The 144179-nt window shown below is 45.8% G+C and overlaps 2 protein-coding genes and 1 non-coding gene across 5 annotated transcripts in view; all 3 read left to right on the top strand.

Annotated features, from left to right (window-relative positions):
• TMEM108 (transmembrane protein 108) overlaps positions 1 to 47386 on the top strand; it is a 397442-nt gene extending 350056 nt beyond the window's left edge. For 2 of the 3 annotated variants that reach the window (XM_029215557.1, XM_029215556.1), the window contains exons 4-6: positions 31458 to 32891; positions 41715 to 41869; positions 46780 to 47126. In XM_029215557.1, the coding sequence (XP_029071390.1) occupies positions 31458 to 32891; positions 41715 to 41869; positions 46780 to 46902 (1712 nt within the window). In that variant the 3' untranslated portion in view covers positions 46903 to 47126. Of the gene's footprint in view, positions 1 to 31457; positions 32892 to 41714; positions 41870 to 46779 lie in introns of all 3 variants that reach the window. The other variant, XM_029215558.1, reaches the window with a different exon arrangement.
• Positions 47387 to 50687: 3301 nt separating this feature from the next.
• On the top strand, positions 50688 to 123905 carry BFSP2 (beaded filament structural protein 2). Its single transcript, XM_029214974.1, has 7 exons — positions 50688 to 51255; positions 97731 to 97813; positions 101158 to 101314; positions 102291 to 102452; positions 114818 to 114949; positions 121410 to 121630; positions 123592 to 123905. The coding sequence occupies exons 1-7, from the start codon at positions 50767 to 50769 to the stop codon at positions 123593 to 123595; spliced, it is 1248 nt and encodes a 415-aa protein (XP_029070807.1). The 5' UTR covers positions 50688 to 50766; the 3' UTR covers positions 123596 to 123905.
• Positions 78216 to 78288, top strand: TRNAE-CUC. Its single transcript has one exon. It is a non-coding gene; the product is annotated as a tRNA-Glu (tRNA).
• Positions 123906 to 144179: the final 20274 nt, after the last annotated feature.

Raw genomic sequence — 144179 nt, 5'->3', positions numbered from 1 at the left:
GCTGAAAGGTGATTAAAACATATCATTTTATGGAAATAGTCAAGCATATGTAACGGTTGAAGGAAGATGGGTTTGTAATAAATTTTGAATGCAAAAGCAAAAAAAAAAAAAAAAGTCCTTAATTCTCAATTCAGACAAATCCATAGCCTTGAAAGCTTTCATCACTTAATGAGGAAGAATGAAGATAAGTTACCTATGAGTTCAGCTAAATTTTTTTTAAAAAACAACAAAATATACTTAAAGAAAGTATGAAGAGGAAAATAAAAAGGAAGTAAAATTGTAAATTAGAAAAATAGTCACACTTGTGAATATATTCAAAAGTTGATTTGAAAAAATAAAAGGTGTGCCTTTGACAAGCCTATTAAAAGAGGGAAAACAAACAAACTATAAGAAATATATAACAGATGAGGAACTTTTTAAACAAGGCTACACCTTGTGCTATGTGTTTAGTGTGAAAATTTCAACAAAATTTACAATTTACTAGAAAAATACAAGTAACCAAAATTATATAGCAAACCAGGTAGAACTATAAGCATAGAAAGTATTTTTAAACTGTCAAAGTTTTAGGTTGTTAAGTTGTTAAAGAATTATGTCCAAAAGGGGGTTTTTACTGTTTTACAAATAGGCAAAAAAAAAAAAAGAAAAAAGAAAGGTCAATGAACAAATATTTGACATGCTATATAAAGTTGCCCATGTCACAGAAAACACTTAAAGCCTCTCAATTTGTATTACACAGCTCATATAACCCAGTTACCAAAACCTAATCTGGTGCCTTAAACATCTCAAACTTACAGACCAATATTAATCATAAATACAGATATAACAATCTGAAACAAAGTTCTGTCAAGATAAAATGAGGGTTATTCAAAGAATGTACAGATGGATTGCTATTAGTACCTATTAATGTAGACCGTGAAGTCTAAGGAGAGTAGTTGAATGACCAGCTCAATAGATTATAGAAGAAAACCAATGAGCCAATGAAGAAATTAAAGGGGAAATCAGAAAATAACTCAAGACAAGTGAAAATGGAAACACAACACTCCAAAATCTATGGGATGCAGCAAAAGTGGTTCTAAGAGGGAAGTTTATAGCAATACAGGCCTTCCTCAAGGAATAAGAAAAATCTCAAATAACCTAATCTACCACCTAAAAGAATTAGAAAAAGAATGAACAAAGCCCAACATCAGCAGAAGAAAGGAAATAAAGATCAGAGAGAAAATAACTAAACTACAAATTTAAAAAAATAATAGAAAAGATTAAGGAAACCAAGAGCTATTTTTAAATTTTATTTATTTACTTATTTATCTGGTTGCACCAGGTCTTAGTTGTGGCACGTGGGCTCCTTAGTTGCAGCTCACAGGCTCCTTAGTTGAGGCTTACCAGTTCCTCAGTTATGGCATGTGAACTCTTAGTTGCAGCATGCATGTGGGATTTAGTTCCCTGACCAGGGATCGAACCTGGGCCCCCTACATTGGGAGCATGGAGTCTTAACCACTGTGCCACCACGGAAGTCCCCCGTAAGAGCTATTTTTTCGAAAAGATAAACAAAACTGATAAACCTTTAGCCAGGCTCACCAAGAAGAAAAGAGAGAGGACCAAAATAAACAAAATAAGAAGTGAAAGAGGATAAATAATAACTGACGCCGCAGAGATACAAAAAAAGAATCATAGGAAAATACTATGAACAGTTACATGCCATCGAATTGGACAACCTAGAAGAAGTGGACAAATTTCTAGAAACATACAGCCTGACAAGACCTAACCAAGAAGAAAGAGACAATTTGAACAGACTGATCACTAGTAGAAAAATTGAATTTGTTATTTAAAAAAAAAAACTTCCAGAAAACAAAAGTCGAGGACCAGATGGCTTCACAGTGGTATTCTACCAAACATATAAAGAAGAACTAATACCTGTCCTTCTCAAACTATTCCAAAAAATTGAAGAAGACAGGACACTTCCAAATTCATTCTATGAAGCCACCATTACCCTGATACCAAAACCAGACAAAGACACTACCAAAAAAAAAAAAAAAAGAAAAATTATAGGCCAATATCTTTGATGAATATAAATGCAAAAATTCTCAACAAAGTATTAGCAAACTGAATCCAGCAATATATAAAAAGGATCATACATCATGATCAAGTGGGATTTATTCAAGGGTCACAAGGATGGCTCAACATTTGCAAATCAATCAATGTGATATACCACTTTAACAAAAGGAAGGATAAAAATCACATGATCTTCTCAGACACAGAAAAAGCATTTCACAAAATTCAATATCTATTCATGGTAAAAACTGTCATCAAAGTGAGTATAGAGGGAACACGTCTTTACATAATAAAGGCAATTTATGACAGACCTACAGCCAGCATCATACTCAGTGGTGAAAAGCTAAAAGCCTTTCCTCTAAGTTCAGGAAGAAGACAAGGATCTCCACTCCCACCTCTGATATTTAACATAGTATTGGAAGTCCTAGCCACAGCAATCATAAAAGAAAAAGAAATAAAAGTCATCCAAGTAGGGAAGAAGTAAAACTGTCCCTGTTTGCAGATGACATGATACTCTCTATAGAGAACCCTAAAGTCTCCACACAAGAATTATTAGAAGTAATAAGTGAATTCGGCAAGGTAGAAGGATACAAGATTAATATAGAGAATTCTGTTGTGTTTCTATACACTAATAATGAACTATCAGAAAGAGAAAATTTTTTAAAAATCTGTTTAAAATCACATCAACAGAAATAAAATACCTAGGAATAAACTTAACCAAGGAGGTGAAACACCTATACTCTGAAAACAATAAAACATTGATGAAGGAAACTGAAGATGATACAAAGAAATGGAAAGATATTCTGTGCTCTTGGATTGGAAGAATTAATATTGTTAAAATGACCATACTACTCAAGACAATCTACAGATTCAATGCAGTCCCTATCAAAATACCCATGCCATTTTTCACAGAACTAGAAAATAATCCTAAAATTCATGTGGAACCACAAAAGACCCCAAACTGGCAAAGCAATCTTGAATAAAAAGAAAAAAGCTGGAGGTATCACCCACCCAGACTTCAACTATACTATAAAGCTACAGTAATCAAAATAGCATAGTGCTGGCACAAAAACAGACACATAGATCAATGGAATGGAATAGAAAGCCCAGAAATAATCCCACGCATATATGGTCAGTTAATCCACAACAAAGGAGGCAAGAATATACAACAGGGCTTCCCTGGTGGCGCAGTGGTTGGGAGTCCGCCTGCTGATGCAGGGGACACGGGTTCATGCCCCGGTCCGGGAGGATCCCACGTGCCGTGGAGCAGCTGGGCCCGTGAGCCATGGCCGCTGAGTCTGCGCGTCCGGAGCCTGTGCTCCGCAACAGGAGGGGCCACGGCAGTGAGAGGCCCGCGTGCCGCCAAAAAAAAAACCAAAAACAAAAACAAAAAACAAACAAAAAAAAGAATGTACAACGGAGAAAAGACAGCCTCTTCAACAAGTGGTGCCCGGAAAACTGGACAGCTACATGTAAAACAATGAGATTAGAACATTACTTCATACCATATATAAAAATAAACTCAAAATGGATTAAAGACCTCAATGTAAGACCTGAAACCCTAAAACTCCTACAGGAGAACATAGACAGAACACTCTTTGACATAAATCATAGCAATATTTTTTGATTCTGTCTCCTAAGGCAAAAGAAATACAAGCAAAAATAAACAAATGGGGCCTAATTAAACTTAAGAGTTTTGCACAGCAAAGGAAACCATTGGCAAAACAAAAAGACAACCTACGGAATGGGAGCAAATGATATGACCAACAAGGGATTAATATCCAAAATATGTAAACAGCTCATACTATTCAATATCAAAAGAACAAACAACCCAGTCAAAAAATGGACAGAATAGACATTTTTCGAAGAAGACATACAAATGGCTACAGGCACATGAAAAGATGCTCAACGTTGCTAATTGTTAGGGAAAAGTAAATCAAAACAACAAGACATCACCTCACACCTATCAGAATGGCTGTCATCAAAAAGTTCACAAATTACAAATGTGGAGAGGATGTGGAGAAAAGGGAACCCTCTACACTGTTGGTGGATATGTAAATTGGTACAGCCACTATGGAATACAGTATGGAGGTCTCTCAAAGCACTATAAATAGAACTACCATATGATCCAACAATTCCACTCCTGGGTATATATCCGAGGAAAACAAAAACATTAATTTGAAAAGATATATGCACCCCAATGTTCATAGCAGCATTATTTACAATAGCCAAGATATGGAAGCAATCTAAATGTCCATCAACAGATCAATGGATAAGAAATATGTGAGAGAGGGAGAGAGAGAGACAGAGAGCTATATACACATACATACATACATACATATGTACATACATACATATGTACATACATACATACATAAACACACACATACACAATGGAACATTACTCAGCCATAAAAAAAGAATGAAATTCTGCCATTTGCAGCAAAGTAGGTAGACCTAGAGAATATTATGCTTAGTGAAATAAGTCAGAGAAAGACAAATACTGTGTAATATCACTTATATGTGGAATCTAAAAAATAATACAAATGAATGTGAATGCAAAACAGAAGCAGATTCACATAGAAAACAAACCAGTGCTTATATTGTAAATCAGCTACACTTCAATTAAAAAATAAAATAAAATGTGTGTTATTGTATATAAATTGGAATCATATAGCCTTGGCACCTTCCTTTGTCCAGGGAAATTCAGGAGAGGGATTCTGCTGTGAGCAGCCAACAGTCCTATTTGGGGGAGGACAGCCTCAGTCTTGAAGAGGAGATCTGAGTGGCATACAATATTCTCTACATGGGTAAATGTAAAAGATGAAATTATAAAACAAATGGAGTAAAATATTGATAAATAGTCCAAAAATAGGATTGAAAATGACTTTTTTGTGTTATATTTTCCAAATCAGATAAAAAGAGATGTAAAATAGCTATTATAACAATAGGTTTTATCAAGGTGGGGAGTATAAGTGGGAAGAGAAAGCAGTAGGAAAAGCCACCAGCATCACTGTGGTCCAGGTGGGACCTCCCTTGCCTGAAAGACTGAACATCTGGAGGAATAGATTTTCCTTCCAGTGCTGACAAAGCCCTGACAAATAGAGCATATCAGCTTTGGTTTGCAGCCTGAGCTATTTGCTCCTATGGGACCCTCAGGATTACTTCACATTTGTGTATGGTGGGGAGGGGCTGATTTTCAGTCACCCAGAGGGTCCTGCTTACTTCAAACTCAACATGCTTGTAAGAAAGCATGGTCTCCAGGGAATATTCTCCCACTGGCTCCTACCTCCCCCAGCAACTTGCACTTCCCTGGCTAACCTCACCCCACATTTGTGTGCCTGTTATAGAAAGTCAAGGCCATAGGAGGTGCTGAACATCCAGCATGGTGGGCTTTTTCTGGACATACCATGTTCTCACTTACTGCTTTGTTCTGAACCCTTGGGAAGGCCGATGGGTGGTTAGAGACTATGATGCTCTAGGAAGGAAGAAGAAACCTTCCGGGTTAATATTATAATAATAGCAGCCACAGTGACTGTACCAGACACTGTGAGAAGCACTTTCATATATTATCTCACCAAACTTCATAAGTCTCCATTTTACATATGGAGGAAATGAGGCTTAGAGTGATCAATTGCCCAAGATCACACAGCTGAAAGCACTTTCTTGAGCCACCTGAATGTGAGTGAAGATCTGTCTGATTCCAAAGACCTCAGTGTTTTTGCCAGCTCAGTTCCTCTCAGGCTCCATTCAGTGAGGTGGGCTATGGAGACTACAGGCAGGAGACTTAGTGTGCAGCTATTATTACATCAGTGATTCTCAGTCTTGGCTTCACATTAGATTCACCTAGGGAGTTTCTTAAAATCCCATTGGCTCCAGTGAGAAGCCAAGGTTAAGAACTACTTGTTAGATGCATGCCAAAAATATCCTAGAACACAAAGTTGGTGTCATCTTAAAAGCTAATGTTACCTCCTCCTTATGCTTTAAGGAGATTGCATCATTGGATGAAACTGTGACTATTTTGAGCATTTTATTTACAACTTTATTTTCATATTAACCTAACAGAAACGGTAACTAAACAAAAACACAGAACACAGCAGCTTCAGTAAGCTTAGAAACTTTAGGTACTGCAGTGCACCCTCATGTGTGGTGGGGAGTCATAGCTCTGAACAGAGTTAGAAAACCTAGGTTCAAGTTTCAGCCCTGCCACTTACCGCCTATGTGATTTGATCTTGAAATTTCTCCTTAATCTGAAGGAAGCCAACTAGATTTTTGAGCAGCAGAATGACATGCTGGGTTGTCCTTTGCTGTGCAAAAGCTTTTAAGTTTAATTAAGTCCCATTCGCTTATTTTTGTTTTTATTTTCATTACTCTAGGAGATGGGTCATAAAAGATCTTGCTGTGATTTATGTCGAAGAGTTTTTTCCTTTGTTTTCCTCTAAGAGTTTTATAGTGTCCAGTCTTGCATTTAGGTCTTTAATCCATTTTGTGTTTATTTTTGTGTATGGTATTAGTGTTCTAACTTCATTCTTTTACATGTAGTTTTCCAGTTTTCCCAGAACCATTTATTGAAGAGGCTGTCTTGTCTCCATTGTATATTCTTGCCTTCTTTGTCATAGATTAGATGACCATAGGTGCATGGGTTTATCTCTGGGCTTTCTATCCTGTACCATTGATCTATATTTCTGTTTTTGTGCCAGTACCATACTGTCTTGATTACTGTAGCTTTGTAGTATAGTCTGAAGTCAGGGAGCCTGATTCCTCCAGCTCTGTTTTTCTTTCTCAAGATTGCTTTGGCTATTTGGGGTCTTTTGTGTTTCCATACAAATTGTATAATTTCTTGTTCTAATTCTGTGAAAAATGCCATTGGTAATTTGATAGGGATTGCATTGAACCTGAAGATTGCTTTGGGTAGTGTAGTCATTTTTACAATATTGATTCTTCCAATCCAGGAGCATGGTATATCTCTCTATCTGTTTGTGTCATCTTTGATTCCTTTCATCAGTGTTTTATAGTTTTCTGAGTACAGGTTTTTTGCCTCCTTAGGTAGGTTTATTCCTAGGTATTTTATTCTTTTTGTTGTGATGGTAAATGGGATTGTTTCCTTCATTTCTCTTTCTGATCTTTTGTTGTTAGTGTATAGGAATGCAAGAGATTATCCTGCAACCTTATCAAATTCATTGATTAGCTCTAGTAGTTCTCTGGCGGCATCTTTAGGATTTTCTATGTATAGTGTCATGTCATCTGCAAACAGTGACAGTTTTACTTCTTCTTTTCCAATTTGTATTCCTTTTATTTCTTTTTCTTCTCTGATTGCCATGGCTAGGACTTCCAATACTATGTTGAATAACAGTGGCGAGAGTGGACATCCTTGTCTTGTTCCTGATCTTTGGGGAAATTCTTTCAGTTTTTCACCATTGAGAATGATGTTTGCTGTGGGTTTGTCATATATGGCCTTTATTATGTTGAGGTAAGTTCCCTCTATGCCCACATTCTGGAGAGTTTTTATCATAAATGGGTGTTGAATTTTGCCAAAAGCTTTTTCTGCATCTGTGGAAATGATCATATGGTTTTTATTCTTTAATTTGTTAATATGGTGTATCACATTGATTGTTTTGCGTATACTGAAGAATCCTTGCATACCTGGGATAAATCCCATTTGATCATGGTGTATGATCTTTTTAATGTGTTGCTGGATTCTTTTTGCTAGTATTTTGTTGAGGGTTTTTGCGTCTATGTTCATCAGTGATATTGGTCTATAGTTTTCTTTTTTTGTGACATCTTTGTCTCGTTTTGGTATCAGAGCAATGGTGGCCTCATAGAACGAGTTTGGGAGTGTTCCTTCCTCTGCAATTTTTTAGAAGAGTTTGAGGATAGGTGTTAACTCTTCTCTAAATGTTTGATAGAATTTCCCTGTGAAGCCATCTGGTCCTGGACTTTTGTTTGTTGGAAGATTTTTAATTACAGTTTCAAATTCATTACTTGTGATTGGTCTGTTTATATTTTCTATTTCTTCCTGGTTCAGTCTTGGAAATTTGTACCCAGATGAATGGATGAAGAAGATGTGGTACATATATATAATGGAATATTATTCAGCCATAAAAAGAAATGAAATTGGGTCATTTGTAGAGATGTGAATGGACCTAGAGTCTGTCATACAGAGTGAAGTTAAGTGAGAAAGAAAAAAACAAATAGCGTATATATGTGGAATCTAGAAAAATGGTACAGATGAACCTATTTGCAGGGCAGGAATAGAAAGGCCGATGTAGAGAATGGACGTGTGGACACAGCGGTGTAAGGGGAGGGTGAGATGAATTGGGAGATTAAATACACTACCGTATGTAAAATGGGTAGCTAGTGGGAACCTGCTGTATAGCACAGGGAGCTCAGCTCGGTGCTCTGTGATGACCTAGATGGGTGGGATGCAGGGGGAGGGAGGAGATATATGTATACATATAGCTGATTCACTTCATTGTACAGCGGAAACTGACACAACATTGTAAAGCAATTATACTCCAATAAGAAAAAAAAATGACATGCTGGGATGGAGATGGGGAACACCTCTTTCCAGAATACCAGAAGGCCGAGGACAAAGATGTTGCTCAAGGGATACCAGGGTATTGATAATTCTGCCTTCACCACCCACTTCCATGAAGTTAAAGTTATGGGAAGCAGTCTGATGTTGATTGTGGCTCAAGAGTTAGGAGAGCCTGTTTTTGTAAGGATTCCTTAAATGGAACCACATATATTGTTAGTCTTAGTTCTTACAAAATGAAGATGTAAAACCCAAGCCTACCAGAGCAGTGACATAGCAAGAATCTGGTGTGACTTCAGACATCCTAAGGATCCTATCCATCAGGGAAACGGCAGCCAGGTGTCCTATGCGCAGGATTGCCGGATCTGCTTCTGTCCTGTGCAGTCTCCTCATCTCTGGCAAATTAGGACCTTAGATTATCTGACTCAGAGTGGGCATGTGGGGTCTGCCCCAACTCTTACAGCCCTCCTGCTTCTAGATTGACAGAAAAGTACTAGGTGTGAGATGTGAACTGGGAGAAAGGTGGTGCAGTGGGAAGAAATAATCATCCCTTACACACATGGAGGCAGCTTAAGAGCCAGCCAAGAACCCTGTTGCTTCCCCAGTTGCTATGTTCAGGTCCTCCCTTTCAGAGAAAGAATAGTGTTGTGTCTTGCCTACTATCCGGTTTAATCATACAGCCCATTTCCCAATCTTTCCTTCCCAAGCACCAAGCAGGCACATGATTTCTCCCAGATATGGTTCCTTGACATTTGGGAGAAGCAGCGATTTGCTTGTATTCTTTAAGGTTGCTTAACAATTAGACCACAGGAAGCAGGGCGAGCAGCATGGTATTTCACAGGTGGCTCTTTCTTCCCCTGTTGCCTTTGTTTCCACCCTCTGTTTCGCCTCATTTTAGTCTTCTTACTCCTCTGTAAAGTTTTGATCTCAGTTTTTATGTTACAGAGGCTTATGTTTGTGCCCATCCTGTTGTAAACAACCTTGAAGCCTTTTTGAAAGTGTAAAAGGCATGCGTCAGAAGCAAATTTTATCATTTCAGACTTCCACGCCTGTGATAGGAGCGTGGTATACACCACATCTGGTGTGTGCCAGTGAAGCTCTGAGCTGGGGACACATCTGGAGGTTGACTCGCATGGAGGCACCCAAGACACCTGTCAGGCATCTGACAGACCCCTGCCGTGCTAGAGGAGCACAGAAGGATGAGCTGGTACCCATAACATCATGTCACTCAGCCTCATCTCCAGGGGACAGTGGCCAGGAAGCTTGTTTACTACATTGGGTTGTACAGAATAGAAATATTAGGGTTTTGATATTGGATTCTAGCAGCACATTTGTGAAACAACATAAGGTGGAAAGAATAGGAGATTGGGTTAGAGAGACCTGAGTCTGAATCTCAGGCAGGAGAGAGACACAAGATCCATAACCAAGAGAAGAGACCCACAGTACAGCATGTGCTTTCCTCACCACACCAACAAGCACCCACACCTCCCTAGATCCCTGCACCCCCTCCCCACCAAACAGAACCTGGCAGGCCCAGCTAGGAGAAGGGCTTAAAGGAGCCAAGCAGCCTCCTTAACTGTAGCAGTAGTTGTCAGATCTTACTTTAAATGTCATATAACCATTTTTTACACAGATATAAATTTCTAATTTGGCTTTTTCCTTTACACATTTCTTTGGCATATGCGCTAAGCACATGTTGGGGAAAAAAACTAGTTTAATTCTGATTTTCTTCCTTTAAAATGATCAGCGCTTCACACTCCTTTGCACAATTCATTATGTAAACCAGAAGATTTTTTTTGAGCTCACAGGGCGGGAGGAGGGCAAGTGTGAAGATACAGTTTTTGTGGGTCATTTCAAGTTAGCACCAGCATGAATTTCATAGTTAGACCTGTTTCCATCCAGGTGACTTCCAGGGCACAGATATTCAGCTAAAGTATCTGAATATCACTCTGCAGCGTTTGGAAATGGTTGCAAAGAAGGAAGATGCTACAACATGCTGCTTCAAGGCAGTTGTTTTTTTTCTTTACCTCCTAAAGTTTGAAAGTAGGACTTTGTTTAAGCACACATCTTCCTCTAGGTTTATATTGTTCATTTTAACACCTCTGTGACTGGGATGCATCTTAAGGTCACTGTCAGCCAGACAGCGATCACAGACCACGCAGGCGAGTGTCGGCTGTAGTTGTTCACCTCGTCATCTCTCCGTTTGAGGCACATGCATCATTGGTACTATGCATCTTTAACTGCTATTTTAAATTCTTCAAAAAGATTCACTGTGACTCAGCATTGACTCAGAAGATTGCTGTGTGTGCAGAGGGCATCAAAGCAGAACAGCAGGGCAGAAATTTGATATTTCTGGAACAAGTGTTCATCATTGTAAGAATAGTCTCCATTCCATATTCCAGAGCAACAACCAAGTTCTAAATGGGACTAAAGGAAAAAAAACCCTCACAGGGCAGTTGAAACTGGGTTGTGTTTTGTTGCTGAAATGCTTGCAGAAGGATTGACAATTATGTACTGCATGATGTAAGTGAAGGGATGCATGATGAAAGTGTCTGGATAAGTCTAAAGGAGCTCTCTCAATGGTATAGAATAAAAATTGTAAATTTAAGAAAGCATTGTGTTATAGTGTATTTGGCAGTATTTTTTCTTTCATACTGGTACATAAAACAATAGTATGTTGCTACTTATGTTTGATGAAATATGGTACTTAAAACAGAAGAGCTAGAATTTCCTTAGATAAGTATTGTATCTATTGCCTGGTTGTTAGCATGAGAAAACTTATAAAATTCACTCCCAGAATCACACGTCTGGCCATAAGCTGACACATCCTCAGATGGTTTCAATGTGAGCAACAAAGATTTCGTGGAATGCTAGAATAAGTAAGCTGTAAAGGAGTCTTGGGGATTCTATGGTCTTACACATGGAGCTGCTGAAGCCCAGAATCCAGAAGCCTCCATTCAGTCACTGGACATTTATCTAATCAAGTGGACCATGAGAATGTGAAGCATGCATGCCCTTTTCCCAGTGCTCCAGGTGGACATTTTGGGCTTAGAAGGGAGGGGAGGAGAGGGCAGAAGTGGGAAGGGATGAGGTTTCAGGTTGGGTGGCTGTTCATTCAGCCCTTACAGGGTTTGTTTTCTATGGACGCCTTCTCAACAATTCCCCTCTCACCTTTCCCTCTCCCTACACCCCCATCTTCTTTCTTTGCTTTTGTCCACTCCTCTCCTTCCTTCCTGCCCTCCTTCTAAACCTTGAGGAGGCAGATTAGTTGGTGTGGGGAAGGGAATGGGGCGCGTATGGAGAAAGCAGCACAAACAGGAGGCCTTGAAGAAACACTTTAAAAACTTAACTGGGGGAATTCCCTGGCGGTCCAGGGGTTAGGACTCCACGCTTTCACTGCCAAGCGCCTGGGTTCAGTTGCTGGTCGGGGAACTAAGATCCTACAAGCTGTTCAGCCAAAAAAAAAAAAGTTAACTGGAAACTTTTCCATCTCAAGTCCTACCGTACTCTAGAGCAGGAGTTGGCAAACTACAGTCTTCTGCCTCTTTTTGTAAATAAAGTTTTATTGAATCACAGCTACACCTGTTCATTTACATCTTGTCTGTGTCTGCTTTCACATGGCAATAGCTGGATTGGGTGTCCTCAAAGCCCAAAATGTTTACTCGTTTGGTCTAGACAAATGCTTCCCCAAGAGTTTTCTGCAGAATTCTACTTCTGCAAAATGTTAAATAGGTATTGCTGGAAAGAAAAAGATTCTCAGGTCAAATCATTATGGAAACTCTGCTTTTTAATCAGAGGACTTCTTAGAACCTTTAATAAGCTAACATGCACTGTGAATTTCTGAGAGGTAGCTGAAGTATACAGCATTTTCCCAAGTTTATTTAGGAACCCTTTTCTTACAGAGCACCTAATGGGTATAGAGTTCCTCAGGAAACTGGAAAATGACTCTCTAACAGTATCCAAGGTATATTATTAAGTGAAAAATCAAGGTGTATGCATTACCCACCCATCAGTATAAAGAGTGAAAAGGGAAAATGTAGTTAAGTGTTTGCTTGTGGATGTTTCAATCATCTCTTGAAAGATCCGTCATGAACTGGTAACACCATTCAGCTTGAGGTGCCTTGGAACTGGGAGGCAGACTCTTCACTGTATTGATTATCTGCATTTTGACTTTGGGATCATGCCAGTGTACTTCATTACCTAAACAATCAGTCTGTCGATGAACATCATTACATTTTAAAACAAAAATGTAAAATGGTAAACCCTTTGGAAAACAGTTTGGCAGTTTTTAACAAAGTTAAATATACACTTAGCATATGTCCCAGCAGTTCTACTCCTAGGTATTTACCCAAGAGAAATGAAAACATATGTCCATGCAAAGACTTGTAAACAAGTGTTCATAGCATCTTTATTTATGATCGTCCTAAACTGGAAACAAGCCAGATGTTTATCAGCAGATGAATGAAGATACGAATTGGGGCATAGCCATGTGATGGAATACTACTCAGCAATGAGGAAGGAGAAAACCACTGAGACAGGCAGCAAGTGGATACATTTCACAGAAGTTACACCAAGTGAAAGCCAGACACAAAAGATTCTATCTAAATTCACATATGTGAAAATCTAGAACAGATGAAACAAACCTATAGTGATGGAAATCAGATCGTTGGTTGCCTGGAGTGGGTGTAGGGGAGATCTGACTGCAAAGGGACAGGAGGGAACTTTCTAGAGAGATGGGAATGTTCTATATCTTGATTATGGTAGTGGCTAAACAAGGGTGTACACTTGTCAAAACTCATCCATCTGTACACTTACAATGTGTGGGTTTTATTGCATATAAATCATACTTTAATAAAGTTAATTTTAAACGAAAGAAACAAATGTCTCCCTGAATCACTCCAAAGGGGGCAGTGAAAGAGGAAAGAATATTTGATAATGAGAAGATAGGGTCAAGTTAGCCCTCCAGGGTGGTTGTAAACAGGATAAGTCTCCGTCCTATAGTGCAGGAACCCTGGAGAAATGAAGACAATTGAACACACTCTGCCTGCCCCAGTTCTTTGTTTGCCAGCTGTGGGTTCTGGTCTGGAAACCAGACCAAACTTATTACAGGTCACCTTTGGAACTCATAGTGGAACTTAGAACTCATAGTGTCCCGGGTCTGCCCAGATGCAGGGAGAGGGAACATAGATGCTATCTCTAAATGAATGTCAATATGACATTGTAGGAAGAACCTGTGGGGTGAGATATTTTGGTGTAGTCATGTTTGGAAGATATAATCTAGCACAGTAGTAAAATACATAACCTAGTAGCTGGAACATCGTAAGACCAAATAAACAATACCTATCTGAGCATTGCTACCACCACCAGCACTGTTACTGCTATCACTTTTACTGTTAATATTATAGGTTACTGCCAGTAAACCTGATGTACCTGTCACTGTTGGTGTTCTGGTGCTTGCCCTTCCCATGGTGGTTGAGAGCCCCAGAACCAAAGCTATTTCCAGGAAATTGTTTAATGGAAACCCAGCTGCTGGCCCAAAACTTCTGCATCGCAATTCACAGTGAGTGAAGGTGGTATCGTCATTGTGAGATGGCTGTGAGTACACAAGCTGTAAATAAAATGAAACCTGGGGGGCAGAGAGCAAAGACAGGCTTCCATATAAAGATGTGTTTGTTATACACCTGCAGCCTCCTGCACAGTGACGCTGCCCCATGGAGCCCCTTCTTCCCAGCTCTCCCATCCCACTCTCCTAGGGAAAGAAATGTGGCATGAGCTTGGCAAGTCCTTTAATTCACAGTGGGTCCTACCCACACCACAATCATGGACATCTCTGGACTGGCAACCCTCTGTACAACCCCACTGAAGACTAATAGCAGAATTTGGACTTCATCAATTAAAAGGCATTCATTTGGTAGGAGCCCGGGAGAAAATAAAGACCACAAATCCAAAGTGTAAAATCATGAAGTCAGCGTAGAATATTTTCCTAATGGAAAAGGATCTCTGCACCCACCCCTAATCCTCCACTGGCTTATGGTGCTCTCGGGAAGTGGCTGTATTTAGAAGCTGACCCACTTGTTAGGGGCTGACTCTGGAGCTGCTGCTTCTCTCTTGCAGTCTGTTTCTGAACCTGGGCTACGCAGTTGGCTCCACATCCACAACCCAGGGAAGAACAACCACCGTTTGAGGTTGTGCTTTACAAATGCAAATTAATTTCACTGCTGGCAGACAGCTCAGATTCCATTTGCTCTTGGCTCACTTTATGTTAAAAAGCTGCATAGCACAGGGAGATCAGCTCGGTGCTTTGTGACCACCTAGAGGGGCGGGATAGGGAGGGTGGGAGGGAGGGAGACGCAAGAGGGAAGGGATATGGGGATATATGTATATGTATAGCTGATTCACTTTGTTATAAAGCAGAAACTAACACACCATTGTAAAGCAATTATACTCCAATAAAGATGTTAAAAAAAAAGAGGGGATATATGTATATGTATAATTGATTCATTTTGCTGTACAGCAGTAACTAACACAACATTGTAAAACAACTATACTCCAATGAAATTAATTAAAAAAAAAAAAAAAAGGCACAGAGGACGAGGAACCGAGCCAGGCCAGAGGGAATTGTTTCCAGAAAAAGCAGCATCTGAAGGAGCCAAGCAGAGCGGAATGAAGCATTGCTGTAGCTCACCTGACATTTTTATTTCAAATTTACTAACTTCCTGGACCATTTTCTGGGTGGCCTCTGCACCTACCTTTTCTCCCTTACCATCCTGTGGACGACATGGTCTCCTCCACTGATTCCTCTGCACTCCTTCGGGCAGTACCTTTCAAAACCGTTGGTGATATTGGAATCACCTGGAGGTTTTAGTTAAAAGAAAAAAAAAAAACAACAGGTTGCCTAACCTGTTCCCTGAGTTTCTGATTCAGTAGGTCTGGAATGGAGACCCAAGAGTCTCTATTTCTAGCAAGTTCCCAGGTTATGCTGATGCTGCTGGTGGTCCATACTTAGAGTAGCTCTTCTGGCGGCACCTATACCTCTATCATGGTACCTGTTATATTCTGCTTTCATTGTTGTTTTTACAGGAAAGAGATCACTATTGTCCAGTAGAAATGTGACCTACATATACAATTTTCAATTTTATACTAGCTACATTAATAAAAATGATGAAATTAATTTTAACAGTGTATTTTATTTAATCAAATATATACAAAATATTATCATTTCAGCATGTAATCAATACCAAAATAAATATTAATGGGATATTCTACATTTTTTGTACTCAGTTTTCAAAATTACCTATGTATTTTACACTTATAGCATGTTTCAACTTGAACTAACCACACGTGGGGTGCTCAGTAGCCACATGTAGCCAGTGGCTACCATATTGGGCAGCGTAGACTTAGAGCATGCTTACTGTGTACTAGACAAGGTTATAAACCCTTATATATTAACTCATTTAATCCTGACAATAATCCTAAGAGGTAGACAGTGTTATTAACCTCATTTTACAGGTAAGGAAGCTAAGGCACAGAGAGCTTAAGTAACTTGCCCACGGCCACTGAGCTAGAAAATGGGGACAGCGGGGCTGAAGCTTGGTAGTCTGGCTTCAGGGTCAGTTACATTTCCACAGGGCCCTCCTGCTCACCCACAATGTAGGGAGGAAACATTATCTTTGTGCGTCCCCATAACACAGATCATGCTTAGCTCTGATAGGACACCCAGTAAATGTGTGCTGAATGAATTAAATGAGACATAGAGGAAGGTTTTGTCAAACATCCAGCCAGTAGGATCAGGTAGCCTCTAACCACCACTGTATGCAAGTGGGTGAGAGGGAATATTTTAAAATTAAATTTGAAATTGTCTATTCTCAGGTTGCTCCCAGGCTAATAGAAAGATATGAGAAAATACACAATGACAAGAATAAAGGTCTTACATACTGTCATTTATAGTGGCATTCACGATTAGGGTGACTGAAACCAGGAAGGGGTACACTGAGAGAGGCTACCCAGAATCGGTGAATCTAAAGGGGTGTCACGTGAAATGGAAAGAGTATGGTGGAGTAAGGCAGAGGAAAGGGACGATAAAAAGGAAGAATCGTCATCAGCATTGATTGGATACTGTTTGCTGCAGACCTAGATCCCAGGAAACAGACTATGGGCTGCAGATTTGCATACAACATCTTTTGGAGGGCTTCCCTGGTGGCACAGTGGTTAGGAGTCCGCTTGCCAATGCAGGGGACACGGGTTCGATCCCTGGTCCGGGAGGATCCCACATGCCGCGGAGCAACTGGGCCCATGTGCCACAACTACTGAGCCTGTGCTCTGGAGCCCATGAGCCACAACTACTGAAGCCAGCGAGCCACAACTACTGAGGCCCGCGCGACTGGAACCCGTGCTCCGTGGCGGGGGAAGCCACCACAGTGGGAAACTCACGTGCAGCAACAAAGACCCAGCGGAGCCAAAAATTAATTAATTAATTAATTAATGGGAAAAAAAAAAAACACCTTTAGGAGAGTAACGGCATGGAAAGAAGTGGGGCTGTGGTGTAGTCACACCAAAGGCCTCAACCAACCCCAAGGAGAACTCCCAAGCTGGGGTAGTCCTCCCAAATTGAGGCAAGGGGACCAGTCCTTTTAACCCCACATGAACAAGTCACTGGATGCAGGTTTCCCAGGAAGGAGGTGTCACCTTGACCTGAGAGCAATTCCTAAAGAGAAACTCGGCTGTGTACCCTCAGCTGCTAACACTCCTAGCAGCGATGGAATGAAGACCTCCTTGTTGGGGGACAGAAGGAGGAATCTGGGTGGTGGACCACAGTGTTCACTATACCAATTCCATGCAAAATCTAAAGAACCAACAAGAGGGCACCATGGTGAATGGAAATCATGGGGCAGAATCCCAACATAGCCAGCTTGTGTGGGAAACTGATGCAAGGCCATACAATTAGTGAGTTTACACATAGTTCTGTTTGGTTCCAGTGTCTGTGTTCTCTCCATACCTCTCCAGGAAAGAGGAGAGAGGTAAAGAATAGAACTTAAACACCCTTTATTACCAAGTGTCCTGTTTCTAGATCTGTAGTATTCAAACACTGTCTGTTCTAGATTCTAAAATCTGGACTACGTTTGGGGGCCGCATTTCCCTGTGTGCCTTGGGTACCTGGCTTGTTGGCTGCAGTGGCTGGAGTGAGGGAGAGAACAGCTAAGGAAATTTCAGTGGCAAGAAACCATCTCCCCTTCTCCCCCTGCCTAGGAGGTAGGGGCAGTTTCCTTTCTCCTACTAAGCAGGGTGTCTACAAAAGACAACATCCCAAGTGGGGCTTTGATGGCGGTCCCCACGCCACCCACAGTATTGACCTGGGGATCGGAGCCTTTGAGAGATGTACCTCAGTTTCGTTCCTGACCTTATTTTCTCGGGTTCAGATCAGAGGCAGGGTTTGAACTGTGTGCCTGGAGTGGAGCCGGACCAGAGTGGAACAGCTTTTGAGAGTCCAATGCAACATAATCACCCACTTGTCCTCTCCAAGGCCTGCTGAAGCTAGGAGTCCTTTGATCAGGTGGTGAGCTCGCTGGGAGCAAAAGTAAGCAAGTGTTACCACTAAAGGGCTTTTGCAGCTGGCAGTGTCCACTGAAAATAGAAAAAGAGAAGGAAGGTATAGAAAAACAAATATTACGTGTGTATCATGGGTCCCCCTTGAATAAATCCTTTAACCTCTCTGAACCTCAGTTTTAGAGAATGAGACCCACCTCGCAAAATTTAATGAGTATTAAATTAGCTTGCAGGCGTGAAATACTCACAAATATAATATGCTTAATAAATATATGTTCTTATTCTGAACATTAGCACCCTATAAAGTGGTTCCCACCTGTAGATAAACTTACCTTTTCAGAATTTGCCAGAATTTTCTCTGCCAGGATGCATTTTATTACCCATGGTGGGGAAAGGGTAATGACAGCCAACTCCATGGCTGAGACCAGGATGCCAGTTTACCCAAGAAACACAAAGCCACACTCAGCCCTCAGTAGATGTTTGCTGAACGTGTGAATGAAGAAATGGATGAATGGTGGAATGATAGTAAGAGGCTTTGGGTTTTCCTCCAGGAAGCCTTCCTGGGTTCCTCCAGCTTTTGTGGGTTCCCTGCTTTCCCTGCAAGCTGCTGCCCATAAAATCTGCTCCATCCAACATAGCCCTGGATTACAGCCCACCTTCCGTTCTCTACTTGTTCTGTGTTCTCATCTCCTTGGCTTGATGTGGACAAGATGATTTTATTATTTTTTCCTCCAAAAAACTACCTCCAAGTCCACACTGAACTATTCAGTTACCTAAATTCACAAATTTATAGTCCAAAAGAGAATAATAAAGATGTGGAGGGTGAGTAGCAAGTACCCTTATAATTATATAGGACATGGGTTGAGGTTTGTTCTTTTTTCTCATAGGGTTTTGTGAAGTTTGAGTAAGATGACATATAAAAATTTCTTAGTAGAGTGCCTGGCACATAGTATATGCTCAATAAATGGAGATTTAGGATTAGTGACAGTATCAGTATTGGTATTGGGGAGAAGGAGGGACGAGGTAGGAGGAAAGCTTTCATCCCCAAGCATGCACAGCCTGGAGGGCTGACTTTCAGAATTCATTTGTGAAATCTAATTCATGCCCCAAACCTAAATTATACATTGTAGTATGGGCATCCTGCCTTGAAATGGGAAATTAGACAGTTTCACAAGGATGCACAACTGTGTTGCCTGAGCCGTTTTGTTCCAGGCAAACTGGAAAAGGTGGTGAACCTTTGGCAACCGAGGAGAGCAGTGCCAGCCAGCCTGCAGCCTGCCCAACAGGACCGGGGCCAGAATACCGAGCAGCCATGGGCTCAGGAGCAGCAGAGCCAGTGCCGGAGACAGCAGGCACTCTTCTTGACATCAGCCCCTCCCCAGTCGCCCCAGCCTGCCTGCCCCTCCCCCCAGGCACCTTGCCACCGTCCCTGCTACCTCCCTGCCAGCCTCCTCCCTCCTCCTGTCCTCTTCTTTCCTCGCAAACTCTTTTGTGTGGAGGGGCACGTGCTGAGAGATGATACTTCAGACTGTTAGCAAGCCCAAGAGAATGTCAGGTCGAAAGCCCCAGTGCCCTTTTTAGGTAAGTGACTCTTAGGCGTGATCAGGCCTGGACTCTTTCTTCTCCTCCTGGCTTTGGAGAATTCTGAGCTGAGGATAGGCAGATGCCCATGTGCTCAGGCAGGTACCTCAGCCTCTTTAGGCAGGTCCTGGGACTCCCCAGGGCTTCCTCAGGGTCCGAGAGATCCTATTATAGTTGCTGAGGCGCCCACTGGACCAGACCCCAGGCTGTGGGGCTAAAGGCTCTGGGGGAGTCATTTTATTGGGTTTGTAGGAGCCACAGGTTCGGAGACACCATGGCTGTCTAGGGCACGCCGGGCCCTCCATGGGCTGCCCTGCCAGCAGCCGCCCAATACAAGTCCTCCTGTTTGTCCTGCTTCCTTCCTGGTTTCATCCAAACCTCCCGAGAGCACACGCCTTGAGTTAGCAAGCCAAATCTGGGACTTGTCTGTAAAACCCAAATCCTGACCAATGCTCTCACACAACCCGTTAGAACTTTGGAAGGACAGTGAAGGCCGATTTGCTTAGGTAATGAGGAATGGAAATGGCAGTGGCGGGTGTGGCAGGGATCTGCAGGAAGCTGGTTTCATCCACCTCAACCTTCTCCTGCCTCCCTGTCTTATGGGATTTGTGTTCATTTGGACCTATTAATGTTAATCATTAAAACAAGCAAAGTGAAAACAAGATGCACACACACACACACACACACACACACACACACAGGACTCACGTTGCTTACTGTATTCTTTTGTTGATATTGTCTTCGAAATAAACATCTATAATTTTGTGGCAAGGATTCAGCTGCAAATACCTCAAATGCATGGAATTCTCTAAGTCTTCTTTCATCCTCACATCTTTTTCAGAAAACATTATTATGCTTCTAGTATGAGTCAGACAGTGCACTATGTCCTGGGGCTCCAGATGCTGAAGAAGCTCACGGCCCCAGGGGACTGACCTAAATGTAGCAGAAGCTAAAGCAACAGTTTCCACCTGTTGCATCCAGCCCATGTGTGGGGCCTCTGTGCCTCTTCATGTCCTGTTCCCACCGCTGAAAGGACCCTGAAGTTAGGCATTATCTTCCTTACGTACAGCGAGGAGAACAAAGCTGAACTAATCTGCCTGAGGTCCCACCACTAGGAAGTTCCAGAGCCAGAATGGACCTAAATCCCACTGACCCCAGGTCCATCCCTGCCCTCCCACCATGCCCTTGGCTGAAGGGCTGTGTGGGGAGAAGGACCACGTATGAACGGGAGCAGAGTGCCCTGGGAGCACTGGTTAGGGAGCCACCACTTCTAACTGGACGAATTGAGGAACTATGATCTCGTCAAGACAAGGAGACAGTCAGGTTGGGTTTTTGGAGATGGTTACATGGTCACCCAGCAGGAAAGGGAGTGGTATATGGGCAGAAACTTTGATAGGTTGGGTATCCGTCTGTATCCAACACCTCATACCTTTCATGTTTAGACAGTGGGGCAATGTAGCCCCGTGGTAATGATACATAAGCTTTGATTTTCATGCAGCCTGCTTCCTTGGTCAAGAGTGTTTATATTACACGTGTGGCATGTAACATAAACTGAATCCTCAGTTGGAATTTAAACGGGTTTAAAAACTATATGTTCAAGCTGTCAGTCTCCCTGACGATTTCACCTCCAAACTCCACACTCTGAATGAGAACACTTTAAATGGTGAGAGCCAGAGGGAACAGAAACAGATGCAGCAATAGTCATTCCCCTCTCTCTAAGTGGACTCCAAAATGTGTCTGTGGGCACGTGATCTCACACCAGGGTGCTGGGAAAGTTGCCCACAAACCTCCTTCCAGGACCCACCCTCACACTGTCCCTGCTATCTGACCTCCATGAAACTTTTGTTTAATCTCACAGTAGTTTTGAACTTACAGGAAAACTGCACAGGTAAAGCAGAGAGCTCCTATATAGCCTGCACCCAGTCCCCTCTGTAATCAGCATCTTACATTACTAGTGGCCACTGTCACAATTAATGAGCTGGTGTTGATACATTGTTATTAACTGAAGTCCACACTTTATTCACATTTCCTTCATTTTTCCCCAATGTCCTTTTTCTGTTCCAGGACCTCAGCCAGGATTCCACATTATGTTTAGTTGTCATGTCTCCTTAGGTACTTTTGACTGTGAGTTTCTCAGACTTTCCTTATTTTTGATGACCTTGATGAGGAGTACTGGTCAGCTATTTTGTGGAATGTCCCTCAATTGGGATTTTTCAGATGTTTTTCTTATGGTTAGACTGGAGATATAGGTTTGGGGAAGGAAAGCTACAGAGGTAATGTGCTATCTTTATATCCAGGGTGCATACTATCACCATGACTTGATCACCTGGCTGAGGTAATGTCTGTCAGGTTCTCTCCTGTAAAGCAGGGAACATTTTTATGAGTCTTTTCCATTTAGTTTGGGAGAGTACAAAGCAGTCTGGACTAGTGCATTTGTGTTCTTTCGCATGATGTCAGCGAGATGTTACCTGAATATAAATGATCCTGTTATTTTATTAGAAGCTGAGCTGACCTTTTCATCCATCTAATTCTGATTTTCATTGTTGTTTGGAGAAAGTCTTTGAGAGAACATCTTTGGTGTGTAGGTTTGTTCCCCTGTCACAGCTGATTTTCTTCCCTTCTAGAATGGCAGCCCCTTGAAGGAAATGGTCATGTCTTCAAAATGTAGGCACCATGTACCACATACATATGCATATTGAACTCATGTCTTGGTCACCTTATACTAGTCTCCACCTTTATTCCATCTGTGCCCCCAGCCCACAAAGTACATGCGTGCCAGGAGCTTCATGCCACTGCTAGTATGCATTTATTCATTCCTTTCTTTAGGGGAACTTGTAGCTGTAGATTAGAGAAATCATGATGCTGTAGAAAGAGCCTAGAAGTGAGGTGTTTCCCTTTCCTTGAGTCTGGGCAGGAGAGGACAGTAAGGGAACCCAGGTCAAGATCAGCCTGTTGAGCTCCAGCACTTAAAAACCCTGATGTTTAAGTCCAGAATGGTCACTGAAAGAACTTTAATTTCACTTCGACAAAGATGATATTCAAGTTACTATTACTGCCTAACAAACCACCCCAAAACTTAAAACAACAGTGGTCACTCATTTTGCTTGTACATCTTTAGTTCGGGCAGGGATCCCTTGTCTCTGCTCCACCCAGGCTCGGCTGGGGTAGCTCGAGTTGGGCTGAAGAAGGCTCATTCCCCTGGCTAGCAGGTCGCTGCTGGCTTCGTCTGGAAGTTCAGCTGGGACTGAAGGCCTGGGGCCTCAGCTCCTTTCCACAGGGGCCCCTCGGTGGACAGCTCAGACTTCCTCACAGCATGGTGGCTGACTTCTGAGAGTAACACCCAAGAGCAAGGACTAGGAAGAAGTTGTACCATCTTTTATGACCTGGCCTCAGAAGTCACGTAGCATCACTTCAGCCATAGTCACAAACCTGCCCAGATTCCAGCGGGTGGAACACAGACCTCACCTTTCAGTAGGAGTGTTGAAGTCACATTTAGAAAAAGAGTAAGCTGGTTGGGGTGTGTTACAGTGGTTATTTTTGGAAATACAAGCTGGCTAGTGATTGATTTAGAAGAGGTTTTTTTTCCAGTTTTTTTTAGATATAATTGACATATAACATTGTATTACATCATAATGATTTGATATGTATGTATATTGTGAAATGATCACCACAACAAGTTTAGTTAACATCAGTCACCTCACATAGGTATAAATTTTTTGTGTGATTAAAACTTTTAAGATCTGCTGTCTTAGCAACTTTCAAATATACAATAAGTATTGTGAACTGTAGGCACCATGCTGTGCATTATGCCCAGAGCTTACTTATTGTAACTGGAAGTTTGTACATTTTGACCACCTTTTGACCCCCATTTCCCCCACCATCTATTCCCCACCTCTGGTAACCACCAATGTGTTCTCTGTTTCTGTGAGTTTGATTTTTATTTTAGAGTCCACATATAAGTGAGATCATATGGTATTTGCCTTTCTCTGTCTGACTTATTTCAGTTAGCATTAATGCCCTCAAGGTCCATCCATGTTGTTGAAAATGGGAGCATTTCCTTCTTTTTTGTGGCTGAGTAATATTTTTCTGTGTGTGTGTGTGTGTGTGTGTGTGTGTGTGTAATACCACATTTTCTTTATCCATTCATCCATCAGTAGAAACTTAGCTTGTTTCTATGGCTTGGCTATTGTAAATAATGCTGCAGTGAACATGGGGATGCAAATATCTTTTCAAGATAGTGATTTTTGTTTCCTTCAGAAATGTGCTCAGAAGTGGAATTGCTAAATAATATATTAGTTCTATTTTTAATTTTTTGAGAAACCTCCATCCTGTTTTCCATATTGGCTGCACCAACTTACATTTCCCCCAACAGTGCACAAGGGCTTCCTTTTCTCCACATCCTCACTAACACTTGTTATCTCTTATCTTTTTGATAATAGTCATTCTAATGGGTGTGAGGTGGTATCTCATTGTGGTTTTGATTTGCATGTCTCTGATGATCAGTGATATTGAGCACCTTTTCATGTACCTGTTGGCCGTCTGGATGTCTTCTTTGGAAAAATATCTATTCAGCACCTCTACCAAGTTTTTAATCAGATTATTTGGGGGGTGTTGCTAATTGGGTTGTATGAGTTCTTCTATTTTGGATATTTAGGAAGGTTTCCTATTCTTCAGCAAAGATTTGTTGTGGCTAAGGTGCTGGACTAGATATGGGGAAATATCATTGATCCAGACACAGTCTGTCCTCTGGCAGCTTTGAGTTCAGACAGGGAAACAGATATTTAGACATTTAGAGAGATGGGGGCTAGAACAGGGGTAGGCTTAGTGGTTACAGGCACAGAAGGAGGGGCTCCTAACAATGGCTTCAAGGCCCAGGAGGAGTTCTAGTTGGAAAATGCTTGTCCCAAATGGAACTGAATGACTAAGGCAGAGAAGCAAAAGCTGAGGATAAAAGGTGGTGTGGTTACCAAGTGTTTCCGCTTTGGAGGAAATTTTTGTTTTTTAATTGTGGTCATCACAGCCGTTACTATTGTTATATCATTGCCTGTCTTCATAAAACGTTCTCCTGCTCACGTAGGACATTTTCCGGGATCAAAACTTTCTCAGTACCTAGGTTCTGGAGCAGCCAGGGTCAGAGAAACCTGGGTTTAAATCCTGATACTGCTACATGGTGGCCGTTCTGACCTTAGATGAATGACTTAACTGTATGTTAGCATGGAGATGATGGGAGGACTCACATTTGTCATTCTTCCCAAGTTCCTGCTCCCAGGAGAGGACCTGTACAGTGCTTGTCTCTGTGTGCGTGTGTGTGTGAGTACGCACGTGCACGAACTCACACATGCGTGCACATGTTTTTGTTAGGAAGCTGTGATCTGTCAGCCTCCCAGAGTTGCAACACGAGGTGAGTTCATAGGTGTGTCTGGGGCATTCAGGCCCATCTCGCGTGGTTTTCTTGCACACATGTGTTCTAGAGATTGTACTCTGAGTAATAATTCCCAGTGGAGTCATGGACCTCATCAGCCCAACTCTGAAACTAGTGATCTCCAGACATTTCTGGAACACACCAGGTGATGGCCTCAGCTGTCTCTAAGAACTAAGCAGAACCGTCTGTGCTTTAGCCCTGTGACCTGAGGCATGTCCCCAGCAGGACTTGATGGGAGGGAACATTTGGAATGTGGCTGCTTGGAAAGAGGGTAGCAGCAAAGCTATGTACCCAAAACTCCTTTTTTTCTTTGTGAAAAAAATCTCCCTTTCATAAAGAAGGCCAAGGTCACAGGCATGAGTACCTCTTCCGATCAGTCACCCAGCTCACCCTAAAGTCAATGATGCATAGTTATTTCTGAGTGAGGGAAACCATGCTCTTAGGAATGAGGAGGCTTTTGATCTTTAAAACAAAAGGGATCACTGAAGTACGGAGGATGGAGCATCAGAATACCGGGACCACAGTGATATAAAAAGAACCCTGTGGGTTGGTGCATCATAGTGGGGCTGGCCGGGCAGTGTGCGGCCCAGGGCAAGGATTCCACTTTGTTGGGGCTCAGCCTTCTCACTGTAAAGTGAATTAGATACCAGAGAACCCTAGCGCCCCTTCCAATTAAAAGACAATAATCTTGAAATGAAAAGAGCCTGTTTCCTGGCAAGATGGTATGTTATTGCCCACATAGAAAACAGACTCCCTGATGGTCAGACTTGGTGCGCATGGGTTCTCTTTCTTTTTGTCATTGAAACACTGGATGCAGAAGCTAAATTCCCAAGTATTCGATTACTTATTGATGCAAAACAAACCCCACCCAAACGTGGAGTAAGGCAGTGACAATTGTTTATTTTGTTCATGAATGTCCGGGTTGACTGGGCTCAGATAGGTGGCTCTGTCTTGGGGTCTGTGTGGTCGAGGTCCAGTAGTGGCTGGACCAGGCTCATCTCCTGGGCTCCGCCTCTCTCATGTCCAATGCCTGGCTGGGGCTGGAACAGCTGGGGCTCCTCAGGCCTTTCAGTTGCTCTTCACACGGTCTCTCCACATGCTGGCCTCGAGGTGGCTAGACTTTTTACATGGGCCTGAAGGCCCCCAAGAGAAACCTGCAGAGGCTGAATGACTTTTCTTCCCTGGCCTCAGAAACCACGTGGTGTCACTTCTTCCCCATTCTGTTCATCAAGGAGGTCACAAAGGCCCAGCTAGGTTCAGATTCCACCTCTTGGTGGGAGCAGTTTTGGAGAACTTGCAGACCCAGTTTTAAATCACCACACAAGCATCTGGGATGGCCATGCTGACATCTTGCTTAGTGATGGGGGATGGCTTAGAAGACTTCTCAGATTCCTGTGGTTCTGTCACAGGATTTACAGGCAATGGAAGAATATCTGGCAGTGGAAACCTAATTTAACTGGGAGGGAAGCTCTACTTAGCAGATATTTTAAATCACAAGGAAAATGAGATAGGATTCTATTTATATGTGCAAGGGAAAATGTATACATGTAATAAATGTGCATGTGTGTAAGCAATTTTAAGATAAAAATTATACAATTAATTTAATTAGTTAAACAATGGTGTACATGAAATGCCAGGATTGGAAAAAAGGAGAGAATTAAAGCAGGGATGTCCAGCTTTTGTATTGTCCTACTACAAGTTCCCCCTAGTTACTTGCAAAATAAAGTTAATTGATTAACTTGTTAAAAGAACAAAAATGTTAATATAGAGCCCTGAAATGGAGCTAGAAGAAAACAGGTAAGAGGAAAGAAAAGTCAAAAGAGCAGTAATAGAAAATCAATTCCCAAAAGATAGTGGACCATTGCTTTTGAATGTGCAGAGCAGAGCGATGAGTGAACGCAATTGAGAGTGTGGACTCCGGGGCCAGGCTGCCAGGTTCAAATCGCAGCTCGCCGTTCCTGGCTGTGTGGAAGGAGGCAGCTTCCTGTGCCTCTCTGTGCTGCTTTTCTTCGGTTGCAGTGGGGAGCTAACGATAGTACCTGCCTCATCAGGTTGTTATGAGGATTAAATGTGTCAGGACAGGCTCAGCCTTGGAGCGGCATGTGGCATGCAGGAAGCACTCAGTACAGATTAGCCATTTCTCTCTTCACCAAATCCCTCCTTGCCTTTGCCAGATGCAAATATCATGCCCAATATGGACTGTGGGCAGCCAACCAAATAAACAGAAGGAGGAAGGCCTTTCCTTCCCTTGGATCCTGGGATCATGTATGCATTGGAATTCTAGGTAGGGGGAGGCCTTCCTGTGATATCAGGGCACCCATCAATCTGCAAATTTCCACCCCCTACACTTGTCCTTATTCTGACATGCATTAAAAACAGGTTCCACATTTAAAACACGTCAAGTTAGATTTTAGTTATAGTCTCTCCTATATATTTGGAATTAGAGCCTCCAGAGCCCATTATGCAAATCTGTGCAAATGATATGCAAAGAGGCGGTAGCCCCAGATTGTGGGGAGGGGAGTGAGCAGGCCAGCACAAAGGGCCTGGAGTGGAAATTTGCATCTGTTAGGGGAGCCCTGTGTTGAAGGCCTTGCACAGTTATTGTGACAGTATGCGCCCTTGCATTCAGTCCTTAACCTTTTGTGCCAGAGAGGAGAGACGATTTCCATAGTGAAGGTGACAGTGGATGTTGAAGGAGGCATTTGGACAGTGCAGTGTTGTAGCAATTTTTATGATACAAATGAAAAGTTGCTTTGAAATAATGACCATGATCCAGGCTGTGTCCCTAACCAGCTGGGTTCCTGGACAAGTCAGTTCACTCCTTCCGTTGCCCCCTCTGTGAAATGAGGGGATTGAACTAAGTAAGTTGCCTCTAGTGCCCTTCTCACTGTGACAGCTAAATGTCATCCTCCAGGTGAAAGCCCTCGGCACCCAGGATGGCAGTATCCATTCATTGTACCAAAGTTTTAAAGCCTAAAGAAGAAAGGGCTGGGAGGTAATTTGCCCTACCAGTCCTCCTAGAGAGAAGAATAACTTCAGGGGATGCTGGCAGCTAAAAAGAGCCGCAGCAAGGGCAAACATGTTTACTTCCACTGTTAGTCTTGCAGGAAGCACTCCTGTCGTATACTTCCCAGCTGGGAGGATTTTAGCCCCTGAAATGCTCGTGGTGGGAAAGTCAGGGGAATTTCTTTCCCTGAGTATTTTAAAAACCAGGATGCATTAAGCCCTCTGCCTCTAGAGGCTGCAGAAGATCTCCTGGAGGCCAAGCTGCTCCTCTCCCACCCCCGGCCTGTCCCTGGGGTCCGTCAGATCCTCTCTGAAAGCTTTGCGCTGCCCCTGACGCTACTGCCGGAAGGCGGCAGTGTCCTTGGTCTTGGGCCTTGGATTGTATGGGACACATCTGTGCTCCACCCCAGAAATCCTCTGGGCTCTTAATTTTAACTCCAGCAGCCTCCAGCCAGGCACAGGTGTGAGCTGACAGCCCCCGCCCCGGGGCGTCTCTGACTCGGCCACTTGGGCCTGGAGGAGGAGGGGAGGAGGCAGGAGGTGGGATGGAGCAGTGCTGGGCTGTGGGAAGGAGAGCTGCTGGTGAGAGGCGCTCCTCTCACAGTTTGACATGCGTCTGCTCAGCTCCTCAGAGACCCCCAGTGGATCTGAGTTGCACCCTGATCAGCTGATAAACTGCCCTGGTATTGACTTTCCCTGTTTCACTCATCTCATTCCCCCACCGCTGTCCACGACGGTCACTTCCCAAAATAAACCACCTGCACACGAGCCCCAGTGTCCGCCTCTCCTTTTTCAGGAATCGCTAAGGTATGACAGGTATATCAGTCTGGTCAGTCTGCCATACAAGGTCCCACAGGCTGCGGGGCTTAAACAACAAACAGAAAGTTTTCTCCTTCCAGTTCTGGAGACTGGAAGCCCAAGATCCAGGTGCCAGCAGGGTTGGAGTCCCCTGATGCCTCTCTTCTTGGGTTGCAGGTGGCCAACCTTTCATGTGTCCTGCCTGTGTACAGGCATTCCTGGCACCTCTGTGCCCTGAGCTCCTTTTCTTATAAAGATACCAGTCAGATTGGGTTAGGACCTACTCCAACGGCTTCATTTTGCCTTCATCAGCTCTTCAAAGGCCCTGTCTAACGTACAGTCCCATTCTGAGGTGCTAGGGTCAGGGCTTCAACATACGGATTTGAGGGGGATGTGTTCAACACTTACAGTTAACCAGGGTGCTTGTGAGCCAAACAGAAGCTTATAAGAGAACGTCCCTTAAAACCTCAGTAGTCACGACCACCAGCTCTAGGAGTAGATTGTCCCTGTGGTGCTAAAATGCCAGGAAGGAGCTGGAATAACCCTGAACCGGTCAGAGCACAAGCACGTTGTTCCTTCTGTGGCTGCGACGTTCCGTCCTCTTCTCCTGCCTCACTGCTGGTGGGCGACCAGGAACGCCTGGATGTTATATACCCCTTCTGCTACTGAGGGGCTTTGAACACGTTACTTAATCTCCCTCAGCCTCAACTTCCTGCCCCATCAAGTGGTTGTGAGGGTTAAATCGAGAGGGAAAGACGGGGCCAGAGCTGGTGCTCAGCGTTAAACAGATTTTAGGATTGACCCGGAGAAGGAGAAAACACTGTTGGTGTATGGGCTAGACTAAGAATGAAAGTTTAGAGAAACTAGGTCACTTAGGGCAAAGTGCTGGTCCTGGAGATGTGGGTGCTGCCGTCTCTGCTCAGTCTGCTGTCCCTCAGCCTCCCCCACCCATTAAGTTAGACATGCAGGGTGAGGGGACACTGGTCCACCCCACCCTCCCCTAGTTGGAGGAGGCCTCAGTGGTGATCCTTGTTTCAAAGGAGTGTCAGGAGGTTTCCTCCTCCTCTCTGCTTCCAGAAACTCACCAGGGCCCCAGATGTCCCCTGTCAGCTTTGCTGACCACCCCAGGCTCCCAGGAATCACTGCCAGGGCCCCTGCTTTGACCATTCATCCTGCTGGAATCCGGTGGGGGAGGGAGGCGCCAAGAGAGTTACCAGGCAGAGGCCCATCTCTACCATTGTCTGGGTGGCTAGCAGGGCTGAAGGAAGGGCATGCGAGTGACCAAGCAGGGGGCTCATATGAACAGGGCGAGTGCTCAGGACAGAATCAGGTTTGTCAGGCGCTCCTCGGCAATACAGAGCAGCTCTTCCCAGCCTGTGTGTTGTACGGGGTGGTCAGTCTTGCCGTCTATAATCTGGATAGATCCTATGTCTCACATTGATATGAGGTGTTATTTTTAAAGATAGGCATATGCTGTTGTGATTAATAAAATCCATGCATATTTAGAAGAGTTTTTAAATATATAGGTTTTTGTCCTTGTGCATTTTTTCTCAGTGAACTAAAAGCATACACACTCACCATCACGCAAAGTCCATGATTTCCTTCTAATGCTCAGAAGGGCTCCTCCTCCTCTAAAAGGCTAGGCACCACCAGTGGTTTTCCACAGAGTTCAGCCGCGTGAGCACATAGGACACGCAGTTAACGTGACAACAACCATACAACCAGCGGGCATTCATGGAATCCACTTCTCCTGCAGGCTCTGTGCTAAGTGCTTAATAGGCACCAGATCTGGTCACCCTCTGAACCCCTGTCCCCTCCTGCCTATCAGTCTCCGATGGCACTGAGACGTCTCTGCCTTGTTTTAGGATTGTTTGTGGATTTGTACGAGCTCACCCAGGGCCAGAGACTGCCATGTTCATTCTTGTGTCTCCAGGATCAAGGAGGGGCTAGACCCTCCTTAATCGTTTGGTGGGTGGGCCTGAATGAACAGAGGTCTGTCGTTTGTGCCTTTGTCTAGTTCATAAGTGGAAGAGTCAGAAGAGGTGTGGCAGCTGGTCTGCTCTGCCCACCCAAGCCCCACTCAGTGGCTCAAGGCAGCCCACACAGAGCTGCTGGCGTCCTTGTGGCTGCATGGCCTTGACTGCTCCCTGGTGCAGAGGGCCAGCAGGCACTCAGAGGCCACAAGGCTTCTTCCATGCCCCTACCCCCAGCCTGTTGTGAGCAGCTGCCCTTGGGTGGAGGGCCATGGCATTTCAGAGCTGTTTGGGAAAGGATGGGCCTGGCTGGTTTAGCCAGCTCTGCTTCCCCTGTGGCTGGGTTCTCTCTGGGACAGGTGCTGGGTGGCACCGACCTGCTGAAGCTTCCCCACGTCCCCATGGTCCTGTGTCTGATGGGTGTGGACCTCAGGGATACTCCCGATGTCTCCCTTGAGCTCTCAGGCATTTCAGTTTCGTGGGTAAGGAAGGCCCAGGGCCAAGCTGCTCCTGGGCATTTCACCTCTCTGCTCTCTGTCTCCCTCGCAAGGCTTCCTCCTGACCTTGGCACTGACTGAAGCACTGGTATTTGCTGCCCAGGAGCCATCTCCCAGGGAATCTCTTCAAGTCTTCCCCTCAGGCACCACCCCAGACACCATGGTGACAGCACCCCTCAGTTCTACCAGACACTCCTCCGTGGTGGCTGCCCCTTCTTCCACGGTGGCACTGACCCCTCATCCCGACGGACCCTCCTCACAGGCTGCAGCTTCCATGGCAACGACAACGCCCCATCCAAGCGGTCACCCTCCTAAAAACGCCATCTCCACCATCATGGCGACGGCAACCACCCCCCATTCTGAAGGCCCCCTGTCCACAGGGCCACTTCCTGCTGCCGTGGCAACCACGTCCTCCCATTCAGAGGGCCACCCCCCGGGCCAGGCTGTGCCCACCATCCTACTGACAAAGCCAAGGGATGCTACCAGCCGTCCCCTCACAGCCCCCTCCCAGGCTACCCCACGCAGGCCCCCCAGGCCCCCTGGCTCCTCCCGAAAGGGAGCCAGCAGTTCACCACACCCTGTCCTGCCTGCACCCAGCGGTCACTCCAGAAGGAAGGAAGGCCAGCGGGGACGAAATCAGAGCTCCACGCATCTGGGGCAGAAGCGGCCCCTGGGGAAGATCTTTCAGATTTACAAAGGCAACTTCACAGGGTCTGTGGAGCCTGACCCCTCCACCGTCACCCCCAGGAACCCGCTCTGGGGTTACTCCTTGTCTCCACAGCCCCAGATAGTGGCCACAACCTCAGCGCCCAGCAGGACCTCGTGGGTACGACCCAACACGACCCTGGTGTCTGCGGAGGACAAGCCCGGCCTTAACAGAGCAGACCAGGAGGGTGGTCCCACCTTCACCAGCCAAGGAGGGGAGCCAGCCACCACAGCAGCCTCAGGCACCCCCGCCAGTCCACATCCTGCCCCAGTGCCTTCTCAGCACCCCCACGGTGACCCACAGGATGGCCCCAGCCACAGTGACTCCTGGCTTACTGTCACCCCTGGCACCAGCAGACCTCCATCTGCCAGCTCTGGGGTCTTCACGGCCACCATGGGGCCCATTCAGGCTGCCTTCGATGCCAGTGTCTCAGCCCCTTCCAAGGGGCTTCCTCAGGGAACATCCTCAGCCCCGCAGGCCCCGGCCCGCCCCCCCGGGGTTTCAGAAAGCACTGTTTCCCTAGCCAAGGAGGAAGCTGCGGCCACCCCTACGCCCACCATGACTGGCAGGGTGTCCAGTCCTCTCTCCACAGTGGTGTCCACAGCCACAGGAAACTTCCTCAACCGTCTGGTCCCTGCTGGGACCTGGAAGCCTGGAACAGCAGGGAACATCTCCCATGTGGCCGAAGGGGACAAACCCCAGCACAGAGCCACCATCTGCCTGAGCAAGATGGACATCGCCTGGGTGATCCTGGCCATCAGCGTGCCCATCTCCTCCTGCTGTAAGTGCCTCACCCTCTCCCTTCTCCCCCCACCCACCCACCACACCGGCTTGCCAATCCCTAGAATCCCTTTGCCCCACACGTGGGCAGCCCCCACCAAGTGGGCTGCAAACTTCCCAGAATCCTGGGAAAGGAGGTAGTAGAACAAGAATCATGGATTATCCCCACCCCTGGTCCTTGGCCGGTCAGGCCATGGCTCACATGCCCACTGATGGTAAATGCACAACTCCCAGGAGCTGTGGAGTCCAATCCGACTCTGCGTGTGCAGAAAGAAACACCAAGCTGGGGAGGGGACATGGTTCCCCCAGGACCCCAGAGTTACTGAGCAGCAGGGCTGGGATGTGAGCTCCGAGCACCTGTCTTCCAGCCCAGGGCTCTTGTCGTGACACCACCCTGCCTGCTCTCTCCTGTAGCAACATGGCACCAATACACCGCAGGTTGAAAACTGGTGCTTCCAAACTTACAGGCTGAGTAGCAGAGCCCTCGCCTTCCTCCCCACCTCCCTTCCATCGCCCTTCCTGCTGTTCTTCTCCTCTCTCACCTCTTTTCCTCCCCCTCCTCTGTCTTCCCCTGAGAAAGAAGAAAAAATGAAGCTTTGATCTTGCGGGAAGTTCTATTAGCCTTGATAAAAACAGAGTTCTTGTAGCTAAATTGAGGCTTGAGAGTTACATGTGAATTTAGCAGTCCCTCCCCCATGTTTGGTTTGTTCACGGGTGGTGTGAGCTGATGCTTTGTGGACCTTGTCGTTGTCTTTTGCTCTCACTGGTATGTGGGGAAGGGCTCCCCCAGGCCACCAGCGCCTCCTTGCTGCTGCCCATCACTCCTTTAATGAAGAGTCGAGGGGATTCCCCACTGACGGCTCCATAAAGAACCTGATGCAATCACTCAGGACCCAGGGCTTCCTTTACGTCTTCCCCGAGTATTCGATCCTCAGTTCTTATCATTCCTCTGATGGCCCCACAGGAATCCTCACTGTACCCGCCACTCCCCAACCCACACGGCCATCATCCAGGCACCCCCTCAGCCCTTCCAGGGGTGAGAAACCCCCTGTGCTCCCCACTCATCAGCCCCTTCTCCTGTGACCCCTTGGGTTGTTTCCAGCTCTCCTGGGGGCCTGAAATTCACCTCTTTGTAATTCCCACTCTTTGGTCCTAACCTGTGCCCTCTGAAACCATACATAAAACAAGTCCATCCACCAACCCCTGAGATACGTGAAATGGCTCTCAAGGGCAGGTTTTCCTTTTCCAAGCTGCTTATCCCTGTTCCTTCCAGTCTCTTCATAGGGCCACCTGGCCCTGGCCCTGGCCCTGCCCCAATCTGCCCCTCTGACAGCCTCCAGTTTACGCCTGCTTCCCCAGAGGGAGCAGAGCGTTGCACATGCCCTGCTGTGACAAAGGAGAGCACGTGGCAGGTGCTCTCTTCTGGACACTTTGGTCACATCCGGGCATCCTGTACTGCGTCAGCTCCGTTGATTGTAATGCTTCACGTCACACCGTGCGCTCAGCCCAATCTCAGGGGGAACGAAGCCCCAGAAGCTTTCCACAGAGGAGGCTGTTAAGCCAGGTCTCCCAGCCTTTCCTGTTGTGGGTCGATCAAATGTCAGCACAGGAGGTGTGTGCCTTTAACATTAAGCTGATGTCTGCTTGGCACTGTACTCTGGCAAGATCCTCTTTAATCTGGAGTCTGGACTCTTTCCAGGAGCCACATCTCTCCCAGCTCCCTGTCTCCTTCTAGTTGATAAGCAAAACAAACTTTCCACGTCAGGGGTAGGCGGCCTACATCTGCTCAAGGCCCCAGTGCAGGAAAAGTGAAAATGTTTGCAGGTTGCATATTTCATTCTTTCATTAAGCAGCTGTATTGTCACTCATGGAAGCACAGAGGTATTCATAAAACTGTAATTGCCCACGTCTAAAACAGAAGAATGATAATGAGAAAATGTAGCGCTGTTAGCCAATAAATTATTAATAATGGTCATATTTGAGAAGTGATCACATTAGAGACAGCTTTCTAATTTTCCATTCTTTCCATGTGTCTAGAGGCTCTAGTTTACAAAGGGAGTTCCCATTATTTTGAATCATTCATCCTTAAAACAGACTAGCCAGAGGAATAAAACAAAACAGAAAAAGCAAACATACCGTACAGGTGGGGAGTAAATCATCAAGTGAAGTGACTTGCCCAGGGTCCCAGTCACACATGAGTCAGCCCAGATCTGGTGGTGGAATCCGTTTGACTCAGCACAGCATTTCCTGAGCGCCTGCTGTGTGCCAAGCACCGTTCCAGCACTAGGGACCTGGAGGTGGCTGCTGTGGCTCCCCACACCCCCAGCTGCCAGAGCCCTCTCCCCACCTGCACCCCCACGGGCCACACCCACCTGCATTTGCAGTTCTAAAAAGACTTCTCCAGCCCTTTTGCTATGTCTGAGGTTGAGATTAGATCAGGTTTTACTGCAAAGTGGAAAACCCATGGGCTGCCTAAACCATGCATAGTAACATCAGCCAAGACTGGAGCAAGGACGCAGCCTGGAACTGCACCGTGAGAATGCTTCTGGCCCTGACAGGAGCCTTCAGCTGCGGGGATAGAGCATATTACTTCATAAAGGAAGATTGCCCCTAGGAACTGCAGCCCCTGCTTCCTTTGGTGTCTGTCTTGCATTTCCACCATCCTCAGGCCACAAGGTTCCAGCCTAGCTGCCTCCACAGACAGCTCCCTGTCCTGTGGGACCATCATTGACCCTGTGAAGGTGCTGATGAGAGGGGCATTGAGAAAGGAGACACTTGTCCAGCTTGAGAACGCTGTGCTCTTTGGAAGCACAGATGAGTAACTAGCCAGGCTGTTTTCATAGCCTGGCGCCGCTCGAGTCATCAGGCCAGCAGACGTCTTCCAGGGCTAAGGGCCCTTGTATTTCAGACCTTCCCAGAAGCTACATTTATCCTAAAGCAAACTCTCCAGCCCTCAAAGAAGGGTCTCCTCCTTTGCTAGTTTGCCAGATATTTCAGGCGATCTGTGCTGGTAGCACAGTGTGTGCATAGATTTCCTCATCTGGCTTTTCAGAGTAGCCCTAGCCCTGGTCCTGCTTTTCTGCATTCAGCAGAAGCCAGGCTTCAGAGGCCGGGGCTGCCAGGCAGGCTGGCAAGTCCCCAGTTTCTGATGGAAGAAGAGGGTGATCACAGCAAGCCTCAGGCCTGCGCAAGAAGGGGTGTCACCACTTCCACCTGTCCTTCCAGATCATGAGCCCCGCCCAGCGGTTGGATGTATATTGTGCCAGGTCTGAGAAATGCTTTGTCTCCTGAGCCACGCTGGAGACAGCCACACACAGCTTCAGATGTGCTGAGAACCGAAATTGATTGGATCCAGGCCACATTTGGCTGGGTCCCGGGAGCCGTGGGGCTCCTGAGCCGGTCTCTGCTGCCACCATCAGGACACACAGCCCACCACCTCCTACTGGAAGCCTCGGCCTGGCACTGAAGGGGTCCCCACTCTCAGCTGTCAGTGCTCTGGGCTTTCATCAGGTCAGTTGTGTGGCTCTACCAGGTTCCCTGGCCTGTCCTGCACATGCCCCATCCATTCTTGAGAATGTCGTCATCCAGCCTCCTTGAAAGAGATGGGGGTTACATGGGGTGAAGGCAGGAAGCGAGGCCAGCTACGCATGTTGTTCATCATCAGTCCAAGGTGAGCTGTCCAAAGCAGAGTAGCGCGTCTCGCTGGCCCTGGACCTGTGAGCGTCCGTGTGCACCTTGCCCAGAGCAGGTTGGCTTCCTTCCAGATGCACAGTAAATGCCGTTGGAGCATCAGCACAGTACTCAGAGATAACACATCCTTGTGCCCATATGGCTCTTGGATATATTACCAGTTGTTCTGTGAATGTTACTGAAAGCTGAATGTATCTGTGTACCTTTTACTCACAGACCCCAATGACTTTGTAGTTATTATATTAAAAAACCTGGGTCCGAAGTGCTTTTCCAGTAAAAAGAATAGAAGAGACTAGAACAGGAAGGAAGTTTGACAAGGAGGTTGTCTCCTTGGGGCTTATGAGCCAATTGAAGGAAGAGGGGAAGCCTTTGGACAAGGCAGGCTTGTCCGGGGGTGTCCCCGAGGTTGGACCAGAGTGCCATGGCCGTGCTCTCACAGCTGTTCCCTGTGCTTCCTGACCAGCGCCCCCTGCAGGAACCTCCTGGAGCTTCCTCAGGCACATCCCTACCCACCAGGCCGGGAAGTCAATGAGCCCCCAAAACTGCTTTCCCCAGGCCCATGGCCTCTGTCCAGCCTGGTCTCCTTCTACATCCTGAGGCCTCCCCTGGCCTCCTCCCCAACCTCCAAAGCGGGGAAATGACTGTCCACAGCTGGGCTGGCACCGCTGGACTAATCCCCCTTGAGGGTCTCTGGTTTCTCATCTCCCTAATGAGGGGCCAAACTGAGACGTCAGAGCTCCCTGCCCTCTCTCACTTTCCTAACTTTAAACCCATGTGAATCACTTGAGAGGGAGCCTGGTGTGATAGGAAGCCTCGGCTTGGGAATCAGACACACCTGGACGTAACCCCAGCTCTCCCACTCGTCACCTGTGGGACTTGGACAGGTTAAGCCTTGGGCCAGTGTTTTCTCACCTGTGCAAATAGGACTAGCGTCCGCTGTGTTAATTCAGGGCCTTCAGGAGGCAGATACCAAAACAGAATTAGGCCTGCAAGAGATTTACTGGGGAAACACCTGTGCGGTCTTAAGGAAGGGGCTGGAGGAGGCAGGGAGAGCCTCAGACCGCAGTGCATGTATGGCACCTGAGGAAGGAGAAGGGGCCAGAGGGATGGGAAGGAAGAGGCTTCCCAGCAGTGCAGTGCAGTCCTAAGGAAGTTTCTGCCAGGTGAGGGTAGTCCTCAGACTGTTAGGGGAGTCTCCTGTCCTGCAGGAACAGGCCTGCATAGTCAGCCACGGCTGGGAGCAGCTCGGGAAGCGTGGCCTCGGCACACACGTGGTGGTGAGTCCAGGGGCCGGTGGCCAGAGCGGTCCCTCGGCTGTGCCCCTGCAGCAAGAAAGCTGAGCAGGCACTCCCAGGGCTGCAGCAGCCTCCCCAAAGGCTTGCTACGTACAGCAGAGGGGATGCATCTGAGGTCCTATCACAGCATCTGCCACGGAGAGGTGCCGGATGAGGGCAGTGGTCAGAGAGTGATTATATTCATCTTGTTGTCAGGATTTGCCACGCATTCTCCAGCAGGCCATGGAGAGCACTTTCATCAGGTATTTGAAAAGCAACCTCAGGGTCCTGTACGCTCTCATTTCCATTTCCCATCACACAACAGGTCCCATCCCTAAAATGAGGCCCCTCCCAGAAACGTCAACACAGTACCTGGGCTCCATCTTCACATCAGCAACCCTCCTCCTTCCCGTCATACATCTGACAAGATACAGCTGATTCCCCACTGACATGCCTGGGAAGCCGAGAGAGCTTGCTTCACCCTCACTCCAGTTTCAAAACTGTAGGAAATAGGGATCTCACTGACCTCCTTGAGAGTCTTGACAGCTGCTCCCTTTGGAGAAGCAGAGCAGTTGAAGCTTTCAGTGGCATGGGAGAGGGGTGGCTCACGCCCTGTGTGTGCATGGAGCTGTGCGGTTTACGCAGTGCTTCCACCTGCCTCAGGCACGCCCCATCCAGTGCTCAGGATGAGCTAGGACAATGACCATCAACGTCAGGGTGGCAGAGACCTGGGTTCAAGCTCCAGTAATTAGCTGGGTAACCAGGATCAATTCTGTGAACCTCCATGAACTGCAGTTGCCTCTTCTGTGAATGGGAAGAGTGCCAGCACCTTCCTCAGGCAGCTATCTTGTGGGTTAAATCAGACTGTAGAGCACCTGGGAATAGAGTAGAGCTTCCATAAGTCTGATTGTACTTTTCTTTCTGGGCTGAAAGTGCAGACCCCAAAATAATGAAAGCGCTAAGCCACAGTTGGAGGCCTGGCCTTGAACCACCCAACAGTTGTGCAGTGTAGTTTTTCTTTCAGGATGTCTCTTCAGGGATGATGCTGAGAGAACAAGAAGGAAACTCTTATTAATTAAGCACCAGGCAGGGCGCTCAGCATTCTGCATTCATGATCTCTAACTCTCCTTACATCCTGGTGGAGTCCGTAGTGATCAGCGTGATGGAGTGACACCTAGTGTAACTCGAGTCAGACTTGAACGCAGGTCTTTTGGACTCCAAGCCCGTGCTCTCCCTGCAGCTGGGCTGGCTTCTGGCATGTAAGCGAAATGGTGTTTGAGAGGCACCAGGAACTCCCTGATAGACGTGTAATCAGACCGGGGGCACTAACAACATGGGAGGGGGAGAAAGCTAGGAACAGAACTCCCCATTCCGACCCCCAGCCCTTCCCGCTGGTCCTGCATCCTAAACAGGCCCAGGCCTCGGAGCAGGGGCAGTGTGGGCTCAAAGGGCACTGGACTGGGGCTCAGAGGACCTGGATTCTACAACCTGCGCCCACCCGGGTTAGCAAGGGGGTTCATGAAGCCTAGCCCTCTCCCTGTGGCTTAGGTTTGCCCAGCTTGAATCCCCCCGGGCTGCTTCACCATCCCAGTCCTGGAGCAGGGTGAAAAGTAGTGACCCTGAAGAATAAAGACTCCAGAAAAGGGGAGAGGGGACCTGGGGCCTCGCCCCAGTCCCACCACTCGCTGTGACCTGTGGCAAGTCAGCTGGCTGCTTTGGACCAGTCTTCTCATCTGTAGAACAAGGAGGTGAGCCCTAATATAGCAGATTTTCAGGCTGACTCTGCAGCCTCCCTCCTCACCCCTTCCTCCTTCAACCAGTTGAAGAAAGGGCTCTTTGGAAGGAAGGGAGGAAACCCACAAAGCTTGAAGGAATCTCTGCCAGCCGGTCTAAAATTTCTTTTTGCTCAAATATTCAGAAATCGCCTTTCTATTTTTAAAACTTTTTGTGGGGACCTGGAAAAATGGTAACCAAAGTAGAAGTCTTTTTGATCAAAGCAGATTGGCTAGAATGGAAATTTGCCCAATCTCTTGACTCTGCCTGGAAGCCTTTTCAGGTTGAGATACCAGCAAGGCCAACAGCAGGGAAGAGCTACAGAATTCCCCAGTCAGCCCGCAGGGCTCTCGGTTCTGGGCCCTGAGGTCTCAGCCTGTGTGGATGCCAGCTTTTGCATCTTCCCCACACCCTGGCGTGCACAGGCCCCCAAAGACAGCCAAGCCTTCGGGCTGCGGTAGACAGAGATAGCCTCCACTGCCCCCCGATGGCCATTGCCAACACAGCACCAGCCTTTGTGGGCCGCTCGGCATGGGCCTCCCCCCGACTCCCCAATGCCGATGATGGGCACCGCCAGGTTGTTGGATACAGCCCTGCCCAGCCCTGGCCGAGAGTTTCACCCACCCTGTGGGCTCTGGTGATGGGAGCCTGGGCAAGAGGTGCCCAGTCTTCATTTACCGGCTTCTCCCCAAGAAGGCTCCTGTCATCCTGGTCCTTGCATCAGCTGTTCCCCTGTGTGACCCTGGACAGGCCCCCCCCCCCCCCGACCTCGGAAGCCTTCCCTGTCAGCATGTCCAAGCCACTCTGTTCATACCTGGTTCATCAGCAACATCCAAACGTGCTGCTTCCTCCCGGGGCCCCCGAGTCTCCGAGACTGAGCAGACAGTGTGGCACATTGAGCTGTGTGGAGGCCGCGTCAGGCCCGCCTGTGCAGTGCGGACTCCACATCAGTGTTTGGCTGATGAATCGTAGATGGTTGAGAGCATGGACTTGGGAGTCCAGATGTCTGGGTTTGCTCTTGGGCAAGTCACTTCACCCCTCTGAGTCTCCGTTTTCCTTTCTGTACAATGGGGACCTCATGGAGTTACGTAGAGGATTAAATGAATTAATGTTTCTAAGGTGCTTGGAGCCACGTGGCGCATAAATGCTATAAGGCTGTTAGCAGCTATTTGTTTTTCACGATGGTGCTGAGGCCAGAGCAGCTGTTTTATCAGGGTCCAAGACCTCTGCCCAGAGATTTGCTCTGTGAACCTCTGCCCTCTGTGGAAGTCAAGGCTCATTTTGTAAAATTCCCTGGGCTCTTCGCGTCTCTCTGCCATTCTCTCGCTCTGACTGAGAACGCTCCTTATCAGTCCCACGGTGCAACGTGGTGCACACATGCCACTCCCTGCAGCCAAGCTCTGGGGAGCCCTCCCAGCGAGAGAGCAAGGCCTTTCCTTGGAGCAAACTCACTGGGTGGCACTGCAGCATGCACAAGCATCCAAAATTGCATCCACGCCTCTTGCCCCTGAGCCTATGGAGGCAGCCTCTGAGCATCGCTCTGGCCTCACCTCCCACCTCACTCTCCCACACCCACCCCACTCCAGCCATGCGACTCTTCCCTCACACACAGGCAGCTTGTCCCCACCTCAGGCCCTTTGCACGTGCTGTTCCCTCCACCTGGGACACCCTGCCCCTGTTCCACCCATGGCCAGCTTCTTCCCCAATTCCAGTCTCAGCTGTAAGGTCACTGCTCAGGCAAGCCTTTCACGATGGAGCCTCTCCCCCAGCTACCCCCTGCTGTCTCTCTCACTTTGCCACGTTTTCTTTTCTTTGAACAGTTCTCTTGTATATTGTCTGACCCCCGTGCACCTCTCCATCCACATGCTAGGCGGGAAGCTTATGAAAGCAGGGCAGTCTTGTCTTTCTCTTCGCTCCTCCTCTCTCCAGCACCCTGCACAAAGCAGATGCTCAGCGTTTATAGATATTTGTTGAGCGGATGAACAAACGAATCAACGAGCAGGGCAAGTGGCTGGATGTGTAACCGTCATGGCCTGCCTGGCCCTGCTCGCCACCCTCCCGCTCTCTAACACGTACTCTCTGAACAGCCGTTTTGCTGACCGTGTGCTGCCTGCGGAAGAAGAAGAAGACGGCCAACCCCGAGAACAGCCTGAGCTACTGGAACAACGCCATCACCATGGACTACTTCAGCAAGCACGCTGTGGAGCTTCCCAGGGAGATCCAGTCCCTTGAAACCTCTGAGGTAACGAGCCCCAAACCAGGGGCTGCCCCGGGGAGGGCTGCCGCTGTGGGAAGAGCACAGGCTCCAAAGAGAGCAGAGCAGCTGCCTGCCTGTTAGTGCCTCGCTCCTCCGAGCAGCGTGGCCCCAGAGGCTGTGAGCCCGCCCAGCCCTGCCAAGTGGGCATCTGCATTAGCGAGAATCCCCGGGGGCCTTCTGCTCACGTTGAAGTTTGAGAAGAACGGTTCTTGGGACTTGGGGTTTCTGGGAACAAGTCAACGACTGTTCACTGAGGATCGTTTGGGGGCAGGCACTCTCTGGGGACTGTGAAGGTGAAAGCTTGCTCTCAAGGGGCCCAGGATCCAAGATTTTGGGTGAGGTACAAACTCCGACATCATTCAAAGCAAACTAGGGGGGCTACAGGGAGAGGTACAGAGCTGTGGAACCCAGTGGAGGAAAGCTTCACAGTGCAGGTGCTGGAAGGGAGAGTATTTGCCTGAAACCCCCAGCTGGCCAGTGAGAGAGCTGCACTTTGACCCAGGTCTCTCTGACTGAAGACCTCTTTCCACTCCCACCGGAAGATAGGGCAGAGGCCAGGGTGCGGCTGGAAAGGTAGATGGATTAGGCACGGCCTTGGATGGGGTTGAATGGAGTTTGTGCTTTAGTCTTGGGCAGCGGAGGGTCATTGAAAGTTTTGCGCTTTTTGTGAACTAGTTGTAGAAAGATTGTGCTGATGGTCTGGTAAGGGCACGTCGTCAGTGAAGGTATAGGGAGGAAAGGAAGGGTAGTTTAGTGGATGGATGAATGGATGAGAGGACAGACAGACACACAAAAAATAAGTAGGTCACCTGGGATACAGTTGAGATGGCCCTGGAGAAGGATGGCAGACGTCTGAGTAAAGGCAGGGGTAGCTGAGAACTTCTGGAGGAACCATCCCCTCTCATCCCTCCAGCAGCCAGATGAGCATTTATAAACAGGCATTGATCATATCACTCCTGTGCTCAAAACCCTTCAGTAGCTTCCCATTGCTGGTAAGTTAAAGTTCAAAGTCTGTTCAGGGCCTGCCAGGTGGACCAGTCCCCGCCCAACTATCCAGCCTCATGTTATGCCCTCTCCCTCTTGTTTGCTAAGCTCCGGCCACATTGCATTTCTTTTCATTGCCTTATGGCACCAAGTTACATCCCACTCCAGGGCTGTGCATGAGCTGTTCCCTCTCCTGGCATGTCTTCTGTCCCTCCCTGGCACCCCCTTCGCTGTTCACCTCAGTGACTCCTACCCACCACTCAGGGCCCAGTCCAACCGTCACTTCCTCAGAGAGGCCTTCCCTGTCTCCAGGCTGGGTTCACTCTCCTGTCATATGGTCTCAGCTCCTGGCTTTTCCATCGTGGCACTTATCAGGGTTGTCATTGTGCAGCTACTGGTCTGACATTATAGGTAGAATGTCCTTCCCCCACTGGAATAACCAGTTATCCCCACATTGCTGACGCCAAGGGCCATTCTGGGCACTCATTCTACTCCATCTACCAGCAGCATCGGCACAGTCGGTCGTTTCCTCCTCAAAATGTTTCTCCACTGGCATCTGGGCCCCATCCTGTCCTGCTCTCCCCACCCACCCGCAGCTCCTCCTCAGTCTCCGTCATTGGCCCCTGTCTTGCCCCGACCTCCAGTCACGGGAGGGCGCACGCTCAGTGCTCCCACACTGCTTCTCTTCTCTTTCCTCTCAGCTCCATGCCTTTAAATCCCATTCCTCACTGTGACTACCAAGTTCTGCCCTAGGCTGGCCGTCTCCGCTGAGCTCCAGACCCGTGTGCCCAGCTACAGATGCACACGTTTCTAACAGGCGTCTCCCAGCCAACAGCCCGAGACTGAACTCTCGGCTTCTCCCTCCTGCCCCGACACCCAGAAGGCCCCCTGGTGTTTCTCATTATTAGATGGCACCGCGGCCGCCTTCTCCTCTCGCACATCCCACCTCCCGTCTGTCTGCAGCCCTGCTGGTTCTTCCTCCACGTGAGCAGGGCTCACCACTTGCACTGCGACCCCTCATCCAGGCTGCCATCATCCCTCGAATCGTGGATTGCTGCCATCGCTCTGCAAACAGCTCTCCCCGCTACTGGCTACCCACCACGGTCTGTCCTAAACAGAGCAGCCAGATGATCTTTCCAAGGCAGGACCTCCCATCAGCCACGGCTCCCACGCTTCACAGGGGCCCTGTTCACACTTTGGACAGAATCCAGATTCCTCTTAGCAGGCGTTTCTCGGGCTGGCCCTGCGCCACCTCCTCCCCCTCTGCCAGAGAGCACATGCCCCAGCCCAAGAGTGAGCTCGTCCTGGCACCTGTCTGAAATGCTCTTCTCCCAACTGCCTCCACCCCTCACTTCCTCCAGGCCTCTGCTGCAATGCCACCTCCTCAGGGAGGCCTTCCCTGACTGCTCTACACAGGTTAGAACCCCACCCTCCAACCCCTGGTGCTCTGTCCCCATCCCTGTTTTGAGCACTTCTCACTGCCTGGCATTGCACCCTTCTCTCTCTGTTGACTGATGTGCATCCATCTCACCTACTACGACATAAGCTGCCTGAGGGCAGGAGGGTTGTTTGCTCTGTTCACTGCCCTATACCCAGCTCCACGAACAGTGCCCAGCACATGGTAGGTACTCTGTAAATGGCTGTCACATGAGTGAACTTTACTCACGATTTACCCATTACCCAGCCCAAAGCCTGACACACAGTGGACGCTCGGTAAGAAGCTTTAGCTGAAGGGCAAACAGGGACAGGCCTCACAACGGCATTGACCTTTAGTGTGGCCAGGGTGCAATTTGGTGGCAGAAGTGTTCCTGAGAACTGTTACAGTGAGTGAAAAAATAGGTAACTTGGACAGGGGGCTGGCCCACTTTGAGTGTGGGCCATGCACCCGGGATCCTAAACTCATATGCTCTTTACAAATTGGTAAATGAAAACCAAAGCTAGAGTACGGTGCCGGTGAGCGTACTGTCACAAGTACCCTGCTTGCAGAGGCCGCAGTCCCCAGGGTCAGGAGGCTGCAGCAGCACCAGCGGCAGGAAGCTCTGCCGGCTTTAGAGTGGGTTTCTCACCCTCCCCTCCCAGCCAGCCCCCTCCCCTCGTTCTGCTGTATTCTCAGTAACAGCAGCTGTCCCCTCCCTGGGTACAGAGGCCCTGCCACCCACCCACAGAGCGACCACAGTCACAGGACCATGAGCTCACTGCCGGGCTGCCAGTGTTGGAGGCTGCCAAGTGCTTTGCCTAAGCAAGTTTCCCCGGTGCCCTGCTCCCCTTCTGGGCTGATGAAAGCCACAAAACAGAATCTGGGCTGTATGGGCAGAGTTGTGATGCCCAGAGGCGCCTGGAAACTTTTCCATGCTTTCTCTTCTTTCTCCCTCCCCTCCTTCTGTTTTCTTCTTTCCTGCCTTAGTTATTTTCTACATAACCTTCTCTTTTCTACGCAGAGTAACTTCTCCCACGTGGTTCACCCTTGAATGCTTGCGTTGTGAGAACTGTAAAGCCACAAGCCAGATCTCAGGCTCCAAAATTCCCATCCGCAGCTCAACCCCAAAGCCCAGTGGAGAAAGAGGATTTCTGTCCCCTCGCTGACATGCTGCCCTATTCTCCTTACTTAGACGGCTGGTCCCACATCCACCCTTTGGATGGGCGCACAGCTGATTCCAGACAGTGAAGGAAATTCTTGTCTTCTGAAAAGACATTTACAACAAATGACCTTTCTTCCTGTCTCTCCTTATTACCCATAAAGTAATACGTACTGGTCAAAAATAACATGTTTTGTTTAAAAATAAACTTCAGAGTATTAATCGTGGCTTCTTAAGACGAAGCCATTTCTAAGCTGGTCTGGCCTAAGCCGGTTACATCTAGGCCTGCTGCTGAGTCTTTGCCCTGAAATAGCCTGCAGGCTCTGAGCCTTCAGTTGTGTAGAACTGGAACAAACTATGGCTTTTTTCTCTACGTTAACACCTGGGCCTGAGTCTGAGAACAGCCATTTTGTGGCCCCCAAGTGCTTGCAGTCCTTGGTAGCTGCAACCAAAGCCATTCAGATGACCCGAGCAGATTGTCTGTTTCTAGGCTTTTCCACTCCTCAGGCTGTGTAGGCGACTGAATTTTTCACTCACCACCTATTGTGCAGTCACACAGAGATTGAGATCCCTTCAGCTCAGCACATCTAGTGCTACAAGAAATGGGCCGAGAATTCTGACCAGGCTATGGGAGGATTCGGGAGGGTAGAATTAGCCTTGGAGGCTCTGACAGGTGGGTGGCAGGAGAAGAAGGAGGTGGGCAAGCACAGGGTATGTTCAGGAAAGAAAAGTGGTGAGGCCTCCCAGAGGTCTGTGAGAAAGAGGCAGGAAGGAGAGTCTGGGGCCCAAGTGGACCAGGTTTTGCCCACCAGGGCAGCGTGGAAAGCAATGCCACCTCTGGCAACCTGAGGTGGAGGTGATTCAGGAAGCAGGAAGTCTTCTTTGGAAGCTGCTATAAAAGTCTGAAAAAAGAGCAGAAAGGGCTCTGTACCCCAGCATCAGCAGTGAGGATGGTGAAAAATGGTTGTGGTGGGGAGTGAAATAGGTGAAGGGGATTAAGAGGAACAAACCTCCAGTTAGATAATAAATAAGCCTCGGGGATGTAACGTACACCATAAGGAATATGGTCGATAATATTGTAATAACTTTGTATGAGGACACACGGTTATTAGACTTATCGTGGTGACCATTTCATAATTGTGTAAATGTCAAATCACTATGTAGTACACCTGAAAGTCACATAATATTGTTATGTTGACTATATTTCAATAACTTTTTTAATGTTTACCAAGCACTCCCAAGGGGAAGTAAACGTCCCCGTGGGTACGTTTCTTTAAGAATGGCCACCTGATAACCCCTACCCAGCTCATGCCATCTGCTCCCTCTGTCCCCCAGGACCAGCTCTCGGAGCCCCGCTCCCCAGCCAACGGTGACTACAGAGACACCGGGATGGTCCTCGTTAACCCCTTCTGCCAAGAAACTCTGTTTGTGGGAAACGATCAAGTGTCGGAAATCTAACTGCAGCAGCCCTCGCTTTGCCAGTCCCTACCTTTCGGCTCTAAATTATCAATATACAAATATATATTATAAATATAATCTTTGTGTAACCCTGACTTGATGAGAAACATTTTCAGCTTTTTTTTTCCTAAGAATTGTCATCTTTTTTATAAGTGTGGTTTAAAAAAAAAAAAACTTGACAGAACAATCCGTGGCTTTATAAAATAAAGGTATTTATAAGCAAAGCAGTTGCATTGATTGCTTCTCTTCATAACTGTCCTTGAGCATGTAGGGGGTCCCAGCAGCCCCAGGCAGGTGAGGGGAGAGACCGACTTGTACAAGTTAATGTTAAAACGGCCAAGTGCACGGCCTCTGAGGCTTCTTAAAGCTCTGGTTCCTCTCGATTCAATGTGAGGGACCCATTTCCGCCCCCTCCTCCACACACCAGCGACGGAGCTGGGCCGCCACCTAGAGGGACACCGGCGGACAAGGAAGAGGGAGCATCTCATCCTCCCAGGAGCCCGGAGCCTCGCGACGGCACAGTTGGGATTCAGACGCAGGCAGTAGCTGGAGATCGCAGAGGCATCCTCAGGCCACGCCCCCTGACAGCCCACACAGGGAGCGTCCAGGCAGGACTGCTTTCCTGGGCAACAGAAGGCTCGCCTCCAAGCACATCCCTGCATCCTCCCACCAACCACAAATGCATTAGACAGCGTGCCTTTCTCTGGAGAGGGTTTGGATGCGGATCCCAGCCCCGGAGCTTCGGAACGCTTGCTCTTCTCCAAGGATCCAACGTTTTGGGGTTCACCTTCGTTTTCTCAAAACACCATCACATCACACCGCTGAGGAACGTGTTTGTGGACGAAACCTTGGTGTGTGGAGCTGTAATTTTCTAAACCTTCCTCCCAGGATCTTAAAATAACAAGATTGCCAAAGCAGATGGCTCGGGAGGAAGATGTCATTGTATTCTTGTTCAGCCCTGCAGGCCTGCCTGGGGGTCACGGGGACGTCTCCCCTCACTGCTCTCTCCATCGGTGGTCACCTGCTGCCCCGTGGGCCCACAGCCAACAGGAGTCGGACCCCCAGAGATGTGAGAGGGGCTTCCAGAGATGGCTGCTTCTCCATTTTATCCCTACTGTATAGTGGCTGGGAGAGAAGATAACTGCTTTGACCTTCCTTCTCTAAAAGAAAAATAGTTTGATAGTATATTTTGAATATAGATGTTCTTATAGTCAGATTGGGACCTGAACTTGAATGTTGAGTCATATGTTCGTGTTATTGCTGTGGTCTCTTTATCATAACTTTTTCCTTTCTTCCTACATTTTCCTTTAAAAAAAAAAAAAGATGGCCTTCAAAAGTGTGTGTTCTCAATGTCCTGTGAACCTACTTAACATGAGTTTGGTGATTGTCTGTCTTCAAAGACTCTTCAGCCCACAAAGAAGCAGGTTATGTGTTACTCTGAGATTCATTTCCCAGCGTGTTGCTGTCTGATCTTTCAACCTTATCATAATATTTCTGTCAGTGATTGCATTTAAAATATCAATGTGTGTGTGTATACAGAGAAAGAAATCTGTTTGAAAAGTAAAATTTATATATAATATATGTAATCAGAGATACATATGTTATATATACATATGTGGGATGTATGACTTATTTTTCCTTATCCACAGAATTCAGCTACCATGTATATATAAATAAACTTATTTTATTAGCCAGAGGATTAAGTTGCTAATACATTTTGCATTCTTTTCATTTTTAAATAACTTTTAAGTCTTCCTTCAGTACCAACACTACCTGTCCATCTGTATTTTTTAATCTGTTTTAACAGTAAGTTGGATTTTTATCAGAGTGATGAGCTAATAGCCATTTATCATTTGATAAAAAATTCTTTAGAAACATGTTTGGGATTTCTCCTCCCAAAAGTCATTTGTCTTCAGGTCTTTGGAGATACTGGTGTCAAGACACACCCTCCTCCCCTTCCCTGGGCTCAGGACTGTATTGTAAATATCTTTGGTCAGAGAAATCTGAAGTTAACCTCGCCACTGAGTGTCACCATTCCGTAGAGTAACAGTGCCTAAACTCGGCACCTTTGTAAACAATGTAATTAGTGGCTTGAGCTCTTCATTTAGCCTTGGATGATGCATCCTAGAATTCCTGCAGCTCCTGGGACCCATCAGCATCACCTGTTTTAAGAGGATGTTATTATAACACAGACTAATGGGAGCCACGGGCCTTCGGGGTGCACCAGAGGTGGTGTTCCTCAGTGAGAAAGCCACATCTAAATAAACAAGGGGCACTGCCAGCCTTTACTTGATCAAGTTGGTTCCTTAATCTGATAATCATATAACCAACATTGATATTTATAAAGTACCTTCCATGTCATTTCAAATAGAAAAAGTAGAAGGAAGAAAGAAAAAGGGAGGAGCACATAGAATATTCCAGAATATTTAACTCTGCCTGTGTGACATTGGGAGGTACCCTGTTTTCTGGGTTTAGGGAGACAGAGCGGGTCCTAGATAAGTCACTGGACTAGGAGTCAGAAGAGGCCTTCTCATCCCAGCTCTGCCACCTCCTGGACAGGGGACCTTGGGTGAGTCACAGCAGCTCTCAGGTTGTCATCACACAAGGGAGAATAGGTGATCATAGGACATGTGAAGATGCTTCTGGAGTTGTGCACTGTGCAGCCCAAATGTCAGTGCATGTCAACCCTGAACCTACCTCCTAAGGTCGAACTGAGAACTCAGTGAAGTAAAGCATGGAAATCTGCCCAGCACTGGATGGATTCAGCTGACCCCTCCCCCTTCTCTCCTCAAGGTACATTCCCACATTGCAGGATCTGGGGTAAATATCCAGCTCTGGGTTTTGGATACTTCATTTCTCTAGGGTTAAACTTAAATGCAGTGGGTTTTAGTCCATTTTGTTATCCTGGGGCCTGCAAGATCCTTTCTGGATACTGAGAGCATGAGTTAAAGTCTAGAGGGTGTCATCCAATCCTAACCTGGAGCACCCTTAAAGATCTTACCAGAAAACCTCTTCATTTTTATTTACTAGTTTTCCGGCAGTTGGGGAAACAGAGGTGTGGGGAACATCTGGAGCACAGTAGGTGGCTGACGTGTGTGGGACCTGAATTTGCCCACGGTCCCTCGTCTAGTGCATGAGAGAGTTAAGAGCCCAGGCCAGTGCATGGAAAGTAAGGTCCAGAGAGGTGAAGCAGCGTGGCCAAGGTCAAGCAGCTGTGATGAATACAGCGTGGGGGGGAGGGGCCTGAAGCTGCGCCGGGACTGGGGGAGGGGGCGTGAAGGAAGCAACAGGCTTACTTTGTTCCTCTGGAGTCCCTGGGGCTGCCTCCCACCAAGGCTGGTTCACAGCCATCTGCAGGCACACCTCCACAGTCACACATGCAACACAGATAAGGCTGGAGAGCCCTGACATCAGCCCTGGAACACCTGGAGTCGGTCCTGGCTCAGCCACTCGCTGCACTTGTGATCTAAGGTCTCTGAGCCTCAGTTTACTTATCTGTGAAGTGGGGCTGCTGGGTGCCTGCCTTGCCCTCTCAGGTAGCAAAATACACAAGCCCAGATGAGCCACCTTCACAGCCTGCGCTGATCCAGCCTCCCCACTACCCGCAGAAAAATCTAGGAGGTCACGTGCACAGGCTGCACATGACCCTGCGGAGAACGCCTGAGGGCCTCTCTGCACACAGCCCTGGGGGGGCCGTTTCCCTTTCAGCTTGGTGAATGGTGGAAACTCATGGAAAACAGCAGACAAAGCAGCCCTGGCACAGGGAAGCTGCCAGAGAGGCCAAGTCACGGGGACGCTGGGGCTGGAAACCAAAAGCCACTGGGCTCTGCAAACCCACCAGGCACAGCAGAGGCAGAAGGGGCGATGAGCACAAGGCGAGTGGTAGTGGAGGCGCCCGCGGGGGCCAGCTCCAGCATGCCGCTCCAGAGGCACAAGGCACCCTTCAGGGGAGCACAGTCATCGTCCTCCCTGGATAGCCTCCCAGCCTCCAGGACTATTGCCGTGGGTGGTCTTGCCCGAACACCCAGGGTCTATGTAGGGATGACACCCAGTGGGTGCACAGGTGGCCTGGGTGCCCGCGTGACCCGCCGGGCCCTGGGCATCAGCAGCGTCTTCCTGCAGGGCCTGCGGAGCTCAGGCCTGGCCACAGCACCCACTCCAGGCCTGGAGAGGGACCTCAGCGCCGTCGAGGACCTGGGGGGTTGCCTGGTGGAATACATGGCCAAGGTGCACGCCCTTGAGAAAATCAGCCAGGAGTTGGAGGCACAGCTGCGGATGCACCTGGACAGCAAGGCCACGCGCTCAGAGAGCTGCAGTGCCCTCCGGGCCTCATGGACCAGCAGCTGCCAGCAGGTGAGTGCCTGGGAGAGGATGCTAACAGCTGCCTGCTGCACCTCTGGAGGGTCATTATCAGAGAGCAAGGGTGCCGAGGCAGGGGGCAGGGAAGTGAGTGGTCTGAGGCCAGAGAGACTGACCCTAACCCCTTACGCTTCCATGCTAAAACCGTTAATGACGATAACAAGAATAACAGGGCCCACAATTTACTGAGGTGTACTCGGGGCCAAGCCCACGCCAGGCCCTGTGCAGGCACTATCTCCTCTAGGGTTCAAAGCAATGCTGTGCAGAGGCTCATTCATTGATTGCATTCTTAGATGAAAAAACTGAGGTGCAAAGAAGTTATGTGCCCAAAATCACACAGCCAGTCGGGAGATGGAGCTGAGATTTGAACCTGAATTTTTCCAGGTCCAAAGCTTGCATTTGTCCCATCAGCCTGGGCTGACTCTGTAACCTTTGTGTTAAGAGCGGGTTTTTACAGCCATCGGCAAATGGAATACCACTGAATGGATGTGGCATTAAAAACAATAGCTATTTGTAGTTTTTTAGGGAACTTCCATACTGATCTCCATAGTGGCTGTACCAATTCACATTCCCACCAGCAGTGCAAGAGTGTTCCCTTTTCTCCACACCCTCTCCAGCATTTACTGTTTCTAGATCTTTTGATGATGGCCATTCTGACCGGTGTGAGATCAGCTCGGTGCTTTGTGACCCTCTGGAGGGGTGGGATAGGGAGGGTGGGAGGGAGGGAGACACCAAGAGGGAAGAGATATGGGAACATATGTATATGTATAACTGATTCACTTTGTTGTAAAGCAGAAACTAACACACCATTGTAAAGCAATTATACTCCAATAAAGATGTAAAACAAACAAACAAACAAACAAAAAAACAATAGCTAAATGGAGGTGTGTTCCTGTATCGGTTTATACAGGGCTGTCCCGTAGAAATCTGAGCCATGCAGGTAATTGACAAGTTTACTACCCACAGTAATAAAAGTAAAAAAAAAACAGGTGAGGTTAATATTACTATATCTTATTTAACTCAAAATATTTTAAATGTTATTTCAACATGTAATCAATATAAAAAGTATTAATGAGATCATTTACATTCAAAGAGAACTTCTGCAATGATGGAAATGTCCTATATACTCACTGTCTAGTCTGGTAGCCACCAGCCACCTCTGGCTATTGAGCAATTGACCTGTGGCTAATGAGACTGAGGAGTTAACATTTTTCTTTCATTTTCATTCATTTAAATTTAAATAGCCACATGTGGCCAGTGGCTACCTTATTGGCCAGGGCAGGGCACAGAGGTTTCCTCTCTGTCCCTTACTTGGTCAGGACCTGCTCTCCAGGGTGCTAAGCTCATCTGTCACATCTGCCTGCAGCCTGTGGTTCTGACGCTGGGGCCGCAGCCAGCTTTGCACAGCTCACCTGTCTCTTTGTGGGTGGCTGGCTTCTCTCCTCCCCCGCTCCCACAAATGCTGGCCTTGGCATCCCTCTGAGCTAAATCAGCCTCTAGCCCAGCCAGGAACTGCCAGCTCAGACCCTTCGCACCCTGGGGCACCCAGCACGCAGCCCACGAGGGGAGCTCACGGACTTTCATTCGTGTGTGGCTGGGTGATGCTGGGCACACACACTCAGGAGCTCCCCATTTGCCCCTCCTGCCTCCCACTTCACCCCAGGATGCTTCTCCCCCACCACCAGCTGGTGCCTAGCTGACAGCACAGTACGCATGACACCCAACACTGTCCTCTTGGCTTTTCCCCAGAGCTGCTGTTCTGCTTGCATCCATCTATGCTGTGAGGAGAACCATCTTAGAGCAGTCCGGGGCCTTAAAGCTGGCAAATCTCAGACAGCCATTCCTCCAGGATTCTCTCCAACAGTGCTGATTCCAAATATTTGTATCCTGTAAACCACCAGAACGCCCCTATTCCAATATTTCGATATTGGAATATTCCAATATTTCAGCATTTGCCAGACAATTTCTTGCACTCAGATGTCACACTGACTTTTCACAAGAGGTCAGGCATCCCACTTTCTAGGTCAAAAAGTATGACCACAAAACCTAGTCCATACTCAACAGAGACTGACTTGGTCTGGCTCCAGAGGTTTGGGCAACTTACCCAACTTCTTTGAGCCTCAGTTTCCTTATCTGTAAAATGGGTATAATAACGCTGTGGGTATTCCAGCAAGTCCATATAGATAAATAGGTCACATAGGTCCTGCCTGCAGGTAGAAGTGCACAGTGAGAGCAGTACAGGCACAGTGCTGTGGGCTGGATGCCAAGACAGTCAGCCCCCGAATGGGGGTCATTTTCCTTTCAGGTGACTCTAAGTGAGATTCTAGGTATGAATACAGAGTTCTCTTTTTCCTCTTTTATAAAACATGGACTTGAAGATACAGTTAGAACAACCTATAAAGTGGAGTTATTTCTGTATCACACAGCCCAGTCTTCCAGCCATGTTTAGCTCTGTTTCATCAAAGAGAAAAGAAAATTCTACATATCTGAGATAGACACATGATTTTTTTTCTGTTGCTGTTGCAAAATGGACCCACATTTGGCTCTAAGATGGCTTTGCTGATACCTGCTCTCCAACCCGTATTCTCCACCCCATCACCAGAATGCTCGTTTGGACATGCGCGATTTGACTGCATTATGTCCCTGACCCAAACCCTCTGGGCTCCTCCTAACCAACAGGACACAATCCACAGCCCTGGGCTCAGTCCACAAGGCCCTTCCGAAGCCACCTCCATCCTAGCCACACCACCCACCTGGGAGGCCGTGAACACACCACATGCCCTCGACCTGGCTACTCCTCTGAGCTGCTTTCCTGCTCCTTCTGTGATCGCTTGGCAGCCTGCACATACATCCACTGCGGCAGCTACCATGTTGTCCTGTGTCATTTGCATGTCTAGACCCTCACAGTCCAGGATCACTTAGACAAATAGAAAGGGCACAAGCTGGGGGTCAGGGGAACCTGCATTTGGCTGTTTGTTGGCTCTGCTACCTACTAGCTGGGTGGCTTTGCATCAGTTACTTAACTTCTCTGAACTTGTTTCCTCATTTGCAATTTGGGGATCACTTTATCTGCTACACAGGGCTGTTAGGGGGTTAACTGAATGTAATGTATTTAGTAAAATCAGTGACTAACAGCCTAGAAATACATTCCTGGCACTACAGATACCTAGAGTAAAATCAGTGACTAACAGCCTAGAAATACATTCCTGGCACTACAGATACCTAGAGCCACGTACACGATCGATGCTCAATGATGAGCGGGACCTCCCTTCAAATCCTGGTTCTGCCACTCACATGGACCACCCACTCATCTGCTCCATGTCTCCCTTTCCCCGTCTTTGAAATGGACGAACACCTCACCAGTAGAATGGGCTGCTACGAGCATGAAATGAAATAAGATGTGAAAAGGGGCTGTGCACGTGCAGTGTGGCATCCTCAGTCAGAGCACTTGCCCCCGGGGGCTGGGCCTCTGGCCAAGGGCTTGCTGTTGGAGCCATGGCTCCCTTCAGGGCCTTATTAGCAGGACTCCTTCCCCCCCACCACCAACAGTGTCCTCTCGTCACCCAAGAACCTGGGGAGACAGCTCCCTCCTAAGCCCTCTCTGTCCCCAAACGGTAGGCCCAACTTCTGGGCACTGAGAAACAACACCCTTCCCACTGAGGGGCAGGCCCCACTGCCTCCCTGCTCAGGAAGGAGCCAACACCCCCCCAGGCCCTCTCCCCGTTCCCGGCCTAGAGCTCAGCCCCCCGCACCTCCACAGCCCATTTATTTCAGGAAGGGTCACCTCCTCCTCACGGAGTCTCAGAGGCAGCCACACGTGCTGGGGGTTGCTGGGATCCAGAAGCCGAAAACTCTTGTTTCTCTGCCCTCACTTGGACTTCTTGGCCTGGAGCTTCCTGCCTATCTTTCCAAACACCTGCCCCTGCATTCCTTACCCTTCACAACGCTCCCTTACCCTCGCCCCTTGGAAGCCCATTTTCCTCCATCTGCAACCACCTCCCCGCCCTTGTGCACCCAGCAGAACTCCTCACCCTTCAATCCAGTTCAACGGCACCTCTACTGTGAAGCCCTCCCTGACTTTTGACTCCTCAGGACCAGCACTGTGCTTGAGGCTTGGGATCAAGCTCTCAGTTACCGAGCCCTGAAGGGGCTGAATGGTGGTTGGGCACCTAGAGAGAAATGTCACCTCCTCCTTAGCCTGGGCCCCTAACAAAATCCAACAGGGACCTCTGTCTCCCAAGAGCAGGTTGGGCTGCAAGTCCATTTCAGCGGCACGTTCTCAGACCAGGCTGCAGGAGCCATGGGGAAGTTCAGAACAAGTGACAAGCATGATTTCCTTTTATGTCCAACACTTCTGTAGCTGTTTGTGAAAAGAGAACAAAAGATTGGAAGGGGACAGGGCAGTGTTAACTGAGAGCTCCCAGAGCCTTTCTGGGAAGGGGTCTCTCCCACCCCCACCAAGAGCTTTCACCCACCAACCATGAGGAGACAAAGCCACATATTCAGAAAAACAAAGGTGAGAGGGGGAAAGAGATTGTTGCCACTGTGGGAAAAGCTACAGCATGGAAAGCAGCCCAGAACGGGGACTCAGGGGTTCACACCATAGCAGGGTCGGGAAAGCAACCTGAGGAAATTGTCTCCATCCTCTTTCACTGTATAAGTTTGTGAGCCTTGGAAGAACTAGGGTCAGAGTCAGGGCCAGCTTCACGGGCATGGGCCGAGTACAGCCCTATGGAACCTGAGCTCTGAAGGCCCCCAAAGTTGGGATTTAAGACTCAGTAGCCACCATCTTGAAACTCTCACTAGCTGTATCTTTGAATCTGTATTTTGTAAGTGAAGTCCAATGGCATGATGAAGCGTGTGTCAGGAACTTGGAGCCTTGGCTCAAACAGGGTCCCTGTCTCCCTGGGACAGTCAGGTCCCATGACCCCTGGAAACCCAAGGCCTCATCTGACCCTCCCTGCCTTGCCCCACCCCCAGCAGAGGCCTGGTCACAGGGGCGGGGAGGGTCAGGGTGGCATGTTGGGTGGGGCGCAGATCCAGGGCTGGCAGCACCATGGTGCACTCCGCAGGCAACTGACAGGGAAAGGGTGAGCCCCTTGGCCTACACTGGATCCAGACGCCTACAGAGTAGCACTGAGGTTCAGTACTCTTGGGGGTCTCCCGTCCCCCATGGACTAGGGTGGCCAGTCTATAGGAAAGGGGGATGCCTGGCTGGACTTCCCCATCCCTGGCCAGGGCCTGGCACCTCAGTCCAGTGGCTGGCAGGAAGGGTAATCCCTTAGTAGTGGGCCACACTGTGCCCCAAATCATGTGGCACAGCCCCCTGGGTGCCTTTGAGGGTTGCACCTGACCCTTAACTATCCCTATGCTCAAGGGATTGCAAGATTAAACAGCAAAAATGACCATGATAGGTCAAGAGAAAAACCAGGAAGAAAGGAAAATTTTAGTACCTTTAAAGCCCCCTTTCTCCTGCTTTTTGAACACGGAGCTCTATATTTTCATTTTGTACTGAGACCCACAAATTATGGAGCTGGTCCTAGTTAGAGTTAAATGTATATGAAGTTCCTTTTCAAGTCCAAATCTCTCTCTCTCTGTGACTCAGCTCTGTTAGACCCTCTCAGATATTGATACTTCTGCTAAGCAGTAAAAACGGAAGAATTCCCAGGTGGTGGCCACAGAGGTCAAGGAGGACCTGGGTACCAGCCCACTGCTCGGGCAAAAGGTGGTTCTTTCCCTCTCTGGCTTTGCTGAGTGCTCTGACTTTTCTTGCCAAGTGAATAATACTGATAATAAGCTCTGGCAGCAACATCAGGCCCTTTCATCCTCAAACAGGTCAAACACAAGGTTGGAATTAGCAGCCTCCCTTCCTTGGATCTGCAGATAAAAGGAGAATGGGGACAGAGGAGGTGCAGCCACAGAGTCTCAAAGCACACAGAGCGGGCGGAGGCCAGGTCCGCGGAGATGCTGCCTGGGAAAGAAAAGGGAACGTGGCGGCTTAAATCTCCATCGAATTTAGGGGTCTCCATGGGAGAAACCAGTGGCTTACACCTCCAACAGCAGAGGCTGCCAGCTGGAGTACAGGAGAAATCAAAATTATTGAAAGGCAAGAGGATTAGAATTTTAAATGGGCCTGATCTGAATATTTTCCCTGCTCTCACAGTCCCTCTTTCTGTCCCTTGCAGAGAAAGAGACCCCATACTCTGGGGATCTACCTATTTGGGGAAATAGCTGGAAACTTAGGCAATCTAGGTCTGGGCCACGTTTCTCTCCCCACAGCACTTGTGGTCCTAGCAGGTTTTTAAATAAAAGATACGAGAAGAATCCTCCCCTCTGAATAAAATGAAAGGCAACAGGGTCATTGTTGTGATTCACAACCTGGTGTCCCTGAAAGGGGGAGGGAGAAAGAACTGAGCAGTTTTAGAGCCTGCAAAAGCTTGAATGCATTTACCCAAGACAAACCACGCAGTCTACTGCTCAAGAAATACAATTTCTTTAGTGAGAGGAGGCCAGTAAGATAGTTACTCTGTTAGCCGGTCTATAAGGGACACTGAAGTATCATTAGAAATGTAATCATACAGAGGAAAATATATTGAGAATTCCTCTGAGGGAGAGTGCTGTGTAAGACTGAAAAAAGTCCTCCGACGGAGCTGGGGAGGGGAAGGAGGCTTGAGGCTCTTGGCTGAGTAATACAGGTGGTCAGTAAGCTGCTTTCTAAGAAAGGTGGTTTCCTGGGAGCTCTTGTTTTGCTGCATAGAGTGTCTGGGAGGGGGCAGAATTGCTAAATAAATTAGGGGAGAGACTGAGTCCTGTTACTCGGGGCCTCTGTGCCCTTCCCAGACGCCGAGCTCAGCCACTCTTAAATCTCTTAAGATCTGTTAAAATATGAGGTCCGTTTTGAGGAAAGGGACAGAGAAATCTAGATAATTAAAAACAGAGGGTGTGCTGCAAAGACTGGGGATTATGAAACCAGAGAGCCCTGAGGTCAAACTCAGGCCTCACATGACCTCGAGGCAAGTTCTTCCTTGATCTCTGCATCTTGATACCTCATCTGGATAATGAGGATGTTTGGAGACTTTCTTGAATGATAAATTGTCTCTGAGAAGAAAACACTAGTGCCCTTCCTGCAGAAATTAAAAAGAAAGGGATGTGTACTATCTCTACTACTACGTAACATTGGTCAGAGGTAGTAGTCAATGCAATCAGAGAAGAGAAAGTGATCGGAAAGCACCAAGAACTGGAACAAAAAAGGGAAAATGCTGGTCTTTCTGGAGAGTCCAAAAGGTTCCATGTGACAATTTTACAACAAACAATAACATGATTTTAGTAAAGTAGCAGGTTATAAAAAGAAATAAAGATCAATGCCCCTCATATCTATAAACAACAAAAAAGGATATAATGGAAGAGAAAATCTCATTTATGATAGCAAAAAATAAAATGAAATACCTTTAAATAAACTTAACACGACATGTCCGGGACTCCCCTGGTGGTCCAGTGGTAAAAACTCCGCCTTCCAATGCAGGGGATGTGGGTTCGATCCCTGGTCAGGGAACTAAGAACCCACATGCCGCGGGGCAACTAAGTCCACGCTCTACAACTACTGAGCTCGCATGCCTCAACTGAAGGGCCCGCATGCCACAACTACAGAGCCCACGCACCCTGAACCCCTTGCACAACAACTAGAGAGAGAAAACCCACATGCCACAACTAGAGAAAAGCCCACACGCTGCTACAACTAGAGAGAAGTCTGCATGCCACAACGAGGAGCCCACGCCACAGCTGAGACCCAATGCAGCCAAAAAAAAAAAGAAGAAAATAAATGGGACTTCCCTGGTGGGGCAGTGGTCAAGAATCTGCCTGCCAATGCAGGGGACATGGGTTCGAGCCCTGGTCTGAGAAGATCCCACATGCCATGAAGCAACTAAGCCCATGCGCCACAACTACTGAGCCTGCGTGCCACAACTACTGAAGCCCACGTGCCTAGAGCCCGTGCTCTGCAACAAGAGAAGCCACCGCAATTAGAAGCCCACACATCACAACAAAGAGTAACCCCCACTCACTGCAACTAGAGAAAGCCCTTGCCCAGCAACGAAGACCCAATGCAGCCAAATAAATAAATAAATATTTTAGAAAAGAAAAGAAATGAAAAAGAAAAGAAATGAATAAGTATTTTTTAAAATGTCCACAATCTATATGAGACTACAATAAAACCCTCCTGAAAGATACAAATGGAACGAAATACCATGTGCTCAAATATAAAGACTCAATAGTATAAAGATGTCAGTTCTCTGTATTAATTTATAAATTTAATGCATTCCTAATTTTTAAAATACCACAGTTGTTTTTTCTTAGCAGTAGATGGGCTTATCATAAACTTCATTTGTAAGAACAAAAAGGCAAGAAGAGCCAAGAAGAAAAACTAAAAAAAGAAGAGCAAGGGGAAGGGAAAGCACTCCCAAGATAATAAAACATACTAGAAAGTCTCGATCATTAAAGCATTAAAGTACATGAGGGATAGGAAGGCCAATGGAACTTAAAACAAAATTTAAAAGTAGGACCCACTGTATATGGAAATTTAGTATTGTTAAAGGCAGCATCTGAAACCAATGGAGGACTTTTCAGCAAGTGGTATTCAGGAAACTGGATAGTCATAAGGAAAATAATAAAATAGGATCCATCCCTCACTGTATTCTAGGATCAATTCTAAATGCATCCTAGATTTAAATGTAAAAGAGGAAGCCATGGGGCTTCCCTGGTGGCACAGTGGTTAAGAATCTGCCTGCCAATGCAGGAGACATGGTCCGAGCCCTGGTCCGGGAAGATCCCATGTGCCGCGGAGCAACTAAGCCCATGCACCACAACCACTGAAGCCCGCGCGCCTAGAGCCCATGCTCTGCAACAACAGAAGCCACTGTAATGAGAAGACTGTGCACCGCAATGAAGAGTAGCCCCCGCTCACTGCAGCTAGAGGAAGTCCGCGTGCAGCAGCGAAGACCCAGTGCAGCCAAAAATAAATAAATTAATTAAAAAAAAAAGAGGAAGCCATACAAAGCGAAATTCCTTTATAACTTGGCTGTGAGAACATTCGTTCTTGATACAATTCAAAATCTAAAAGCAATTTATTGATTTTTTAAAATACTGATGAATTTGATTACCAAAATTTTTTTAAATTTTACATTGCCATATAACACCATAAGCAAAACTGAAAGATATATGGCAAACTAAAAAAGAAGTATTTGCAACTTAGAATATAAAGTGTTAATAGCCTTATTCTATAAACAGCATTTAAAATTTGAGGTTTAAAAAAAAAGCTAGCAACACTCTCATTTTTAAATAAGCTAGAGATATAAAGAGACATTTGAAATTAAAATTAAATGAAAATGGTTCTTAACCATACAAAAGTTTGCTCAACTTCACTCATGATAGAGAAATACAAAAATAAAACAAAACCTACCTGAGATACCATTTTCACCTATCAGATTGGCAAAACTCCACAAATATGTCAATCTATTTTGTTGGTGAAGCTCCAGGGAAGTTCAGACAGTACTGATGGGAATAGAAAATGTTGCAACCACTTGTAGAGAAGAATTCGGCAATTTCTAGACAAATTTATATGCATTTATGTATATTGAATTTGATCCAGCAATCCCACTTCTAAGAATCTCTCCCAATGACACATTGGCAAAAACGTGAACAAGAAGTATGCATAAGGGCTTCCCTGGTGGCGCAGTGGTTGAGAGTCCGCCTGCTGATGCAGGGGACACGGGTTCGTGCCCTGGTCCGGGAGGATCCCACATGCCGCGGAGCAGCTGGGCCCGTGAGCCATGGCTGCTAAGCCTGCGTGTCCGGAGCCTGTGCTCCGCAACGGGAGAGGCCACAACAGTGAGAGGCCCGCGTACCACAAAAAAAAATAAAAAAGAAGTATGCATAAGACTATTTATTTCAATCCTACGAATAATGGCAAAAGACAGGAAACAACCCAAATACCTATCAACAGGGGACTAGTTGAATATGTAATGATAAATCCACAAAAGGTATGAGGAATAGCTCTGTAACTATTATGGAATGATCACTTCCAGGATATATTGTTGAGTTAAAAAGCAAGGTGGAGAGAATATGTATGTCATTCTACCACTTACCTAAGAAAGAGGAAGGGATATAAGTCCCTTCATGTCATACGTATTTGCTTATAATGGAAAAAAATACCATAATGTTTTTAAATGATCACTTACAGGAGGAGGGTAGAGGGAAAAGGAATAGACACTAGAGTTGTTTTAACTTATCTTTTTATGTGGAGATACTTTGGAACCATGCAAATATTTTACAGAATTATAAAACAAAATTAAGTCTTAAAAAGAAAACCCTAAAAATCAAAAAGAAAAGGAAACAAATGAATCCAACAATGTATCAAATTTATGGTATAATTACCCAGAGAAGAAATATTCCAAGTGACTTTTAAAATCACAGTAATTTGACTGTACATCCCTAAGGGGGATACAAAAGAGTACTGCAAAAAGAATCTTAAATCATTTCAGACATCATGTTGTCGGTGATAGGTTGGTATTATTGTGACCCTGTGAGGGGTGGGGGGGTGTGGGTGCGTGTACTGTGAGATAAAGCAAAAGAGTAACTATATATTTGTGTCATTGAGAACTAAGACTTTTAGTGTAGGTGAAAGGAGACACAGTTATAAGGCTGATAAAGTTTAGTGACAATTCTTTAGTCCTGAATTTGAATTGGAATTATCAGTATAAAACCATGGTGTATGTCAACATAAAATAAATATATACCCATTTCCTAGCTCTGGTCAGTGAAAAGACCTAGAAACAATGTCCAACGCAGCAGTACTGAGCATTTTCAGCCTCAGATTTTGGTCTCTAACCACCATCTTTCACTACAAGAACAGAAGCTCCTTAGAGAAATGGCTAGATCCAGGTTTGGGGGCAGGAAATGTACAAGATGAGTCTGAGAACCCAAGAAAACTATAAAGAACTACTAGAGTCACATTAAAAGACTTAAGAGCCAATTTGAATAAGCTCCCACTAATCAAAGATGTCTAAGGGTCAATAGGAATATTAACTACAATAGATTGAGACATATCAAATATGTTTAAATCTATGAGTTCAGTATTAAATCCCTCCCTGCCAAATCCCACTAATTTGTTTCCTTGGAATCTGCTGGGGAACCAACCCATTTTTTGGAAACTGGTAGATAATGAGAAAGAACCAGGCATTCTTCCTGTCTTTCCTATAAGACCTGTAGGTACATCATGGTTTAAAAAAAAAAAAAGAAGAGAGGAAGTGTCTTTTTGTAGAAGTATTACAGCTAAAAAAAAAAAAAAAAGTAATTAATTTTATTTATGTGTATCACTAAAAATAATTCTTAAAACAGAATTTGAATGTCACCACTTTGCAACCATAATAAAATAATGGATCTAGGCAATAACAATCATCAAATAGCTACTAATCTCACAAAAAGAGAGACCAGCAGACGTGCACCTCGTGGTGGAGTTCACACCACCACCTGTGAAGTAGTCTTGCCAAAAAAAAAAAGAAAAGAAAATTGCAAGGGATTAAGCCTCAAGATAGAACTACTAGTTTACAGGAAATACAAAAAAAAGTCAGATGAACATGTTAATTGACACCATGGGGATGAAATCAGCAAATCCTGACTGTGGGAAACTACAGGGCTAAACATTCAATTTTTTCAACAAGCAAAAATTGTGAGGGGAAAAAAGAGAGATGGGTGGGAGGAGGGGGTATCTATAAATTAAAAGAGATTAAACTGACATATCAACCCATTAACCCATTGAAATGGACATTATTTGGACCACTATTCAAGGAAACTGTTAAAAAATACATCAGATAATTGAGGAAAGAGGCACTGGATATTTGATGATATTGAGGAATTGTTATTAACTTTGAGGCGCTATGTTATTTTTAGCTTTGTAGAAGTTATGTAGTTTTCTTAAAGCATCTTCATAATTTAGCAATACCATACTGAAATATCTGAAGAAGAAATAATATGATATCTAGGATTTGTTTAAAATAATCTGGGGTGGGGGCTTCCCTGGTGGCGCAGTAGTTGAGAGTCCGCCTGCCGACGCAGGGGACACGGGTTCGTGCCCTGGTCCGGGAAGATCCCACATGCCACGGAGCAGCTGGGCCCGTGAGCCATGGCCGCTGAGCCTGCGCGTCTGGAGCCTGTGCTCCGCAACGGGAGAGGCCACAACAGTGAGAGGCCCGCCTACCACAAAAAAAAATAAAAATAAAAAATAAATAAAGTTAAATTAAATAAATAAATAAATAAAATAATCTGGGGTGGGAAGGAAATGTGAGGGGATATTGGTGAAAATAGGCCATGCATTTATAATCATTGAAGCTGGTGATGGTTATATGGGGGTCCATTATACCATTCTTTCTTTTTATATATGTTTGAAATTTTCATAATAAAAATGAAGATAGAATATCTACCTCCTAGAATTGGTCCATAGGTATTAAATGAAATAATGTATATAAATTGCTGGGTGCATAAGCAATACCCAGTTAAAGTTTGTGGAATTGAATAAACAAGAAGATAGAAACATTGAGTGGGTAACAACATAAACAACTGTGTTTATATACATGAATTCATCAGTGGTTCAAACCACAGACACTGCAGGAGGTTAGAGAATGAGTGGGGTACTAACCAGCCCTCAGAGGTGCCCCAGGAAATGGAGATGAAAAGTGAGACCCAACGAACCTGCCAGAAGCTCGGCATGGACCAAGTTGGGAGTCAGGACCAGGCATGACCGTCTGCAGGGCAATCTGCATGTGGGGTTGACTCCTCAGCTGTCAAAGGGAAAGTCTGCACTGGACACTTTGTTAAAATCAGCAAGACAGGTTTTATTCAGACTACAGCAGTAGGGAGAGAGACTTCAGAATAGAACTGAGAACACTGAAGGAGGTTGAGGGAGGGTGGTCTAGGTAATTCGGCCATCCGTGTTTGCTACCTGGCGCTTATCCAGAGGAGAAACACACTTCTCATATCTTTATGACACGAGCAAATTGGAGGAAGTGCCCCCCAAAGTTAGCATCATACCCTCCTACAGGAACCCAGATATTTGCATTTCACAGGTCCTGGAGGAAACATTCTGGGTTGTTGGAGATTCATATCTCGAAGGAGTAGAGAAAGCATTTACAGTTCCAAGTTTCCTAAAGCAATCGTCTAAGAAAAGGTAGGTCAGGAGCCTCTTGTCAGGTTTTGGCTGGAACAGTAAATTCTTTTGGCAGCCTAAGCTTTCTCAGGCAGGCATTTCAAGATGGCTGGGGTCATCCTAGGGACATGGCCTGGAGCAAATGGAAGCCATGCTAGCGTCTGGTCAGGTCTCCTAGTGGAGTGAGGGGGTGGCTGGAGGGTGCTGTGCAGTTTTCAGGTCTCACCTCCAAGCGCCAAGCTCTCCCGGTCTGTACCCCACCTCCCTCAGCTCTCTATTCCAAGAGTGTTACACCACAGCGCACAAAAGGCAGCCCACAGTGGCTGGGCAGTGAGGGCTGAATACAGAACCAGGCAGGCTCAAGGTTTCAAATCAGAACCCTGAAGAGAAATACTAGAAACAGGCCGAATGCTCCATAGGCTAAATAAGGCAGCAGAATCCTCTGCAGTTGTAAGAAAGAAACAAGGAAGCTCGCTATGTACTGATGGGTAGCTAGCACCAATCTATATTTTTTTGAATAAAAAGGCAGACTGCAAAACCTGTGTGTGCTATGCCACTGTTTGTGTTTAATAAAAAAAGGAAGGAAGGAAGGAAGGGAGGGAGGGAGGGAGGGAGGGAGGGAGGGAAGGAGGGAGGGAGGGAAGGAGGGAGGAAGGAAGGTGGGAGGGCAGACCCTCTCTGGAGCACACACAAAGTGGTGGCAATGGATGCTTCTAGTGTGGGGCTGGGTGACTGGAGACAGAGGCAGAAGCAGGCTTACTTTGGACTCCTGCACTGTTAGAATGTTTTATCTTAAAAGAAAATGAAGTTATAAATAAAACTCCTGCCAATGACTTGTCACTGAGGGCCAGGGAGGGGAGGGGGTATTCCAGCCAGGTCCAGGGCTGCTGAAGTCCCCACAGGCTCACAGAAGTACCAAACCAGGTGGGAGGAGGAAGTCTTCTCCACAGCCTCCTCTCAAGACAAAACCCCTACAAAGTTCAAGAGCCGTGTACAAGAGCAATAGGAAGGACCTCCTCCTGGCCTGTACTCTCCAGAAAAACTAAGTTAAAACTTAACCCAGGCAAGTGCCGAGGACACACGTGGTGCCTCTGTATGGGGAGTTATTCAAAGAATGGCTGAACCCAGGAGAATGTAATCCAGGGCCCCCGGCGTTGCCCCAGAGGGTTTATGCTGATCCACTGAAGTTGAGGACTCAATTTAGGAAAATAAAACCTAGTTTATCGTTGTCTGGCTGGGGAAAAGCACATAAAGATTCATTTATCTGGCTGTAAACGAGCTGGTAGAGCTGAGTGTCACAAATGCATTATTCAGGAGAAATGACAAGTTATTTCAGCCACTATCAGTAAGTAATGAAAAGCAGTGCGCAGGGAGTGGAAAACGCCATCACAAAACCGACCTGCTATCGGAAAACTGGTCATTTTTATTTATTTATTTCAGGAACCAGTGAATAACCATCTAAATAAGTCTTAGGGGAAACAAAACACTACAGCCTGGAGAGAGAAATGAAGTTAGAAAGGCCCCCTCTCAGCAGACTCTGGGCAAAGTTACACTGGAGGCAAAGAACACTCACCCTCCTCCCCCGCCCAACCCCCACCCCCACCCCCATCCCAGAGCACCCGAGGCCCCGCCCTCACTCGCCCTCCCTGGCTGCCCAGAGCACAAGGCCTCACCACCAGCCTTTAATTGTGTCATCTCTTCATCTCCCACCCCTCCTGGTAAGGGCCTGATCTCGGGTGGCCTCGGCCTGCAGTGGCTTGAAGCAGGATTTCTGTTCCCAGCCAGAGATTGAAGTCAGACCTCGGCAGTGAGAGCGCTGAATCCTGGCCACTAGACCACCAGAGAGAGTGGCCAGTGACAAGGCCCTGGCCCGTCAGCCTTGTAGAAATGAATTTTCATCAAGAGACGGAAAGTAGTGAAACAAGTAATGTGTTTATCAGGAGTAAAAAGAGTACGTGTGAATAGACTCACCTGGGCGGGCTCAGAGGGAGAGTCGTGCCCTCGTGGTAGTTTGAATCACTTTTTTTTTTTTTTTTTGCGGTACGCGGGCCTCTCACTGTTGTGGCCTCTCCCGTTGCGGAGCACAGGCTCCGGACACGCAGGCTCAGCGGCCATGGCTCACGGGCCCAGCCGCTCTGCAGCATGTGGGATCTTCCCGGACTGGGGCATGAACCTTTGTCCCCTGCATCGGCAGGCGGACTCTCAACCACTGAGACACCAGGGAAGCCCTTAAATCACTTGTATGGGACATTTCTTCCGGGTTTCCTCTGGCCAATCATCTTGCTTTGCCTGGCTCCGAGTCTGTATCTGGTATATCTGGTGTAACTCAGCGTCCTCCCCTGTGTGCGTGCGCATCTCAGCCAAGATGGATTCTAGTGAAGAGGCCTATGGGTAGGTTGACATCAACTACTACGGGATGATGCCCCTCCCCTTTTGGTCCCCGAGGAGCCTTTCTGCGCATGTGTAGTTAGGAAGTTCTCCTTGACCTCAGAATGAGGGACACGTGGTCTCTTTGTCTCTTATCTGGGCAGAGCTCAGCTCCTCTTCCCTCCTGCTATTGTCTTCAGCATGGAGTGTCTGTCCACAGGGGACCAACTCCAGTGGCTCAGCCTGGGGCCCATCCATCTCCTGCCTCAGGCCCACTGCTCCAGCCTGCTCCCAGCCACTCTGAGGAGGAAGTTTATCTGATAAATGAATTGACTGTTACCTGGGGAGGGATGTGTCTCTTAACTCACTAGCACTGGTTCATGTACAGAATGAAGGTGGAAACAGCTTTTAGCCCATCGGTGGCTGTGACGTATGAATGAGACAAGGGAGTAAAGTTCCTGGCCCTGGCCCCGAGGAGCACTGCCTGCAGAGCGAATTGCTCCTGGCGGGATTTCAGTGCCCACAGGTGACTGGGAGGGAGCCAGGAGGCCCCCAGCACACCCAGGGATAGGCAGGCCAGTCACTCACTGCAGAGGGCAAACCCCTAATTCCCGGGGTCTCTACCCAGGTCCCAGCCACCCTCTGGAGCAGGCACAGGTGTCCTTGGTTCCCTCCAGTGTCTCCTAGCAGAATCCTGCTCTGATAAGACCCATGGAGATGAGCTGTGTGCACTGTCACTATGAGCCGCTGGCCTCCGGTAGGACTCTCATTTCTGCGTGACACCTGCAAGTATTAACAGGAACTTTTACTCACTGCCTCAATGGATTCTCTCGACAATGTCTATGTCACCCAGGAAGATGGGAGAATGCCCACTGGATCAGTCTGCAAGGACCGCCTAACAAAGTAACATAGACTGGGTGATACTGCAAGGCTTAAACTATAGAAACTTATTTTCTCACAGTCCTGGAGGCTGGAAGTCTGAGATCAAGGTGTCTGCAGGATTGTTCCCTCTGAGGCTTCATTCCTTGCCTTATAGGTGGCCATCTTCTTCCTGTGTCTTCTTGTCGTCTTCCCTCTACACCCGTGTCCAAATTTGCTTGTCTTATAAAGACACCAGTCATATCAGACTACGGTGACCTCATTTTAACTTACCTCTTTAAAGGCCCTCTCCCCAAATGCAGTCACATTCTGAGGTACTAGGGGTTAGGACTTCAACATGTTGATTGGGATAGGGGACACAATGCAGGCCATAACATCCATTTTATAGACAAAGAAACTGAGGCCCACAGAGATTAAGTTCCTCATTGAGTTAGTGTCCCAGCCAGGACTAACTCAGTATGTTGTCTGTCCCCCAAAACTTATGAAAAGCCTCCTGTTAATCTCATTTGAAAGACCCCAGACTCTAAAGGGTAAACAGGCCAGGGATGGCTTGAGTGCCCACTGCTTGAGAAGATAGAGTCGTGGTCAGCCAGGACCATTCTCTGAGAGGAGTTTAAACTCTGAGATGAGCCTCCTTTTTCTCCATTTCTCTGCCTCTTTCAATTTGGGAGAAACTGCCAGAAACAGTGATTGATCCTTACCCAAACTCACTCTAACTGGAACTAATGGCTCTAGCGAGGATGTGTGAGGCTGGGCACCTTCCAGCTGTCACACCGCTCCGTACTGGGACTTGAAAGTTTAATGGCTTGGCTGTCAGGAATGGTGCAACCCCCTAGGGATTTCTGTTTTCCTTTTTCAGTGATTTTTAATTCTCAGAAAAATGTGCTGAGCAGTCGGCCCTGGAGGCGGAACCTCTCTCTCTGAGCAGAGCTGAGGAACTCCCCGTGGTGCAGCTCCGCGTGGGCTGTGGGCGCCTGCGTGGGGTGGTAGGAGTGCCCCTCAGAAAACGCGCACCTACACCGCAGGTTCCCACAGACTGCTGGGCTGGAGCTCCGGTCCCCTGCGGGGGTGATCGTCTCCCACCACACCTAGATCCACGAGCCCCTTGAAGAGCTGAGGGGTCTTTCTGGGAGGTGAGAGGCCACACCCAGTGGAAGGCCCCCAGTGCTGACCCCCAAGGGCCTGGATCTGGGAGTGAGGCAGGCACCTGCTACAGCCATGCAGACCACCAAGAGCACACGGCTATGGGGACAAAGTCAGGTTTATCACTTGCTGCAGCAGGAGAGAAACTCTGGGGGAACCGGGGACATCTCAGGAAGAGGGAATGGAAGGGGCTTGTTGTGAGGTTTGGGCCTGTACTGGGTGATCTGGGGGAAGTTAAGAGTAAGGACTTGTTCTGCATTTGATGCTGTCAGGACCCGGGGGCTCTTGGACGACTGGGTAGCTTACAGTTTGTACCCAGTGGACAGGAGTGAAGCAGGCCTAGAGCCGTCGTGGGTAAACAATAGTCCCTCACGGAGCTGGCTGGAAGGCGCGCGTTGAGTCTGTGTGGCTGCAGAGCGTCCTTGCCTCTCCATTCAGATGCAGTCACGGCGTGGTCTTGTCTCTGTGCCCTCCCACCAGGATCACAGAGTACCTGTCTGCTGGTCGCTGATACTCTGTGAGCGTTCGTGTGCAGGCGACAGTGCCGTGGCCCAGCTGTTAGCCACCGCTGCCCGCTGTCAGGGCCAGGGATTTGCTTCCTCCAGCTAGACTGAGCTTCCTGAGCCCCGTCCTCAGCGGCAGGAGGGAGGGCTCGGGACAGAGCTAGTGAGTCAGGGTCTCTGCCTCACAGTGGCTATGCAGGGCTCTCCAGGCTGGGACCGAAGTGCAGTTTCTTTGGGAAGCAGGACCCACTCTGACCTCAGAAATGCTGGATCCCACACTCCTGCCTGTGTCACCTTCTCCCCTGGGAGTCAGTCGCACGCCTCTGCGGTAAATGAGGAGAACAGAGTGACGGAGAAGGGCGGCGTGGTGCCCTCAGACAGAGCCACCAGCTTTGTCCTTCCCCCATGGGAGGCCCTTACCTCAAGTTGAGGGGGGTAATCCCTATTTCATAGAACTGCTGTGAGGATTCTGGCAGGTAATGCAGGGGAACTAGAAAGTAAGCTTCCAGAGGGCAGGAACTTGGCCTCTCTATTCCCTGATCTTTCTCTGGAGCCCGGGGCAGTGCCTGGCACATAGTAGATGCACAACAAATAGTGATTAAATCAAAAAGACGTGCCCAGAAAAGTAATTAGTTAATAAGAGGTTTTCTATTTCTATTATATTTGTTTTCTAGGGCTGCCATAACAAAGTATCACAGGGGCTTCCCTGGTGGTCCAGTGGTTAAGACTCCACACTTCCACTGCAGGGCGTGTGGGAACTAAGATCCTGGTTGGGAACTAAGATCCCACGTGCCGCGTGGTGCGGCCAAAATAATAATTTTTAAACAGAAACAAAGTATCACAAACTGTGTGGCTTAAACAACAGAACTTGATTCTCTCCCAGTCCTGGAGGCTGGAAGTTGGAAGTCTAGGTGTCAGTAGGGTTGGTTCCTCCTGAGGGTTCTGAGGGAGAATCTGCTCGAGGCTTCTTTTCTACCTTCTGATGGAAGCCACATCCTTGGCATTCCTTGGCTTGTAGATGTATTAGTTCAGTCTCCACCTTCCTTCTCCCTGTGTGTCAGTGTCCAAATTTCCCTCTTATAAGGGCACCAACTCACATTGGCCTAGGGTCCATCCTAATGACCTCATCTCCACTTGATTACATCTGCAAAAATCTTATTTCCAAATCAGGTTGCATTTACAGGTATTCAGTAGGGGTTAGGACTTTAACATATCTTTTGGGTGGTACACAGTTCCACCCATAACAATAGCTATTGTTTTTATCACCTTATAGTCCTGATTTCCAACATTTTATCCTATTTCCTCAAATGCCATTCTGAAGGTTCCAGAAATGCGAATATTTCTGCACCTAATCCACCTCACCCTCACTTCCTTTTGCACTTGAAATCAGATCCCAAATCCTATGAAACCACACAGAGCTTGGGGTTCAGAAAGGAAAGCCATGGTACAGACAGCCATGGTACAGAGAGCCCGAGAGACTACTATTCATATAGTTGAAACAGTAAATGCTACTAAGTTGCTGTGTGATCTTGGACAAGTTACTCCACCTCTCTGAACCTCAGTTTCCTTAACTGTTAAATGAAGAGATTGGGTCAAACTGACATCTCCTTGCAGACACACAGGGAATAGGCCAGATTCCCTTTCATAACTCCTTCGAGCAGGTGGTCACTTTACCACACTCTCCACGGGCATGAAGATTCCAAATACAGCTGACTCCCATGTCTGTCTTCACTTTGTGCTGCTAACTGGCTGCGTGCCCTGAGGCAAACCCCTTTCTCTCCAAGGTTCCTCACCTATAAAATGAGAGGGTGGAATTCTCTGCTCTCCCAAGCCTTGACCCTAGACCTTCCTGTCACAGTTCCTCGTTATTCCCAAGCAGTGGAGGACGTCTAAGGGAAGAAACTGCACTCCCATGAGCCCAGTTCCCTAATCTATCGTGACTCTGCTAGTTGGCCAGTTGGGATAGGAACGTTCAGTACGTGTTGGCCGCCTCCTTCATTTTCAAGGGTCAGGTGGTGGCCTGTGCCCCAGCATTAATGAAGCAGTTTTATTGAACCCCCCCCCCCACCCACACCTGCCAGAATATATCTCAGGCCTTGCTAACTGTCAGTGAAGGGAGACATTGTTAGTCAGAGGGTTACTGAGAGAGCCCAGAGCCCACACCTGATCTGAGATCACAAAAACCCAGATTAAATGTAACCAACAGACACCTGGAATTTCCGACTTAAACAGTGCCCAGCATCATGCCTGACCTAAAGGTGGTACCAGATACAAGTGAACCTTCTTTCCTGTTCTCCAACATGCTCCCATGGCCCACTGCTGTCATTCATCACCAAGAGCAGAGGTATAGTCCGACGGGTCCTGAATCTAACCCCCGGCACAATGCCAGGTGCACGGAAAGCATGGGAGGGAGGGAGGGAGGAAGACAGACAGAGACAGTGCATCACAGTGATTCCTGACACAAGCTACAGAGTCCAAAAGAACTGCATTCAAATTCTGACTTTGCCATTGACTGGATTTGTGACCTAAAACAAATTTCTTAGCCTCTATGAATTTCAACGTTCTCATCTGTAAAATATGAATAATAATATTTACTCTACAGGATTGTCATGGGAATTAAATAATTCACTTAGAGCACTTGGCTTAGCGTCCGGCCGGGCAAGCACTCGATAAACTGTGGTAGTAACTGACGTCACTGTTTGCAGTGGTTAAAATGATAATAACTGCTTGGATTGCAAGGCCCTCCTATTATTACCATCTGCTCAGCCAACTCCGCAGTACCCCAGGGAGAAGGAATTAGCAGTTGCACAGGGGCAATCAGAGATGAACCCTTGGTGTTTGGGACGCATCTCACCTTGCGGCAGAAATCCAAGAGTGGCCTCCAGGCCAAATCAGAGTGGTGGAGGAGCCCCAGGCGGCTGCCTCTGACTGGGTTCCCTTGGCAAGTGGCGCCACCTTCTGGCTGCTCCGGGAACTGTCTTGCACCCCTAGTCACCCAGCAGCAAAATGTGGTTTGTGCCAAGTTCTGGATGCCTAGAATCATCCCTTCCCTGCCGGAGCCACCCTGATCCGGTGAGGCCAGCCACGCACTTCATGCCGCCCCACATTCATTTAAGAATTTCCACGACAGCTCCCAATTTCCTGAGGATTCTACATCAACCATAAAATTGCACTTTACCCTGAGACTTTGCATACATTATCCAGCAAGTCTTAATTCTCTCCTGCTGCCATTTGTGGTGGGAGAAACCACCCCCTCCTTTTCTCTTTCAGTTGCATTTTCTGTGGCTTTGGGTTTTAGGTGAGAGCTTGAGTTTGGAGTAGGGGTCCTGAGTCTCACCTAGTCTCAGCTCACCAAAGGCTTTGCCTGGGTCCCTAATCTCTCCACCTTCAGCTTCTGCATCTACAAAAGGACAGAGATAATTACACCTGCCATCATGGCCCCCACTCTTTTGAAATTTAAGGAGAATAACACGAGTGGGAAAAGCCTCTGTCAGTGTCAGAGATTAGGCTGCAGCTCCTCAGCCTGTGGGTGTAATTAGTGTCACATGTAACTACAGGATCTTAGTGATGTTGGTGCGAGCTGGCCCCGCCTCCTTCCTCACCAGCAGGCTCGACAGTGTAACCTTTGTCATGGTGGCTGCTGTGGAGCTGGCACAGAATTCCTTTTTATTCTGTTCATTCCTCAGGCATTGATGGGTTGACTCTGCACCAGGCACTATGGAATTCAGATATTAAAGAGTCAAAATTCTTGGCCTCCAGGACCTGGAGATCAAGAGGGACGAGGAGTAAATAAATGAATCCACACATTGTTGAGAGCCTGCCATATGCCAAGCACAGCATTGGGCGTGCGATGGATGTCAACCGTGTGTTGAACAGGAGGGACTCACGAGGTCCACTTACAAAATCAGCTTTGGTTTGAAAGGAATTTCTTCCAAGGTCCCTTTCAACGTGTTCAGTGTGAGATAAATACTGTCTCCTGCCCGTGGTTGAGAACATGGATGGTCTCAGGATTTTTCTGATCACTTATAAGTAATTAAAAATTCTGTGCTCGTTCTAAGTCACAAAACACTGTCTCAATCCAGTGAACAGCACAGCTAGTCAACTATTATTCAACCTGTGGACCCTCGTTCTCCCCTCCAAGGTGGGGACCAGCGTCCTCCCACCCCCACTCCCCCTGCTGTTTCTAAGGCAGCCAGAGTGTAAGCAGGAAGGCGTGGAAAGGAGGGCAGCAAAGTCCTTTCCAGACACGCTGCTGTAAGGTGGCTTCCCACCGTCTGGGTCTGGCTGTAGTTCAAACCAGATTCCTTCTCCTGGGAACACTTTCATGAGCTCTGCTGAGACTCCCGCTCCCCCGCCGGACCAGCCACTCCTCGGCTGGGGCCCCACGGCCTCCCCCACCCTACAGGTGCCCTCTCGCCAGGACCCCGCTCTGCGGATCCGAGGCCGCCATGCCTGTCGCGGGTTCCGCCTTTGCTACCGGGGCGGGTGCACCCTTGGGCACTGAAAGAGGGGTGAGTGGCTTCCCCGTCTGGGCTCAAGCAATTTAACATTCTGCTACACATGCACATCTTTTAATCGTCTTGCTACTCTGGGGAGAAAGTTTCCTCATCCCCGTTCTACAAACAGGGACTTCTTTTAGAGCACACACATCCCCAACTAACCAAGACAGGGTTTGAAGCCCTGCATCTCTGGTCAAGGCCCACGGTTCTCCCATGAGTCCTCGCTGCGGTCGCTAAAGAGAGAAGGGCCTGGGCTTCCCTGGTGGTGCAGTGGTTGAGAGTCCGCCTGCCGATGCAGGGGACGCGGGTTCCTGCCCCGGTCCGGGAAGATCCCACATGCCGCGGAGCGGCTGGGCCCGTGAGCCACGGCCGCTGAGCCTGCGCGTCCGGAGCCTGTGCTCCTCAACGGGACAGGCCACAACAGTGAGAGGCCCGCATACCGCAAAAAAAAAAAAAAAAGAGAGAGAGAGAGAAGGGCCTGCTGTGAGGCCTGGGGTCGGCCATCACGCCTCCCTGTGCCTTGGTTCTTCACCTTGCATGATCTCCGAAAGCCCTTTGCAATTCTAAAACTGCGTCATGGTATTTCTGAGTTGAGGCTTCCTGAAAGCTGACGGCAGAGAAGTCTACAGGGCCTCACCCTCAGCGTGGAAGGCAGCCCGGCAACTCAGCGCTCTACTTCCTGCTCTAATGCCCTGCGTCTCCTACAGGCCTATACCTTAAGCAAGCGTGGGGGAGAGAGACACCATTTAACTGGTGCTGGCGTTCTGCTCCCTCAGTGAGGATGTGCCCTGTGCCCAAGAGGTGGAAGGCGTGAATTTGCTTCCTCTTCAGACAGGCTCATTTCCCACGGGTCCCTCCTGGTGTGAGGGCTATGCCTTGCTGAGTATGATAGGTGTTTCAAGAGAGGAGCTTTCCAGATAGCATGACTCCTCTTTTAAGTCAGCTGTTTCATATGAAGAAAAACCCCATCTGTGCTGGATGTATTGACTGTGGGTCCCCCAGATGGCACCCTCCTAAGGGATTTCCAAGGATAATTTCCAAGAACATGCACTGGCCTTGTTCTCCTAACACCTTGCTTTGGCGCCGTCTGTAGGACTGCAGAGCACAGCCGCGCAGAGTACCCTGCATATTCTCTGCTGTGTCCCCCTAGATCCTCACAGCCTCTCTGTGGAGTAGCAGAACTGGTGTTATTACCCCCTTTTACAGAGACGGAAACTGAGGCTCAGAGATGAGAAATCCGTGTCTAGTGATAACCAGAGCCAGGACTGGAACTCGGTTTCCTGTTCCAAGTCTAATACTTTGAGTTCTGTCCCCTCTTTCTTGCTGATGCTCATGCAAGAATGAGTGAGCATTTCTCTCCCTTCCCTAATTGTCTCCCTATCCAATCCCATTCCTGGACACGGCGTCCAAACCCACCTTCCTGTACTTCAACCAGCCTCGGGTGTGGGAAGTGGGGTGGAGTCTCAGGCAAAGGAAAAGTGAGGATTCTTCTAGAGTTCCTTCAGTAGACTGTTAGCCCCACACCCACCCTGCCAATCTACTGACCGGTCCATTCTACACCGTCGTAATAAGTTGAGGTTATGTGTCCACATAACAAATAAATTGAGGTTATTTGTCCCCTTCATTAAATTAGCCTGGGTTAATTAAATTAAATTAGCAGACACAGGCTCAGGGGTAAAGCATATTAATTCCTGATTGCCCTTAAGTGTCCCTTAAGTTCCAGTGAAGGGTAACAAAGGTAATGTTTATTGAGCACTTACTATATGCCAGGATTTGTTCTGAGGTTCTTGCATATCCTAACTCATTTGACCTCACATCAGCTTTATGAGGCCCATACTTTTATGACCCCCTTTTTAAAGAAGAGAAAACTCACAGACATAGAAAACAAATTTATGATTACCAAAAGGGAAGGGGAGAGGGAGGGATAAATTAAGAGTTTGGGATTAACATATACACACTAATATATATAAAATAGATAACCAACAAGGACCTACTGTATAGCACAGGGAACTCTACTCAATATTTTGTAATAACCTATAAGGGAAAAAAATCTGAAAAAGAATATATATATATATACACACATAACTGAACAACTGTGCTGTACACCTGAAACTAACACATTGTAAATCAACTATACTTCGATAAAAAAATAAAATTAAAAAAATAAAATAAAGATGAGGAAACTGAGGCACAGAACAGTTAAATAACTTTTGCAAGGTCCCACAGCTAGGAGGTGACAGAGACAAGACTTTCAGCTTGGGTAGTTTGATTCCAGAGCCTGTGTGCCCAGCAACCCTCTAGATGGACGACAGCTCGCAGCATCCTGACCCTGGAGAGTTTCTGGGATGAGAAGTACACTTGTCTTAGATGGATTCCCAAGAGGCAGACCCCAAGTCTAGGACTCTACCAGGTGGCATATTATGGAGGTGTCCCCGGGAAGCCTGTGAGGGAGGAGGGAGCAAGCAAACCATCTCAGGCCAAGGGCCAGCTTCAGGGCAACTCAGGAGGGGAAGTTCCACCTCAGAGTTGTCCCAACCCCAAGCAAGGGGCTTTCACACCCCCATGCCTGTCAGTCATTCCCAGAGGACTCGCCCAGGGAACTGAAAAGTGGGCTCTGCTGGCCGGAGGGCACTGCTCCAAAAAAAGCCCCGACTGCGGACCCCGGGAAGTGAAAGCACAGGGAACCCACAGGCGCAAAATGGGTGGAAAAAACAATCCGAGGGGATGTGGCCGAGCGCTGACAGTGTCTGCTCTAGCAGCCGCACCTGAAATAGGGAAGAGGAGTTCGCAATCCTTTTTAAGCCTCAACAAGTACCCCACATATTTCTGAGCAACACAAATTCCTCCGATGTTGGCAAGCGCCCAGGAAACAAATCTTGTCAGAGGGTAGTCGAGGATAACTATTTCTGCAGGGCCTCCTCCCAGTAAACACAAAGTGCCTCTCTGAGCCCACGTGACCGTGGCCATGTCCACGGGGCCGGCCCACACCTCTGCAGCCACCTCCCAGCCCCAGCACACGCCGCGCTGCTCCGCCCTTCTCCCACGCCGGGAGAAACCCGCTCCATCTTCATGCGCGCTGCCCAGAAGCCTCTTCTGGAGCTCTAGAGGTCCCCCTTTGCTCCACCTAGTGGTCTCCCACCACCGCTGACCTGCCTTCTCCATCCAACTGTTCCAGCCACTCTTGCTCTACATGATAGGGGCCTAGGGCATGCCAGTCACTGCACTGATTTTCGTTCCCTCGTTGTTTTGTGACGTTATCTCATTCTTCTTAATCATGAAATATGTCAAACACATATAAAGGGGTGCCCAACATCCTAAAGTGTCCACCTTAATGTTATTTGCTACAGACCTCTTTTAAAAACACAAAATCAAAGATTCCAGATACAACTGAAACACCCTTTGTGCTGCTCCGTCCTGATTCCATTCCCCTCCGCAGAGGCCACCACTGCTTTACATTTGGCACTTATCATTCCCAAAAGTGTTGTTTCAATTTTACTATATATGTATATAAATCCTTTATTGGATTGTTTTGCATGATTTTAAACTTTATATTCAATTGCATTACACTGTGTATTAGTCAGGGTTCTCCAGAAAAACAGAACCAATAGGATGTTTCGAGAGAGAGAGAGATTTATTTTAAGGAATTGGCTCACACTATAATGAGGCTAGAAGTCCAAAATCAAGGTGCCCGCAGGTTGGAGATCCAGGGAAGAGCTGTTGTTCCAGGTCAAGTCCAAAGGCCATCTGCCGGCTCTGGGGACATCAGTTCAGAATAGTTTAGAATAGTTTGTTCTATTCAGGCCTTCAGTTGACTGGATGAGTCCCCGCCAACGTTGTGGAAGACAAGCCACTTTACTCAGAGCCACCAATTCAAATGTTAATCTCATCCAGAGTAATGTTTGACCAAATCTCTGGGCACCATGGCCCAGCCAAATTGACACATAAAATTAACCATCACACACTACTTCCTTCAGCAATTTGCTTTCTTCACTCCTCATTTTGATTTTGAGATTTATCCATGTTTATACATAGAGCATTTCATTGTATTTATACCATAGGTTATGAATTTTTCTGCTGATGGATAGAGGTTGCTTTCGGTTTCACTATCACAAACAGGAGGGGCATGAACCTTCTCGTGCACACATGGGAGAGCCCCCCTAGGTCCGAGGTGGGCAAACTATAGGCAGAAATCTAACCAGGCGCCTGCTTTTGTAAATAAGGTTTGACTGGAACACAGTCACACCCGTTCATGTACTAATTGTCTAAGGCTGCTTTCATACTCCCAAGCAGAGATGTGTAGTTGCAACAAAGACCACAAAACCTAAAGTATTTCCTCCCTGGCCCACTATAGAAAGAGTTTCTGGGAATTCCTTGGTGGTCCAGTGGTTAGGACTCTGCACTCTCACTGCGGAGGACCCGGGTTCAATCCCTGGTTGGGGAACTAAGATCTCACAAGCTTCGTGATGAGACCAAAATAAAAAAAAAAAAAAGAAAGAGTTTCTTCCCCGGCTCCAGGTCAGTACCTAGGAGCAGAATGGGCTGTGCCCATCATCAGCTTTTACACGGCATTGTCAAGTGGCTCTCCAAAGTGGCTGCATCAATTTACCCTCCTGGAGACAGTGTGTGAGATCCCCACTTTCTTCACATCCTCACCTCCCAAAGGTTTGCCAGTCTGATACTTGTGAACTGGTTTCTCATCCTTATTTCACGTTTGGCTCTTTAAACACATATCACTTATTCATTCAACAAACGTCTATTAAGGGATCATTGTGTGCCTGGTACTATCAAGATAAAGCTGCCTCTTTTACAAGAGAAAACACTGAGCTACTTAGTATGAGAATCACAGCTCAAACATGGTGGTAAGGCAAGATGGTTGTGTGTGGGTATTGCAGGCATGCCCTGGAGAGGGTAGCACCATGAACATAAAATCAAACAGCGGACATTGTTCTGCAGGCCTGAGGATGCTCAGTTGGAAAATAAAACAACAATTTGGCTCTCTGCCCACAGCTTCTGACAGGGGCACCTCCATCGCAATTCTTAGCAGAAAGGACTTATATTTCACACTGGCATCAGTAGAGTTGCTGAGTAATTAAACTGGTTTTCAGTCTTCTCTTTTGACCTTAGAAAATAAAACATCTGCAATTATAAGAGAAAGACTAAGTGTGAGAAGAAACTCTCCATAATTTATACAGCAAGACATACAGCTTTATTGTTTAAAGTTACCAAGATAGCCAATAAATAAAGGAAAAGGGAGGTGGAGTGTGAGTGAGCGAAATCTTCATTTGTCCGCCAGGAAGTCAATAAATAATGCCTGTGGCTGACAACTCAAACAATCAAGAAGTTTGTAGAAATATGGGGCAAGCTCTGGACAAGTGAACAGCTGGGGACTAGGACATGGGGAGAGGAAAATGTGGGAAAGGGAACGCTTTTCTTTACAAGCCTTTATAAGCATCTCTTTTTAGTATTGTTTAATTTTTTAAACCAATGTATGTATTGCTTTGATAATTTTTAAATTGAAATACAAGAAGTACAAAAGAGAGCATCTGAAATAATTATAGATGAAGTGATATGTATGTAATAACCTCAGAGATAGGAGTAGAGGTCAGTGGGAATAGAGATTTTTTTTTTAATTAGCCGTGAGATTGTCATTGTTGAAGTAAGGAGGTGAGTCTCTCTCTACCTTTATATGTAGTTTGATGGAGTTGAAATTTCCCACAATAAAAAGTTTTTTTGAAAAAAGAAAAAAGAGCAATGAGCTGTGTCAGACTGATACAGATTAAAATCAGCTGGGCCACTTAGTTCTGGGGGCAAGTTCCTGAACTCTCTGGGCCTCAGTTTCCCCATCTGTATAATGGAAATTATACAGATGCACCCATTCTGAGGGCAGAGGTGAGAGACTGTACCTGTCTCAGGGACACATATTAGTGGTGGGGAAAGACAGAAAAATATCAGAATAAAGTCTAACATGGCAACTACAGTGATCGAGGTATACCCACACGGAATATGGGAAGTACAGAGGATGACCAGGGCAGCCTGAGTTGGTTTTTTTTAATTTATTTTATGGAAGTATAATTGATTTACAATGTTGTATTAATTCCTGAGCTGGGTTTTGAAGGATGGGTAGGAGTTCACCTGGCAGATAAGGAAAGCATAGAGGCTGGATGGCCTAGTTAGGTCATGACACACAGAGGTAGCAACATGAGTCAAGGTCTGGAAGCTGGAGAGGCCCATGTCTGTTCAGAAAAACAGTTCAGCCTATAGCAGGGGAGAGAAAAAGAGATAAAGCCAGTGAAGAGCAGGGCCAAGTTGTGAGGGTTTATTCAAGAGCACACCCCTGAATAAATTCAAATTGCATCTTAGTAAGTTCATTCCAGTAGAAAGGGGAATGAGAAGTTGGAAAGCAGTTGCTCCAAATCTAGGAAGCAAAGAGAGGCAGAGAGACAGAGATATCACAGAGGGAGACCAGCTGGCTGCCCAAACAGAGCCTCCCAGGGTCACTGTATCTTGATGTGCCTGGTGCTCAACACTCAGATTTTATTAGGGCATGTGTAGAAAATTAGGCCCTGAAGGGCCGGGTCATGACACATACACCCAGGCTTACATACTGGTGTACCGTGGCAGTTAAACTCTTTAGTGCCCAGAGCAAGCCCTCCTATATCCAGCCAAGGTAGCTGCAGGCAGGATGCTGGGTGAGCCCAGAGCCAGAACTTGTGGGAACAGGATGAGGGAGGCCTCCGCAGAAGGTGAAGCCTAGGGGACTTTGTCCTCCTCAAGACAGAGGGCAGCCTCTAGGGGCCAGGTCCTCCTGATCACCCAGCACTGTGAACACCAGCACCCACCAGCTCTGGCCTCTCACTCCACACTCCTCCGACCTCTCCTACTAAGACCTTCTTCCCTCAGCCAGAGCGCAGCGTGATGATGAGGTCAAGGGTTACATGCAGTACAACTCAGAAGTGCCCACCATCCTGAACTTGCCCGGAAGACCCGACCTTAGCCCTCAGTGTGCCTGATTCTCCCGGGACCCACAGTGGCTGTGACTGTGCTTGGGGGGAGCTGTCTGGGACATGGCACACTCTTCACTACCTGATGACACGTCCCCTAACTCCACTTGCAGGGGCAACCTTAACTCACTGCGTGGGCTTCATATTTTCCATCTTCAGGTAACAACTATCAGGTTGAACCAGAAAAGAGACGATTGGGGCTCGAAGCAAGGCTGCATAAGCGACAGGAATGGAGTGAAGCTCATCAGTGTGGGGAATTGATATGTTCTGATTTGGGAGTGAAGGGGAGGGAGGTACCAAAGGTGATTCTCAGGTTGGAACTAGGTAGGAACCTGGGTGTCCCTGGAGGGTCTCCCCTTCCTGGTTGTCCATGAAGAAGCAGCACTATTTCTGGGCTCATGAATCCAACTGTATGTCCTGTACCAGACACTGTGCTGGGGATGAACAACAGCAGGACAGAAAGGCAGTGCCTGGCCTCAAGGAGTTTATATTCTGGCAGCAAATACAGAGATAACAACTAATAAACCAATAAACAAAAATTGGTAATAATTACAAGCTGTGCTAAGTGTTTTAAAGAAAGTGAACAAGGCAGAGAGGGACAGAGAGGAAGGAGGTCCTACCTTAGGCAGGGTGATCAGGTTGCGGGAGCCACCCAAACACAGGAGAGGCGAGAGCAGTCCAGGCAGAGGAGTCCACACGTGCTTAAGCCTCAAGGCAGGAGAGAGGCCCGCGTGGTCCACAAAGACCCGGCACCAGCAGGGTGGAGCCTGTGAGCAGTGGGAAGATTGACACACATGCAGGGCCTTGAGGGAGGCTGTCAGAAGCTTGGATTTTATCTTAGACACAAGAAACACCTCAGAAGAGTTTTAAGTTAATTTAATCAGAGTGACAACATCTGATGTGAAGAGTTGAAGAAAATCACTCTGGAAGCAGGATGAAGAATGGACTCAAGCAGGAGAGGAGAGAGGATTAAGAGGATGTTGCCATGGGGTCGGAGGGCGTGACGGGGGTGTGCAGCAGGGTGACATCAGTGGAGATGTGAGAAGTAGATGGATTTGAGATACATTGGGGCGGGGGGGATTGACTAACCTTGGTGTTGGATTAGATGTGGGAGATGAGAGAAAGCACGATGTCAAGACTCCCTGGTTTCTGTTAGTACTGTTTACTGGCATGGAGCTGGAGGGGGGGCGCAATTTGCTTTTAGAGGGCAAAAATTCCATTTTGGCCACGTTAAGCTTGAGACATCTGAGCCAAGTAGAGATGTCAAGGAGAGAATGGTACTCAAGGCTAGAGTAGAAAGGAAGGTTCTGAGCTAGAGATATAAATGCAGAAGTCATCCGCACATACATTTCAAGCCGTGTGAATGGATCAGATAACTCAAGTGATTAAAGAGAAAAAGCCCCAGGACCCAGTCCTGAGAACTCTAGCATTTAGAGGTCAGACAAGGGAGACAGACTTCATGCAGGAGGAAGCCGAAAGATGGCCAACAAAGTAGGAAGAGCAGGGGAGAGTGGTTCATGGAAGCCAAGAGAGGAAAGTGTGTCTCATGACGAACGTAGCGGCACATCAGGATGAGCACAGAGAGGCACCCGGCTGGCTGGTGACAAGCTGGCCTTCACCATCCTGGTGAAGACGCAGTAAGAGTAGGGTATAGGGACAAATGATGATTTCTTGTTCATTTATTGCTGGAAGCAAGTCATGCTGAGCATTCATCCTAAACTTGAAAGTCAAACAAATGTGAAAAGTGTTCTCTTGCATCTGCCAGTGCACCAGCTGAGTCTCATTTCCCAGGGCCCAGTCTTACCCACCTCCACCCACCTCCTCCCTCACCTGCAGCTCTGGTTGCTGGGATGCCAATATCATTAACTCCAAATAAAGCTCTAATTATACCCTTGGGCCCAAATGATAACGCTTTTGAAAATGCTGCTCATCCTTGCCTTTTTGAAACACAATGAAAGTAAAATCCCTCACCTGCCACCACCAGCTCCATTTATTTATTTATTTTTTTAACATCTTTATTGGGGTACAATTGCTTTACAATGGTGTGTTAGTTTCTGCTCTATAATAGAGTGAATCAGTTATATATATACATATGTTCCCATATGTCCTCCCTCTTGCGTCTCCCTCCCTCCCACTCTCCCTATCCCACCCCTCCAGGCTGTCACAAAGCACCGAGCTAATATCCCTGTGCCATGCGGCTGCTTCCCACTAGCTATCTACCTTACTACGTTTGTTAGTGTGTGTATGTCCATGACTCTCTCTCGCCCTGTCAAAGCTCACCCTTCCCCCTCCCCATATCCTCAAGTCCGTTCTCCAGTAGGTCTGCGTCTCTATTCCCGTCCCACCCCTAGGTTCTTCATGACATGCTTTTTTTTCTTAAATTCCATATATATGTGTTAGCATACGGTATTTGTCTTTTTCTTTCTGACTTACTTCACTCTGTATGACAGACTCTAGGTCTATCCATCTCATTACAAATAACTCAATTTCGTTTCTTTTTAAGGCTGAGTAATATTCCATTGTATATATGTGCCACATCTTCTTTATCCATTCATCCGATGATGGGCACTTAGGTTGTTTCCATCTCCGGGCTATTGTAAATAGAGCTGCAATGAACATTTTGGTACATGACTCTTTTTGAATTTTGGTTTTCTCAGGGTACATGCCCAGTAGTGGGATTGCTGGGTCATATGGTAATTCTATTTGTAGTTTTTTAAGGAACCTCCATACTGTTCTCCATAGTGGCTGAACCAATTCACATTTCCACCAGCAGTGCAAGAGTGTTCCCTTTTCTCCACACCCTCTCCAGCATTTATTTTTTCTAGATTTTTTGATGATGGCCATTCTGACTGGTGTGAGATGATATCTCATTGTAGTTTTGATTTGCATTTCTCTAATGATTAATGATGTTGAGCATTCTTTCATGTGTTTGTTGGCATTCTGTATATCCTCTTTGGAGAAATGTCTATTTAGGTCTTCTGCCCATTTTTGGACTGGGTTGTTTTTTTGTTATTGAGCTGCATGAGCTGCTTGTAAATTTTGGAGATTAATCCTTTGTCAGTTGCTTCATTTGCAAATATTTTCTCCCATTCTGAGGGTTGTCTTTTGGTCTTGTTTATGGTTTCCTTTGCTGTGCAAAAGCTTTGAAGTTTCATTAGGTCCCATTTGTTTATTTTTGTTTTTATTTCCATTACTCTAGGAGGTGGGTCAGAAAGGATCTTGCTGTGATTTATGTCATAGAGTGTTCTGCCTATGTTTTCCTCTAAGAGTTTGATAGTTTCTGGCCTTATTTAGGTCTTTAATCCATTTTGAGCTTATTTTTGTGTATGGTGTTAGGGGGTGATCTAATCTCATACTTTTACATGTACCTGTCCAGTTTTCCCAGCACCACTTATTGAAGAGGCTGTCCTTTCTCCACTGTACATTCCTGCCACCTTTATCAAAGATAAGGTGTCCATATGTGCGTGGGTTTATCTCGGGGCTTTCTATCCTGTCCCATTGATCTATCTTTCTGTTTTTGTGCCAGTACCATACTGTCTTGATTACTGTAGCTTTGTAGTATAGTCTGAAGTCAGGGAGCCTGATTCCTCCAGCTCCTTTTTTCGTTCTCAAGATTGCTTTGGCTATTCGGGGTCTTTTGTGTTTCCATACAAATTGTGAAATTTTTTGTACTAGTTCTGTGAAAAATACCAGTGGTAGTTTGATAGGGATTGCATTGAATCTGTAGATTGCTTTGGGTAGTAGAGTCATTTTCACAATGTTGATTCTTCCAATCCAAGAACATGGTATATCTCTCCATCTATTTGTATAATCTTTATTTTTCTTTCATCAGTGTCTTATAATTTTCTGCATACAGGTCTTTTGTCTCCTTAGGTAGGTTTATTCCTAGATATTTTATTCTTTTTGTTGCAGTGGTAAATGGGAGTGTTTTCTTGATTTCACTTTCAGATTTTTCATCATTAGTATACAGGAATGCCAGAGATTTCTGTGCATTAATTTTGTATCCTGCTACTTTACCAAATTCATTGATTAGCTCTAGTAGTTTTCTGGTAGCATCTTTAGGATTCTCTATGTATAGTATCATGTCATCTGCAAACAGTGACAGCTTTACTTCTTCTTTTCCGATTTGGATTCCTTTTATTTCCTTTTCTTCTCTGATTGCTGTGGCTAAAACTTCCAAAACTATGTTGAATAAGAGTGGTGAGAGTGGGCAACCTTGTCTTGTTCCTGATCTTAGTGGAAATGCTTTCAGTTTTTCACCATTGAGGACGATGTTGGCTGTGGGCTTGTCATATATGGCGTTTATTATGTTGAGGAAAGTTCCCTCTATGCCTACTTTCTGCAGGGTTTTTATCATAAATGGGTGTTGAATTTTGTTGAAAGCTTTCTCTGCATCTATTGAGATGATCATATGGTTTTTCTCCTTCAATTTGTTAATATGGTTTATCACATTGATAGATTTGCGTATATTGAAGATTCCTTGCATTCCTGGAATAAACACCACTTGATCATGGTGTATGATCCTTTTAATGTGCTGTTGGATTCTGTTTGCTAGTATTTTGTTGAGGATTTTTGCATCTATGTTCATCAGTGATATTGGCCTGTAGTTTTCTTTCTTTGTGACATCCTTGTCTGGTTTTGGTATCAAGGTGATGGTGGCCTCGCAGAAGGAATTTGGGAGTGTTCCTCCCTCTGCTATATTTTGGAAGAGTTTGAGAAGGACAGGTGTTAGCTCTTCTCTAAACGTTTGATAGAATTCACCTGTGAAGCCATCTGGTCCTGGGCTTTTGTTTGTTGGAAGATTTTTAATCACAGTTTCAATTTCAGTGCTTGTGATTGGTCTGTTCATATTTTCTATTTCTTCCTGATCCAGTCTTGGCAGGTTGTGCATTTCTAAGAATTTGTCCATTTCTTCCAGATTGTCCATTTTATTGGCATAGAGTTGCTTGTAGTAAACTCTCATGATTTTTTTTATTTCTGCAGTGTCAGTTGTTACCTCTCCTTTTTCATTTCTAATTCTATTGATTTGAGTCTTCTCCCTTTTTTTCTTGATGAGTCTGGCTAGTGGTTTATCTATTTTGTTTATCTTCTCAAAGAACCAGCTTTTAGTTTTATTGATCTTTGCTATTGTTTCCTTCATTTCTTTTTCATTTATTTCTGATCTGATTTTTATGATTTCTTTCCTTCTGCTAGCTTTGGGGTTTTTTTGTTCTTCTTTCTCTAATTGCTTGAGGTGCAAGGTTAGGTTGTTTATTCGAGATGTTTCCTGCTTCTTAAGGTGGGCTTGTATTGCTATAAACTTCCCCCTTAGAACTGCTTTTGCTGCATCCCATAGGTTTTGGGTCGTTGTGTCTCCACTATCATTTGTTTCTAGGTAGTTTTTTATTTCCTCTTTGATTTCTTCAGTGATCACTTCATTATTAAGTAGTGTAGTGTTTAGCCTCCATGTGTTTGTATTTCTTACAGATCTTTTCCTGTAAGTGATATCTAGTCTCATGGCGTTGTGGTCAGAAAAGGTACTTGATACAATTTCAATTTTCTTAAATTTACCAAGGCTTGATTTGTGACCCAAGATATGATCTATCCTGGAGAATGTTCCATGAGCACTTGAGAAAAATGTGTATTCTCTTGTTTTTGGATGGAGTGTCCTATAAATATCAATTAAGTCCATCTTGTTTAATGTATCATTTAAAGCTTGTGTTTCCTTATTTATTTTCATTTTGGATGATCTGTCCATGGGTGAAAGTGGGGTGTTAAAGTCCCCTACTATGAATGTGTTACTGTCGATCTCCCCTTTTATGGCTGTTAGTATTTGCCTTATGTATTGAGGTTCTCCTATGTTGGGTGCATAAATATTTACAATTGTTATATCTTCTTCTTGGATCAATCCCTTGATCATTACGTAGTGTCCTTCTTTGTCTCTTTTAATAGTCCTTATTTTAAAGTCTATTTTGTCTGATATGAGAATTGCTACTCCAGCTTTCTTTTGGTTTCCATTTGCATGGAATATCTTTTTCCATCCCCTTACTTTCAGTCTGTATGTGTCTCTAGGACTGAAGTGGGTCTCTTGTAGACAGCATATATAAGGGTATTGTTTATGTATCCATTCAGCCAATCTGTGTCTTTTGGTGGGAGCATTTAGTCCATTTACATTTAAGGTAATTATCGATATGTATGTTCCTATTCCCATTTTCTAAATTGTTTTGGGTTCATTATTATAGGTCTTTTCCTTCTCTTGTGTTTCTTGTCTAGAGAAGTTCCTTTAGCATTTGTTGTAAAGCTGGTTTGGTGGTGCTGAACTCTCTCAGCTTTTGCTTGCCTGTAAAGGTTTTAATTTCTCCATCAAATCTGAATGAGATCCTTGCTGGGTAGAGTAGTCTTGGTTGCAGGTTTTTCTCCTTCATCACTTTCAGTATGTCCTGCCACTCCCTTCTGGCTTTAGGGTTTCTGCTGAGAGATCAGCTGTTAGCCTTATGGGGATTCCCTTGTGTGTTATTTGTTGTTTTTCCCTTGCTGCTTTTAATATGCTTTCTTTGTATTTAATTTTTGACAGTTTGATTAATATGTGTCTTGGCGTATTTCTCCTTGGATTTATCCTGTATGGGACTCTCTGTGCTTCCTGGACTTGATTAACTATTTCCTTTCCCATATTACGGAAGTTTTCAACTATAATCTCTTCAAATATTTTCTCAGTCCCTTTCTTTTTCTCTTCTTCTTCTGGAACCCCTATAATTCGAATGTTGGTGCGTTTAATGTTGTCCCAGAGGTCTCTGAGACTGTCCTCAGTTCTTTTCATTCTTTTTTCTTTATTCTGCTCTGCAGTAGTTATTTCCACTACTTTATCTTCCAGGTCACTTATCCGTTCTTCTGCCTCAGTTATTCTGCTATTGATCCCTTCTAGAGTATTTTTAATTTCATTTATTGCGTTGTTCATCGTTGCTTGTTTCATCTTTATTTCTTCTAGGTCCTTGTTAACTGTTTCTTGCATTTTGTCCATTCTATTTCCAAGATTTCGGATCATCCTTACTATCATTATTCTGAATTCTTTTTCAGGTAGACTGCCTATTTCCTCTTCATTTGTTAGGTCTGGTGGGTTTTTATCTTGCTCCTTCATCTGCTGTGTGTTTTTCTGTCTTCTCATTTTGCTTATCTTACTGTGTTTGGAGTCTCCTTTTTGCAGGCTACAGGTTCGTAGTTCCCTTTGTTTTTGATGTCTGTCTCCAGTGGCTAAGGTTGTTTCAGTGGGTTGTGTAGGCTTCCTGGTGGAGGGGACTAGTGCCTGTGTTGTGGTGGATGAGGCTGGATCTTGTCTCTCTAGTGGGCAGGTTCACGTTTGGTGGTGTGTTTTGGGGTGTCTGTGGCCTTATTATGATTTTAGGCCGCCTCTCTGCTAATGGGTGGGGTTGTGTTCCTGTTTTGCTAGTTGTTTGGCATAGGTTGTCCAGCACTGTGGCTTGCTGGTCGTTGAGTGAAGCTGGGTGCTGGTGTTAAGATGGAGGTCTCTGGGAGATTTCCACCATTTAATATTATGTGGAGCTGGGAGGTCTCTTGTTGACCAGTGACCTGAAGTTGGCTCTCCTACCTCAGAGGCAGAGCCCTGACTCCTGGCTGGAGCACCAAGAGCCTTTCATCCACACGGCTCAGAATAAAAGGGAGAAAAAGTAGAGAGAATTAGTAGAAGTATGAGGAAAGAAAGAAGGAAAGGAGGAAAGGAAGGAAGGAAGAAAGAAGCAAAGAAGGAAATAAAGGAGGGAGGGAGGGAGGGAGGAAGGAAGAAAGGAGGGAAAGAAAGAAAAAAGACAGAAAGAAGGAAGATACAGTAAAAATAAAATAAAGTATAATATAGTTATTGAATTAAAAATATTTAGAAAAAAAAAAAGGGATGGATAGAACCTTAGGACAAATGTTGAAAGCAAAGCTATACAGAGAAAATCTTACACAGAAGCATACACATACACCCTCACAAAAAGAGGTAAAGGGGGAAAAATCATAAATCTTGCTCTCAGAGACCACCTCCTCAATTTGGGGTGATTCGTTGTCTAAAGGAGGGAAGGAAGGAAGGAAAGAAAGAAAGATAGAACGAAGGTAAAGTATCATAAAGTTATTACAATTAAAATTAATTATTAAGAAAAAAATTTTTTAAAAAAACCATGGACGGATAGAGTCCTAGGACAAATGGTGGAAGCAAGATTATACAGACAAGATCTCACACAGAAGCATACACGTACCCATTCACAAAAAGAGGAAAAGAGAAAAAAATCATAGATCTCGCTCCTAAAGTCCACCTCTTCAATTTGGGATCATTCCTTATCTATTCAGGTATTCCACAGATGCAGGGTATATCAAGTTGATTGTGGAGCTTTAATCCGCTGCTTCTGAGGCTGCTGGGAGAGATTTCCCTTTCTCTTCTTTGTTCTCACAGCTCACAGGAGCTCAGCTTTGGATTTGGCCCTGCCTCTGCGTGTAGGTCGCTGGAGGGCGTCTATTTTTTGCTCAGACAGGACTGGGTTAAAGGAGCCGCTGATTCGGGGGTGGGGCCGGGGGTGGGGGGGGAAGGAGGGGCACTGCGTGCGGGGCGGGCCTGCGGCGGCAGAGGCCGGCGTGACGTTGCACCAGCCTGAGGCCCGCCGTGCGTTCTCCCGGGGAAGTTGTCCCTGGATCCCGGGAACCTGGCAGTGGCGGGCTGCACAGGCTCCGCGGAAGAGGGGTGTGGAGAGTGACCTGTGCTCGCACACAGGCCCCTTGGTGGCGGCAGCAGCAGCCTTAGCGTCTCCCGCCCGGCTCTGGGGTCCGCGCTTTTAGCCGCGGCTCGCGCCCGTCTCTGGAGTTCCTTTAAGCAGCGCTCTTAAACCCCTCTCCTCGCGCACCAGGAAACAAAGAGGGAAGAAAAAGTCTCTTGCCTCTTCAGCAGGTGCAGACTTTTCCCCGGACTTCCTCCCGGCTAGCCGTGGTGCACTAATCCCTTTAGGCTATGTTCAAGCCGCCAACCCCAGTCCTCTCCCTGCGCTCCGTCCGAAACCGAAACCCAAGCCTCAGCTCGCAGCCCCGCCCTCCCCGGCGGGTGAGCCTCTCGGGCTGGTGAGTGCCGGTCGGCACCAATCCTCTGTGCGGGAATCTCCCCGCCTTGCCTTTCGCACCCGTCGCTGTGCACTCCTCCGCGGTCCCGAGCTCCCTCCTCCGCCTCCCGCAGTCTCCGCCCGCAAAGGGGCTTCCTAGTGTGTGGAAACTTTTCCTCCTTCACAGCTCCCTCCCACTGGTGCAGGTGCCGTCCTTATTCTTTTGTCTCTGTTTTTTCTTTTGCCCTACCCAGGTACGTGGGGAGTTTCTTGCCTTTTGGGAGGTCTGAGGTCTTCTGCCAGCCTTCAGTAGGTGTTCTGTAGGAGTTGTTCCACGTGTAGATGTATTTCTGGTGTATCCGTGGGGAGGAAGGCGATCTCCGCGTCTTACTCTTCCGCCATCTTCAAGCCGTCCTCTCCATTTATTTTTATAACTGCATCCGCAGTGAGAATGGCAGTAGGAAAGGGTAAAATCCTCATCATCGTATTACCAGGGACCAGGGCTTTGCAAATGACTATGGACGGAAAAACTGAAAGAAAACATGAAGCCACTAGATAGAAGTCTTCATTCAGCCAACTGTGCATCCAGAAAAAGCAGAGTGGGGACAGTGCCAGACCACACATACCCAGCAGACTCCCTCAACAATCACTGAACAACTGCTCTGTCCTAAAACGAATAACAACAATAAAGATGGCTACCATTCCTGCTTACTCTGCTCCAGGCATTCAGCCAGTGCTTTGCATCTGCTCATTTGTTTCTCACAACTATCCCAGGGGGCAGGGAGTGGCATTATCCACATTCTACAGATGAGGAAACTGAATCTTAGAGTCACTTATCTGGTAACTGGCCCAAATTGGTGAGGGAGGAGCTGGGGTCAAGAATAGGCTAATGTGGTCATTGCCTGCATACTGTTTACACTGCGTGGAGAGACGGGGACATGCTCCGCTGTGGGGGGAATGTGACCCAGATGCAGGATGATTCAAGGAGGGAGGTAGGGAGACAGCTAGGGCCCATGTGCAGCCAGTAGCTCTGGCTAAAAGCCTAGGGGCCATCCTCAATTCCTCTCCCTCACTCTCCCCATGACTGCTCCATCCCCACCATCCCTCAACCGCCCTAGTAAAAGCCACCATCACCTCCCCTGGATGAGTGCAGAAGCCCCCTAGCTGGGCCCTTGGCATGGCCCCCTGTGTCCCACAGGAGTCAGGGGGATCCACTTACCACACAGGTTACCCCTGTGCCTGCTCAAAACCTTCCATTGGCATCCCAGCAAATGCCACTTCCTTCCCACTCTTCCCAAGGCCTTCCCCCCAGGATCTGGTCTTTGCCTGCCTTTCTAACCGCATCTCCTACCATAGCTGCTGATTCCTCAAAACCAGCACAGAGCCTGGCACAGAGGAAATAGTAATCACGTGCTGAAGACATGAAGGCAGTAATGGATGAGCGAATAAAGAAGCTTCGTAGAGGAAGCCACGTTCGAGAGGAGCGTTAAAGTGGGGAAGGGTTTCTCAGGTGGCCAGGGCCAGGGAGTGTCAGGTGGTAAGACCAGGTGTTCTAGGCAGAGGCAACGGCGTGGGTCAGGACAGCAAGGAGGTCCAGGAGCAGTCTGGAGGCGGCCTGAGCAGGACCGGAGGCAGGTCTGTGCAAAGCAAAGGCTGTCAAAGTCAAGTGTGTATCATAAGCCCCTGGAAAGCATGTTAAAACACACATCATTAGGACCCACTCCAGAGATTCTGACTCAGACATCTGAGGTAGGGTCTGAGAATGTGCATTTCTCACAAGTTTCAGGTGGCTGATGCTGCCGGTCCAGGGACCACACTTTGAGAACCACTGGTGTAAATTCTGCTAAGGAAGCGTCCACGTGGAGGCGCAAAGGAAGACAGCTCCAGGGAAGTCAGATGAGGTGGCTGCCGGCCAAGCCCAGAGCAGCTTACGCCTCCACAGCCAGCGGGCAGCGCCCCACCCTGCACCGTCCCTCACAGAACACACCTCTGCCCCCCCCCCCCGTGACCTCTGACTGCCATTCCCCTGCCACTCAACCCCAGCTATTCTCATCCACAGCATTTTAGGCTTTGAAGGTGAATTTTGTTTCTGGCTCCAGCGAAATTAATGGGTCCTAATCCCTTAAAACCAGCTAATCTCACATAGCGATTCGCACTGCTGCTGCTATGACAGTGCCTCTTTTCAACAGAAGACCTGGTGTTAAGTTACGTAGCCTTGATGGTAGGAGTCCCAGCTCTGTTTGGGCAGAAGGACAGAAAGGAGAAGATGTCATCTGCTGGTGTCCCCAGCACACCATGTGCAAGCTGCTAGCCTGCCCTCCCTTAAATATGCCCTTGAGGCACTGTACATTTGGTATTTTTATCACCTTCTCCCCTGGAAAGAAAAGGTGATCAGAGAAGTGAGGTTAATTTGCATCCACCTCAGCCATAAATCCAAGAGGACCAGATAGCTAATGTACATCTCTCGAAGTTTTAAACACAAGTACCCTCTCCTCTCTTGGGCCCGACAGCAAAGTTCACAGCCGCAGAAGCTCCCTGGGCCTTCAGAGGCGGACCGCAGACCTGCCTCAGCTCTCCTCAGCTTACAAGGCTCGGAAATGAAAGCTCAGGGACTTGGAGTGGGAGACGGTTTGGTTTGATTGGTTAGCGTCCTCACACCCAGTAGGGAAGATGCCTCTTTGTCTTTGTGATGCAGCCCAAATAGAAACCAGGAGTCCTGACTGTTCTATGTTACAGCAAAGACAGAAAACAGTCCTCCACAACAGAGTCTCTCTTGATTCTGATGTGCCTTTCAGTTTCCAAAACAGATGACAAAGATTTGCACACTTTCAAGTCACATTAACCTGGTTTGGCCTTCTGGCTCTGCCACATTCCAGCTATGCGATTTGGGCAATTATCATATGCTCTCTGAGCCTAGGCATCCTCATCCATAAAATGATATCAGCGTTAAAGGAGGGCCGAGAGCATTTAGTGAAGTCATGAATATTGAGTATTGGGTGGAAGGTGAGGGACAGTCAGTGAGCTGGGATCTGTATAACAATTGGCTCTCCATGGATGCAACGCTCTACTTTATGGTGTTCGCCAATTTCCTTAGTGTAGCTACTCTCACCACAGCTGACATCAAGCTACCAGCATGAATGCAGAGTTGGGAAGAGATGCATTGTAGGACAGTGTTACATAGTGTTCCCACCTGTCGACTGAAGAAAAACACACAACTTAAAAGTTGAGAGTTAAGTTTTATTACGGAACCTTACTGAGGACTATAGCCCCAGAGACAGCCTCCCAAATAGCTCTGAGGAACTGCTCAGAAGAGGTAAGGTAAGAGGCAGGATATATTGGAGTTTTTTGCTGGAAAACAACATATGGTCGAACATCAAAAGATTACTGCTAATCACAAGAAACTGACATCTCAAGTTAATGATTTTAGTGCTTTCCTATATAAAGGAAGATGCAGAGTCTGGGTTCATTGAAATTATTTCTTCAATATGCATCTTAACTCTCTGGGGCCAGTATCCAAAGCACAGAAGACTTCCTGTTTTTCTCCACCCTGAGTTCTCTGGGTGCACCATGGGGCTGGGGGCAGCTGCAGGGGCTAATGGCCTGGTCCTTGTAGAACTGGAATGGTGGGCAACATTCTTTGTTTACTGGAATGGCAAGCAATGTTCCCTGTCCACAATCATTACAGATACAATAGAAGCAAATAACCTCAAAAGCAGAGATGACCGTCAAACATAGTAAAACAATTAGGAAGTGATGAGTAGTCATTACCTTTGTATTTTGAGTATTTGTTACCTTTGTTTTTAGTATAATTTATGTAATTGTAAGTTCACATAATTAAAATTTTCTTGGTGGCTGTGTTTAACAACCGGCTCACGAAACTCCTGAAATATTTATTTAACAGTCTGTCCTGGCAAGCAGGTACAAGCCAGTACAAGCCAGCTCCAGCATGTGGGTGGGCCACACCTGTAGGCAGTAAATCCAACTTCTCTCCCTCTTCCTTTCCTGTCCTCAGTCCCAGGTAAGGTTTCATGGTTTTCCCAGGTATAGAGACAAAGATGGTCCCTGTCCAGTGTAGGCACCACACTTACTTTTGGCCTTGGCCACCATCCCAGTCCTCTGCCTGTGCTAAACCTCAGCCAATGTCCCAGCCCTGGACCCGCTGCCTGGCCCTTTCCCGGATGGGGGTGCTGAGCCACCCCTGACACCCAGAGGACGTGGCCTCTGTGGGGCTGAGGGGCCGCGGGAGGACAGAAGAAGGCTCTCTACGCTCAGCAATGGCCTGGAGGTCTATTTTAGGATCCAGTCTGTGGAGATGGGGAAGCACGGCCAGCAAACTGTGCTTTGGCAAGTCAGGGCCTATAATTAGCCTCCACTTGAGGGTCGAATAAACTCTTGGTTGTTACTAAACAACAGCGAAAGCAGGAACCTCTAGCTTCCCTGAGCCCAGAGCTGCCCAGCCTCCTTGGACAGACATTGGACAGAACCTCCCCATCTGCTGGGCAGAGTCCAAAGTGTCCCAGGCAGCATCCTGTCCTCAATCCCAAGTAAGGAGAAGCAAGTACAGAGCCCTGGCCTCGCCTCCCATCAGCCTGTATCTCCTACTGACTCCTGCACCGTTGCTCCCAGCAGCCTCTTACTTATGAAGAGTCTGTAGTCGGCTGGGCAGATGTCACCGATTCACACACAGGGGACAGTTGCTGCTGGGCGGAGCAAATCCCAAGTCAAAAGGCAGCACATGCAAGCGCTAGTGTGTTTGTTCTGGACGGTGGGACGTAGGTGACTGCATCCCCAGGCATCTTTCTGCTTTTCCAGAATTGTGTGCCTCTGAATATGGTAAACATATATCCCCCCACACCCCAGGGTTGGGTTTTGTTTTCTACTTTTTCTGTCCACCCGCTGCATGTTTTCAAAGCAGAAACAAAACAGAGCTGTACCCACGTGAAGAGTTTAAGCCTCAAGCTCCCTCACCTGCACGTCCCCCTTTGTATTAGTAATTTTTTATTCTTTTTCTTAAAGGCAGTCTCCCAACTTGTACAAGCTCCAAGCCCACATCTGCCCGCATCTGGCCCTGCATGGCCACCTACTCTAGAGCACTTTGGAAGCCATCATGTCTGCAGCTGGGGTTTTTGAGCCCACGGTCTGGACACCTGCTATGACTCAAGGTCCCGTGCTAGGGTGGAATATTTGCCATGGGCACCTCTGTGAGAAAACGAGCAGGGTAATTGCCCTGGGCTGCAAATTCATCATCTACAAAATGGCATCACGGAGCATCCAAAGACAAGGAAAGGGGCTCCTAAATGTGGGTGAAGGAGGACCAATAGAGGGCTGGGTCAGAGCAGCCAAAGCCAGTCCTCAGAGGCCTCACACAGCCAGAGCCTTTGAATGAACTATATTCAACGATATTAACTCTATGTTCTTATTTTCTGTATTCTTTTTTTTTTTTTTTTTTTTTGGCTGTGTTGGGTCTTCGTTTCTGTGCGAGGACTTTCTCTAGTTGCGGCGAGCGGGGGCCACTCTTCATCGCGGTGCGCGGGCCTCTCACTGTTGCGGCCGCTCTTGTCGCGGAGCACAGGCTCCAGACGCACAGGCTCAGTAGTTGTGGCTCACGGGCTCAGTTGCTCTACGCCATGTGGGATCCTCCCAGACCAGGGCTCGAACCCGTGTCCCCTGCATTGGCTGGCAGATTCTCAACCACTGCGCCACCAGGGAAGCCCCATTTTCTGTATTCTTGATGCTGTGGCAGCTGGGACCTCATTGACAAGGAGAGACTGCCCCATTGCAAGGCTAGTGAATCCTAGAGATAGGAGCCACTTACCTGTGAGAGTGCCTTTGAGATGCAAACCAACCCATCCTGAGTCAATACCCCAACCTGCCTCCCCTTGCTGGGGCTCACACTCCAAGAGGCAATATTCCTCTGCTCTGACCACCCAGGGCTGGGTACCAGACAACAAGGGACCACCCCTATAGCCCAGAGACCATTGAAATTATTCAAACCAGCCAATCCCAGCTGCTTACACTCCTGTGCCCATTCCTTCCCATGAAAACCACAATAAAGCCTTTTGCCCATGCTTTCCCCTCACCCCTTCTGCTTCCTGACCAACCCTGGTTCTTCTCTGTGTTGCCCTACATGGTATGGCTGCCCCCTCCTCTTGGGAACTGTGAGTAACAAATGATCTTTGCAATGTCAGTTGTCTCCTGATCTGTTGGCCTCTCCATACCAGAATAAAAACAAAATCCCGGGTACATCTTAAAACACCCTTCTTGGGGGCTTCCAGAAAATGATCTCCAGACCTGGGACAGGGGAAGACTGGGAATGGGCTCACCCATGGTCACAATTCATTCATGCAGGCATTCACTCAACCAGAGCTTGGAGACACAGCAATGAACAAGGAGTTGACCCTGGGAAGGGCCACTTCAGCACAGTGGGATGAGGGCTTTGCTGGGGAAACCAAGGGAGCACAGGCGTGGACCAAGTCCCAGATCTGGGTGGAAGGGATGGAGCTCCCCTGTTCCAGTAGGGTCATCCTGTGTTGTTTGTCCACTTCATTGAATTTCCCACCAGCAACCTCATCTTCTCTCTGCTGCAGCCCTGCCCTGACGCACACTGGGGAGCAGGCAACTGGGGTCTCCCCTCTCTGGTCTTTCTCATCTTACTCTGGTCTCTGACCTCTGGTGCCGGAAGTCCTCCACCAAGTCAGCAAAGAACTTCCAACTCATTTACTTTCAAGAGCAAAGGACTGATAAGAGTTTAAAACAGTGATATGCAACCTTTTTTTTCAGTTTTATGTATTTTTATTAAACATAATTTACATATAGTAAAATACACAAATCTTAATGGTACAGCTTAACAAATTGTTACCTATTATACATCAATGTAATCACCAGATCCAGGTATGGAACATCTTTATCACTCCAGAAAGTTTCCTCAGATTTGCATCCTTATTTTAAAGTAACAGTTAGTTTATCCCCCATCCCAAGCTGCAGATTATCCGAAAGCCAATATGTAAAAAATATATTTATTTTAAAAAGAAGTTTCTCAGGTTAAGAAGATGACTATCCTCCCAATCCCCACGTGTGGGGAACCCTGAGGGGTGCTGAGGGCCAAGTTTGAAAAATCATTCTTCCCCATGAAACCCCCGAACTGTATGTACAATATTTATGTACATACATAAGCTGTGTGTACAATGTTTATGTTCACATGTATGTTCTGAGGGTGGACAGAATTCTAGAGCTGAGCTGTCCAGTTCTGGAGCCACCTGTGGCCACCTATGGCTATTTAAATGTAAATTAGTTAAGATTAAATAAAAGTAAATGTTCAGTTCTTCAGTTGCCTTTGCTACATTTTGAGTGTTCAGTAGCCACGTGTGGCCACTGTGCTGGACCACACAGTGCAGATCAGTTCCATCATCACCGAAAGTTCTATTGGGTAGCAGTGGTCCAGAGATTTCATCAGCTTCCCAAAGGCATCCATGACCAGAAAATGTTAAGAGACACTAAGTCAAGCCAGTGAAACTTCATTTAAGGAGCCAGAAATTTCACTGGAGAGCCGAAAGCTCATCATTGTGACAAAGGCCACAGACAAGTCTGCATTGAGCAATCTTTTTGCTCCAAAAACCCAACCCTAAAAGCTCTTAGAAGACACCAAGATTTTATGCTTTAGTGTCTATCTCTCCCCCTCTTTCTTAGAGAGGGACACTTGAATTCTAAAAATATTTGCCATGAGAAAGTGCTCTCAGCGTCCCAGAGCCTCTGTGCCCAGCACGAGGCACCATTTGAAGTAGGAAGACATCGCAGTGACCTTGTCCTTTGTTGTGTGGTCGTTCTAGGTGGGCGAGGCAGTCCTGGAAAACGCACGGCTCATGCTGCAGACGGAGAATATCCAGGCGGGCGCGGACGACTTTAAGGAGAGGTAACACTCCACAGCCGAGGGGACAGTCCCTCCCCTCCGTGCCCCAGACTCCTGGGCCACTCGGGTAATGCGGCCCCAGAGTCTGTAGCATGCACCCTAGCCTCATGGAAGGCTGGGGGGTGGGTCCCGGCCTCTGTATTTTTAACGTTCACCAGGCTTTCCTGATGCCCATCCAGCCTTGAGAACCACCTCTTTGGAGTCTAATAGTGTTTCCTATAATGTGGCTGATGAAGATCATTTTAAGCAGTATAAAGATAAACGTTTTAATTTTAATGGTTATGTATTTACTTATTTATAAATTTATCTATTTATTTATTTATTTTTGGATGCACTGGGTCTTTGTTGCTGCACACAGGCTTTCTCTAGTTGTGGCGAGCAGGGACTACTCTTTGTTGCAGTGCACGGGCTTCTCATTGTGGTGGCTTCTCTTGTTCCGGAGCACAGGCTCGTGGCGCACGGACTTCAGTAGTTGTGGCACAATGGCTCAGTAGTTGTGGTGCACAGGCTTAGTTGCTCTGCAGCATGTGGGATCTTCCCAGACGGGGAATCGAACCGATGTCCCCTGCATCGTCAGGCAGATTCTTAACCACTGTGCCACCAGGGAAGTCCCAGTCATATATATTGTTTTTTCTTTTTTTTTTTTTGTGGTACACGGGCCTCTCACTGTTGTGGCCTCTCCCATTGCAGAGCACAGGCTCCGGACCCGCAGGCTCAGCAGCCATGGCTCACGGGCCCAGCCGCTCTGTGGCATGTGGGATCTTCCTGGACCGGGGCACGAACCCATGTCCCCTGCATCGGCAGGCGGACTCAACCACTACGCCACCAGGGAAGGCCCATATATTTATTTTTATAGTTACCTTCTGTTTATGGCTCATGAGACTGTTTTTCTACTACAGTACTACCATTTATAGTGGCAATTTAAAATTTATTTAATATAAAGAGCTTTTAAAGTTTATTGATTTAAGATTTACTCTTTCAGCACATGAATTTAAGGAACAACATAAAGTAAATAATGATACAGAAGATACACATTTAGTGAAAAATTGTGTAGGTGAGTGGGGTTTGCAAAACACTGGCCTAATGGAGAAGCAAAATGAAGATGCCCCTTTTATGGATCAAAATAGGACAAAATAGGACTCCAGAGGCACGTGGGGGATTCTTCCAGCTTGGGTCAAAAGAGACTAATCCCCGTCATATGAGTGGGTTTCCATTTCAGGTGGAAGGATAGGACTTGTTTCCAAAAGAACTAAATGTTAATAAGAACGCAATCCTTCAAAAAGAATAAATTTGGGTAGAAAATCTAATTCCACATATAGAGCACAGAAAAACGCTTCAGAAACCAGCCCCCAAGTGCTGATTCAAATGTACAGGTCCAACTCTGAGGGAAGTCTCTGGTGGTATGCCACAGGACTCTGTCCTCAGTCCCTTCATTTACTATTTTTAACTGCAAGGTGCTTGAAAGCAGGCGTGGCAAAATGGCAGATGATACAAAGCCAGTTGGGGTGGTGAAGAGTAGAATGACAGAATCACGATTCTGATCCCAATACATTGGAACAATGGACCAATGACATTGAAAGAGGATAAACATAAACTCCTATTCCTGGGTTCAAATACCAGTTGCACCCAGGAGGACAGAGAAATTGGGCTGAAAGTAGCTTTTGTGAAAAATGTTCAGGACGTCTACTTGGCAGGAGACTCAATATTAGTTAGCAGCAAATACAGCTAATCAAAATGAAATGAACGAACATACAAACAAAACCCACAATAAAAATCTTAGGATCCGTGATGAATAGAATTAAAGGGTTTAAACAAAGGAGCAGACAGTCCCACAAGACCCTGAAGTAATCAGGTAGCATCTGGAGTTTTGCATTTCATTCTCTGTATCACATTTTAAGGACACAGACTAATTGGAACATTTCAAGTCATTCCAAAAATATATCTTAAACCTGCTGCTGCAAAAACAAAAATGAAAGGGTCATAGTCCCTGCCCTCGATAATGACGAATATGAAAACCCATTTGCATGAAAAATGGAGGAAGGAAGTAGGAATGCTTAACCTGAGGACAAAAAGTCTTGGAGGGGTGTAGTGGTTGGAGATGGGGGACAAGAGAGTGACATAAGAGAGTGTCTCCAAATATTTGTAGGACTGCCAGTGGAAGGATTAGACTGACTTTGGGTGTTCCAGTGGGTGGAACTCAGACTCTTTCAGGAATAGAGACTAAAGCTCTTGAAGGAAGCAATCTGCAATAGTTACAGCTGTCTAAAAATGGTATGATGGCCTTGGGAGATGATGAGGTCCCCGTTGCTGGAAGTATTGAAGCAGAGCCTGCATGATCACCTATCAAAAATGCCATCAGGGATTGTCATCAGGCAGGAGTTTGGATAGTTGAACAAGAAATTCCTTTAAAATTCTAAGAGCTTGAGAGGCTTTCTGAAACGAGAGGTGTGAGATTTCTCCCTTCTGTGGATGGATGAAGGTAAGGTGTGAAATTTGGCTGAGTGGAAGGCCATGGAAGAAAGGAGTGCCACTGGGAGAAACTGCCAAAGATGTTGGGTAGCTGTTAGAAAAAAGGCCCTGTGCAAACCAGAGATTGAAACAACGCAGAGGGGGCAGTTTCAGACCTGTGTCTGCGTGTATATGTGTGCCTGTGTGTTTTTGCATATTTCGTATGCAAATCCAGGTTTCTGGTTTCTCAAGAGAAGGGAATACCCCTTCCCACGCTGCAGTGATGGGGAGGGCTGGGCAGCAGCACCGTTTTAGGTGAAGCATGTGCTGTCCTACACGTGTCAATCCCCACCTCTATGCTGTTGCCCAGACCTGGCCCTCATCCCTCATCTACATTCCCCACTTGGTCCCTGAAGGCATTTGGGTTTGCAGCCACGGTCCTGAAATTTTACCTGGGCTTTGGGGGAGAGGAACCATGCACGTTCTTCATTTGGGGATCACCAGCACACAGCCTGGGACTTAGCAGATTCTCAGTAATGTTCGTTAAAGGATCCCCAGGTGAAAAGGATGACAGATCAGCATAATGATGACAACACTGGTCCCCTTACCTGGATCTGGCCTCTTGGAGAAGCTTTCCCTAGAGCTCTGTGCTTCCAGTGCCCCATGAGGATGGCACCTAATTAATCCCTGTGCCCTGTTATCAGAAGTTGGCTGCAATCGCTTTCATTTTAATAAATCAACAGGCAGCAATTCCATTAACGGTGTCCGCAAACCCATTGGAACAGTGACTTTTAACATTCATTGCTTAAGTGAATAATTGGTCTGTTGGTCACATTTATAATTTGATTATTTTTCTTTGGGGTCACCCAGCTCTGCTGATTGAGTTCCTTTACCTACAGATATGAAAATGAGCAGCCGTTTCGAAAGGCGGCGGAAGAGGAAATTAACTCTCTGTATAAAGTCATTGATGAAGCGAATTCGACAAAAAAGGATCTGGAGAGTCAAATAGAAAGACTGAAAGAAGAACTTGGCTTTCTGTCAAGGAGCTATGAAGAGGTAGGTGGGGGCCCTCACCTGTCGGGCTGAGCTTCACAACACAGGTGACGCTCCGCGTCACTTGCCCAGGGCTGCAGGCAAAATGCCAGTAAAATATTTCCAACTTCTTGTAATGGGTGAGGTTACCCTGAGTTTCAAACTCAAATGGCTTCAGGGACCAGGCCGGTACATAAATGGGGAGGCAGCAGGTCCAAGCAGTAGTGAGTGATGGAACGTGTGTTGAATTGGAGGGAGCATCCCCTAAGCTTTCTAGTTCAGACTTTTTTTCAACACTGTACTGGACAAACAAAATAGCTCCGAGAGTAGACCCAGGCTGTGGTTTAGTCACACTCAATGAAATTAGGTCAGATCGTTGAGTGACAGGACTGAAGGGGACCGCCTGTGGTGATGTTGTCCAGTGTCCTGAAGACCTACAGTGATTCTAAACAACCTCACACCAGTCAAGATCCAAACAGTGCTTGCAGTTGGAAAAAGTCAAAACCCATTTAACCATGTTCACATTGGGAAGTTCCTTCTTTTGTCCAACTGTAAGCTAACCAGGAATCAATAAGCCAACTTCCTCCTGTTCTCAGCTCCATAGTTTCTCACCACTCTCCCAAGGTAATGCTTTAAAAACTCCGCAGTTATCTTTAAATCTTTTTCCGCCTCCTCTGACTTTATGAAATTCATAAATTTCATCTTGCTGTTATTGCTTACTCTGTGTTGTTATTTTGTTGTTTATTTATTTTGATCTTTGCTTTGGGTGGGCATGGGTTTGTGAAGAGTAGCCTAAGAAATGCATCCTGAGGAAAAGAGAATATAGCGCCCATGCTGGGAAGAGGACCAGGGACTTTGCCTGTCTTTGTGAAGCCCCATGTTTGGCAGCAGCAAAATGAGAAGCAAAGTATTGCCCACAGAGCTGGGCTTCGGCTGGCTAGAATTCTGTGTCTTTTCTTTCTCCTCTGGAACTCACTGAGGTATATGTTGCCATTTTCAGGATGTGAAAATGCTATACAAACAGCTGGCAGGGTCTGAGCTGGAACAATTGGATGTTCCCATTGGCACTGGGCTGGATGACATCCTTGAGACAATCAGAATTCACTGGGAGAGAGATGTCGAAAAGAAGTGGGCGGAAGCGGGAGCTTTGCTCCAAGCTAAGGTAAGAGGCAGGACCAGCATCCTCACTCTGCCCTGTGCAGAAGGAGGCCAAGCAAAGATGAGTAGCAGCCAACATGCAAAAGAAGAAAAGCAACAATTTCAATCTCGTTAGACAGAAAAGAAATGCAATTTAAAACAAAGCTTTTTGTTTACCTGTCTAAATGCAGAAAAAATTTAAAATGGTTATACTCAGTGCTGGCAAGCATGTGGAAATGTGGGTGCTCTCCTGAGTTGTTGGGGAGCACAAACCCATGTGACATCTTTGAGGAAGGGATTTGATGACATGTACCAAGAATCATAAAATGCTCCTGCCTACCACTTGAATAATCTAGACCCCATCCTAAAGATATAACTGAAAATACAGATAAAGTGTACATCCAGGTATACCCACTGAAGCCTTCATTATTATAAGGGTGAAAAAATTGGGAAGAAAACTGGATAAATATTTAATAACAGGAGAAAGACTAAGCCACAGCCTAACCATGCAATAAAATATCAGGCAGTTATTAGAAATGATATTTATGAAGCATTTATAGCAATATGGGAACTGCTCAGGCAATAAGGTAAAATGGGGAGAAAAAAGAGAGTACAGATTGGTATGTACCAGGGGTCAGCAAACTTGTTCTGTAAAGGACAAGATAGTAAATATTGAGGCTTCCTGGGCAAGATGGTCTCTGTTGCAATACTCAGCTCTGCCACTGTGGTGTGAAAGCTGCTGTGGACAGAAGGTAACCAGTGAGCATGGCTGTGTTCCAATAAAACTTTATTTACAGAAACAGGAGGTGGGCTGGATTTGACCTTCGGGCTGCAGTTGCCAACCCCTGCTATACACAGTAGGTAAAGCATTCAAACAAAGAAACTAGGCATCAAGAAAAGGTCAGAACACGGTTTCTTGTACTTCAATTATACCTTAATAAAGCTGTGAAGAAAAGGTCTCCCTTAAAAAAAAATCAGAAAGAAAACTCTAAACTGTAAAAGTATTAGCATTAGCAGTGGTTATCTTTAAGTGTGGGACCCATTTCATGTTGTGATGTTTTTTCTTTCTTGTTTCCGAATTTTTCTTGTTTTTTTTAAAGTAGTATGAATTATATTAATGGAGGGAAAGCATCTTTTATTAAACCTCATAAATAAGAAAGGAATTAACCAGAAAATAGAATGCACAGGGTTTGTTCTTCCCTTCCCCTTCTCCCACCCATTCATGATTCTGGAATTCTGAGGCAGAGGATTGAAAGAGCAGAAGAGGAAGGAAAGCATGAAGGAAGTGGGAAAAATAAAGTAGAATTTGAAAGAAGGCAAGAGGGCTGCTCCTGATTTCTCGGTGACCACTGAGTGGGTCTCAATCCTGACTGCACAACAAAATTATTTCGGTGCACTTTCAAAGACACCCAGGCCCAAGACCAATTAAATCAGAAGGAGGAGAGGGACTTCATGGTTTTTAAGCTCACTGATGATTCTAATACACAGTAAAGTTTGGGAACCACAAGAGTTGATAAAAACTCCCAAAAGAAAACCGGGAGGACCTTTTCTGCTCTTTCTTCTCCCAGCCCTCCTCAACCCCTGCCCCCCAAGTATCAACAGGAAACTTCCCCGCAGGGTCTTCACAAGTCTGGATCCCCCAATGTTCTCCAGCCCAGAAAACATCTTCCACTCCCCAATTCTCCACCCCTTACCCCTTTTCAAAAGCTCTTCTTTCTAACCTTCAAATCCTTGGGCCAGGTCACTACAAACAATTTCCACGGTAAATAGTGCCTAGTCACTCCACGAAATACAGCCCCCATAACCACTGAGAGGCAAAACCACACAAAGAGAAAGTGAAACCAAAGCAGATATATGGTTTGGGTCCATTGCTTCTTAGGGGACTCATGAATATTTATAATTAATGACCCTAGAGACCATCAGTCCCACTCCCTCATTTTAGAGGTGAGGAAACTGAGACCCAGAGAGGGCAGTTGATGTCCTGAAGTCGCACAGCTGGTTGGAACACCACAGTTCAGCTTTCCTGGCTCTTGATCCAGGGATTTTTTTCTCTGCATTAGGCTCTTGGCTCTGCCTCCAAAGCTAAATCACAGTGGCCCAGGAATTTGCAGACTTGTTTCTGTCCCAACCCTCCTGGGGTCTACACCACACCATAGTGATTATCTCTTTGGGAAAGGGTGGAGGAGTATGGTAATTAACAGAAATTAATCCTGCATAGTGTGAAAAAGAAAAAAAAACTTCATTATTATTCACCCCTCACCCTCTTGAGAATCATCACCAGCCCAACAGTCATTCAAACATTAATTCTGAACAGATTCATTAGTGTTTTTTTTTAATAGAGTAATCTGAAAGCTACGTCTCAGAGAAAACAGACAGTACTTGTTTCAGTTTGGCCGATGCTCCCTGGGCCTCTTGCAGAGAGGGGGAGCTCAGAAAATATTTGCAGAATGAGTGAATTCCTCTAATCATCAACAGAGATCAGAACTGACAGCCAGAAGTCCTCCAATAAATAGTTTTGTCAATTGCCGTCATGCCCTCGGGGGCTGACTTTTGTCCAGCCTGAACATCTCTTGTAGGTTTCTTGGCTGCAAAGCACAAATGTGAAATGGTTTAGCACACACTGCTTTCTAAACATTCTGCAGCGAGAATACAGACATGGATTTAATTACCTCTCAGCTTGGAGAGGCTAAAAATTAATTGACATGATTAATTTGTCTTCATTTAAGTTCCTCCAGAAACTGATGCTGAGACAAATATTGAAGTGTAGGTGGTTTCTTTGGAAGTTGCCGGGAAGCAGAGAAGCAAACAAAGAACACATTATCCAACCAGCTCCCACTGGGGGAGACAGGAGCATCCCCATGGGGGCCTGGGGAACAGTACAGAATACAGGAGAGGAGAGAGGAGAGGAAGCTGGGGTAGTAATACCCTCTCCCCTCAGTCATCGGCCATCTGCTAGCAGAGTGACCTTTCAAAGACTTCAGAGAGAGCTCCCAGGGAGAGGTACAGAATCTGACAGAGAGAAGGAAGCTGGGGAGAACTAACCAAGGAGTGGCCCAAGGGGTCGAGGTGGATGCCATCAGCATCTGCTGTCACTTCCCTGCCAACTCTTTATTCCTTAATCGGTAAAAGCTTATAACACCAGGTCCTCTCCAGCCACGGTGTTACAGAGGTCGGGAACCTCAGTGGTCCAGTCTTTGGAGTTTCTCAGGTTGCATGATTCAGTGACTGGGGGATCACGTTGGTCCAGAGAATTTCCAGAGTGTTTTAAAGTCTGGCCCTTCCTTTTCTGTTTGATGTGGTTACCCAACTCAGGGTATTTGGGGATACTTCCAGAACCTCCAACAGCCATACCATGCCATACCACCCTCCACACCTCCTCCTGGCTAGCCATGGAACACACTTCCCAGTCTGCAACTGACAGAAAAAGACCACCTTGGGCAATACTGAAGGGTCACTATTATTCACCTGTTTCCTGGATTCATGTGCTGAGACATTTCCACTCTGTAGAGCGACAAACAAAAGAGAGAGTCCTGAGTGCAAGTATTCTGTACACTGACGTTGGCTAGATTAAGATTTCTCAGTGCCCTTCTTTCCTAAAACTTGCGGAACTTATGGATACATCGAAATCATCTGTCAGTCATTGTTACAAGACGTAGAATTAAAACATAAAACTGATAACCATGTGAGGCCATTTGTGCTGGCTAGACCTCTGACATCCTTTCTGCTCATTCAATTCTCACAACAGCCTCAAAAGCAGGAACTCTTGTTATTCCCATTTCACAAAATATTATGCAGTTGGGCTTCCCTGGTGGTGCAGTGGTTGAGAGTCCACCTGCCGATGCAGGGGACATGGGTTCGTACCCCGCTCCGGAAAGATCCCACATGCCGCGGGCGGCTGGACCCGTGAGCCATGGCCGCTGAGCCTGCGCGTCCGGAGCCTGTGCTCCGCAACGAGAGAGGCCACAACAGTGCGAGGCCCGCGTACCGCAAAAAAAAACAAAAAAAAAAAACATATATATATATATATATATATATTATGCAGTTATAGTCTTTCATGTCCATGTCAGTCCATCACGATACATATAATCCCATGTTTCTTCCAACTGACCTTTTCCTTACAATGTGCGGTCCTCCTGGAAACGGGGCCACCCTGAAGGCTAAGGGTTCTCAAAGTTTCAGAATCAGGCTGCTTAGGGTTCAAAAGGTTGACCTACCCCACTTCGGTTTCCCCTTGATGGGATTGGAGGCCCTCCCCTCAATTCCCAGAAGCCAAATCTCTGTCCCTTGTTCACTGCAGCTGGGTGACGTGCACAGTAACCAAAGCCTTATTCAATCACCAGCGTGAGCTGGAGGGGGGTTGGGTGGCAGCTCCTATGAGTCCCTCCGGGCCAGGAACTCCACAACAAATAGATTTCTCCATGCTCCCTGCCCTGACAGTAGGTCACACTTGCCTCAGATCAGTTTAAGGTATTTGTGGTCAGAAACTTTATCTGAGCTATAACCATCATGCCTCAAACAGTCAGGATGACAGATTGTGGAGATGGTTAAGAATGAAGAGAGGTGAAGAGATGGAAGTGAATTGCGAGGTTTCCGGTTATTGATAGTCTTAGAGCTGCAGGAGGCACCAGACAGTGCCCTCTAATGGAAACCTCTGCAGTGATGGGGCTGTTCTGTAATCTATGCAGAGTCCAGTGTGGCAGCTCAGCCACGTGTGGTTACTGAGTGCTTGAAATGTGCCTGATACACCTGAGAAACTGAATTCTTAATGTTATTTAATGTTTATGACTTCTTACATAAATATCTACATGTGGCTAGTGGCTACCATACTGGACAGCCTAGGTCTAGATCCACCCATGAGAGACTAGAAGACTTGGGTAACATGTCACCATGTCATCCGTATTCAGAAACAATAACTTGCTCTGTGAGGGCAAGTATTTTATACAGGCTGCTGTGTCTATGGCTTTTCTTTGCTTGCTTTTACCAAGAAGATTCAGTATTTTCTAGGATATATGAAATTAGATGAAATGGATTTCTGGCACTCAACTGTCCCTTGCTCTAGGCTCCAAGACAGCCTAATATGGTCCTGCCATGATAGCCAACTGGGAGAGTTCCTTTGAGAGAGCAGAACGCTGAGAGCATCTGTAATCTAGGGGTCCCTGTGCGCTGATGAGTTGGCTATAATCTCAATGGCTCTTCTGTGAAATAAGCACTGGCTTATTCCTCCTGGTGCGCTCACAGCAAGCACTGAAGATGAGTCACCTAGCATTTCTAAACCTCAAAATACGTCACAGAGCGAGTTTTGCAAAAGGGCCCCAGCTTGCTTTTATTTCTTTTTTTATTTATGCATTTTAATATCTAATACCTTCACTTGGTTCAAAATTCAAAATGATATACAGTGAAAAGTGTCATCCCACCCATGTCCCAGCCACCCAGCCTTTGTTGTAGGGTCAGTCAATGTTTTCCTTTTCCCATGTGCCCTTTCAGAGACATTTTATGCAGGTACAAGAAACGATGTATATATTCCCTCCTTTAACACAATTAGTAGCATTCAGAACATATTGCTTTTTAGCTGCACAATATTGTACCACAGGGGGCAGCAAACTATGGCCCACAAGCCAAGTCTGACCTGCTGCCTGTTTTTCACAAATAAAGGTTTATTGGAACATAGCCATGCCCATCATTTACATATTGTCTATGGCTGCATTTGCATTACACCAGCAGAGTTGAATAGTTGCAACAGAGACCATATGGCCTGCTAAGCCTAAAACATTTACTATCTGGCCCTTTACAGAAAAAGTTGCCAACCCTTGTTCCAGCTAACAGGCATCCCAGGGTTTCTTTAACCTGTGCCCTACTGATGAATGGTGGCTTCCAATCTTTAAGCTATTATAAATAAGACTAGTCACTGACTTTGTATGTCCCTCATTTCCCAATATAGAAATGTATCCTCTGGATAAATTTATAGACATGGAATTGCTGGGGCAAAAATTATGTGCATCAGTAATTTTGATAAACATTGCCAAATTATCCTCTATAAAGGTTGTAACAATTTATATTCTCATCAGAAATGTTTGAGCGTGTCCATTCCCTGCATCTTCATTGATACTGTGAGTTCTCACAGTTTGTGATCACTTTGTGATCTTTGCCAATATTATAGGTGAAAAATGGTTTTTCAGTATACTTTTATCTTGCATTTGTCATATTATGAGGAAGGTGGAACATCCTTTTACGTGCTGAATTTCATCCATATTTGCTTTTGTGTGTACTATCAGATCATATCTTTTGCCCATTTTTATTAGGTCTGGGATTCTTTTTTACTGGTTTGTAGTGGCTCTTTGTAAATTAGAGAAATTAGTCCTCTCTCCGTGATATAAGTTGCAAATATCTTCCCAGCTTGTCACTTGTCTTTTTTTTTTTTTTGGCCACAGCGCGAGGTTTGCAGGATCCTAATTCCCTGACCAGGGATTGAACCCAGGCCCTGGCATTGGAAGCTCAGTCCTAACCACCGGGACACCAGGGAACTCCCTGTCACTTGTCTTTTTACTTAATTTATGGTAGTTCCAGCTGGCTTTCAAAACATATTGTTAGCCTGTAAGGAAGTGTTACTATAGCTGTGTGCTACGGTGGTGTGCCCCAGCTGGTGTGGCTGGGGGCAGGAAGGTAGGGTATCAGACTAGGGAAAATAAAGAGACTGTCTCATCAAGGGGGCACTGCCAGTCCTTTACCCCACTACCCAGCACAGCCACATGCGGGGGGAGCCCAGGTCCTCATCTCCTATATTGTGTTTTCAACCCCACGACTGGTCAACACCCATCCACCATTGCAACCTCATCCTCATACCTTCCACCAAGGAATCTTCACTCACTCATTCAGACTCCATTTGTCAACCACAAACCAAGCTGCAGGCCCCAGGCTTGGTGCTGTGGACACAACGTCCCTGGCTTCAATTCTTGCTCATCCCCAGCCACTGATTCTGACTATCTCAAAGCTGTCTTAGGTATTTCTTAACAGTAACTCTTTCCCAGGAAAAGCGTAGGGATCTTACTTCGAAACTAAGAGATCTGCAAAGACAAAACAACCCAAATCCCTGAGAAATTAAGGTAAGGTGGCTCGTATCCAACACCTAGTCTCCTGGCAGGGACAGAGCAGAGGCGAGCCTTCTTAGGAATGGAATGATCTCCATGAACCCGAACAAAAATGCTCTCACGTAGACTTCTCCAATAATTACTTGCAGATGAAGAATATATTCTCTCCTCAGAATACCCCTCCTTGCTGAGCCCCTTCTGCCTCGTGCATCAGCTGGGTGTGCTCACTCGTGACCCGTGGGGCAGCAAGTCTGCCAAGCCACACGCTCCTCCGTGTTTCCTTTGGCAGCTTCAGCCGAGGCTGGGAATTGGTCCTACACCCTAAAGAGACACGCTTCAACAGCCAAGCAGCTCTCATGTAAGTTAAGGAGGGACATGGCTCAGCCTAGCCAGGCCAGCTCTTCTGCCAGTGTTGATGTTTCACCGAGTGAGACATGCACTTCTTTTTAATTCCCACTAAGGAGGACCCATGTCTCTGGTGAAGACTGGATGGCATCCAGCTTTCTCCCAAGTGAATCCTACACCTGGCTGGGGTAGTTCAGGTGTGTGTGTGCTGCCTATCAAAATCTATCCTCAGCTAAATAACATTTATATGACACTGGGTGACTGGAAAGTGCCTTATAATCATTACAATAATGACAGCCGATCCTCCTAATGAAAAGGAGATTTAATTCCATTCCTGGTAGATCTTCCTCTTCCGCAGTCCCAAGACTGCACCTGAAACACGTTGTAGACTTCCAATAAACATCGTTGGGCATGTTCTAGGGGTAAAAACCACGTTAGGTGCCCGGGGGTGTTGAGGGGTGAGTAAGAAGTTGTTCCTGCGCACAAGGTGCCACAGTCTAGTGTGAGGTTGGCTGGGGAGACAACGGACAGAAAGACCACACCAGGCAGAGTGAGCTGTGCTGGGAAAGCAGGGCCAGCAGTGCATTTATTGAGGGTTTGCAGAGCGCCCGACAGTGTCCTGAGCACTTGACTGGTCTGTTCTCATTTCATCTTCCCAACCCGAGATAGGTATTGTGATTTTATCCATTTTATAGAGGAGGAAACTGAGGCACAGAGAGGTTAGGTAAATCACACAGTTAGACCATGGCAGAGCTGGGATTCAAACCACATGTTCTGACTATAGAATCAACACTCTTAACTGCTACTCTGACCCAGACAGACCTCATGGAGTGGGCAGACCTTGATTCATCCTCTTTTTTAAGGATGAGCACAAGTGACATCTTGTATGAGGTTGGGAGGGCTTTGTCTTGAGGGACCAAAAGGTTAGGCCAGACTTCTGTCAGGATCTTTCCAGACCACAAATCTGTGCCTTCCCTGCGGATAAGCTTCCTCTATCATGCAAGATCGGGAACTCCTTTGTCCCCAAGGAGCCCACTGCTTTCCCTTTCTCCATGAAAGTGACCATAATGAGGTCCGTGTGATCCTGTGAGATCTGAGAAGCTTAAGAGCAAGGCCGTTAGCTGTGCTCTGCAGCAGAGCAATACTCTCATAAAGCTGTCCCCCAGCTGCAAAAACCAGAGAGCTTGTGACTTGCTGGAACCCACACAGCAACTGCTCGGGGAAAGGCAGGCTGCACACGTCCACCCTTGAGGGCTCAGCCTGGACATGTGTTCTGCTAAGAACACACCAGCATCGTTGCTCTCCACATTCTGCCCCCTCCTAAACTCTCACTCTCCCCTCACACCACAAAGTGGCCATTTTTTCCAATCGCCAAAGGTGTTTTGGGGAATGGCAACGCTAATCAGCCAAATGGGTGGGGTATGGAGATGCCTCTTTTCCCCTCCATTTGGAGACCCTCCAATTCTTCATTCTGACTTACTCAACAGCCTGCTGCTCTTTGTCTGTCACATCCATCCTTCATGGGCAACACTGTGCCAATTTTTAAATTTTAATTTGAAAATTTTTACCATATTTCAAAATGCCAACATGCTTTCCTGCCCCAGAAACACAGCTGGAGTGCAAACCTGGGTGGCTCGGCTCGTGCGTAGTAGAGCCCAGAATTCAAGTTGGTTTGCAAGCCTGGGAACCAACATATCTGAACCTCAGCACACATCCCAGCAATGACACTGAACGACAGATCAATCCTCCCTTCCCATGCTCAGGAGCTAGAACCACACACCTCCTATTTGGTCTGTGAGGAGAAATCTGTAGGCGTTGGGTTGAAATGGAAACAGGAGTTATTATAATAACGAGAAAACATAAATCTAAAAAGCCATTGGAGAAGAACATGTAATACTTTTAGGTGAGTTAAAACAATTAACTGTCCCCAGATGAAGGGCAAGTATCATTTGTGGCAAGCTGATTTGAGAAGGTCTGGGACGTGATATAAAACGAAACTGAAACCCACAGTGACCAAATTAATTTCTTTTTCTCTTTCCATCTTAATTTAAAAATGGTGCAAGAAATTTTCCATTTGGTGCTGGGGCATCATTAACACTTCTCTTATACTTATTAATTTTGCCTTTCAACAAAGAGAAAGCCAGCTTTGAGACTCAGCAGCTTGGCAAGCAACATTTGCTAGAATATAATACAGTGGTTGGTTTAATTTTATTGATTTTTTTTTCAGTTATCTTTTATCTATGGCAAATAATACAGTTTTATCAGTTTCTGTAGCAATCTAGAACTTTGCTTCCATGAACCAGGCATCACGTGGAAGTTTTAAATGCAGATTCCTGGGGCCCACTCAGGATCTCCTGAATCAGAATCTGCATTTTCACAAGGTCCCCCAGTTGATGCTGACACACTTTAAAATCTGAGAACTTAACTGTAGTTTACATTTTAAAGACATTTATTTACAAAGAAAAAGTGAATTGTTTCAAATAAAAACAGTTTGAATTAGTATGCAGATATATGACAAACCATGCTGGTTGTCCAAGAATATTTGGGAAACACTTGGGTACAGCATTTTGCCAATAAAACTAAGACCTGGGGATTCATCTCTCCAGAGACCAGTGTGCGCCACTGAACTACCGAGTACATTATCTGGGTCGAGAGGAGGGACAGTTCATTCAGTGCCAGGGCTATGGCCTTGGCCAGCAGCTTTACCCCAGACATGCCCACCAAGGCTTTAAAACATGCCTCCGTGGGACTGGACTTCCCCTCATGCCTGGCTCTTACCCATCCTGTGCTGGTGATGTTTCCCAGCTGCTCTCTGCAAGGAAATGTAAACATATGTTTTCATGTGCCAGTCAAATTCATAACACTACCTAAAAGGTAACATGAAAGTTTCTGTTGATGTTTTCTTTATGTAATTTTAGAAATAACACACTTTAAGATAAAATACTTTGCTCTTCCATTTGCATCTATAGCTTCAGTGTGACTTGCTATTTCTTGCGAAATCCACCAGCCATTTTTACAATTCTGTCATCAACAATAGTGTCACAAAGTCAGATTACAGAAAAATGCTTGATTATTAATATCTGGTTAAGCAAATAGTCACTCACATCAATGATGAATGAGGATAGCTCTGCTATGAATTTTGATTAATATTTGGATGAGTTCATTCATCAGCATTGTGAGTGATTTCTTTGTGAATCACATGATAATTTTCATATACTGGAAGAATAGTCCCTCTAATTTTTGTGCCATTCCCAGTACAATAGCTACAGACATGACCCACTTTTAAGTTTAATCTGCATTATTAACATTTTCTGCATCCCTTTCTTAAATCTGGACAATCAACAAAACAATAATTCAACCCCTGATTTGGAGTGTTTGCCAGTTTCCATGGTGTAAATACTCTCACCATGGCTGATTTCAAACTACTAACATGATGTAAATGAACACAAAGTTGGGAAGAGATGTGCAGGAGCACAGCATTATGTGTTATTTCTACCACGCAAGTACCATTGATGTAAATTACCTCAGTAGCATAGATAATGATAAAATGCAAAATAATTAGCCAGTGATGTATTTATTACCCTTTTTCATATAACTTATTTGATTGTAACTTGATATAATCTAATTTTGAATGATGGCTACACAACAACCAGATCACAAAATTCCTGAAACTTTAACACTTGGCTTTTGTGAGCTTTTAGGAGCCAGCTTCAGCTCACGGCTGCCCCTGGCCACTCTGACTCCATTTGTCTGCCAGGGTACCCCTCTCCCACACAGCCCATCTAGCCAGGCCCCGGCCCCAGAGGGAGGAAGAAAAACCGGGCTACTGATCACAGGACTTGGTGAACCATGAGGGTATTTTAGAGGGATCCACCTTCTCTTTGAGGGAGACAGCTCTAATTTGGAGGGTCTTAAGTTGAGGCATTGGTGGAATCGGCAGCATTAAGTACTGGTTGTTAAGAGCACAGCACTGGGGTCGGCTGCTGGGCTTGAATCCCAGCTCTGACCCTCAGGGCCATATGCTCCTTTTTTTTTTATTTTTTAAAATTTATTTCTTTTTGGCTATGTTGGGTCTTCATTGCTGCACGCGGGCTTTCTAGTTGCGGCTAGCAGGGGCTACTCTTCATTGCAGTGCGTGGGCTTCTCACTGTGGTGGCTTCTCTTGTTGCGGAGCACGGGCTCTAGGCTCGTGGGCTTCAGTAGTTGCAGCACATAAGCTCAGTAGTTGTGGCTCACAGGCTTAGTTGCTGCGTGGCATGTGGGATCTTCCTGGACCAGGGCTCAAATCTGTGTCCCCTGCATTGCAGGCGGATTCTTAACTACCGAGCCACCAGGGAAGTCCACAAATGCCTACGTTTTTGATTCAGCAGTTCCACTACAGGAATTTACCCCTCAGAGATCCTCCCATGTATGGAAAATGAGGGACTGCATCATTGTTCATAATAAGCCAAGACTGGAAACAAGCTAAGTGTCCATCAGTGGGGAACTTCCAAATAATCATAGTACTTCCAAGCAAGGCATTACCATGCAGCCCTTAAAAAAAATGTAAGTGATCTATATATACTGCTATAGAAAAATTTCTAAAAATATGTTAAGTACCAAAGCAAGGAGGGATGCTCATATGCATTTATTTATAAATATATGAAATATTTCTGGAAGGACATATGAGAAACTAGAAACAGGAGAACAAAGTAAGTAGGGCACAGGAAGAAAAGGAGACTTTCTACTATATATCCTTTAGAAAATCTTTTGAATTTTATTCCATTTGTATGCATTATATGTTCAAATTAAATAAATGTTGGAATACAAGCTGGTGTGAGCGCCAATAGAAAAAGAACGATTTTTAAATCAAATGGCTGTTTCCTCTGAGTTAGAGGCTGCGGAGTGGTGACTGGAGAAGATAAGAGGGAAGGACGGGTTCAGGCCCTGGTTCCCCCTGCTCACCCCTGCCTCTCCACAGCAACAGACGGAGGTGGCCCGCAGGGCCCAGACCCAGGAAGAGAAGCTGGCTGCTGCCCTCAGGGTGGAGGTGCACAACACTTCCTGCCAAATCCAGAGCCTGCAGGCTGAGACGGAATCCTTACGGGCCCTGGTGAGTGCGCCGGGAAGAGCCTTGGCCTTTCCTGCGTGAAGTTTTACTCTCAACTGTCTAACTGTAGTCATATGGGTTTCCCATCTCACAGCACATGAGTTTTGAGGCCTGCAAAGGATCAACCGATACCAAATGACAAATGTAGTAGACACAGTTAGTGCCCCAGTGAAATCCCCTTCACCAGGCTGCTGCCATGACTGTTGGCTGCTGATGCCACAGATGCCCAGAGACTTGCCCTCTGCCAAAAAGAAGACCTGGCCTAGGATGGTAGGCGTGCCCCCCCAGTCCTCAGCCATTGGCCAATGACTGACTGACAGTGGGGTTTAAAAGCCCAGTCCACTTGCTTCAAAGTGGACTCTGCTCTGTGTTGTAATCCACACTCCAGAGCTCTCCAAGGGATCAGGCTGTAGCCACAGTCCAGCCAAGACCACCTCCTGGCTTAACACTTTACATTGCCCTGAACTGCTTTCCTTCCCCCCCTTTTCCTGAAAGGAACTCCTTAATTATTGGCATGTACCAGGATCCCTGTGTCTGGCTCTGCTTCTGGGGAACCCAAGCAAAACTAGTAAGCTAGCTAGCTCTTCAGACTCACTGTGGTTTGTGGACGGATCTCTTGCATTATTAATTATTAGTTAAAATGATTATTAATAATACAGTAATCCACCTTCTGATCTCTGGAGTGGACTGAAGTTCTGTTAGGGTCAAGCACGGCTCCTCCTGGATGCCTCCAGGGGGCCATGTGTACTGAATCAAACCACAGGTGTTCGTACACACCAGAGTGCACGAAGGTGTTGGGTTGTATAATCCCTGTGCAGCTGAGGTAGTCTGGACGTCGTTGAGGCCCAAGAAGCCCCTCTCTCCCAACAGCCTCAAGTCCTGGGCTATTTGGGTACTCATTCTTCCACCCGCCCCATACACCTCATCTCAGTATTGCCACCCATGACAGCTCCATCACAAACCGCCAGCCCCACCTCCTGCTTTAGCCACAGCCTGCCACCAAGTTAGCTCAAGTATTTGCTCTAGTTGGTTCCCCTCAGAAACAACTTTTCCTCTGCCTACTGCCAAGATCATCCCATCACCCCCAGTTCCCTTCCTTCAAGGGTCTTCAGTTCACTTGGTCCGTTGTCCTCGGCAACAAGGTCACATGGTGCCCAGTCAGCTCAGGGAAGATGCTCAGTCTTGCTACAACACGACACACGTCTCATTGCTCCACTTTTCTCCAAGTCATCCTCTGATGGGATCTGGGTCAGTGCAAGGGGGTGTGAGGAAAGGATCTGAGGTGAGAAAGATCAGGAAACTACAGCCTAAATCACTGCTACTTTAACTAAAAAGTTGTCTGAAAGAGATTGCGTTGTTCAGTGTTATGTGGATTTTATGCTAATCACTTTTATTCACCTGCCATAACCCTTGATAAACATCCTAATGTTGGGAATGCAGTTGCTTTAGACACAGTTAAGAGGTTGCCATTTCTCCCCCAGATGTCCTCGTGGCTGCCAAAATTACAACTCTTCTGGTGATAGAAAGTTCCAGGCAAAAGGTGAGGGATGTATCCTCAAGCCACGTCATCAAAAACAAAGCCTGGAGAAATTGCAGCCTAAGTAGCTGGTGCACATCACCCAGCTCATACTGCACACACATGTATTGGGAGCCTACTACGTGCTGAGCCCTCCCTTAGACTTGGGAGAGGCCATCAAGAATTATATGTTTCCTGTCTTCTAAACGCTCATCACCTGATTGGTAAAAGAAAACCAGTACACAAATGACAGAAAAAAGCAGGGATACTTCCTGTGTTCCCCAGAGTGGATGCTCCAGCAGTCTCCATCCTCACACGCCCCCAGCCCGCCCTTACCTCTGCCCCTTGGCAGATGCTGTCACCAGCACTGTTCTGCAGAGAAGATGAATGTCCTCCAACTTGAGGTCTCTGGCTTCCATTTCCCACCTCAAAATATCTCTGAAGCTTTATCCACCCTCTCCTCCCTTCAATAGACTCCACCTGTCCCCTGTTGCACCATCTGGGCCATTCCTCTATCTACTGTCCCCTCTCTCCTGCTTTATCAGTGTCCCCACCGCCTGGAATTGCCTGTGGGTAAAATAGAAAGTCTTCCTTTGCCAGACCTTCCAATACCACCCAACTCCGGCTTCATTTTAATGCCCAGAACTCATCCTTTGCTTTCCTACACTTGAGCCCTTGGATATGTTCTCCCATGTCTAGAAGGAGACTCCTCCCCCGACTCTGCCTCCTCTACCTGCTCCTGTCATCCACACCGTGGGCACAGGTGAGGTGGAGCTCACCGAAGTGCCACACCCACCGTGAAGCCTAGACCCTGACTCCAGAGCTGGGGTGATCCCTCCCACCTGCCACCCACTCACACTCAGAGCCCCTGGTTCATGTGGTTATATCAGCTCATGCACTGAACTCAGATTAACTCCTGGAGGGCAGGGACCATGTCTAAGTAGTTTTATGTCCCCAAAGCACTTGGTACAGTGCCCAAAACACAATTTCTTCAAAGTGATAGAAACAGTGATAAGAGCATGCTCACCTGCAATCTCTCATCAGAGCTTCATGGAAACATTAAGTAGGGTAGACTGTGACTGCATCCCATTTTGCCGAAGAGAAAACTGTGGTTCAGGGATTTGCCCACTAACACGAGTCATAAGTAGAGAGCAGAGCTCTCTGGCTCTATCATGCACTAGACAGTGGCTGTCCTGTGGAGTTCGGGACGGACACTCAGACCCTGGAGTCTTGAATCCTGGCTCCTCTACTCACTAGCTGTGTGACCTCCCGAAGATGCCGTTTTCTCCCTTGTACAGTGAGGATCTATTTTGGTTATCACATCCATCTGCTGTGTTAGTGGCTTAGGACAACAGGAAATCATTTGTTCATTTATTCAGCAATTTAGGGAGCACTCAGCAGAGATGGCTTTTCTCCATCCCATGTGGCATCTGCTGGGGCTGGAATGCCCAAGAATGGCTGCTTCAGCTCACATGCCCAATGCCTCAGCTCTGCATCTCTTTTTCTCTCTCCACGTGGCCTCTGCACGTACCTGGCTTTGACTTCCTCGTATCATGGCAGTCTTAAATTGTTGGACATGGCATTTGGCTTCCCTCAGAGGGTGCACACAGAAAGTACCAGGCCTCTTAACACCTGGGCTTGAAAGTCCCCGAATATCATTTATGCAGCATTCTGTTGTCAAAGCAGTCACAGACCAGCCCAGATTCCACAGGAATCTGCCTCTTGATGAGACAGTGGCAAAATCACGGAGAGAAAGTGCAGGTGGGTTGGAGATCATTGTTGCAGCTGCCTTTGGAAACGTGATCAACCACTGAACCATCATAGAATTTTCCTCATAAAGTCATTGGCATGATTAACTAGATAATGCAGGTCAAGCCCTTAGCACCATGCCCGGCACAGAGTCAATAAATGGTATCTGTTATTAATTATCATTATAAAATTATTATTATAACCTCTAGTATAGTAGCCCCAAGTTGGCATCATCTGATCACCACACCTAAACCCCATGGTCCTGACTATTGGAACAAATAGGACAAGAACTCACCCCCCAACCAGAAGATGGAGCAGTGACATGCTGGCTGGGCTCGGAACCCAGGATGGGCTGCCTCTGTCCCCTGTGGCTCTAGTAGATCAGAGTTCTGGTCGCTGGGCCTTGCAGGCAAGGTCAGGAACACAGGTGAGCCAGAACAGGTAGCACACACGTCTACGGCTTTCCAACATGGCAGAGTTCATCCAGCCATCCTGCTACCCTCAGTCACAGCAACCTGTGCACACACAGGCCCTCAAAGCTATGTAAGTCTCAGATAGCCGAGCTGGTGACATTTTCAGCTCCTTTGCCAACAAGGCACTGTTTATAGCGGCAGCCAGGCATCAATAATGGTGTCTGAGGGCCCCTGAGCTCTGTGTTCAGTCAACTCAGACCAGGAATGGAATTCAGTCCAGAAATCACAGAAGGTCACTATTTTACTTTCCGGAGGGCTTAACAATTTAAGGAAGTCCCTTCAGATCTCTAGAGACAAGAGTAAGCATGCTTTTGTGATCTCAGTTTGCTTGCTGGTGCTGTGTCGTGAGTGGGCCGGGGCAGGAGACCCACAGCAGTGGCTGATCATAGAGACTCAAGCACAGGCATCTCTGTGAGAACCAGGTCAAGATGTCAGGGACATAGGTGCAGAAGCTTGACTTGGACTCTAAGGGTGGAATGGAAAAGACGTGGCACCTCTGATAGGTGTTCCCATGAACCCACCTTGGGCAGTGGGTCCTAAGTCTTCAGCGAAAAACCCCAAGCCACATGGAAAAGTCACCACGTACACAGGGCAAAAACTATAGACAGGTGATCCAAACCTGATTCCATGAAAGGTTTTTCCAAATCACAGATGTTACAGGTCCAATGTCAACAACCACCACTCACAAACCAAGCAGTTCCCTGATAAACAAAGGGAGAAAACCCAGAGAGGTTGGAACAAATGATTCTCAAAGTCCAGGTGACCATTTCTGCATCCTCACTGCCATGGAGGGGTTTTCAGATCTCACCAGCAAAATAATAACCAGACCAGACACTGATCTAGATTTATTTCCACTAATCACATTTTGCCACCTGTAGACATACCTAGGATGGGAATCTGACTCAACTTCCTCATATCCTATGGAATTGGGAAGATTTAAATAAGATAATATGGTGGCCCCTGCTTAACAGCAGCCATGATTCAAGATGACATCATGACCAAGAGTCTTCTATTTCAGCCACAGTGGTCAAAAAAGGGTATAGAAACTTGTTTCATCAAGACTTGACTCAGTCCAATTTAGAAAGATATTTATTTGTTTCTTATGTGTTATATAAAATAAAAAGCCAGATGCTAAATTATAGAACTACATAATTACTGCTACTAAAAGATGTTAAAGAGAGGGGCATACCATTTTTTTATTGGTCAGCCCTACAGTTTGCAGGGCTTGGTATATGGGAAGATGAGAAGAAAGTTTCAGTCCAGTGGGGAGAGAGATAGGGCAATAAGTGCACCATAATAAAAGTGCTGTCACTTGGGCAACACACACACACACCCCTATTCTGTGCCAGGCCCTGTCCTGTCGTTGGGGTTACAGAGACTAGGTTCCTGCTCTCAAAGAGCTCAGCATCTGCTAGAGCAGACACGCCCCTAAGAAGCTCAGCCCGCTATGATAAGTTCAAGGGCATGCACGTGCTTGGGTAGCTGCGAAACCCAGAGGAGGGACACCCTAACCCAGCCTGGTGGTGTCAGAGGCAAGAGGGCATCAAGGAAGTCTTCCTAGGAGATGTAACCCTTGAGCTTGGACGTGGGGTGAATAGGAGTCAGCCAGGTGAGGAGAAGGGGAGATACAAGCCCAGATTTGGACTTTAGACAGCACACTGTGGCTGCTGTGGGGGGATACAGAGGGAGAGGAACCACAGGCAGGGAGATGAGCTAGGAGGCCATGGAGGTTACCCCAGGTGAGAGGTGATAAGAATCGATCTGGGGCATTGGTGGCTGGACAAGAGGGGGCACGTATGGGAAAATGTTTCCGAATGTACAAGAGGTAGGACTCAGTAATGACTGAATTTGGGAGGGAAGCAGGATCAGGGCCATATCTTTCCCCGGTTTGTATCTCATGTGGGTTCACCAGCTGGAGCACAGGAGAGGAGGGGCCAGCAGGTTCCAAAGGAAGCCGATGGCTCCATTTTGGACACCTTGATTTGAATAGGGCCCATGGCCTGCATATATTTCCGGTAAGAACCTCAGTACCGAGTCTGCTTGGGGGAGAGATCTGTGCTGGACGCATCAACACAGGAGTCATCCACAGAGATGACCAAGCTGCGAGTGGAGTAGAGACCAACCTGCACAGCACAGCTCAGGTAGAGGAGGGGGCAAATGGGCAGCAAGGGGCAGAGGAACTAGCAAGATGTGCTACTAAAACACTAAAAAACCACAGTGAGTGTGTAGAGGCCAGAGACATTTGTTCTGACTGTGGGAATCTGGGAGGAATGCAGGAGGCGGTGGTGGTTCACGAAGAAAAAACACCTGCAAACTGCCTCGTGTGTGTGTGTGTGTGTGTGTGTGTGTGTGTGTGTGTGAGAATCTCTCTCTCTCTCTCTCACTTGTCCTCTCTCGTTCTCTCTCTCACTCATCTGCCTCTTCTCTCATCATTCTCTCTCATCCGGCTCTCCGGTTCCTGTCTCTCTCCCCCTCCTTCTTCCTCTTCTCCCTCCCCACCTCCACCCCTGTTGGAAGGATCAGTGAATCAGACTAAGCAAGACTCTGGCCTCCCCAGGAGGATTCATTACTTCCCCACTGAGCCACGTCAGCCTGTCAAGGTCATCGTCCTGGGAGAAACAGAAAGACCAGGCCGATGCCAGCCCCTCCCACTGCTCTGCCCATCTCCCTCTTCCAAGGCCCTGCCCATCGGCCTTGGGTCTGGACCATATTCCCTCTCTTGTAGAAACGAGGCCTGGAGAACACCTTGCACGATGCCAAGCACTGGCACGACATCGAGCTGCAGAACCTGGGCGCCGTGGTCAGCAGGCTGGAGGCGGAGCTCAGGGAGATGCGCACAGAGGCGGAGCAGCAGCTGCAGGCCCGCGAGCACCTGCTGGCACACAAGTGCCAGATGCAGCGGGACGTGGCATCCTACCATGCGCTGCTGGACCGCGAGGAGAGCAGGTGCGTCTCTGCTCGGCTTTGTTAGGAAAGGAGTAGATACTCTTGGGTTTAAACTAGACACTTTTTCAAACACTATAGAAGTAATTAGTGTAAAAAGGAGAAATCACCTCCCAAACTTCCCAACACCCAGCCCCACTCCCACAACCTGTGTCCTTCCAGGATTTTTCTATTCATGTATATGCAAATATATAGACAAAAATATATTATGTACTTATGTATGTATACGTATATGTGTGGATGTTTGTATGCATTCATAGATGCAGACATACAGCCACACACCACAGACATACCTATATGTGTTCATGCATACTTCCTACCATACATGGTGGCAGTTAGGAATGCTTTCAGCTGCCTGTAATAAAACCTAATTAGTGTAGCTATAAACTAATGCTCGTGAAACTTTAATATGCACTCAAAACATGCCAAGCCTGGGCATCTTTTTAAAATGCAGATTCTATTTCCGAAGGTCTGAGGTGGGGCCTGAAATTCTGCATTTCTGACAAAACTCTCAGGTGACGCCTATACTGCTGGTCCACAGACCACACTTTGAGCAGCAAGGGCATAAACCATGTTTACCTAAGAGTTCCAGAAATGAGGTAGGCCAGGCTGCTCCGTGATGTCAGTCAGGTCCCAAGCTCATTTCATCCTTCTGATACACCATCCCTGTCTTCATCTTTGTCACCCCCAATTGCCAAATGCCTACCACAGCTCCAGACATCATAACAAGACATCATGCATGGCCAGAAAAGGGGAGGCAAGAGGAAACAGCAGAAAGGCTTTTCCCTGTATGGCTCACTCCTTTTTTCAGTGAAGGAAAAATGTTTTGGGGAGGCTCCAACAGACTTTTCCTTCTATCTCACATGACCAGACCTACCTGCAAGGGATGCTGGGAAAGCAACTATTTAGCTTTTCCAGCCTCCATACTGGAGAGAGGCAACAGGTTGGGAATGGCATGTATACGTCTATGTATATATATGTGTGTATGTGGTATATATACATATATGTATACACATATATGTGTATACACATACATATGTAGTCTTTTTTTAATGGGTAAGGATTCCTGTGGCATATGCATGAGTCTTGGGGCTTAGCTTCCTTGCCAGCTTTTTAAGGAAATTGAAGCCTTTACCACAATTCTGTATCATCATATTGCCCTCCAAGGTCCCTTCTGTGGCATACATTGAATGAGGAAGAGAATACATAGTAGAATAGCAGCTCTAAGAGACAACTTATCAATTACATAGTACAACCCCTCCTGATTCCAGAGAGAATAAGAAGGCCAGAGCAGAAAAGGATTTGCCAGTGATCAAAATAGGAGGAAGAGGCAGAGCTCGACCAGAGCCTAGGTCTCCTGGGTCTCCAGTGTGCTCTGTACCATCCCTTTCTCAGAAGGCAAGAGGGCCACCTGGAAGCAACCTAACCCTTGCTCTTTCAAACAAAAACATGTCATTCAGCTCCTTTCCAGCTATCTTTTTATTGGACTGATTTCTGTTGATTATAAAAGCTAGATGTTTGTAACAAAGCGAATTTTTTCAGATGCCTATGAATATCTGACTACACAAAACCGTATTAAACAAATCCAAAAAGTAACAAGATAGACTGAATTTACTTCAAGAATGTAAGGACTCCATCCAGTGAGTGCCTGCTATGTGCCAGCACAGTCTTAAGCTCTATGTTATCGTCATTTCTCCACAAAACCCTGCCAGAACTACATCATTATCCCCACTTTACAGCCAGGAAACAAAACCTCAGAGAGCTTCAATCATTTGCCCAAGGTCACACAGCTAACTACCATGGAGGTGGGATTTGAAAGCCAAACTGTCTTGTTCCAAAGGCCAAATTCTTTCCATGAGACACTTGCCTTTCGTATAATTCTGTTGTGATTTCTTTACTAATTTTCATCATCCATTGCTTGTCTCACTCAAATGTGTTTTTTGGGTTTTGTTTGTTTGTTTCAGCTAATGGAGAAACACCCTCTTTTCATGAAGAAAATGCTACCTTCCTCACCGAGTGACCAGCGAAGTTCCTTGAGGAGTCCCCACCCCCTCACACCCCACAACCCGCATCTTTCCTCACCCTCCTCACCCCCATCCCAAGCTGGATTCCCTGCTGGATTCCCCAGCTGGCTCAGCTTGAGCTGAAAAGCTTCCTGGAAGTGGAGAGTGTCCTGCTGCCTGAATTCAAATAGTCTGTAGCTTGAGCAACCTCCCTTGCCCCTCTCCAAATAAATGCTTCGTGTGTGGCTTCCAGTCTGCCCACCTTGTTCAATCCACTGTCGGATGGAGATGGATATCACTTTACCTGCCTGGCCTTTCCTCATGGGGCCATTCTTAAAGGCTTCTGGAAGGGTCCCTGAGCGTGATGCCATCTTCCTTGTTGTTCAAGGGTCAGCTGCTCTTGGGTTTATCAACATAAATGTGCTTCTTGGGCAAGAGTTGTGCTCGTGGCAGGCAAGATTGCCACCACTGGAGGCAAAAACAATGTTCTTGCTACAGAGGGGGTCTGTGTGTATCATAACCACAGGCATCACAAAGTATTTGGGTGTCTTTAACGTGCTCTTCGTGGGTAGTAATGCACAGACACATCCACTTCACTGCTGTTGTCAGAGCACTTCTCGATCAGCTTAAATGGAGCTTCAGTTTAAATCTGTGGGGGATGAATTAGGCTGTTGTTGCCTATACTTGCAGCCTCAGAATATACTTCAAGGGTCCTTCCCCAGCCCTCTCAGGGCCCAGGCCAGCCAAATATAGTTCATGAATCCGCCACATACCCAGCCAAGACTCCCCGGCCTTCTGATTAAAAGTGAAACCACCACCTGTGTCCTAGCGCAGTCTCACATGCCTCCAAAACCACACACACGCAGCCCAGACTTAATTTCTCAATTCTTCCCCCAAGCTTCTGTCAGTCCACCTGTCACACAGAATTGCAGACCAGAATATCCAAGCTGAGTCTCTGTTCTCATGTAAGCTGCTAATCCAGACAGAACGATGTGTCCAATATGGGCACATTGGAAGACACCCTCCCTCAGTACCTGGGCTTCCAAATAGCTAAGGCCGACATAAACAAATGAAATCTTATTTACTCTTAAGAAAGCTGGAAAGAGAAGCAAGACAAGACATTAGGTCTCCCGGTTGAAATTGCTCCAGCTGCTTTCCCTTTTTGGCTTCCAGGATCAAAGAAATTGTAATAATAAGTCCCGTGGGCAGGACAGCTATTTACAGTTTGTATGGCACCTTCGCACAATTCCCTCTGTTGTCTGAGGCACAGAAATCATCAAGACACCACCTAATGCTGCATTCAGCAAAGCACCAATCCCCTCTGCAGCTGCACACCCCAGGGGTGCCCACGACTGAAACACTGGGTACCAGGGCCTCCCCAGAAGAGAGAGTGTGCGCCTGGCTATATCAAATGCCCATTCACTGAGGTCTGTTTCTTTTCTTTCTTGCTTGTTACAGTGAATTTTTGCCCCCCAGCCAAGACCTGAATCCCTAACCTAAACACAGCTGGAGGGCCTCAGAAGGAGGTACTTCTGTGTCTGAATGGCTGTGCATTTTCCAGAACCTGGAAGCTGTCTCAGCCACGGGAGGAAGGGGAGAGTGGATTTGCACACCCTCCTGAGTTTCCACCAGACGCACGCTGTGCCGGACCGCAAACACTCGGTCTCCTTGGTTCCGTAATCTCAAAGAGCAGCTGCCTTAAACCATTAAGTTAATCATCCTTTGGCAGGGAGAGCCCAGCAGACTGGTGCTTCCAGTTCTCAGCACAGTTTCTTGCTGTTTCTAATGAGGCTTCATTAACAGGTAAGAAAAGGCACTGCTGACCCCCTGACTCCTCTGGGGCCTCATTTAACTCAGACTCCCTCTTACAACATCCAGTACAATTACACTCTGGAGGCAGTTCACTGACAGGTGGCAGGGAGGATGCTGCTTGTGCTGGTCTCAAGGACAGAGTGTTTGTTCTGGGGCAGACCAGAGAAGGGCTCCCGACGGACTCCTCCGAAAGCGCAGACAGGCTCTATTTCCAGACGAGGTAACGAATTCCACTGGCCTCTGGCCTGGCTCCTGGAGCACAGTGTAAACTCCCACTGAGATTGCTAGAACATCCACTGGATTTCAGACCAAAGTCCTTAAGTCTCACCTTCATTATCATCTATGACACTTCCAAGCACCTGCTGGTGCCCAGACATTTTGTTGGACTTTGGGGATCCCAGTAAAAAGAAGAGACAGTTTCTGCGCTGGTGGGTTTACAACCTCTTTGAGGAGTCCACATGGGCACATAAAAGGAGAAACAAAGCAAAGCAGGCAGAGCAGCACGTTACACTTTGCACAACCCCTTCGCATAATTCAGTTTATCGTAGGAAACATGAACATAGACATTCAGATCTGATCTCTGTTGGTTTCGGTAAGATGATTCAACAGGAATCATCAAGCACCATGCTGGTCTCTGATTATCTCCAAATAGCACACAAATATTTTTTCCAGATTTATTAAGATAAAATTGACATACAACACTGTATAAGTTTAAGGTATACAGAATGATGATTTGATATATTGTGAAATGACTACCACAATAAGTTAACATCCATTATCTTAAATAGAAAGCAAAAATATTTTTCTTCCTTGTGATGAGAACCCTTAGGAGTCACTCTTATTTTTTTTTTTTTTTTTTTTTTTTTGCGGTACGCAGGTCTCTCACTGCTGTGGCCTCTCACGTTGCGGAGCACAGGCTCCAGACGCGCAGGCTCAGCGACCATGGCTCATGGGCCCAGCCGCTCCAAGGCATGTGGGATCTTCCTGGACAGAGGCACGAACCCGCGTCCCCTGCATCGGCAGCGGACTCTCAACCACTGCGCCACCAGGGAAGCCCAGGATTCATTCTCTTAATAACTTTCATCTATACCATACAGCAGTGTTAACCATAATCATCATGCTAACTATAGCATCATGTATGTTACGTCCCTAGTACTTATTTATCATATACTAGAAGTTTATACCTTTTGACCACCTTCATCCAATTTCCCCTCCCCCTACCCCCTACCTCTGGTAACCACAAATCTGATCTCTTTTTCCATGAGTTGTTTTTTTTATTTTTAAGGTGTCACATATAAGTGAGATCATACAGTATTTGTCTTTCCGTGTCTGACTTACTTCACTTGGTATAACGCATTCGAATTCCATCCGTTATGACAAATGGCAAGATTTTGTTCTTTCTAATGGCTGAATAATATTCACTGTGTGTGTGTGTGTGTGTGTGTGCGTGTGTGTGTGTATGTATGTGTGTGTGTAATCTCACAACTTCTTTATCCATTATCCATCAATGGACACTTAGGTTGTTTCCATACCTTGGCTTTTGTAAGTAATGATGCTATGAACATGGGGGTGCAGATATCTCTTTCACATACTGTTTTCATTTCCTTTGGATATAGTCCCAGAAGTGGAAATGCTGGATGATGTGGCAGTTCTATTTTTAATTTTTTGAGGAAACTCCACACTGTTTTCCATAGCGATGGTACCAATTTACAATTCTACAAGGGTTCCCTTTTCTCCACATCCTCTCCAGCATTTGCTATCTTTTGTCTTTTTGATGCTAACCATTTTAACAGGCATGAGGTGACATATTGTGATTTTGATTTATATTTTCCTAATGATTAGTGATGTTGAGCATCTTTTCACTTACCTGTTGGCCATTCATATATCTTCTTTGGAAAAATGTTTGCATGCCCTTTGCCCATTTTTTAATTGGGTTATTTGGTTTTTTTGTTATTGAGTTGTGTGAGTTCCTTATTATAATTTGGATGTTAACCCCTTATCAGACGTATAGTTTGCAAATATTTTTTCCCAATCTGTAGGTTGTCTTTTCTTTTGTTGATTGTTTCTTCTGCTGCACAGAAGCTTTTCAGTTTGATGTAGTCCCACTTGTTTACTTTTTATTTTGTTTCTTGTACTTTAGGTGTCATCCAAAAAATCATTTTCAAGACCCATGTCAAAGAGCTTTTTTCCTATGTTTTCTTTGAGGACTTTTATGGGTTTCCATCTTGCATTTAAGTCTTTAATCCATTTTGAGTTAATTTGTGTGAGTGGTGTAAGATAAGAATCTAGTTTCATTGTTTTATGTGTGAATATCCAATTCTGCCAGTTATTGAAGAGACTGTGTTTTCTTCATTGAGTATTTTTGGCTCCCTTGTCAAATACTAGTTGACCATATATGTGTGGGTTTATTTCTGGGCTCTCAGTTCTGTTCCATTGGTCTATGTGGCTGTTTTATGCCAATATCATACTGTTTTGATTACTATAGCTTGAAATCGGGAAGTGTGATGCCTCCCACTTTGTTCTTCTTTCTCAGGATTGTTTTCACTATTCAGGATTTCTGTGGTTCCATGTAAATTTTAGAAGTGTTTTTTCTACTTCTGTAAAAAATGCCATTGGAATCTTGATAGAAATTGCATTGAATTTCTAAATGGCTTTGAGTAGTATAGACATTTTAACAATATTAATTCTTCTAATCCATGAACACAGAATGCCTTTCCATTTCTTTGTGTCTTCTTCGATTTCTCTCATCAGTGTCTTATAGTTTTCACTGTAGAGATCTTTCACCTCCCTGGTTAAATGTATTCCTAAGTATTTTATTGTTTTTGATGCTATCGTGCTATAGATATCCTTTCATAAACACATAATCTTTTTGTTTTGAGAAATGGTAAAAGAGGATGGTGCCTCTTTGGGGCAATTCTAGCATCTTATCTGGGGTTGCTGGACTTAGAAAATAAAAATACAAGGTGCCCAGTTGAATCTGAATTTCAGATAAATAAAGAATAATTTTTAATAGAAGTATGTCCCACATATTGTCTGAGACATATGTCTACTAAAAAGTTATCTGGCAGCCCTAATCATATCAGACAGAAACACTCCATACTTCATATCCCCGGACCTCAAATAATACATGAAGTTTTGTCCAGCATTTCTAGCTTGGATATTCCAACACACAAGAAGAGGAAGAGGCGACCCAGGCCATGTCCTTGCCCAGTCTTGATTGAAAACTCCGTCTCCTGACACAATAGCACAGGCAGGTCCAGTCATGTTCAAGAAATTAATCTGCTAGATGAGTGATGAAATAAAGCAAACTATTTTCTCCGCGGAAGGGACTGGCTTAATTAGATCATATAGACTGGTTATTTTGAACAATAGATTGAGCAGGAACCAGAGTAGATCTCAGCATAGATGTGCTGTGCTGCAGAGTCAACAAAAAGCCCCATTGTCCTGGTCATACACAAGAGGAAATACTCCATTTTCTCCAGCTCCTCCTGAGAGTGAAAAGTAATTCACACCACAGGGAGTCAAGCTTTCAGTGTAGTTCTAGGATTGGACACAAAACCCATGTTGCATTTTAGGGGAAGGCATTTTGCAAAGTGGGTGAGCAACAAACTACATAATTTCTTTGGACAAGTCATAGATACTTTGTTGGCTTGTTTTGTTTTGTTTTGTTTTGTGCAGCGAAATTTCTTATTGAAGCCCTGAACAGGAAAAATGTATAAACAAGGTTCACAATTTTAAACTAAAAAGCATACTTGGCAAAAAAGCGTACAAGTTGTTGCTAACCAGTGGTGCTCTGGGTGCTTTAAGAGGGAATCACAGGATAGGGGTGGTGGGGGGGCGGGTGGCAGGAATCAATAGACTAGTGGCAGGTTCAGCACCTCATCATTTAGCTACTGGTGACTAAGAGAAAAGAGGTAGGAGAAACATACAGGGTCATACACTGTCCTGGGAAAGTTAAAGAGTGGTTTTACACATTATTTTGGGAATTCAGTCTTAGCAGTTTACCTGAGCAACCATCATGCTCAGTAGTGGAAAACTCACTCCAAGATTAAATCCTCTTCCTCAATAACCATTTATGCAGCCCTGTTACATGTCACCATGGTAGGTGCCAAGGATACAGAGATGTACAAAATGTGGACCTGCCTTCAAATAACCTAGATCAGCACTGTCCAACAGAAACAGAATGCAAGCCACATATGTCATTTAAAATTTTTTAATAGTCACATTTTTAAAAGGGAGTGGGGGACAGGTGTATATATGTCAAACTAATTTTGATAACATTCTACTTAATCTCATTATATCCAAAATCCTATCATTTCAGCATGCAATTTATTAATTAGAAATTTTGCATTCTTTTGGGGTACTAAATCTTCTAATCTGGCTTATATTTTAGCCCTCTAGTCCATCTCAATTTGGATACTAAATTTTCATCAGAAGTACTTGATCTGTATTTAGCTCTCATAAAATTTATAGTTGAAAAAGTAGATTTACAAATCCAAGTTGTTCCAAACATACTTAAAAGTTTTCCAGTAAGTGAATTGAGGGCCAAAAAATTGTTTTCCTTTGATGTTTACAACTATATTGACCACCTATATTCACCTTTTTCAGAAGAGTTCATGTAACTTTGAAGCAAAAGCATGTTAATTTCAAAACCACACCTGCCCAAGTTGAGTAAATCCACTCACTCTTGTGTCCAATTATTAATATCATGTTTAAGGAGGTATTACATAAATTGCAAAATCAATTCTAAATCTATAAATATCAAAAATGAAACATGTTTCAAATTTTTCTTATAAGTTTTACAGGACAAATACTCTATACTGTTTCAATTTTTAAATTAAAATTAAACAACATTTTAGTTTGCAAGGCAGAAATAGAGACACAGATGTAAAGAACAAGATGGACATCAGATGGACATCAAGGGGGAAGGGGGGGGTGGGATGAACTGGGAGATTGGGATTGACATATATACACTAATATGTATAAAACAGATAACTAATGAGAACCTGCTGTATATATAGCACAGGGAACTCCACTTCGCTCTACAGTAAAAACAAACACAACATTGTAAAACAACTATATCCCAATTAAAAAAAATTTTTTTTTAAATTTCAGTTCCTCAGCCACACTAGCCATATTTCAAGAGCTCAATAGCCACACATGGATGGTGGCTACCATATTGGACAGTGAAGATCAAAGCTGAGTAGAGGTGGGTGGGATGTACAACGGGCTTAACCATGAAAACAACTGAGGTCATACTTGCAAGCTTATTTGTGAGAAGTCCTGCTTTCACTTCCCCAATTATGTCTGAAGTGCCTGGCAGGAGGATATCCCATAGTATCCTAAGTGAGTATAAATTGCGTGGCTGCCATTCCAAGTTTTGCAGCCTTCCTCCAGGTAATCTTTCTATTCCACTGCACTGCTTCTCATAACCAGCTCTTTTGGAAGGAGTTCCCCTAGCAGAGCACTTGGCCTCCTGTGACATACGTCTTTCATTTTATGTGCATCCCTCTCCTTTCTTTGACCTCTTGGAAGGGGTAATGAATCAAGAGAGGCTCACATGACCTCACATCTAGCTCTCACTTGCTCAGCTGAACCATTCTGCCAGTTCTCTCTCCCTCACGGTGACTTTCTCTCCAAGGTCCCACAGCCTCTCCCTCAGTCTAGCTACATCAGGACTTACCACCAACCACTTTGGTTCCTCAGACAGATGTGAACCCCACATCTGGGCTGAATTCATATTCTTTTCTCGGCCCCGTGCAAATCAGGGTATGTGACCAGGCATCTGTTTCAATGTCCCCAGATATTTCCTAAGTTTTAAGAAACTCCTGAACTGTCCATTTTAGTTAGGGGGGCTAATCTCCCCAGAGCACAAAAGGGACCTCTAGGGAACAGGGCAGTCCAACTCCACAGGGTCTCAGCTGGACCCAGCCTGAGTGCCCTAATACATACTATGTTCATAGGACTTAAGGCATCATTGATTATAAAATGCACCATTACTGGATGTAGCCCTAAGAAATAAAACCACCCCAAATGGAAGTCTACTAGGACACCCCTGATAAAGCTGAGACACTAAAGGCCTCAGTTTATGGGTAAATGAGAATATACAGAAAAGAGATAGCAATGTGGAGAGGGGGAAGATGGCGGAAGAGTAAGACGCGGAGATCACCTTCCTCCCCACAGATACATCAGAAATACACCTACACGTGGAACAACTCCTACAGAACACCTACTGAATGCTGGCAGAAGACCTCAGACCTCCCAAAAGGCAAGAAACTCCCCATGTACCTGGATAGGGCAAAAGAAAAAAGAATAAACAGAGACAAAAGGATAGGGACGGGACCTGCACCAGTGGGAGGGAGCTGTGAAGGAGGAAAGGTTTCCACACACTAGGAAGGCCCTTCGCACGTGCAGACTGCGGGAGGCGGAGGGGGGCGAGGAGCTTCGGTGCCGCGGAGCAGAGCACAGCAACAGGGGTGCGGAGGGCAAAGCGGAGAGATTCCCGCACAGAGGATCGGGGCCGACCGGCACTCACCAGCCCGAGAGGCTTGTCTGCTCACCCGCCGGTGCGGGCGGGGCTGGGAGCTGAGGCTCGGGTTTCGGTCGGAGCGCAGGGAGAGGACCAGGGTTGGCAGCGTGAACACAGCCTGCAGGGGTTAGTGCGCCACAGCTAGCCGGGAGGGAGTCTGGGGAAAAGTCTGGAGCTGCCAAAGAGGCAAGAGACTTTTTCTTCCCTTTTGTTTCCTGGTGCGCGAGCAGAGGGGATTAAGAACGCTGCTTAAAGGAGCTCCAGAGACGGGCGCGAGCCGCGGCTAACATCGCGGACCCCAGAGACGGGCATGAGACGCTAAGGCTGCTGCTGCTGTCACCAAAAAGCCTGTGTGCAAGCACAGGTCACTCTCCACACCCCACTTCCGGGGAGCCTGTGCAGCCCGCGACTGCCAGAGTCCCGGGATCCAGGGACAACCTCCCCGGGAGAACGCACGGCGCGCCTCAGGCTGGTGCAACGTCACGCCGGCCTCTGCCGCTGCAGGCTTGCCCTGCACTGTACCCCTCCCTCCCCACGGCCTGAGTGAGCCAGAGCCACCAAATCAGCGGCTCCTTTAACCCCGTCCTGTCTGAGCGAAGAACAGACGCCCTCCGGCGACCTACACGCAGAGGCGGGGCAAGATCCAAAGCTGAACCCCGGGAGCTGTGCTAACAAAGAAGAGAAAGGGAAACCTCTCCCAGCAGCCTCAGGAGCAGCAGATTAAATCTCCACAATCAACTTGATGTACCCTGCATCTGTGGAATACCTGAATAGACAATGAATCATCCCAAATTGAGGAGGTAGACTTTGAGAGCAAGATATATTATTTTTTCCCCGTTTCCTCTTTGTGTGAGTTTGTATGTGTATGCTTCTGTGTGAGATTTTGTCTGTATAGCTTTGCTTTCACCATTTGTCCTAGGGTTCCATCTGTCCTTTTTTTTTTTTTTTTTTACTTTTAAAAATATTTTTTTCTTAATAATTATTGTTTTATTTTAATAGCTTTATTTTATTTTCTTTTATCCTCTTTTTTTCTACTTTTTCTCCTTTTATTCTGAGCCGTGTGGATGAAAGGCTCTTGGTGCTGCAGCCAGCAGTCAGTGCTGTGCCTCTGAGGTGGGAGAGCCAACTTCAGGACACTGGTTAACAAGAGACCTCCCAGCTCCACGTAATATCAAATGGCGAAAATCTCCCAGAGATCTCCATCTCAACACCAGCACCCAGCTTCACTCGACGACCAGCAAGCTACAGTGCAGGACACCCTATGCCAAACAACTAGCAACACAGGAACACAACCCCACCCATTAGCTGAGAGGTTGCCTAAAATGATAATAAGTCCACAGACACCCCAAAACACACCAGCAGACGTGGACCTGCCCACCAGAAAGACAAGATCCAGCCTCATCCACCAGAACACAGGCACTAGTCCCCTCCACCAGGAAGCCTACACAACCCACTGAACCAACCTTAGCCACTGGGGACAGACACCAAAAAAACAGGAACTATGAACCTGCAGCCTGCAAAAAGGAGGCCCCAAACACAGTAAGATAAGTAAAATGAGAAGACAGAAAAACACACAGCAGATGAAGGAGCAAGATAAAAACCCACCAGACGTAACAAATGAAGAGGAAATAGGCAGTCTACCTGAAAAAGAATTCAGAATAATGATAGTAAAGATGATCCAAAATCTTGGAAATAGAATAGACAAAATGCAAGAAACATTTAACAAGGACCTAGAAGAACTAAAGATGAAACAAGCAATGATGAACAACACAATAAATGAAATTAAAAATACTCTAGAAGGGATCAATAGCAGAATAACTGAGGCAGAAGAACGGAGAAGTGACCTGGAAGATAGAATAGTGGAAATAACTACTGCAGAGCAGAATAAAGAAAAAAGAATGAAAAGAACTGAGGAAAATCTCAGAGACGGCTGGGACAACATTAAATGCACCAACATTCGAATTATAGGGGTTCCAGAAGAAGAAGAGAAAAAGAAAGGGACTGAGAAAATATTTGAAGAAAGTATAGTTGAAAACTTCCCTAATGTGGGAAGAGAAATAGTTAATCAAGTCCAGGAAGCACAGAGAGTCTCATACAGGATAAATTCAAGGAGAAACACGCCAAGACACATACTAATCAAACTGCCAAAAATTAAGTACAAAGAAAACATATTAAAAGCAGCAAGGGAAAAACAACAAATAACACACAAGGGAATCCCCATAAGGTTAACAGCTGATCTTTCAGCAGAAACCCTGCAAGCCAGAAAGGACTGGCAGGACATATTTAAAGTGATGAAGGAGAAAAACCTACAACCAAGATTACTCAACCCAGCAAGGATCTCATTCAGATTTGATGGAGAAATTAAAACCTTTACAGACAAGCAAAAGCTGAGAGAGTTCAGCACCACCAAACCAGCTTTACAACAAATGCTAAAGGAGCTTCTCTAGGCAAGAAACACAAGAGAAGGAAAAGACCTATAATAACAAACCCAAAACAATTAAGAAAATGGGAATAAGAACATACATATCGATAATTACCTTAAATGTAAATGGATTAAATGCTCCCACCAAAAGACACAGACTGGCTGAATGGATACAAAAACAAGACCCATATATATGCTGTCTACAAGAGACCCACTTCAGACCTAGAGAAACATACAGACTGAAAGTGAGGGTATGGAAAAAGGTATTCCATGCAAATGGAAACCAAAAGAAAGCTGGAGTAGCTATTCTCGTATCAGACAAAATAGACTTTAAAATAAAGACTACTAGAAGAGACAAAGAAGGACACTACATAATGATCAAGGGATCGATCCAAGAAGAAGATATAACAATTGTAAATATTTATGCACCCAACATAGGAGCACCTCAATACATAAGGCAAATACTAACAGCCATAAAAGGGGAGATCGACAGTAACACATTCATAGTAGGGGACTTTAACACCCCACTTTCACCAATGGACAGATCATCCAAAATGAAAGTAAATGGGGAAACACAAGCTTTAAATGATACATTAAACAAGATGGACTTAATTGATATTTATAGGACATTCCATCCAAAACCAACAGAATACACACACTTCTCAAGTGCTCATGGAACATTCTCCAGGATAGATCATATCTTGGGTCACAAATCAAGCCTTGGTAAATTTAAGAAAATTGAAATTTTATCAAGTAACTTTTCCGACCACAACGCTATGAGACTAAATATTAATTACAGGAAAACATCTGCAAAAAATACAAACACATGGAGGCTCAACAATACACACTAGTTAATAACGAAGTGATCACTGAAGAAACCAAAAGGAAATCAAAAAATACCTAGAAACAAATGACAATGGAGACACGACAACCCAAAACCTATGGGATGCAACAAAAGCAATTTTAAGAGGGAAGTTTATAACAATACAATCCTACCTTAAGAAACAGGAAACATCTCGATTAAACAACCTAACCTTGCATCTAAAGCAGTTAGAGAAAGAAGAACAAAAAAAAACCCCAAAATTAGCAGAAGGAAAGAAATCATGAAGATCAGATCAGAAATAAATGAAAAAGAAATGAAGGAAACAATAGCAAAGATCAATAAAACTAAAAGCTGGTTCTTTGAGAAGATAAGCAAAATTGATAAACCATTAGCCAGACCCATCAAGAAAAACAGGGAGAAGACTCAAATCAATAGAATTAGAAATGAAAAAGGAGAAGTAACAACTGACACTGCAGAAATACAAAAGATCATGAGAGATTACTACAAGCAACTCTATGCCAATGAAATGGACAAATTCTTAGAAATGCATAACCTGCCAAGACTGAATCAGGAAGAAATAGAAAATATGATCAGACCAATCACAAGCACTGAAATTGAAACTGTGATTAAAAATCTTCCAACAAACAAAAGCGCAGGACCAGATGGCTTCACAGGCGAATTCTATCAAACATTTAGAGAAGAGCTAACACCTATCCTTCTCAAACTCTTCCAAAATATAGCAGAGGGAGGAACACTTCCAAATTCATTCTACGAGGCCACTATCACCCTGATACCAAAACCAGACAAGGATGTCACAAAGACAGAAAACTACAGGCCAATATCACTGATGAACATAGATGCAAAAATCCTCAACAAAATACTAGCACACAGAATCCAACAGCACATTAAAAGGATCATACACCATGATCAAGTGGGGTTTATTCCAGGAATGCAAGGATTCTTCAATATACGCAAATCAATCAATGTGATACACCATATTAACAAATTGAAGGAGAATAGCCATATGGTCATCTCAATAGATGCAGAGAAAGCTTTTGAAAAAATTCAACACCCGTTTATGATAAAAGCCCTGCAGAAAGTAGGAATAGAGGGAACTTTCCTTAACATAATAAAGGCCATATATGACAAACCCACAGCCAACATCGTCCTCAGTGGTGAAAAACTGAAAGCATTTCCACTAAGATCAGGAACAAGACAAGTTTGCCCACTCTCACCACTCTTATTCAATATAGTTTTGGAAGTTTTAGCCACAGCAATCAGAGAAGAAAAGGAATCCAAATCGGAAAAGAAGAAGTAAAGCTGTCACTGTTTGCAGATGACATGATACTATACATAGAGAATCCTAAAGATGCTACCAGAAAACTATTAGAGTTAATCAATGAAACAGGTAAAGTAACAGGGTACAAAATTAAAGCACAGAAATCTCTAGCATTCCTATACAGTAATGATGAAAATTCTGAAAGTGAAATCAAGAGAACACTCCCGTTTACCATTGCAACAAAAAGAATAAAATATCTAGGAATAAACCTACCTAAGGAGACAAAAGACCTGTATGCAGAAAATTATAAGACACTGATGAAAGAAATTAAAGATGATACAAATAGATGGAGAGATATACCACGTTCTTGGATGGAAGAATCAACATTGTGAAAATGACTCTACTACCCAAAGCAATCTACAGATTCAATGCAATCCTTAGCAAACGACCACTGGCATTTTTCACAGAAGTAGAACAAAAAATTTCACAATTTGTATGGAAACACAAAAGACCCCGAATAGCCAGAGCAATCTTGAGAACGAGAAATGGAGCTGGAGGAATCAAGCTCCCTGACTTCAGACTATACTACAAAGCTATAGTAATCAAGACAGTATGGTACGGGCACAAAAACAGAAATATAGATCAATGGAACAGGATAGAAAGCCCAGAGATAAACCCACGCACATGTGGTCACCTTATCTTTGATAAAGGAGGCAGGAATGTACAGTGGAGAAAGTACAGCCTCTTCAATAAGTGGTGCTGGGAAAACTGGACAGGTACATGTAAAAGTGTGAGATTAGATCACTCCCTAACACCATACACAAAAATAAGCTCAAAATGGATTAAAGACCTAAATGTAAGGCCAGAAACTATCAAACTCTTAGAGGAAAACAGGCAGAACACTCTATGACATAAATCACAGCAAGATCCTTTTTGACCCACCTCCTAGAGAAATGGAAATAAAAACAAAAATAAACAAATGGGACCTAATGAAACTTCAAAGCTTTTGCACAGCAAAGGAATCCATAAACAAGACCAAAAGACAACCCTCAGAATGGGAGAAAATATTTGCAAATGAAGCAACTGACAAAGGATTAATCTCCAAAATTTACAAGCAGCTCATGCAGCTCAATAACAAAAAAACAAACAACCCAATCCAAAAATGGGCAGAAGACCTAAATAGACATTTCTCCAAAGAAGATATACAGACTGCCAACAAACACATGAAAGAATGCTCAACATCATTAATCATTAGAGAAATGCAAATCAAAACTACAATGAGATATCATCTCACACCAGTCAGAATGGCCATCATCAAAATATCTAGAAACAATAAATGCTGGAGAGGGTGTGGAGAAAAGGGAACACTCTTGCACTGCTGATGGGGATGTGAATTGGTTCAGCCACTATGGAGAACAGTATGGAGGTTCCTTAAAAAACTACAAATAGAACTACCATATGACCCAGCAATCCCACTACTGGGCATATACCCTGAGAAAACCATAATTCAAAAAGAGTCATGTACCAAAATGTTCATTGCAGCTCTATTTACAATAGCCAGGACATGGAAGCAACCTCAGTATCCATCGACAGATGAATGGATAAAGAAGATGTGGCACATATATACAATGGAATGTTACTCAGCCATAAAAAGAAACGAAATTGAGCTATTTGTAATGAGGTGGATGGACCTAGAGTCTGTCATACAGAGTGAAGTAAGTCAGAAAGAGAAAGATAAATGCCATATGCTAACACATATATATGGAATTTAAGAGAAAAAAAATGTCATGAAGAACCTAGGGTTAAGACAGGAATAAAGACACAGATCTACTAGAGAATGGACTTGAGGATATGGGGAGGGGGAAGTGTAAGCTGTGACAAAGTGAGAGGGTGGCATGGACATATATGCACTACCAAACGTAAAATAGATAGCTAGTGGGAAGCAGCCGCAAAGCACAGGGAGATCCCCTCGGTGCTTTGTGGCCACCTAGAGGGGTGGGATAGAGAGTGTGGGAGGGAGGGAGACGCAAGAGGGAAGAGATATGGGAACATACGTATATGTATAACTGATTCACTTTGTTATAAAGCAGAAACTAACACACCATTGTAAAGCAATTATACTCCAATAAAGATGTAAAAAAAAAGAGATAGCAAGAAAAAGACAAGCAGAGTAGGACAGCAAGAGAAGGTTCAGCCAGACCCCGAAGCTTACACGATTTGGAGCCATCTTTAGGAAAGGAATAAAGAATATCTTTTTCTTGCAAATTTTACAAAAACAGATGAACATATGAAGCTGTGACTCAGGCCCCTTGCAGGGTCTTGGAAGAGCAGCACAAGTGAGGGGCCTTGAAGTTTTAGTTTCATTGTCTTCAGGTAGATCTGTTTCTGCCCCCAAGGGACTGGTAGAAGCAAATAGAAATCCTCTGTGAATGAATTCAATTTCAATCCAATTGGAAAGCAGTAACACATCATCACTGTTATCATATATTGATTTCAGAGATGTTAAAGTGTGAAACAATGTGCTTCTTAGGACCAATGAAATATGGTATTTATAAAGCAAAGTGGTAATGTAAATTTTGGCCCTGGTTTAGCTTAAACAATAACAGCAACAACGATGACGACGATGATGATGATGGCTACCATTTATCAAGCTCCTTCAGTGTGCCAGCCTTCTTATAATGCTTTTCTCTGCCCCCCATGAGAGTTTAGTGCCACCACCAAAGACTTGAAGATGCAGGGTGGTGGTTCCTACCTTATGCCCAACTAACTCACCTGGGTGGTCAGTGCACAGTCAGGTGGGTCAGGGAGAATGATCACAGAGTAAGCAAATGGTGAGGGGAATCACAGCAAGATTGCAGGGGTGGTATTTTCACTGGAGCAAATCCACATAGCCCTGGCACCTGGTGTGCCTCTATTGACCCGGAAAATGCTTTTACCCCCATCCTCTCCTGTCCCTCCCGGCAGGGACAAAGGTACACATTTCCTGTCTTGCCTCCAGCCATGTCTGCTCCCTTGCACTTGGTCATAATGTATTCTAGAAGGACCCAAGAACACCAAGCTGATCCATTACATGTTTTCATGATGCTAATTGGACTTGGTGGGCCCAAGGAGCTAGCATCTAGGTGCCTAAGTAAGGTACCTTCATGCCAGATGGGGGAGATAAACCCTATGAACATGGGTGAAGCCTCTGAGGGGCCAGTGGTCTGGGGTTGTTGGGATAGACCTTCTAAAGTGAGACACACGCTGTACTTTACACACCAGCCACCACAAGGAAAGGGGCGCAAAGCTAGATTTCCAGAAGCAACACAAAGTGTATTTGTCTGTAAACTAAACTCAGTAACCCACCCATAAGGCTACAACGTTTGGGATTTGAAGGGTTTTTTCTTTTGCTTATTATTTTGACATAATTTCAAACACAGAAGTGTTGAAAGAATAAATTTCAAAGAATTCCTGTATACGCTTCACTCAGATTCCACAAATATTAACATTCTAGATAGATGATGACAGATAGATGATTGATGGATAGATAGATGGATAGATAGATAGATTGATAGATATAGATAGATAGAAAAATAGATAACATCCCAAAATTCTTAATGCAGTATTAAGCTTTATGAACTTCAGACATATATATGCTACAAACTTACAAAAAATTATTTTAAAGTTAAAGTATTAAAATTTCTTGTATACTTATCTAGCTCTAGAAATTTTGACTGGCAAACATTGAGACAAAAACTTTAAATTTGGGATTTATTATTTAAAATTTATAAAATTAGGTAATAATTTCTAATTAGTAGACTATTTTTTATAACGGTTTTAGGTTTACAGAAAAATTGAGCAGATTGTACAGAGACTTCCTGTATACTCTCTCTCCCACACAGAGTGTTCTCTATTATTAACATCTTGCGTTAGTGTGGTACCTTTGTTACAATTGGTGAACCAATATTAATACATTATTATTAACTAAAGTCCATAATTTACATTAGAGTTTGCTCTTTGTGTTGTACATTCTTTGGGTTTTGATAAATGTATCCACCATAACAGTATCATACAGAATAGTGTCACTTCCCTAAAGATCCTCTGTGCTCTACCTATTCATCCTTTCCCCCTCCTGGCACCCCTGGCAACTACTGATCTTTTTACTGTCCCTATAGTTTTGCTTTTTCCCGAATGTCATATAGTAGGAATCATACAGCATGTAGCCTTTTCAGATTGCTTTCTTTCACTTAGCACTATGAATTTAAAGTTCCTGCATGTTTTTTCATGGCTTGATAGCTCATTTCTTTTTATTACTGAATACTATTCCACTGTATGGATGAAATATGGTACACCAATTTGTTTATCCATTCATCTATTGAAGGAAATCTTGGTTGCTTTCAATTTGGGGCAATTATGAATAAAGCTGCTACAGATATCTGTGTACAGACTCTGTGTGGACATAAGTTTTCAACTCATTTGGTTGGAATATTATGTATTACTTTGTAATACATGTTTTGGTTTTATATAGTATCAATTCTCTATACTAGAAAACATGCAATTGTTAGCACAGCTACACCCTTTCTCTTTTTCTTTCTCTTTCCCTCTTAGTTTTTTTTTTTTTTTTGGCTCATGTCATTTTTACTTAATCAAGGTTTATAGTATTCACATTCTTTTCTGAAACTATAATTCCTTTTGTTGTCCAGCCTTGGTCTGTCTATATTTAAATGAACTATGATTACTTTAACCACAGCTTTGTCATTCTTGGATTCTTTATTGTGTTTCATCTCTTGGTTAAATAGATTTATCTTTAATGAATTTTCCAAAGTGTTGATGGCTGATGGGAACTTGACTTCCTGACTTACTTCATGTTTGAACATGTCTGACTGATTCTGTTACATTTGGGTAAGAATTGACTAGGTACAATGTTTCTGGGTCACACTTTGTTTCCCTCAGAACTTGGCTGACTTTACTTCATAGTCTTTGGCTTGGACTTTTAAAGCCTAAGGCCAGTCTAACTCCTACCTCTTCCTCCTGGACACCTGAATAATTTTCCTCCATTTTTTTCAAGTTCTTAAATAAATCAGAATGTAGATCTGCTTTAATCACCATCATTCTTGATCAGTTTTTCCAAGTATGTGATATGCCCTTTCTGCCTAAAAATTTTATTCTTCTTTCATTTCAAGGCAACTTTTTTGTATTACATCTCTGAATATTTTTTCTGTTCCATCTGTGAGAGTTTCTACTTCAAAGCCATCAAAGGGTCATCTTTGCCCTCTTCATGTCTATCATCTCCTGTCTAATTTAAAATAATTTTTTCTCCTTTTCTCTGCATTCATTCTGATTATCTCAAGACTCCTCACCAAAATTTGACTTTCAGCTACATCTATTCATAACTGTATTGGGTTTATTTATTACATATTAATAGTATTAACTCTTATTTAGCTCTGCAGTATCCTCTTCAACCCATTCTGCTGTCTTGCTGATTATCTCATAGATATTATCATATTAAATTAAGAATCTACATGTTCTTTTAGTGCAAAGCACTTATGGAGAATATGCCCCAGGTTAAGGGTGATATTTTCTTCCATGCTGGTATCTTTCTATGTTGTTTATATTTGAATCATTTATTCAATTTGAGTACCTACTACTGCAAGACAAGTTTTTGGTCTCTGGCAATATCACAAAACAGAAAAAGTTCTTGCTTTCATGGTACTTTTGTTGTGTGGACGTGTTTGTGTGTGTACATAGAGTGTGTCTGTGTATTTGGGTTTGCTATATGTTTACATAATAACTATATCATTTTTTGCCATTTTACTGATAGTTAACCTGGGCTGTGCTACCCAGATCTTTCATTTCTCTAATGAAGTGAGATTGAATTTACCTTGACATTTGTTTTCCTGTTCTCTGGAACCAGTTTGAATTCCCTTCAGGGCTTCAGATTAAATTATCCATGTTGATTTTAATCTACTTTTCTGTAGCCTGAGGATAAAATTTTTGTGATTAAATTTATGGACTTCAACCTTACAAATAGGAATTCAGTTTGTTGTCATAACAAACTTTTCTTTATAAACTTAATTACAAATTATATAACTACATTTTCAAAAAGTTGGAAAAGAATAAAGCCACCTCTGTGTGATTCTATTGGACAACAATTTATATGTTTTTTATTTGTTTGTTTGTTTGTTTTAGTAACTGGACCATTACCTAAAAATGAAAAAGCTGAGGAACCAATAGAAGGAGCCCACAGTCTCCATGGTAACCTATAAGAACATGCATTATATGACTCTGAAAACCCCTTATTGACTATTTAGGAGCAAACCACTAAGCTTTTTTCCAAACGACTGAGCAATCCTGAAGGTATTCCATATCTTGGTTGTATTTCATCACAAAAATAACCATATGCATAATTATGATCCATGTGCAAGTGTAATTTCATTTCTGTCCAAACTGGAAATACAGTTTCCATGTTCTCCTTTGTCTTCCTCTCAGTCAAGAATCACATTGATTTCTTGGGTGGAATGGGAAGGAATGGTGTCAAGTATCAGAAATGAAATATGTCCTCTCTAGGTTGTCTCCAAAACCAAAGAAGAAAGCAAGAGGCAGGACCTTTGGCAAATTCAACAAACACAAAACTGTCTTAAAGTATTCACAAAGAAACTTTTCAAGGACTGACTCTCAAAGGAACCAAATACAGAATGATAATACCAACTCAAACTAAAGAACACTCTTGCCTCCAATCATAAAATGTATCTCTGAGTTTCCTGGCAGCCAGGACAAAAAGGAAAATAAAATAGGTGTCATACTTCTTTTTGCCTTATAAATGAATGTTTTGCAGGTTATTGCAAGCCTCCAAATTTTTCCCATCTTTGCACTCTGAAAGGACAATTTTTACATGGATCTTTATGTATAGGATCATGAATAATGGAATAGACAACATTCTCAAAATGTACAGAGAGATCTACTTATGTCTTCTATGATTCCAGATATGAAGACAATAAAGAAAGATGTAGTTTTATAAAGTCAATGCCACAAAAGGAATTCTTCGAAGTCCTGTCTAGATTAATGAATTCCTTGTGCGGCTTTCTTCTTACTCAGTGTTCTATTTTCCACTGCTCTTGCCTTTGTGCACTTTCTGTGATTCTGTTTCTCTCTTGGGCATAAAAGCCTCATCTGTTACAAGCCATTGTTCAACAAACCATTCTGACAGCCAGAAGAGAATGAGTAAGCTGTTGTCAGAAGCAGGTCATGGTGAAAGCAGGATGCAGGAACCATTCTTCCACTGACGCTCTTTCACCTCTGCACGGCCCTTATATCTGCCACCCGTGGTGGGACCTCACTGATCTCTGGGCTTACAACTTCCCACTGCCATATCCCTGTCTAGGCTCACCTCTCAAATACTGCCACAGCTTTAAGATTACCTCCTCTCTCTTTGTTTTTTTAAATTAGTTTATTTTCATTGAGGTATAGCTGATTTACAATGTTGTGTTAGTTTCAGGTGTACAGCAAAGTGATTCAGTTATATATACATATATATCTATTTTTTCAGATTATTTTCCCTTATAGGTTATTACAAAATATTGAGTATAGTCCCCTGCACTATGCAGTAGGTCCTTGTTGGAGATTACCTCCTCTCTTTATTTTCTATCAAAACCTCTCTGTCCTCAGGGCTGAGTGAAGCATCAAAAGGAAATTATGTATATCAATC

The sequence above is a fragment of the Monodon monoceros genome, unplaced genomic scaffold (assembly GCF_005190385.1).
Source record: "Monodon monoceros isolate NGI ecotype Baffin Bay Population unplaced genomic scaffold, NGI_Narwhal_1 Super_Scaffold_11, whole genome shotgun sequence".
Lineage (NCBI taxonomy): Eukaryota > Metazoa > Chordata > Mammalia > Artiodactyla > Monodontidae > Monodon > Monodon monoceros.
The sequence above is the reverse complement of the archived record's forward strand: the minus strand, read 5'-3'. Positions and strand labels throughout refer to the sequence as shown.

What these genes read in the sequence shown, in the direction of transcription:
- BFSP2 (XM_029214974.1), top strand. Translation starts at nt 50,767, where the DNA reads ATGAGCACAAGGCGAGTGGTAGTGGAGGCGCCCGCGGGGGCCAGCTCC. An exon ending in TGTCAAGGAGCTATGAAGAG is followed by an intron (nt 101,315 to 102,290) that starts GTAGGTGGGGGC and finishes TGCCATTTTCAG; the next exon opens with GATGTGAAAATGCTATACAA. An exon ending in GAGCTTTGCTCCAAGCTAAG is followed by an intron (nt 102,453 to 114,817) that starts GTAAGAGGCAGG and finishes GCCTCTCCACAG; the next exon opens with CAACAGACGGAGGTGGCCCG.